General features: G+C 41.1%; 3 protein-coding genes and 1 pseudogene across 8 annotated transcripts; 2 read left to right on the forward strand and 2 right to left on the reverse strand.

Moving 5' to 3' along the window:
- Positions 1-31,401: 31,401 nt before the first annotated feature.
- Positions 31,402-39,529, forward strand: KRR1 (KRR1 small subunit processome component homolog). Its single transcript, XM_048502151.1, has 10 exons — positions 31,402-31,539; positions 33,319-33,494; positions 34,473-34,607; positions 34,845-34,970; positions 35,056-35,139; positions 35,993-36,049; positions 36,923-37,093; positions 38,390-38,467; positions 38,568-38,661; positions 38,917-39,529. Exons 1-10 carry the CDS (start codon positions 31,470-31,472, stop codon positions 39,048-39,050), a joined length of 1,125 nt encoding a protein of 374 aa, XP_048358108.1. The 5' UTR covers positions 31,402-31,469; the 3' UTR covers positions 39,051-39,529.
- A 5,002-nt stretch (positions 39,530-44,531) lies between these two features.
- GLIPR1 (GLI pathogenesis related 1) lies at positions 44,532-54,658 on the reverse strand. Its single transcript, XM_048502166.1, has 6 exons — positions 54,394-54,658; positions 52,464-52,709; positions 51,195-51,307; positions 47,526-47,608; positions 45,527-45,553; positions 44,532-45,437 (listed from the first exon to the last, which is right to left on the reverse strand). The coding sequence occupies exons 1-6, from the start codon at positions 54,571-54,573 to the stop codon at positions 45,145-45,147; spliced, it is 942 nt and encodes a 313-aa protein (XP_048358123.1). The 5' UTR covers positions 54,574-54,658; the 3' UTR covers positions 44,532-45,144.
- A 2,015-nt stretch (positions 54,659-56,673) lies between these two features.
- On the reverse strand, positions 56,674-66,506 carry LOC125435370 (annotated as a pseudogene).
- On the forward strand, positions 66,347-115,633 carry CAPS2 (calcyphosine 2). Of its 6 annotated transcripts, none has more exons than XM_048501942.1 (19): positions 66,347-66,422; positions 78,404-78,512; positions 81,857-81,903; positions 83,462-83,507; positions 84,726-84,851; positions 86,859-86,891; positions 87,604-87,789; positions 88,265-88,387; positions 89,146-89,213; positions 90,376-90,495; positions 94,795-94,869; positions 95,843-95,938; positions 96,849-96,942; positions 105,282-105,400; positions 106,600-106,676; positions 107,735-107,889; positions 109,381-109,497; positions 113,758-113,854; positions 114,267-115,633. In XM_048501942.1, the coding sequence occupies exons 2-19, from the start codon at positions 78,432-78,434 to the stop codon at positions 114,431-114,433; spliced, it is 1,827 nt and encodes a 608-aa protein (XP_048357899.1). In that variant the 5' UTR covers positions 66,347-66,422; positions 78,404-78,431; the 3' UTR covers positions 114,434-115,633. The 6 variants fall into 6 exon arrangements, with proteins under 6 accessions (XP_048357899.1, XP_048357897.1, XP_048357900.1 ...); XM_048501940.1 differs by lacking the exon at positions 66,347-66,422 and adding an exon at positions 68,900-68,971; XM_048501941.1 differs by lacking the exon at positions 66,347-66,422 and adding an exon at positions 70,998-71,142.
- Positions 115,634-122,858: the final 7,225 nt, after the last annotated feature.

Genomic DNA, 122,858 nt, shown 5'->3' on the forward strand with positions numbered 1-122,858 from the left:
AATCTACAGGAGAATCCCAACCTAAAACTGACAACCTTACCCCATCCCCTACTGCCAGTGGCCAAGGGCTAACCCTAATCTTAAACTATATCTATTTCAGTTTTACTTAATTTATACCCTGCCTTTCTCCCCAATGGGGATCCAGAGCAGCGGACATCGTTCTTCTCATGTCCATTTTATCTTCACAACAGTAATCCTGTGATATAGGTTAAGTGAAATGTGCTTGACTGGCCCAGAGTCACCAAGCAAGCTTCCATGACAGAGTGGGAAATTGTACAGTGCAACCTCCTGCCAGGTAAAATTGAACCATTCAGGCTCACTCTCCAACAAAATACCTACCTCAGGAGGAGTCAAACAGGGGTGTGTGCTGGCCCCGCACCTATTTAACCTATATATAAATGACCTGCAAGACCATCTCAACACGGTAGAAGGACATCCACCGAAAGCAGGAGGCCATCCTATTCCATTGCTACTGTATGCCGACGATACTGCTATTCTATCGCAAACCAGAGTTGGCCTTATGAGATATTTAAAAGCATTCTTCAACTACTGTGATATAACCGAACTGAAGGTTAACTACGTGAAAATCCAAAAAATCAAAGTAGCGTTTCTGCAACTTCGCTGGAAACAGATGACATGGAAAAATCAATAACATCCATCTTAATCAGGTCAAATCTTTTTTTAAATATTTAGGGCCTAAATTTCCAATATAATTTCCAGTGGTCACTTGGCTAAAGATCTTGCTCCATAACTTCCGGGAAAAGGCTGCTATCAGGTATCGCCTAATGGTCTATTACGTGCGGAAGGGCTTTTCAATCCATCATTGCTGCCCTGAAGATTTTCCAAGCAAAGGTGATCCCAAAGACTCTTAATACTGGGATCCCCATATGGATCAATGCTTTCAACCTTCAGGGAAATTGAAGTCTAATCCAAGCATCATTTCTGAGAAGAGTAATGGGAGTCCCCAATGAGTATCACCTTCACTACTCTTGTGTCTTGGAATGTGGACTATCCACAAATGTGAAACCCTAGCTTGGATTTTCACAATAAAAATTCTTGGCTCCAAGATCCACTTTAGATCCAAGGATGACGCAGCATTTACCCGTGCAGCCTACTTAAAGATAATTAACGTCTTCCAAATGGTCCAAGGCAATTACCAACAAAAATTAGGAGCATTGGAATAGATCTAACTGTCCTTCAAAAAAAACAGCAATGAGGAACTTTATCTTCTGCCAAATCAAAGAGACAGACTACAGAAAGACCATGAACAGCTTCAGGCTTTCTATTCATATCCAAAATTCCAGTCTGTTCTCCTCGAGCTTTGGGCATCCTTCCCAAGTAATGGAGCTTTAGCCAATTACCTAGCAGCTACTTTACCTGTTGCCCACCGTGGGGCATTTTATGCTATAGCCAGATTCAACAGTCTTCCCTTCAGCCTCTTTCACCAACGGAAGGGCGGTATCCTACCAAATTCCAAAACAACAAAGATTTACTGTCGTTGTGGCTCCATTGACTCTCTTACCCATGTCCCCTCCTAGAGTGTCAAATGAAATGCAGAATCTGCTGCGTCTCAGATTAATTCACCCTTTACTAGTGGCGAGGAAGGGGATTTCTAACCCATACTGTTTGCCATATCGTTTCTTCTTGGAGATTACAATGCTCATACAACCACGTGATGGTGCAGCTTTCCTATACCTGACAACCATTTTAAAGTGCTAATTTTATTCCCATTTTATTACTTTTAACTGTATTTTAAATATATATATATATTATACTCAGTACCACTAAACCAAATTGGTTTTTATTATTTGGCACAGTAATCAAATTTTTTTAAATATAAAATATGATACATAAAACAAACGTGGGAACTTCCTATATAAAAAGATAGGTATCGCTCTCCAATCTGTCATAATCCGCATGGTAGGATACCTATTGCTGTATCATTTTGCTTTTAACTTGCTAAACAGATCTATTTTTATTGCAATTTTATATTGGATTGTATTTTTGCATTGATGTGTAGGGGTATTTGTTGTTGTTTGCTCTGGCTGTTTCTTTTTTTAAAAAAAGGAATCTGAAGTGATTTGAGCCCCTTGGGGTCAACCGTCAGGTTATGTGATCTGTTTTCTTGCTGCTGAACTATACTTGAGACTGAAGAATGTGTCTGTGTAAATCTTGATCTATTTATGCCTATTAAAGGTTAATAAAGATAAAGATAAAGACAGAGTGGGAATTCAGACCTGGGTCTCCCAGAACTTAGTCCAGCACTAAATCTTGCTAGGAAACTCCCTTAGGCAAAGGGTTCCATGGAAAGAACCTGGTAACAACTGCTACCACTCAGAGTATCCTGAGAACATCTTCTAGATTGACCCACTAAGAAATGTTCCTTCTAGTAGTGCAGTACTAGATCTATAAAGAAATAACAAGGAGCAAGCCCTGGAGAATACTTTATGAAAAGCATCTATGCAGTCTAGCATCAGAGGTGTATGGGGGGAAATGGCACCTGGGGACAAAACCTCCTCCGGGCACACACACCCCGTAGGTCACAGAGCCCCGTCCCACACAGGTCTGCTCCCCACATAAGTCACATAGCCCCCATGGGTTGCATAGCCCTGCCCCCACATAGCCCTGCCCCCACATCCCTGCTGCCGGCTCTTGCTTTCCCCTGGGCCTGAGGAGGACAGAAGCCTGCCTGCAGGGAGCCAGGGAGGGTGGAGTGCTGCCACAGAGTCCTGCTCCTCTTCTGTGGAGTCCAGAGAGGCCTGCCTGCCAGCAGGGAGCCTCCTTCAGCCCCACCCACACCATCCTCTTCGATGACATGGGCGGGGCTGAGGGAGTCCTAAATCAGACAAGGCAGCAGGACATGCTGCCTCCTGGTGCCTCATCTGACTTCAGCCTCCCTTGGCCCCGCCCACATCATCAAAGAGAACGACGTGGGCAGATCGAGGGAGGATGAATTCAGACAAGGGGGAAGTCATCTGGTTACGTGGAGGGCTGATTTTGCATCCCCCACGTGACCAGGTTAGTTGCACCCAGGGACATATAGAGAAGAGATTTAAGAGAAATATTCCAGAAAAATATACTTTACTGAAAAAAGGTTTTAAATGCTTTGAAGAAGTACACTTTACAGGGGCCCTGAGATTATAACAGTTGGATTTTTTTGTGCTTTACATTCTTATGGATTATTTTATACTTATTATTAGCCACCATGAATATTAATGAGTAGAAAGATAGCAGATTATGAATTAAACTGGCATTTTAGAATTACTGCATTTATTAAAAATCTATGGCCCTTTCTGCACGGGTCATTTATGGCGCCCTGGGGAATGCTAAACGCATTTGTCCCCAGGGAGCCGCTTCGCAGACAGGCGGTGCCTCTTGAAAATGCGCGTCGCGCAGCACCGACCCTGGCTCCCCTCCCCTTCCCAGGAGCGGCGTCGGGCCGGGCCTCCAAAAAAAAACTCCTCCCTCCTGGAGGGAGGTTTTGGAAAAACAGCGCACTTCTCGGCGGTGCAGTGCGCAATGGCAACCGCCCGGGGAATCGCGCTGTTTTCCCCGATCGGTTCTTTCATTCTCACCTAATGTCTCGCCCGTGCAGCCCTGCTGGCCTCCTAAGACCCTCCCTCGCTGTCCTCCGACCCCTGGAGATCGGAGGGCAGCGTGGGCGGGTCTTAGGAGGCCAGCAGGGCGACGAAGGCGACGAGGTGAGTGGGAGAGGGACGGGGAAGAGGCGGCTCCGTGCAGAGCCACCTCTCCCACACTGGCCTCTGCAGGGGCCGCTTGGACGCTCCGGTGCGAACGGCCCCCATCCCTCCACCAGCAGAATTCCTGCCGGTGGGGGAGCGCCCTTTCCGCAGTGTGGAAAGGGCTTAAGTTTCATGTCCTTATGATTGTGGAGAAATCTTTTTTGAAAATGCAAGAATTTCGAATAGAAATGTAGAAATTGGAACTGTGCTAGTCAAGGCATTTGATGATTCAATAATAACACTAGAAAGATTTGCATTGCTTTTTAATTTGATAGTACCATCCTATTCCTCCTTTGACTATTTAATTGGAACATCCATCTCTTTCACTCTGTCTGTTCCCCTTTTCTTCCCATTATTTGCCAGAATAAACTGAGATCTTGGAGCAGAATTTAATGCAATGTGCAATGTGCATAGTTTATTTTTATTTCAGATTTTAAGGTTTACTGCATTTTTGTTATTTTGTTTAGCATACATGCTATTCTGTACATACATCTATGTTATGCTGCATTCTTCTTTAAGCCCTTTTAAATAAGTGGTTGTAACCCTACACTGTATTTTACAGCATTTGATTCAGAGAAAGAACTTGAATACTATTTGGCAAGTGTAGGCAAAGATTAAAATTGTACTAACCATGAAACAGCACATGCAGTAGGGTTTTCACAAGAATACCACATGAATCAGATTAGCATTTCCTTGCAGATGTTCTGACTCGTGTAGGATGTTCTTGCCCCTTCCAGGACAGATGCCAGACAACCATTGCATTACAACCATCTAATCTTCTATCCTGCTTGATTTCAACAGCACAAAGAAATTTTAGCAGGTGCAGAGAATGATTCTTAAGGAAAACTCCCAGCAGATTCCAATTCATTTTTGAGTTGTGTTAGATCCTAATCAGAAAAATACAGACATGCTTAAAATATCCTTTCAAACATATACCAAAAGGAATTGTAGGACATCCATCCCTTCATTGAACTGCCTCTGCTAGGAGCTTTACATACATACATCACTTTATTCAAAACTGCCTGAATGCTCCAGATCATTGTTTTCTGCTGTACTAAATGAAATAATGAAGAATGGAATAAGATGAGGACTCAGTCTCAACAACAAATCATGTGTAACAAATCATGTAGTTTGCCATTACATGAACAAGCCCAGAATAAAATCCTTGAGCACATATCTTTCCCTTTCTTCTCCCTATGTCTAATTACAAGAAGTTCTGAAAGATCTTCAGTATGTGTATTCAGCATGGGCCTTCAGAACTTTCATTTCAAAGTTATCTTGGAATGTCAAGTTCCTATCTAGATTACTGTATGGCAGAGGCCCCAAAATGGCATGCTTAAGCAACACAGCACCCATCAAGTGTTTTTAGTAAATGGACAGGGCCAGATGGGGCTTCTCCCCAGCTTCTTATTAGCCCTTGCAGATCTGATTGGCAGTGCAAATTTTTTAAAAGTTGCTTTCAAAACAGCTGCCACCACAGGTCAAGGATCTTCACTGATTGAAAATATGCTTGCTTCCGGTTGCCCCAGGTTCCTGCCTGAACCTGAACAAGCATGCAGGTGCAGACTGTGTCTTCAGGGAGCAATTTTAAGAGTTCTTAGACAGATAAGCATTGTATAGATTTCTTTGACTGTATAGAGTGTCCCTGCTTTAGCTATTTTGTTTGCCTCTGAAGTGAATGGCTGCACAGTATCTTCATTTAAATGCAAGGGCTTCCATTGAGTCCCCTTGCTCTCCCGCCACTATGTATCCCAATGGTAGAAAGCTATTTCCCAATGGCTATATAAACTGGACATCTTCCCTTCCCCAAGTTGCTCCTTTTGTCACATACTTCATGCATCCACAGATGTCAAGTATAAAGTGGAATCCACGCTTTAGAGCTGGTACGTTCTCACTTCCGGAAGAAGATATGGTCCTTATGTTGTCTTGAAGTCTGGCCATCTAAATTTATCACTGCTTAGTTATTGAATAGGAGGGAGGGATGCTGATGAGCTGGCATAGCACCATTCAAGCAGATCAGCCAACAAGCCATTTTAGGAATATCAAGTGTGTCTGTTAAAGGATAAGAATCCCAGCCACAAATATGTGGAGGCTGTGAGCTCTTGGCTGGAGTAAATTCCAAAGATAAAAATAGCTCCCATGGCTAGTTGTTTGTTTGGGCTTGGCAGGACAGGAGAGAGTACTGAGTTCCACAGAGTTTTCATCTTCCCCTTCTGTTGGCTGCTCCTAGTTAAGCTTCACTACAGTGCTCCTATTCCCCTCCCTCCAGTGTCACTTAAGCACTATGGCATCTGCAGCCATCAAGTCAGTAGCAGGAAGAGTCTGGCTAAATCAAAACATCTCATTTAGATGACTGCACTGTTCCCAGAAACTTCCAGGAAGCCTTCAAGTGAGCAAGAAAACCCTCCGTGTTCATGCACTGTAGGTCTCTCACAGCTGATATTCATAGAGATACTACCTCTGGACTACTAACCACTGAGAAACAAATAATTCATTAATGTATATAACTTTTTAAAAAGCCATCCAAGTTAGTAAGTATGTGATAGAACTGTGAATTCCATAGATTAGTTAAGTATTGTGTGAAGACGTAATTCCTTTTATCCATTCCACAGCAACAGCCATCATGGTAAAAAAGGCAACCATATTTCTTTCTAGTTGTCTTCTCTAATTTACGCTGCTGATTTACAGCAAACCCAGTAAGGTGTTTTCAAGGCAAGTGAGAAGCTGAGGTAGCTTGCCATTGCCTTCCTCTGCACTTGGTGGTCTCCCGTCCCAGTACTAACCCTGCTTAGCTTCCAAGATCTGGGGAGATTGGGCTGTATTATGCCACCTTCCCTTCCCTCCCCCTTTTCTTAATTAAGTCATTTCAAATATTTAGTTCTTTCTTTTAAGGAAGGCACTCAAACCTTCTGACCACCACAATTGCTTCTCTCCCCCCCCCCCCACGTTTGCAGTTCTCTCTTACTGCTAAAGATGGGGCCCAATTGTTACTAATTTCTGTTATATCTTCAACAAACAAAATGCTATATAATGTTTAAAACATTTTCAGCCCAATCCTGATGACCAGGGCAGGTGGACTAGTGTGCTGGAGGTGGCTTTCCTGGTGGTGCAGGGAGGGGAGAAACTTGAAATCCTTTCCCACCAATGAGCCTCCCCCAGTGGAGTTCTCCAGAAAGGGTGCCACAAAATGGCTGATGCAACTTACCTTCCTTCAGTCACACACTTAAGACCCTTTTGCAGCTGCCGCCAAAGTGACAGTTTTAAAATTCTACACAACCAATCAAATTTCCAATGGCCAGTGAGACACCTTGCTTGGCAAATGCCCCACCTGGCCCTACCCACTTCCTAAAACCACTTGGTAGGAGCCAAAAAAGATGTTGGCAAGTACCATGGTGCCCACAGGCACCAGATTGCCTTAGGTCCGAACAGTTGAAAGTTCACTATCAGCCATTCTTTGCCTTACTCACCTAAAACACAGAGGACTAGTGTGTTAATATCTAGGTAACAGAGCTCCTAGAAAACAAAAATATTCACTTTTTTGAAGAAGGCTAAAGAGTTTTATTAGCAAACTATTGTACAGGAACCTCTCTATCTGCAAAGCGCATGGATGGAATACCAGGAGTCTTCACTTAAAGAACTGGAAAAAGAAGATTGGAAAGGAGAAGCAGTCAGTTTCACAGCAGGCTTCCCCAACAGAGAGGATTTTTAAAAATTCTGATGAACTGCCACACAGGAAGTGCTGGCTTTATTTATATCCTATCCCAAAATATATGAGGTGTTTCCTAAACTGATTAGCATTAGTTGCTCCTACAGAGCAGGCAGGAATGTGCAGCTGTGCTCAAAAGTCTGATCCTTCAGGAACCGTAATGTTGAGGGAAGGGAAGCCTAAAAGGGTATACTTCCTTGCAAACAGATAGATAAAAGGGCCAATTCTAGCATAATATCACCTGCTTAAGTAATGAGTATGGGAGAGATTTCCTGTGCACATTAGTCATAGGAAAATTATTGTAGAATTAATTGTGGGCATAACTTTTGAAATGTTACAGCTGCAGGAAAAATATTGCCACATCACATAGTGTAGTGGTTAGAGTGAAATATGAGAACTGGAGAGACCTGGATTATAATCTCCACTCTGCCTTAAAGGTGACCTTGCTCCAATCACACACACGCACGCACACACACTCAACAATAATATCAACAGCATGTCACATGTTTACAGAGTATGGAATACTTTTTCCCATATGAAATCCATGTAAAAAACTCCTGACTCCTCAGTTATTGAACTCCTTTGACTATTTGATTTTTAACCCACTCCTTCCCAACCAAGTCGGGATCAGAGTGGTTTACAGCATAATTAGAATACATAATTACAGTTAAAAGGAATTAGATTAGTGACAACAAAGTATACAACCTTTTCTGCATTGGCACCATCACTGTGGAATTCTGACCCCTGAGAAACTCATCAAGCTTGGTCTGTTTTTACTTTTGATATGCTGGTGAAAACTTTATTTCAGCAACTACAGTGGGGGGGAAGATGAATTCACACACAGATTGTGAACTAGATACATTGTGATCATTTTATATACTGCTGCTTGTTAATATGGTAATTTTAAACAGTTTAGATTCCAAGGATGTTGTGGGTTTTAAAGGTTTAGATGCCGTTATTTTTCTGTTCTTTTAAATTTCTTTTTTATCATAGTATGCTTCTAGCCTTACTGAAGACTCTGTGATACCATGTTTTGCTTGAAAATGAATACAAAATAATACACATTGCCAGTAAATCTTATTCTGAACTGCCTTGGACAAAGTCAGAACGATGGTCCACCTGGCTCAGTAATGGACACACTTATTGTGGCTCTCTAAGGTATTAGGAAATGATATTCCATAGCTACTGTAAGTATCATTCTTGACCACTGAGCTAAAAACCATTCTAAACAATGATCTCCTTTCACTATATGCAAAATATCCCATAGACTTAACAGAGAGTACTCACCAGTTTAGTTTTAAGCACACACTTTAAATATAAAATAATATATTTTAAAAATCATCAGCCGCTTAGACTAAAATTATTGTTGGATATGCTAGCACTGAAAGTTGGGAGGGTATTCATATTTTATAGTGCTTTAAATAATTTGAAATGATGGACAATAGATGTTAACTGCTAAGGGCAAAGTAGGTCCTGAATGTTTGTTTTTTCATCCCTTCTCTGATGTTCTTATTCAGTTTTTTTCTTTTCAATAACCTTATATTTTATCTCCTGGTTTGTGTGTGTGTGTGTGGAAAAGCTGTATTCTTTCTGATAAAACAAGACCAGGAACTGATTATGGTACAGACAATGAATTGTTAATATCAACAATTAAAATAAAACTGAAGAAAAATACCAAAAAATTCAGTGCCAAAATACAATCCTGAAGAGTTTAAAGACTATGTGAAAAAAAGATTTGCATTACTAAGTTCAAGTACATGGGAGCTGGAAGAGCTATGGATTGAAACCAGAGATATTATTAAGGAAAAATATGCAAATGCTATTCCTGTAGTCAAAAGAAATGAAAAATCTCAATGGATGACTGATGAAACTCTTAAAACTGCTAAAAAATAAATGAGAAGCAAAAGAAAACGTAACAGAAATAGAATCAGAAATCTAAATGCAACATTCCTGACTTGCACATACAAAGAGAAATAGAAAAAAACAAAAAGGTAGAAAAAGAAATCTATTTCACAATCCAAGAAATCAAGGGGAGTTTTAAAGCACGGTTAGGTCTAGTGAAAGATCAATATAGAAATGTATTATTGAATAGGGCAAAATTAAAAAATATGGAATCAACACACAGAAGAATTACACAGAAAAAGTGAAAGGAAGACAGATTCTTTCCAAGAAGAATCCTTTGAAAAAGAACCTGCAACTTTAGAAAGTGAAGCTATACTGAGAGCAATTAGGAGAAACAAATCATGAGAAGATGGGATATCAACAAAGCTATTCCAATCCACAGAAACAGAATTCATCAAAATCTTAACAAGAGTATGCCAACAAATATGGAAAACAAAATAGTGGCCCACAGATGGAAATGCTCAATTTTTCAATTCTGAAAAAAGATGTCAAAGACTGCAGCAACTATTGGACTATTGCATTAATTTCTCATGCAAGGAAAATGATGTTCAAAATCTTAAAACAAAGACTGTTACCACATATGGAACAAGAAATGCCAGATGCTACAGAACACCAAAACAACTAGCATATATGAAAAAAGGACTTAGTTCCAAATGCTGGCACTGTGGAGACCAAGAGGCATATTATAGCCATATGTGGATAGAATGTGCAGAAGATTAAAGATTAATATTGATTTAAATATTGAAGGTAAAGATTAATATTGATTTAAATAATGACTTAATGTTCATGGGGGTAATGGAGGACAGAAGGGTAGATAAAAAATATAGTTATATGTATAAAATAATGATTAAAGCAGCCCATGCAACAATAGCCTTGGGCTGGAAAGAAAAGAAAAAATTGACATTTCAGAAATGGCTAGAATATATCTGGGAACAAGTGACACTTGATATTTCGATATATTAACCAAAAATAAGACGTGGCAAGATAAACAGAATGAAATTTTGAAGATATGGATAATATACGTGGACTGGATGAAAGAAACTCGAGTCAATGAAAAAATATGGGAGAAGAGGCTACAGAGAATGAACTTACTGCTGTTTGTGTGACAAAACTATGAAGAAGATGAAACGGGGGGAGGGAGAAAAGGGGGAAAATGTATTGTTTGAAAATGTATAAAGAAGGAATTATTATAAACTGTAAAACTCAAATGATACAATAAAAAATTTTTTTAAAGAAATGCCAGATGTTGAAGCTGAATTCAGAAAAGCAAGAGGCATAGAAAACATATTGTAAATGTATGGTGCTTACAGAGCATACAAGAGAATTTCAGAAGAAAATCAGCTTGGGTTTCATACATTATAGCAACGCTTTTGACTGTGAGGATCATGAAAAACTATTGTTAGTTTCAAAAGAAATATGTGTGCCATATCAACTAATTGTTTTAATGTTCAACCTATGCTCTAGACAAGAGGCAACTGTTAGTACAGAATACAAAGAAACATACTAGTTCCTAAGGATGTATCAATCTATGTAGAGTGCACATCATAAGAAAAGCTGGATTGGATTTGATGAAGGTAGAGTGAAAATTGATGGAACATGAATAATCTGAGATATGAAGATGACACCATATTACTGGCAGAAAATAGCGAAGGCATGAAAGAACTACTGGTGAAAGTTAAAGCAGAAAGTGCCAAAACAGGATTGCAGCTGAACATCAAGAAGACCAAATGAATGACTGCTGAGGAATCACACAACTAGTTAATGAAGAAATTTAAATTGTTAAAGATTTTTTCATTCTTGGCTCAATTATCAACTAAAATTGCAGCCAAGAAATCAGAAGGAGATTGAGACTAGACAAGACAAGACAATGAAGGAGCTAGAAAAGAACCTTAAGGACGAATTGCTTGGGTCATTTGTGGCCAGGATCATAATTAGTATTTGCAATTATTATATATGGTGTTAGGTTGCCAGCTTTGGAGCTTTGGTTGAGAAATACATGAGATTTTAGGAATGGAGTCTAAGAAAAGGATGGAAGAGGAGGGATTTATTTATTTATTTATTCGATTTTATAGGCCGCCTCATCCCCAAAGGGCTCTATAGGACAGGGTATAATTTCAATAGGGTATAATTCCATAGGGTCCATCTTCCAGTGCAGCTATTTTCTTCAGATGAACTGATCTCTGTCTTCTGGAGATAAATTGTAATCTCATGAAATCCCCAGTTACCACTTAAAGTTTGGCATTCCTATATGGGTGTGAAGGTTAGACAGTGAAGAAAGCTGCCAGAAAGGAAGTCGATTCATTTGAAATGTGGTGTTGGAAGACAGTTTTATGGATGCTATGCACCACCAAAAGACAAATAAGTAGGTTCTACATCAAATCAAGCCTGAACTCTCTCCCTAGAAGCTAAAATGACCAAACTGAAGCTGTTGTACTTTGAGAAGGCAAACTTAATGGAAAAGGTAATAATGCTACAAAAAGTAGAAGGCAGCAGGAAAAGAGAGATGGATTGACTCAGTCAAGGAAGCCACAACCCTCTGTTTGCAAGACTGAGCAAGCTGTTGACAATAGGGTGTTTTGGAAGTCATTAATTCATAGGATTGCTATAAGTCAGAAGCCATTTGGTGGCACTTAACACACATACATATATATGGACATGCCCAGGACTGAATCTAGGAAGTTATCCATGTAAAGGACATGCCTTGCCACTAAGACATTCTACACACAATTATCTCCTTTTACTAAGTATGTGAAATATTTCATTGACTTAACAGGGAGTACTCACCAGCTTAACCATAAGTACTCAATTTAAATACTTTGCAGGATTTGGATTTGAAATTGCAGTGGAGCTTCATGGACTGAAAGGCAACAGAAGTTCAAGTGATTATCCAACAAGCTATAAATGCCACCTGTTGATTATTCTCCATCCTTTGCTATCTCAGGTTACAGTGCTGTTCACTGGCAACAGCTGTGTTGTGGAGAATGTGGCTTTATTGAGACCGGATCTCCTATTCATAAGCTTGTGAAAATTCTAAGCTGCATTCTATACTGCATTTTGTAAGATGCCTTCTCTGTCTGGTAACTTAGCAGGAAGACCACTTATTTTAATGTCCGCTTCTGTGATTACCAGTGTTCTGATCTGACTCTTTAGAAACCACTGAATGTGCTGCATTGTACTGCTGATTGATCTGTGTTTTTCTCTTGCCAGATACCCAAGATATGAACTGGAGTAATTCAGAGCTAGTAAATCAAAGGCTAGACCTAATAAAAAGATATATTTTTCATTCAAGTTACAGCACAAAGGCCATTGAAGTAGAATCATAGAATCATAGAGTTGGAAGAGACCCCAAAGGCCATTCAAGTCCAACCCCCTACAATGCAGGAACACATAATCAAAGCACTCCTGACAGATGGCCATCCAGCCTCTCTTGAAAAATCTCCAAAGAAGGAGACTCCACCATACTCCGAGGTAGTGCATTCCACTGTCGAACAGCCCTTATTGTCAGGAAGTTTTTCCTGATGTTTAGGTGGAAATTCTTTTCCTTCACTTTGAACCCATTACTCCTGGTACTAGTCTTTGGAGCAGCAGAAAACAAGCTTGCTCCCTTGCCAACATGACATCCCCTCAAATATCTTAACATGGCTATCATGTGACCTTTTAATGTTCTCTTCACCAAACTAAACATACCCAGTTCCCTAGTAAGTCTCTCCTTGTAGGGCATGGATTCCAGACCTTTTACCATTTTGGTTGCCCTCCAAAATGGTAAAAGGGTCCATGCAAGAAAAAGAGGGTCCATGCAAGAGGGCCCATGCAAGAAAAAAGCTGTACACATCATTGCTGCAGAATGTATTTGTCAGCATAATAAGAAATAGGCATCTTATGCATTTGTAATCTACTGGTGCAGTCCTTCTTTCAGCATTTATCTAGTTGTATCAGAGATACTTCCATAATGAAATTAAACCTCCACTCAACAGAATATAAGGCTTTTCAGAGATATCCTGAGTGCATGGCTATGTTGGGGGAAAACAAACAAGAGTTTAAAAATATTAAAGAACAATTTTAAAAACAATACAACAAAATTTAAAAACAACAATTAAAAACATAAACAGGAAGGATGGTCACTAAGGAAGCACCAAACAAAACCTTCATTATTTCTACACAATGTTAACTGACCCTGGTTGAGTATTACCAGTGATGGGATTCAGCAGGTTTGTACCACTTCGGCAGAACCGGTTGTTAAAATGGTGCTTGTAAACAGCCAGTTGTTAAATCATTTGAATCCAGTGGTGAAGCCACAAGGGGGCGGGGGGTGCGTCGTTCACCGGACACATGCCTGGGGGGGGAATCACCCCCATGCCCCCACGCACCCTCCGCCCGCCTGCGGTGCCCTCCCATGGAGCCCCTCACTCCTCTTCCAACACTTACCTTAGCTCCTTTTTCAGGGCTTTTTCAGGCTTCAAAAGGCCTTGTTCTCAGTAAAAAAGGCCTGAGGAACTACAGTTTCCAGGAGACCTTGGGGCTCACAAGGTCTCCTAGGAAGTATAGTTCCCAGCAGGCCTTTTTTTACTGAGAACAAGGCCTTTTGAAGCCTGAAAAAGTCCTGAAAAAGGAACTAAGGTAAGTGCGGGAAGGGGGGGCGCCGCCGGGGGGGGGGATGCCGCGGTGGGGCATGGTGGGCGGAAAATGTGGAATGTGCGCCGGGCACAGTTTGGCCCAGCTATGCTTCTGAATCCCACCACTGCGTATTACCAACATCCATGTGGTGCCTGGAGATCTCCAGAATTACCACTGATCTCCAGATGATAGAGGTCAGCTGTTTCAGATAAAATGGTTTTAATTCAGCAGGGGTTGTCTTTCTATATGCTAGAAAATTTTGTCTTCAACAATGCTTTTTATCAATTTACTGGAGCAGACAGTAAGCTAACTGGCCTGTAATTTCCAAAGTCCCCCCTGGATCCTTTAAAAAAAATAGAGTTGCATTGGCCACTCTCCAGTCTTTCAGTACAGAGGTTGATCTGAGGAACATGCTGCATATCTTAGTTAGAAGACCAGCACTTTCACATTTGTGTTCTTTAGGACAGATGCCATCTAGTTCTGGTGATTTGTTAGTTTATAAGTTATAGGACATCCTCCCCTGTCACTGCTATTTGCCTGAGCTCTACATCCTCCTCTCCTAAAAACAGCCATTCAGGAGCAGGTATTTGTGTTATACTCTCAGCAGTGAAGATAGATGAGAAGAATTCATTTAGCTTCTCAGCAGTCACCTTATCCTCCTTTAGTACTCCTCTTAATTCCACTGTCATCCAATGGTCCAACTGCTTCCCCAGCCAGTTTCCGCATGATGTATTTAAAGAATTATTTATTGTTGGTCTTTATGCTCTTCGTGACACATTCCTCTAATTACTTTTTTGTACCCCTAATTGTCTGCTTGCATTTCCTTTGTTTGCCTCATTTGGGTACACCTTCCAGCTTCTGAAGGAAGGTTTGTTTGTTTTTTACTATAATAACTTCCTTCACCCTGTTTGTTAGCTAATTGGTGACCTCTTACATTTTGTACTACCTTTCCTGACCTATGGAATGCATTCTAACTGAGCTTGTAGTATTGAGGTTTTAAGTAACACACACCCCAGCATTTCCAAGAAGTTTGACCCTTCTTTTCAACTCACCAATAATTTCTATTCCAGATGGCATTTAAATGAGCAGATCCTAGTTTTGCTGCATGGCAGAGAGAAACATGCATTTCAGCAGTGTCCAATAAAGATCTGAACTCACTGCTGTAGAGATACATTTTTAATAAGTCAGGGTTCTGGAACTCATGTTCTTCTTGTTTAGAACAGAAATCAGATTTGCATAGCACTGATTGGCCAGATCCTATCCTGACCATGAAGGAATGTACCTCTTTTCTCAAACTCTGCTTTGGTCTCTGTGGTCTTGCCTGTTACCTTTGTAACAGTCAAGAAGATACCTAGATCTCATATCAGAATTAATTTCAAAGTTTGTAATAAACAGTGAAAATCCTGTACTGATTTCCCTTTGAAGGTACAACGCCTTCAGCTGTCAGCATGTCTGTCTTCCACAAGACCACCTTATTGATAACCATAGCAGAGGGGGATGTCTCCTGCCAGCAGAATTAGAGTTGGCTGAGCTTCTGAATGTAGCCTGAGCATGGCTCAAGCATGAGCTTATGGCAAGAGCCAATGGACTCTTGGCCTATAGCCAATGGCCCTGTCTGAATCTCATCAACAAAACCAGTCCTCAGTGCTGTATTATTATTATTATTATTATTATTATTATTATTATTATTATTATTATTATTATTATTATTATTATTATTATTATTATTAATTAAATTTAGTATACCGCCTTATCCCCAAAGGGCTCATATATGGTACATTTTTGTCTGTTTACACTATATTTATTTTGTAAGCTGTTTTGAATCTCCAGCAGTGAAAGAAAAGTATAAATCTTTAAATAAACAACAATAAAAACAGAGCAACAATATTTTTTAATCAACCATGGCTACTAGATTTTCATCTCATGGTTAACCAGTGAGGATGAGCTGTGGATGCAGAGGATGACAGGGCTCCTGAAACATTAACAGTAGTACAGAGGAGAACATTTCTTCAGTTCCCTTGAACATTATACAGATTAATGAACTTCTTAAGAGTGTTTTAAACTTCTTAAGAGTGTTTTAAAGCTACTTCTGTGATGTTGTATTTTGAATTTTAAATAATTTTATTTTATGGTATGTATTTTAAGAATTTGTACCACTATGGCCTTGTGGCCCAAACAAGTTTGGTTTTAATGATTTTTTTTTACTATTTGTATTGTATTAAAGTTCTGCTAGTTTTTCTTATTCATTTATTTATCATATTTTTTATCCCGCACTACAAAAGGCTCAGGGCAGGTTACAATAGTTAAAACACAATAAAACATTAAAATACAATATTAAGCATTAAAACCATAAATACACCTGCCACATTCTACAACCGTAGATTAATAAATAGCTTATAAAAATAGATGGCAACTTAAAGAATTCGACTGGTATTCATACTATTACTAGGTCATTAGTCAACCTTCAATGGGTACCTGGTTTGTCTGAACTGAGGTTTTTTCTCCCCTTGCTGTTTTGGTTTTGCCCCTTCAACATAAGAACAGAATGTATAGCTGCTCTGTTTCATGGCATACGGCTGGCCATTACATAAAATCTACTTGCCAAAGCTGGTGCTATACAGTCTATGAATGAAATACATTCCCCATGATTTTGTTGATCAAAATGTCCCTCCAATGTGCTTTCACCTCAGGCAGAGGATAAACACAACACTGGAGCTAAAATAGTGGGTCAGGTCAATGCAGTGAGATTATTACAGCTCTTATCCATATAAGTATTCCTACGGCTACTTTTGGATGGGAATTTGATCATGGCTTCCCAATGTCATATTGTTACCTGAAATGGTGTGGTGTGCCCCTTTTGAAATGAAGAATTAGTGAAGGGCAGACCTGGTGCAATGAGAGAATGGGTAAGTTTGAGATCTTTGTTACCAATTTTTACACAGATGGGTCTCCACAAGAAATCAGCACAAGAACAAAGTAAAAATTTAACAATTTTATTAAGAAAAGTGAAATAATAAAAATACAAGCACACAACTGGTTAAGGTACACAGAGAGATTCACACAGACATAGGATGTATAGTGTTGAGGGGATAAGTCTGGAAAAGCAAGGGGTTTTGGGGAGTAAAGGTGATGATTACCTGACCCACATGAACTCTGCTAGAGGGAAAAGGGCAACATGGTGGGGACAGTATTAACCAAAGAGATGTCCAGGAAAATACTGAACACTGAGTGCTTGTCAAGGGAGCTAGTTATGCACTTAGGTTATGACGCTGATCTCTCAGGACAAAGGACACTCTTGCTTTTTGCAGGGAAGACAAGAGAGGGACACTTAACTTAAGTGTTGGAAACTTAAGTTAAATGATGGCTAGTTGAGGTTAAGGGCTTGACACTTGCCTGAATGTTCTAAGTCAGGGAGTACACAGAGATAGAGTGAAGCTGACTCAATCACAGCTTCTATACAATGCTGAATGTAAATGAAGGTGGTCTTGGGAGCGGTTAATCAGAAATTAGAAAAATTGTATTAGTATTTCTAGAAGAATGGCTGGCAGGAACTCCTTGATGAAGTCATGTTAGCAAATTTTTTGTTTCATGGAGACATGTAGACCAGGGTTGGAGAGGGGAGCTAGCTTTCCCAAATTGGAGTATTATCTCTTCCTTAATCCCTTTAAAGCTGGCTGTTTTGTAAGGCTGATGTTGGCAAGGGCTAGTCAAGACAGGGGTTTTGATCCCTATGAGTGACACTGAGTCAATGCAGAGAATGGCACCCAATATTGGCACTGCACTGCTAGGCCACCACAGGGTTGACAGGATGGCTAGAGACACTGTTGTCTTAAAAACAGAGGCCCCTTCCGCACACACAAAATAATGCATTTCAAACCACTGTCACAACTGTTTGCAAGTGGATTTTGCCATTCCGCACAGCTTCAAAGAGCACCAAAAGCAGTTTGAAAGTGCATTATTCTGCATGTGCGGAACGAGCCAGAGCTCCACCATGGTTTGGTCTGGTAACAATGACTCATTATAAATGGAACACTTGCCTCAGGACTTTCCATTGTACAGTGGCCTTGTATTTTTATTATTATTATTTATGGGATTTCTATACCGCCCAATCCCCAAAGGGCTCTGGGCGGTGTACAACATGGATTGCATATACAGTATACAAACAAAACCCCATTAAATTAAAATGTAAGTTTAAAAGTTTAAATATTTAAAACGCAGCAGTAATTCAGTAAAATGGTGTCAGCAATACCCCAGATTAAACCCTCCCAAAAAGGGGGAACAAGACAGTAACAAAAGTGGGTCCCCTAGATGACAGGGGGACTCTGAAAACCGGAGGAATAGAATAGAAGGGGCACCTAATCAGCGGCTGGGCACTCCAAAAGCCCGGTGGAACAACTCAGTCTTACAGGCCCTGTGGAATTCACCAAGATCCCGCAGGGCCCGGACAGCTGGAGGGAGAGTGTTCCACCAGGCAGGGGCCAAGGCAGAAAAGGCCCTGGCCCGAGTGGAGGCCAGCTGCATCATTGAGGGGCCAGGAACCACCAGTAAATTGGCCTCTGCTGAACGCAGGGGCCGAGTAGGGACATATGGGGTAATGCGGTCCCGAAGATACGAGGGTCCCAGGCCACGTAAGGCCTTAAAGGTTAACACCCACACCTTGAAGATGATTCGGAATTCAACTGGGAGCCAGTGCAGGCTGCGCAGCACAGGTTGGATGTGATCACGATAGGCGCCCCCTGTGAGCAGGCGAGCCGCCGCATGCTGGACCAGCTTCAGTTTCCAGATCAAACGCAAGGGAAGGCCCGCGTAGAGCGAGTTACAATAGTCTAACCTGGAGGTGACCGTTGCATGGATCACAGTGGCCAGATCTGTGTGGGAGAGGAAGGGAGCTAGCCGCCGGGCCTGACGAAGATGGAAGAATGCAACCCGGGTTACATGGGCCACCTGGGTCTCCATTGAAAGAGACGAATCCAGGTGGACCCCCAGGCTGCGAATGGAGGGGGTCGGCGCCAATGAGATCCCCTCCCACACCGGCGGCTGAAAGTTCCCAACCTCCCCCCCACGGCCAAGCCAAAGGATCTCCGTCTTCGATGGATTCAGTTTTAACCTGCTCTGCTGCAACCAACCAGCAACCGCCTCCAAACAATGCTGTACAGCCGCAGGGGCGGCGACCGCTCCCCCCTCCATCAACAGAATGAGCTGAGTGTCATCAGCATACTGATGGCAGATCAGCCCAAAGCTCCGTACCAGCTGAGCAACGGGTTGCATGTAGATGTTAAACAACAGCGGGGATAACAACGCCCCCTGGGGCACTCCGCAATAGAGCGGGCACTTCCGGGAGGCTTGGTCCCCGCACCACACTTGCTGACTCCGGTCCCGGAGAAACGAGACCATCCATTGAAGGACAGTGCCTCGCACTCCGGAACCGGACAGGCGGTGGGCCAAAAGGTCATGGTTGACCATATCAAACGCTGCGGTCAGATCTAACAAAACCAGCAGCGCCGATCCACCTTGGTCAAGATGTATACGGAGCGTATCTGTGACAGAGACGAGAACTGTCTCCGTCTCATGCCCAGCACGGAAGCCGGACTGGAAGGGATCGAAAGCCGATGTGACATCCAGAAAACCCTGTAGTGGGGTCTCCTTGTGTTTATGTGAGGAGGCACTCACTTTTGCCATGTAGTTTTTCTGCAAAGAACTCTTCCAGGTTTGCTTTTCCTGGTTCTCTTAACTCTGTCCATCAAGTAATTCTAAAGGCACAGATTTCATCATGCCCACTAGTCTCAAGTTTGCTGGCTTTGTTAAAGCCTTTTAATAACTGTTATATCAATATATCGATATTGTAACCCTTTCCAAAAATAATATCCCCCCAAATGAAAGAGGTAAAGTAATTCCCAGGACTACACACTGCAGAAGAAGGGGACTCTCCCCCTCCCTCCACATACATACCACACACACACTTCCTGCCACCGCTGCTGCTGCTGCAGAAGAGAGAGGCTTCTTTTAAAATAAAGGTGTGTTTAAAGTAAAGTTTTTAAAACCCCTCTCAGGAGCACAGAAGTAAGAGCAGAAGTTGTGAAGTTGTGGAGCCAAAAAGAGACCTTCCTTGCACTGTTACTCAGAATAAACCACTCTGTTATTATATCAAGATACCAATATGAGTGTTTAGAGAAACAGGAAGGAATGGGCAACATGGAAAGGGGGCTGAAGGCATGGACGGCAATTCAGGGAGTGGGAAGGTGAAACTAGATAGGCTGGCCATGGGCAGAGGGAACATGTATGGGGCAAAGCTGTGCTCATTGGCAAATCTGCCAGCTCTGGCAGCAAAGCAAATTACAAGTTGTGCTAGAAGTGGTCTCACTTGCCATGGAGAAAATGGAAAGTGAAAGTGAGACTCTAGGAAATACATCTGTACAAAAAATCTTGCTGCAACTGACATTCACTGCCATCACTTACCAGACACCTTGTGCATAATTGGCCGATATGTTCACTGGCCTGATATCAAACTAACTCCCTTTGTAAGAGTATATATGCAACATAATTTACCTAGTGTATGTAAAGTTACAAAAGGTGTAAAAGATATTTCTTCATCACCAGTCTTTTTCTAAGAGAAGTTATTTTGAAATGTTAACAACTAATGAGGCTATGTATATCTACAGTGACGCTGGTAATGTTTATGTAGCAGCAGACATAGGAAGTGACAGAAAAATTACTTCTAAAAGGTCTAATAAAGAATCTGGCAGGTGTAATTTGGCACCCCAATCCTGTGAAGAGGTGACCCACTGGTTACTTAGAAGAACAGAACACAGATACTTCAAATCTGTCCTCTGCTTAATGAACAGCTGTTATTTACTTGGCTCATTGAAGTCAGGGAATGAGCTCCAGCTGCCAAATATATTCAACCAGTAGTGAAGCTGACAGTTTGAACATTGCAAAATATATTTTAAATTACAAATTATTTCCTGCCTTTTGAATTGGATTAATCACAAAGTTGCATACTGAGCAAAGGCTTTTGAGATTCTCCTTCACCAAGCTTCTAATTTTTCTCAAAAAGCCATTAAGATTTTAGGTAGATATGTCTGGGCCTCTGATGGCACGGCATCTGTGCTTTTAACAGCTGCATTGTACAAAAAGGTACACAGTGCAACATACAACAACTGGAGCAAATGCAGCATGCATTGTGTGTGCTGCCATGTACAAACAATAAATTGCAATGTATCTATTCATAGAGTTAATGTCCTTTCATTACAATTACAAAATAACAACAATAGCAAAATTGCAAACATTTATTGTGCATATACAAACAACAACCATTCATTATTCATATAGAAACAACAACTTACAAAATTACACAAATTGGAAAACAGGTAAGGTAAAAGAAAGGTCTTGTTTTCTGAAGAAAATCAATTGTAACAATGATACATCACTAAGGCCCCTTCCGCACACGCAAAATAATGCATTTTCAAACCATTTTCACAACTGTTTGCAAGTGGATTTTGCCATTCCACACAGCTTCAAAGAGCACTGAAAGCAGTTTGAAAGTGCATTATTCTGCATGTGCGGAATGAGCCTAAGTGATTATTGTCCTTTGAGTCTCATGCTCAAAAACAACAAAAACGCAATTCTCTCTCCAATACCAGAAATAGCCGAAGGTACATTTCCTGGTCATAGAAAGCTCAAATGGTCAGAACAGCTCCAAAACAAAGTAGTTCAAGTCCTGACATCTGAAGTCGAGATCATGTTGTAACACTATTGAAATCTGATAATGACATCTTAGAGCATTAAGATGACAAAAATAAACTTTTGTTTATTAATAACAAACCCCTAACATCTTTACCTCTAAAAATGTTGGGTTTGACCAAGAATGTAAATCCTTCAGAAAAATTAAACAAATGAGGTTGACCCAGTATAAGAACTTACTCAAAAGAAAAAAAATTGATCATGCTAAACAGCTTTGAAAAAAAATTAGATCAAGCAGTAACAGAGAAGAAAGAGTCCCATTTTGGGGATCTTGTTTCTGCTGGGTCAGAGAGATCTTTTCAACAGTTTGAAGCCCAAATTTCTGGAAACATTAGGCATGTATATTTCTCCAAAATGTTTGGGACTCTCCCATCCACACCTTCCTCTACAGTAGAAAGTAATCAGCCATGTTCCATCAAGCTGACAAGTTTACCAGTCTGCGCCCCCCGCCCCCCATTACAGAGTTTGAAGTTAAAAGCCTTATCAAAAGAATAATGACAATATTCCAAACAATTACACATGGAGATGGGAAACGCCCAGTTGCGTGAGTGCACAATGAGTTTAAGAAGAAGAAAAGTCTGCCATCAGGAGAAGTCAACGGAAAGTGCTGCAGATCCATTTAGCTCTTTCTGTGCTTCTTCAAAACTTTCCCCAAGTTCATATCACAGTCATGTCTTGAGTTGCTATATATGTCCAAATTTCACACAACGCAGTTATTATTAGTAATTACCCCATCTTCTTTACTTAAGATGAGACATGGTATTCAAGTTCATCCCAATATTCTGAAATAATAATACTCATTATGTTACATATATCACTCTTCTATAACTAACAATATGTTTAAAATTTTACACACTATGACACAAGAATAAATATATAATCTTATAATAACAAAACTTCTCTCTTTCAGACAAGTTCACATGGAAATTTTGCTGAGCTATGACAGTTTCCTAGGAAGCCACAGCTTAGCTTGTTGAAAAAGTACTTTATTTTAAAGATTAGAAGAGATAGCCCTTATTGCTGTTAAAAACACATACCAGAGTACAACTGCAGCATTTTTACGCCCTGTTCCTACCTGTTCCTCTTCCATCTTCCCCAGCTAGATACAGGGTTCTCTTAGAGTCCTACACTCTTCTAGGGTTAAGAAGCTCAAACATGGGCCTGGAGTTCTTCCAGAATTACAACTGATCACCAGACTACAGAGGTCAATCTCTCTGCAGAAAATGGAAGATATGGAGGGCAGAATGTATAGTATCACATCCTGCTGAGCTCCCTCCTCTCCCCAGAGTCTGTCTTCCTAAGTTTCACTCCCAAATCACCAGGAATTTCCCAAACCAGGGTTATCTAAAACAAGCATGGGTGAAAGGCCAGAAAAACACCAGTGCCAAACGTGCAGTGATTGCACCCTCACTTGATGCATTTAGTGGCATAAAGTCGGTTTCAGGTTTAGGATCTGGCTATCTAAGAGATTTGGTCTCCCCGGTAATCTGTTGCAACAGAAGTTTTTCCTGTGGTCAGGTGACTCACATCCTCAAAAAAGGGAGAAGTTCAGTTACTGGAGAAGAAATAATAAATCCATTTTTAAAGTTACATCCTTTGGACAGTGATCGAATGTAGTCATTGTCTATTATCTTGTTCACCTAGCAGTTTGATGTTTAGCCTGTGATTGAATGTTTCATTTAAATAAACCATTTTTATTGATTGGGTAGATTCTTTAGTAATTGGAAAATTCAATTACTACCAAAAGAGAGAAGGGCAGCTGTGAAAGATTTAAAACCTGTTAAAAGAGCACAGCATTGTACTGTAGTTGATTACCTTATTTAACTCGTTGTTTCATGAGTAAGAGAGTTGAGTTGCTATGAGGCTGTCCTCCTGTAAATCTAGCCTAATAATTTCTTTCTACAAAATACTCCCAATTATTTAAAGATGGAATTAGAATATCAACAAATGTTAACCTAACATCAATAAATGGAATTGAGCGACTGCCACCTAGTGGTAGAAAAAAGTCCTCCAAACAGAGGAAGTTGAGAGGGGATTTCAGTTTTTACCTCTTTATGTCCCATACCAGGCACTACCTAGCAGAGGACAGTTGGATGATTTCCCATTTGTACAACTTTATGATGTACTTTGGATTTTCCAGAAAGAATTATTCCAAGTTTAACCTTCTCTTAACACGTTGCAAATTCGTCTTTAATATTTAGTCCTAAACACATTTAGTTGTTTCTGAGTAGACAGGCATGGGACTAGGCTGTATGACTTGCTTTGCACATTTTTAATGGATTTCTATCAGGACTTACATCCAATGCTGGTTTCAGGGGTTGGTAACTTTGGGCAGCTGTTGAACACCCTCATGTTACTCACTGCCTCTGGGAAGAGCCACCCCTAATATGACTCAACTGTTGCCAATTGTTCCCAGAAAATGGCAACAATTTGAACTGGGCCTCTTTCCCCTTTCCTACAAACATTAATGAAAACAGGAGTGGGTGGGTTTACTTGCCTGTAGCTTCTTGCTACTACTGGCCACTCACTTTCCTAAGCCACATGACTTCTCCTTCCTGTCTGCTATCTGGAGAGGCTGGCAGCTGGGAAGTGCAGCAGCAAGTGCCACTACTTGCCATCCTGAGGGCAATGCTGCTCTTCTCATCACTTTGCTGTCTGAGGCAGCCTCCACCCATGGACAGTATCACTATCATTGCTACTGCCAGCTGCTTGTGAACCCCACTGTTCACCCAGTCGCTCATCCTCAGCTATTGCTAGCCAGTCACTCACTTTCATCCTCTCTCATGGTTAAAATCTGAGCAGGGGGCATCAAGGAGAGATTGGAGTAAAAACTGTAGCTGATTATTTTTGACAAGTAAGAGAAACTCAGAAGTTCAGCAGGGTCAGGGTCTGTACTTGGATGGGAGACCACCAAAGAAGACACTGCAGAGGAAGGCAATGGCAAACCACTTCTGCTCCTCACTTGCCTCAAAAGCCTCTTACCGGGGTCACCCTAGGTCCGTGGTGGCAAACCTTCAAAGGTTCGCCACCACTGCCCTAGGTTGCCAGCAACTTGATGTATTTTATTTTACAAACAAACAAGAGGAACAGTTTCTTGATGAAAAAAAAATCCCATAGATTTCCATGTGTCTAAAACAATGGCCTTTTGTGCCCTTACTAGCTGTGATGTGGCGGTTTGCTTTGCTGTGTGGTTTTCCTGTGGTTTTGTGTTTACAGGGGAAGTTTCCTGCTGAAGGAAGTGTTCTGAGACGCACCGATCTGATCTGCCATTTTGCTCGCCTACCACTTTTTGTTTCCGTGCAACCTCTCTCTGGGGATATTGTCTGCTCTCTTTTTTTCGTGGTGCCAGCTTGCATCTATCAATAGTGCAACAGATCATGTCGATTTCATGGTCTAGGGCTACATCAATAGACCTATGGTGCGAAAATTTAAAAAGCAGCCCTTTTAATCCTGGCTAGAAGAGCTGTTGTGTAGGCAGGGGAAGGTGGGGAGGAGCTGGAAAATAACACATCCTAATTCCTTTCACATTCCCTGTGAAAGGAAGGGAAAGTTGTACTTTGCCCAGTTTCAGAAACCATCAAGCTTCTCTGATCTGAGAGCGCTGTGACTTCCAAGGAGGACAAAATGAGTGAACAATCAAGAATGCAGCCTGAAGGGAATGTGCATATAATGCAAGGCAAATAACGTGCATAAAAGGCCCACATTTTTAGAAATCTGCCCAGTTAATTGGAAGCAGCTTTTTTTGATCAACCAAAGGGTACTCAATTGATTAACTAAACTGATTAATCAACTTTACATTCCTAATTTTAATAAGAGAATGTCATACTTTCTCCTCAAGTTGAGTTCTGAACATTTGTTTGCAGTGTGCATTGTTACAAAAAAAAGACCAACCATTTTAAAGTAGTAAATGTTGCTGATAGCCATTTCAACATAGTTTGGGAAGTCTTCCTATTCTTCCTGCAAATAAAAGAAGACTGAAAACCTGCTTGGTATGCATACAAGAACTAACTACCAAACCATATGCATGATCAGCAGATTTTGTACTTCAGAGAGCAAACTGAATATTCATGTGTGTTCTTTCAAAACCCTCTAGGTTAGAATTGAATCTAATATACTGAAGTTGTAACCTTTTCACAATTACAAGGATATGAAAGCTTCTATATGATTCATTGGGCATTTGGAAATTATAATGGAGGAGATCATCTGTATAGCTCACATAACCGAATCATGCAGGAAAAGAGTCTCGTGGTGCCCCAAGTAATTGAATTTTAAAGGACAGTATAGCCCACAAAAGGAGTGTAATCATCTGGTACATTAAACAGCCCATTTCCAACAAACTGGCAATGTGTGAAATAATCATAATGTTCATAGCAGGAAAAGAAATGTACATTTCTCAGGGATATATAATAATCTGAACCGCAAAGTACCCCACAGAAGGGAAACACACATATAACAACACTCTGCCTTCATTGTAGAGTCTTTGATTAATCTCTCTACTACTAAGTTTCATGGAAGGAAAAGGTTACAACAGTTGACACTGTGAAATGCTTGGGCTGTAAAATGCACAGTGTGGGACTGCCTTTTATAACTGTTAGCTTCAAATATAGTTTCCAACCTTAGGGTGAGTGAGAACTGAATTCTCCCCAAGTTCCAAGTCCAGACCACAGAGATCAGTTCTCTTGCAGGAAATGGCAGCTTCAGAGGCTAGACTGTATGCATGTAAAGATACTGAAGCCAAAGACTGGTTGGGAATTGAGAGAGAATAGCACTGGAGTTGGCTGGCATCCATTTATCTGTCTTGAAAGTGGATTTTTCTCCTTAACACTGAAAAAAAAACCCTGAAGAAAATTTTGAGTTTTTTTCGGTTGACTGGAACATGTGGAGGGCAACCAGTTATACCAGAACAAATATGTAGGATCCAAAGGTTAGTACAGCATACATAACGTATGCATACAAAAGCCTACAAATGATTTAAGGAAGGAGAAAAAGATGAGGGGAAAGTAATAAGAAAAACGTTTTTAATTTTAAATTTGTAAGAGGAAGTTATATGATTGCTGACTATGGGTTGGGAAATTCCTGGAGATGAGGTTGGAAGCTGGGGAGGGCAGTGCTTGGGGAACGGAGGAACCTCTGGAGGATGTAATGCCACAGAATCTAAACTCCAAAGCAGGTCCTTTCTCCAGGAGAACTGATCTCTGTCATCTGGAAATCAGCTGTAATTTCAGGAGATCTCCAAGTCCTACCTGGAAGTCAACAACTCTAGGAAATGACCTCACAGGAAAGAGAGAGTTGGAGAGCTGACTCTCTGGAGGTATCATATCCCTTCTGAGATTCCTCATCCACCCGCCCCAAGCACCACCCCTAAATCTATATATCTAATTCTCATCTGAACCCGCTGCTTATGAATACTTAAATCCGCTGATAGGGGGCACCTTCTGCCAAAAAGTTTTTCTGCAGACTTGCGGAAATCCCTGGCTCTACAGAAAAATTTAAAAACTTTTTTAAAAAAACCCTGAAGGGTTTAAATCCCTTCGATTTTTAAAACACTCTTTAGCAGTTGTTGCCCACCCTAAGCAGTGCCAGACAAGTTGGCAAAAAACCCGGGCTGAGACGGGGAAGAAGAAGAGGAAGCAAGCTGGCAGCAGAACAGGGCTGGAGTGGAGGAGGAGGCTTTGCTGCACTTGTCTAGAGCAGCGCCAGTCAAGCCAGAAGCAGATCAGGACTACAGCAGGAAGGAGGCCTGAAGCTGCAATGGTGGGGGTGGGAAACTAGCACCTCCACCACCCCAGTAGTTTCACAGACTCTCACTTGTCTTTACTTATTTCTAAAATGCAGTAGTTAGGTTGCTAACTGAATTTCTTACAGTAAACACAGCATCTGGCTTTGAGAGAGCAATACTGGCTTCCATTTCACTTCCAGGCTCAATTCATGGCCTTAATTATCACTTTAAAACCCATGTACACTCCGGGACATTGTTTGAAGAATTGCTGACTTTTTCCTGAACCTGCCAATCAACTATAATCTGCAGGGGAGGTCCTTTTCAATATGCCAACACAACAAAACTGCCCTTAGAATGCCCAAAGGAACAGAAGCTGCCATGGCCCAGGTTTTCTGTTGCTGCCCCACCCCCGACCCATTCACCTCTCTTGCCACCCATCTCCTTGTTGTTAGTGTTCCCACCACACCATCCATGCTCCCAGCTGCATGCACAGCACAGTTGGGAAAGGTGGGTAGGCATGGGTATAGGCTTCTCAATTTGCTTGAGGGGAGAGAGGGCTGAACCTATTGCGGTTCTTAAAAAATGTACTGCATAATTGGTAAAGGTCCAAACAGTACAATGCTATGGGTTTAAATAGAAATAATTCAAGAAAGATACATGCTCAATATGATTTTAAAGATATGATAGCATACTCCCAAACTCCCAGAATAGTGGTCACGCAGATGTAAGCTGCAGTGGGGTTTACTATTTTGAAATATGTGCCTAAAATGCAGTCTCAGTGGTGAATTGTCAATAAACATGCATTGAATTTTGCAAGGTGTTTATTTTATTGCCATTTATATATGTATATGTATATGTATATGTATATGTATATGTATATGTATGTGTGTGTATGTATATATCTATATCTATCTATCTATCTATCTATCTATCTATATCTATATCTATATCTATCTATCTATATGTATGTATGTATGTATGTATGTATATGTATATGTATGTATGTGTGTGTGTGTGTGTGTGTGTGTATATATATATATATATATATATATAAAGATAAAATAGCAAATTTACTGCACTGAATTTGCTGTAGACAGTATACATAATGTAGCATTAGGCAAAAGTCTTGCGTGTGCACATGTGTGTGAGTGTTAAATGCCATAAAGTTTCTTCTGTCCTATTACGATACTAAAAATCAATGACCAGCAAAACATTCTATCGTTAACTATCTTGCTCAGGTCTTGCAAACAGTGCTGTGGCTTACTTTATAGAGTCAATCCATTTCATTTTGGTTCTTCCTCTTTTCTTGTTTCTTTCAACTTTTCATAGCATTATTGTCTTTTCCAGTAAGTGAGTCTTGTCTTTGTATAATGTGACCAAAGTACTATAGACTCAATTTAGTAATTTTAATTTCTAGGGAAAGTTCAGACTTGATTTGATCTAGCACAGGGGTCGGGAACCTTTTCCCCTCAAAGAGCCATTTGGCTCACCCTCCCCCGCTCACCCCACCCACTCGCTCGCAGGCCCCCCTCCGCCCACTTGCTCGCTCGCTCGCGGCCACCCGCTCACCCCCCCCGCCCGCTCACCCCCCCCGCGCCTGCAGGGCAGGCGAAGATGGGTCCGGCGGCTCAGCCTGGCCGGCCGCCGGAAGAACGCCAGGAGCCAAATCACGCGGCGCGGCCTAGCAGGCCGCGGGAGAGGGATGCGCCCGCCCTGCTGCTTGCAGGGCGGGCAAAGATGGAGCCGGCGGCTCGGCCTAGCTGGCCGCAGGCAGAGCGCCCGAGGCGGGCAGGAGCCAAATCCCGTGGCGCGGCCTGGCCTGGCCGGCCGCGGGATAAGGATGCGCCTGCCCTGCTGCTTGCAGGGCGGGCGAAGATGGAGCCAGCGGCTTGGCCTGGCTGGCCGCCGGCAAAGCGCCCAAGGCGGGCAGGAGCCAAATCCCGCGGCCTGTTCTGGCCTGCTGCGGCGGAGGAATGCGCCCGCCCTGCTGCTTGCAGGGCGGGCGAAGATGGAGCCGGTGGCTCGGCCTGGCCGGCCGCCGGCAAAGCACCTGAGGCGGGCAGGAGCCAAATCCCGTGTGGCGGCCTGGCCGGCTGCGGGATAAGGATGCGCCCACCCTGCTGTTTGCAGGGCGGGCGAAGATGGAGCCGGCGGCTCGGCCTGGCCGGCTGCCAGCAGAGCGCCCGAGGCGGGCAGGAGCCAAATCCTGCGGTGCGGCCTGGCCTGGCCGGCCGCGAGAGAGGAATGCGCCCGCCCTGCTGCTTGCAGCGCAGGCGAAGATGGGGCCGGTGGCTCGGCTTGTGGAGCCGCAGAACAGCAGCGGAAGAGCCGCATGCGGCTCGCGAGCCGCGGGTTCCCGACCCCTGATCTAGCACATACTGATTTGTCTTTTTGGTGATCCATGTAATCTGTAAAATTTCCCTTCCTTCTGTCAGCTTTCCACATTTCCACATTTATACATATAGTAATGGGAAATACTATGGCATGAATTAACTTGATCTTTAAATAAACCAGAAATTTTAAGGTGGAGTGAATCCCACTTGGTGGTGGAAATCGGCCACTATCCTCTGCTTTAAATAACCATCTCGTTTTGAAGGGTATTTGATTAAAAGAGATACTTATTAGCAGAGATGTGGAAGCAGCATCCAGTGGGAAAGAAGAGAGCCAGAGATACCTTGAGTTACTTTATATAAAAGTTTGCTAATTTAAAAGGGTTACATGGAATAAAACAAATAAACGCTGTGATGCTCTGTTACATATTTACAGTGCTAACTATACACTTAAGACTACATCTTGCTCTTACTTCTCTCTGGCCGTTTCCGCACGGCCCATAAACGACGGCCTGGGGGCGGTAAAAACACCGCCCCCAGGCCGCCGTTCGCACAGGCGCCGCTGCTGCCTTGCGTTGCAGCAGCGGCGACCTGAATGCGCTTCCCTCCCCCCAGGGCGGCGTCAGGCCGCCCTAAACAACAACCCTTTAAAGGGTTGTTGTTGGGGAGGAAGCATCTTCCCGGCGGCGCGGTGCGAACCGCGCCACCGGGAAGATGCCGTCGCCCTCCTCTGTTCTACTCACAATGTCCTCGTCGTCGCCTGCTGGCCGTCGGAGCCCCGCCCACACTGTCCTCCGACCTCCAGGGGTCGGAGGGCAGCGATGAGTGAGAATCCGACGGCCAGCGAAGCGACGGCGAGGACATCGTGAGTAGAACGGAGGAGGGCGAAGAGGCGACTCCGTGTGGAGCCGCCTCTCCTCCGGCGGTACCTCAGCAGCCTGCTTTCGCAGCGCTTGCGCGGCCATGCGCCGCCAGCACTCTTGGCGGCGTGGGGGCGCAAGGAGGCCGTGCGGAAACGGCCTCTGTCCTTGTAGTCTTCTCCACTGAAACAAAGAAAATGAGTTAACTTTATATCTTCTGATGTATGAGCTTACTAACATGTAAGAAATGACAATAGGTAATCAATAGGTCAGCTCATTACAATATCACCTCAGCATCCTGTTTACATACAAACAGTTAACCTTTTTAAGACTGAGTGTGGCAGACACCTCCAAATACCAACAAACCTTAAATCCCCTCTTAAGTAAAGACTGTTTAGAGCCCCCAACTGAGCTAGACCTGGTTGCGACCACCGCATCTACCCAAAAACAACCACATGTCAAGCAATTGTTTTCTATTAAGGGAACTACACGATCCACAATGCACTTTTGCAGAACCTGATCTCCCCAATCTTTTGTCACAGAAAAAAAATGCAGTGCTTAGTAAAGCTTCCTGGCCGTCTATATTTGACCATGTTTCTTGCTATAAAGAGATACTAAAAAAACCAAGCGTCGTCGCGCCTGGCCAACAGAGACTCAGGTCGACGGCGCCTTTCAGTTTCAATCGGAAGTCTGCCTGAGGGTTTCACTTCTTCCCATCTCCAGCCCGACCGCAAACACTAAATGCACGTGAAATACTGCTTTTCCCAGAGTGCTTTGCGCGCCGGAATGTAGCAGATGCGTTTCCGGCGCATGGCTTAGGGAAGAGATAGTACGCAGGGGTGAAGGTAGAGCGACATGTCGGATCTCCAGGAGTCTGAGCTCGGCAAGGGTCTCAAGACCCCCCGGAATAAGAAATCTAGGAAAGGCAAGGCGTTTTTTCCCCCGCGTGCCGTTTTTTCCCCTGGGTGCAGCCTCATAATGGTTTATTGCAGTTTGACTGTTGTGTTGTTTTGTTCCATTTCTCCATGGAGCTCAAGGTTGCATGTGCGGTTCACCCTCCCCTTTTTTATCCTTGTAACAGCCATGTGAATAAGATTGCCAAGTATGGGTTGGGAAACTTCTGGATATTTGGGGACAAAGCCTGGGGAAAAAAGAGGGACTTCAGAGGGGATGTGATGTCATACAGCCCTCTGCACATGCACACCTTGACGCTGTCATTTTCTCCAAGGGAACTGATATTTGTAATTTGCAGATCAGTTCTAATTCTGATTAAATTCTGGAAGCCATGTGGAGATTGGCAGCCCTGCTTGTGAGGTGGTTAGGCTGAGACAGAGCAATTGGATCACCGTCGCCCGTCACTTGTCATGGCTGGGTAGGGATCTACATCTGACCTCCCTTGATACTCTGTCTACGGTGTCACACTTCTTTGGGAGAGTTGGTACTCTGGGATGGGCTGTTACATGTAGATCATTAGACTGGTTGTAATTCCTTGATTCCCTCCTGATCCTTCGGATGCCTGTTATAAAACTTCTTTGATTGTTTCAAAATCAAGCAGAGTGTCTTCACTTTGCCAGTTTGCTATTTTTAGATTCTATTTATTCTCAGAAGTAAAACTCACTTATTTCAATAGCCCACATTGTTTTTCTTGGTGGGGGGAGGATTTTGTTGGGTTGTAGTTTTAGACTTATTTAATTTTTAATTTAATATTTAGGCTTCCTTCTCATATTTTGTATTCTGTTTTATTTCTTGAATATCTTCTGGGAGTGCACTTTTTAGAAGTGGAGAATTGCTGAGTGAATGTGGTGTTGGGAGGGGTCAGAAAAAATCATTCATCATTTTTACACAGCTGACAGTTGGCATTCCCAAATGCTTCTACTTTTCTTCCATTCCCATGTGATGACTGTGTTTAGCAAAAGATTGCCTTAAATGTAAATTCAACTATTTGAACAAAAAAATTAATAGCACTAATGTGGCACCATATTTTACATAGAAGCTGTTTGAACATGCGTTTGTCTTGTTTGGTGAGTGGCAGATGGAAATCTTTAAATGTGAACACTACCAGGTAGTTTCCCACTTGCTTGTTCGGCAGGGGAAAATATATCTATCATGGACCAGTTGGGTTGAGTATGTATCTGCTTGTCCATTTATTCTATCAACTGCCCAGTTGTGTTTTTCCCAGCCAGAGATTGGAAGTTATTATGGGGTAGTGTTGTTGTACTTTCTGGAGAGTCAAACTTTGTCATTACTGTTCCTATGTAGCTTCTTCCTGTTTTCTTTCTTTGAAGGAAAGAAAAACAGCAGCAGTAAGTATTCTAAAGGAGGTTTTGCCGTTGCTTTTTGTTGCTTCAGGGGACAAACAAAGAGGGTACATATGACTACATTCAGTTTACTGATACACGCCAGGTATGACAGAGGCAGGTAGAAGATGAATAAGGAAGAGGGTTGGCAGTAAAACCTTTGGGAGATCTCTTCACATGAAAGGACAATTTATTGACTAAATTGATTGGGAATTATCTCTGATAATGTTCCAGCATGTTATCTTGCACTGAATTTGTGTTGATTTTTGTTCTTGAACCACAGCCCCTTTTCTACATTGAATCTCACTATTCAAATTATGGCAGGTTTCTGTCTCTTTACACCTTTCTTGTTTGTTTAAGAAGGGAATATTGTTCACGTATTTTTTTAAACTATGTGTTCTTAACAGTAGATGAATCAGAACTTCTCACTGTTCCTGATGGATGGAAAGAGGCTCCCTTCACAAGAGAAGATAATCCTAGAGGACTTCTGGAAGAAAGCAGCTTTGCCACACTCTTCCCAAAATACAGAGAAGCGTACTTGAAAGAATGTTGGCCATTGATCCAGAAAACATTGAATGAACATGTAAGAATATCTCTGGAGGTGCACTAAGTATAGGGTTAAAATTTCTAGATTGCTGAGAAAAACGTGAAATACGCTGTTGTTGGTATGTAGCTAGAAAGAGAATTCTGAAACTATATATTTGTCATCACTTCTTTAATGAAAATAGATGTACTTGTAACAATGCATTTTTGAGCATCACTATTTTTATATCAGTGTTTCCTTCAGCACCCGGGTAACTTTTTACACTTAATCATCCTGCACTGTGTGATGGAAACATGATCCTGCACATTTGAACTGCTGTGATGTCTCTGTGGCCCCTTCCGCGCACGCAAAATAATGCGTTTTCAAACCACTTTCACAACTGTTTGCAAGTGGATTTTGCTATTCCGCACAGCTTCAAAGAGCACTGAAAGCAGTTTGAAAGTGCATTATTCTGCATGTGCGGAATGAGCCTGTGTGTGGATGTTTTTGCAGACAGAATGGGTATTTGGCAATGATCCTGTTAAGTTTAAAGTATTTCAATTTGTTTGTGAGTGTAAAGTGTCATCAAAAGTGTCATGAGTGAAGCAGCCCTCTTGTGGTAACCCATAGCGTTTTCAAAGCAATAGATGTTCAGAGATGGTTTTCCATTGCCTGACTGAATCACAATTCTGGTATTCCTTGGATATTTCCTATCCAAATACTTACCAGGGTTGAGGCTGAGAGTGTGTGACTAGCCTAAGGTCACTCAGCAAGTTTCCATGGCAGACAGGGATTCAAACATGGGCTTCGTGATCCTACCTAGTCTGACACTCTTAACCATTACATCATGCTGGCTCTCTATATCAACTTGCAACTCCGGAGGCCATTGCCACAAACGTCATTGCAATTTAATTGCTTCAGTATTTAAGATCTTTTCTTGGGTTCAAAAATATGGCACACAATGGTTTCGGTCTGTTCAGAAGCTATCCTGATTTCTGTGTAAACCATTAATTGTGTTCTCTCTCTCTCGTATTGCAGCATATAAATGCAGGTTTAGACTTAATTGAAGGAAGCATGACTGTCAGAACAACAAAGAAGACCTTTGACCCATATATAATAATCAGAGCCAGAGATTTAATAAAGCTTTTAGCAAGAAGTGTCCCATTTGAGCAGGTACTATACACCACTCTCTTAAATTTTATTTTCTTGTTTTTCAGTTTTGGGTAAAGTCTTGTCAGTAGATTAAGAAAATAAGTACATGCCTGCGTTTATTAAAAACAATAATGGAACTGTACTGGCAGACTTATTTTAGAATATACTTTTCATAATTTCTTATTGCTAAGAAAACGATTTCAATAGTATTCCTATTCCATCTGGTCTAAATTGATTTTGTCTGATTTTTCTGTTCAGGCTATACGTGTTCTTGAAGATGACACTGCATGTGACATCATTAAAATTGGTACCCTGGTGAGAAACAGAGATAGATTTATAAAAAGAAGACAAAGGCTTATTGGTCCCAATGGTTCCACTCTCAAGGTGGGCATCTTATACATTTAGTAATCAAGCCTTCAGCTTCATGAATTATGACATTAATTGTCTACTGTATTTTCTTCTGATGTAGGCTCTGGAACTCTTAACAGACTGTTACATCATGGTTCAGGGAAACACTGTATCAACTCTTGGTCCTTATAGTGGTTTAAAAGAGGTAAGCTCTCTTTTCCAGAAGACAGCCTTTTTTTGGAAATTCAGCCAAGTTGTAATATTAATATGACCTATTCGTAATTTTTTTTGTTAAACTTTCAACCTTCATCTGTCTTCAAAATTCCAAAAATGCCTACAGGCTCAACCGAATTTGGGACTTCTAAAATGAGCAAATATATAGTATGCCACTTAGGAAAAGCATTTGCTTTGGCATAGATACTTACAGTCCAATCCTGGAGGGGGGGGTAGATTCATGGCAGTCGGGCATGGCAGAACCCTGCCACCTCCAAAGAGGTTCCTAGCAGCACATGCTGCAAAAAAGAGGAGAAAACTGGGAAAAACCTCTGATCATGCTGTAAGCCCCCTATGCAATGGACTATGCCTGCCTTTTGGGTGGCATAAGTGCACACCAGCAAAAGGGAGCATTCCTGGACTTAAAGGCCTCAGGAAACCAAGTAAAGTTGACTCTATCCTGAGGAATTCCCCTATCAGCACCACCATGGGCTCCTGCAGCATTTATGCCTGGGTGCCACATAGCCACGTTTCTCCCCAGCACTAACGTAAGTGGTCCCATTGCCAACATAGATGACACACATACCATGAAGAGTGGCATTGACATTGGTGATGCGGTCAGGCTGGTTCCTCACCCACGAATCCTTTGGGATTGCACGATTACATATACATAGCTGTTTGTGTCAACCTATGAGATCAGTACTTGCTTATTTCAAAATAGTGGTTGATTCTAGTTGATTATTTTGGACTACCATCTTGTTCAGGAGGCTTCAAAATGAGGTTTAGAAATCATCATTCGGCTATTTTTCCTGTTACCAGGAATAATAATTTTGTGTTACATTTAGGTTAGGAAAGTTGTTGTGGATACAATGAAGAATATTCATCCTATATATAACATCAAGGTGAGTCCAGTTTCTTTTTAAACTACAAGATATTTCTCACAAGATTTAATTTGGCATCTCTTTACTTTTAGTCTTATGATTTCATCAGATGGGCCACTGCTTCTGCTTTTAAACAATTTTCTTGTATTTTGATAGAAGATCAGCTTGGAAACAAAATTCAAATAACAGGAAAAATTGTTTTTTTTCCCCTCTGATTTTTGGCACATAAGTTGTATTGAAAAGAATACAAAGCATTACTACGTTTAATGATTTGGTGCTTAACAACTCCATCCAGAGGGGAGGTGGCCCCAGCCTGCTGGAGGAAGCAGTGCACAGCCATGCTGGAAAATTTGCCCTGCACGGAGTTCTTGCCCTGGTGGAGGGGCAAATTTACCACCATGCAGCTGCTGCCACCCTCCCTGGTGGGGGGATGTGTGTGGGACACTGCGCCAGTGCCCTGCGCCCCTGCAGCAGGGGTGGTCTGGGGGCACGGCTGAGGGAGGAACCAACTTTAGCCGGCTCCGACCAGGCCATTTGCTCTGTTGTGCTGATGACGACGACATCTGATTTACTTCATCAAAAAGGTGCCGAAAATCTATACAATCCCATAAGGGCTTCGTAGCAGCGGGGAGGGTTTTCGGCATCTTAAGCCTCCCCATGCTGCCAGCACACCACTTTGGGGGGGGCAGCTGTGACTGCTGGCCCTTGGCTGGGGCTGCCAGTCACCTTAAGATGTGATAGCATGTGCCATCATATCCTATAGTGAAGTGAAGTCATCTTACAGCTATCCCTTGAAATCTTCTGGTTTTTCTGTGTCAAGTTCATGGAACAATGATTTGAGTGAAGGGGATTGTATGATCTGACTGAATATTTGATGTTCTCATGTGGCTGAAGACGCTGATGATTAAGAAGGAGTTGCTAAAAGATCCTGAATTAAGAAAGCAGAACTGGGACCGGTTTTTACCTAAATTCAAACACAAGAATTTGAACAAACGGAAGGAACCAAAGAAGAAAACTGTTAAGAAGGAATATACTCCCTTCCCACCTCCCCAACCAGAGAGTCAGGTATGTAAAAATCCCTTAGCATTGCACAGAATAAAAGGTTTGAAATAAATTTATTGTCCATCAGCTACTGGAAGGTGTATAAAATGAATATGTTCAAGCGGAAGGCAAATTTTTAAAAGCCTGAAATTTTATTTTAAAGTAAAGATTCTTATGACCAAAAAGATAATTCTCTTCCTAAACTTGGGTGAGAATTAAAACAATTGTGCCACCAAATGTGTCCATGGAGATATAGTCCCTGTCACAGTGATGGTGAACCTATGGCACGGGTGCCAGAGGCGGTACTCGGAGCCCTCTCTGTGGGCATGCGTACAGAGTTCGTCATGTGGGGGGCGGAAAATCACCCACACATACACACACACACATCTAGGCTGGCCTGGGCCACTGAGCACGATGTGCGCTCACCGTGGTGAGCAGGGAGGACTCTGCTGGCCTGTGCTCCGGGTGGCTGCTGCCCGAGGGGTGGGGCGCAGAGGTGGCAGAGATGCTAGAGAGGCACAGAGCAATGGGCGCAGGACTTGCTGGAGGCTAGAGCAGGCTGGCCCCTGCTCGAACAGATGTGGTGGAGGAAGAGGGAGCCAACCTTTTTTTTTCTAAACTAAAACCTCAGCATTCAAGTTAAATTGCAGGGTTGGCACTTTGCGATAAATAAGTAAAGTTTGGGTTGCAATTTGGGCACTCGGTCTCAAAAAGGTTCGCCATCACTGCCTTATAATTTGTTTTAATTAGAATATCACTTGAGAAAGTACTGGAAAGCTGGGAGTCTTATTTCTTGGTGCATCTCAAGTGTTGTGATGCTGCAACATCCCACTGTTTCTAAGCTTTTTTTAGATGCTGAGTCAGAAATCTCAACTTTTTGTTCATTATAATAAAATGGGTGCAATTTGAGATATGTCTTAGCCATTTACTCTGAATAACATTACTTCTACAATTCTTTTTAATAGTTCTTGGATAGTTTGTGCTTCTGTGTGATAAAGCTCATATGATGTTTACAAACCTTTCTGTTCTCAAGGAAGCAAAAGTGAATTAGCTAGTTCCAGGCACACTCTTGGTTTTAAAAACAGGTGTCAGAACAGTGTATACATAGCTGTAGTGTTTTGCTGCTATTTGTTAACAGTTCAACTTCCCCAGTATCAATTGAACACAGATGGTTTATTTAATTCACATTGTTGATTGCCATGTATTGAATTGGTTCTTAAAGAGCTTTGAAATCATGTGTTTGCCTTCTAGTTGTTTTTTTCAGAGGAAGATTTGGCAATATTTTTAGCATGAAACATCTTTAATCATAATTTTTTTCAGATTGATAAAGAGCTGGCAAGTGGTGAATACTTCTTGAAAGAAAGTCAAAAGAAGCGTAAGAGAGTAGAGGAGACCAAGGTAAGAAGAACTCTCTGACTTCTGTCAAACTAATTTTAAAATTTATCTCTACCATTTTGTGTGTTTACTATATGAAATTTTGGGCCTTTAAAAATTTTAGGCAAAACAAGCAGAAGCGATTAGTAGAAGACAAGAAGAAAGAAACAAAGCTTTTATTCCACCTAAAGAAAAGCCAGTTGTAAAACCAAAGAAGGGTAAGATTAATTTATGTGAACTTTTTCAACATCTGGCAGTTGCTTTCAGTGATATGCAGTAGGTTTTTTTCCCTTTTGGATTTAGTATACTGTGCTGGTGAAGGGGAAAGTATTTTGGCTTGTTATCTGTGGCACAGGCATCAGCCACCTGTTGAAAAGTAGCACCAAGCTGATCTGTTTTCTTAAACTAGTTGATGATATTTGCATCTGTTACATCCTGGAAGTACAATCTGTAATTGTTTCCCTATTGTGTAGCTTCTGCAGAGACAAAAATTGATCTGGAGGCTATCAAGGAGAAGATTAAAAAGGCGAAGAAGAAAAAGTTGGGAGCACCTCCAGTTGAGGAAGTTAAATTAAAAATTGCAGCAGATGAAAAGAAAAAGAAATAATTTTTAATGGTGGGAAGAATCCACAGTCCAAACTTATGACTGTCCTTCCTTGCTTCATGATACTGCCATTGAACATTGGAAAACACAATTTGGTCACCTTCTCATACAGGAAAGGCAGGAAATAACTGAATCTTCTGTTACATACTGGAGATTTTGGGGAAGCAAAAGCTTTCTGATTCACAGTATCCATGAGAATATGTTCAAGGCATAAGTGTTCGGAAGAAGGCTTCTACTTGCACAATGCCGATGATGCAAAGATTCTGTTCAGTTTGTGAATATTGCCTAAACAAACTCAGCATTCTTTGTGATGTCATTTTTTTACTCTTGCAAATGGAGTTTCTGTGAAACAGTAGGAAGAAATAGTTTTATATAGAAAGTTGTTAAATCTTCTTTCCTCCAAATATAAAGTAAATTTATGTGTATATATGTATGTTTGTGTGTTTTAGGATACTAACTTAGTAAACTATTTTGATATCTGATTTTGATCTCTGATTTTTTTGGTATAAATTTGGATCAAGTCCCTTTAATGCCTTTTTGGCTGTTGAATGTTAAGCTAAAGAAGGAGGGCTTTAACTGTCATTTCAGCAGGGCTCCTTGGCAATTCTTACAAGCTGTTCTTTAAATTTTAATTAGTTAAAGCAAATTTCCTAGCTGGTTATACCTGCTCCTTTAACTCTATAAGGGTCTTTTTTACCTCTATAAGGATTTTTTCCTCCTTGCTCGTTTCTGAACAATGAAGACTGCCCCCAAAGTCAGTACAGCTAAAGATAGTCTTGGTACTAGAATGGTGATGCAGTATAGGTCATTAGCTGCCTGTTCTCCAAACTACACTATGAATGATGGTAGAACATAAGGCCATATTTCAGTGACATTGTAAGAGTGTGAGACAAGTTCAGGACCTCATCACATTTTGGATTATGTTACTAAATTAGAAATAATTCAAGAGCAAAAAAAGTCTAATTCAGAAACATTTTAGAATCATAGACCACAAGGGCCATCAAGTCCAACCCCCTGCAATGCAGGAACACACAATTAAAGCACTCCCGACATATGTTCATCCAGCCTCTGTTTAAAAACCTCCAAGGAAGGAGACTCCACAACTCTCCGAGGCAGTGAATTCCACTGTTGAACAGCGCTGACGATCAGGAAGTTCTTCCTAATGTTCAGGTGGAATCTCTTTTCCTTCACCTTGAAGCCATTACTCCGTGTTTTAGTCTCTGAGGCAGCAGAAAACAAGCTTGCTCCCCCTTCGACATGACATCCCTTCAAATATTTAAACATGGCTATCATGTCACCCTTTAACCTATGCTTCTCCAGACTTAACATCCCCAGCTCCCTAAGCCTCTCTTTGTAGGGCACGGACTCCAGACCCTTTACCATTTTGGTTTCCCTCCTCTGGACCCTCTCCAGCAGGTCAGTATCCCTCCCAAACTGCAGTGCCCAGAACTGTACACAATATTCCAGGTGAGGTCTAACCAATGCAGAATAGAGAGGTACAATTACATCCCTCAATCTTGATACTATATTCCTATTGATACAACCCAAAATCGCATTGGCTTTCTTGGCTGCTGCATCACACTTCTGACTCATGTTTAGTTTATGGTCTACTAAGGCTCCCAGATCCCTTTCCCATGTAGTGTTGTCAAGCCAGGTGTCTCCCATCCTATATCTGCATTTCATTTTTTCTGCCTTAATATCTTACATTTAGCTCTGTTAAAATTAATTTTGTTTGTTTTGGCCCAGCTTTCTAACCTGTCTAGGTCATTTTGAATTCTGACTCTGTCCTCTGGGGTGTTAGATACCCCTCCTAATTTGGTGTCACCTGCAGATTTGATTAGCATGCCCTCTAGTTCATTATCCAAGTCATTGATAAAAAATATTGAATACCAGGAGAGAACCCTGTGGCACCCCACTAGTTATTTCTTTCCAGGATGAAGAGGAACCATTAATTAGCACCCTTTGAGTTCAATCAGTCAACCAATTACAAATCCATTTAATAGTAGCATTATCTAGTCCACATTTCACTAGCTTACTGGCAAGAATATTATGGGGCACCTTGTCAAAAGCTTTACTAAAATCAAGGTATGCTATGTCCACAGCATTCCCTTCATCTACCAAGCTTGTTGCTGTATCAAAAAAAGAGATAAGATTGGTCTAGCATGACATGTTTTTCAGAAACCCATGCTGACTTTTTGTGATCACAGTATTCCCTTCTAAGTGCTGGCAGACTCTGTCTAATGATCTGCTCCAGAATCTTCCCTGGTATTGATGTCAGGCTGACGGGAAAGTAATTATTAGAGTCCTCCTTTTTCCCCTTTTTGTAGATGGCGATAACATTAGCTCTCCTCCAGTCCACTGAGACTTCTTCTGTTCTCTAGGAGTTCTCAAAGATTATAGCAAGTAGTTCTGCGATTACTTCTGCAAGTTCTTTTAATATCCTGGGATGCAGTTCATCAGGCCCTGAAGATTTGAATTTGTTTCAAGTAGCTTGGTATTCCTTCACTACTACTTTATTTTGTGCTGAATTTCTTCTACTGTATCTTCTGTTTCATTTTCTCCTGGATGAGCAGCATTTCCTTTTTGGGAAAAGATTGAGGCAAAGAGGGTGTTAAGTAGTTCTGTCTTTTCTCTATCCCCTGTTAGTATTTTGCCATCTCCTCCATGCAGTGACTACTATCATTTTTCTCCCTTTTGCTATGGACATAACCAAAAAAGCCTTTTTTGTTGTTGTTTTTCACCTCTCTGGCAAGCCTCAGCTCATTGCGAGCTTTAGCTTTCCTGACTTTCTCCCTACACATCCTGCTTATTTGTTTGTAGTCCTCTTTGGTGATTTCCCCCGTTTTTCATTTCTTGTACATATCCTTTTAAAATCTTAGCTCAATTGAAAGTTCTTTAGAAAGCCATCCTGGTTTTTTGAGACACCTCCCATTTTTCCTCCTCATTGGAACTGTTTGAAATTGTACCCTGAAGATTTCACTTTTAAGAAACTCCCATCCATCATACATTCCTTTCTCTTTTAGTATTTTTGACCACGGGATCACACCCAGTAGATTCCTAATCTTGCTGAAATCTGCTTTCTTAAAATCTAGAATGCGTGTATGATTATGCTTAGCAACCCCTTTCCACTATATAACAAACTCCAGGAGAACATGATCACTCCCACCTAAGAACCTTACCACTTTCACTCCACTAATCAGGTCATCATTATTGGTTAGGAGCAGATCTAAAATATCTGTTCCCCTTGTTGCTTCTTCCACCTTCTGGACCATGAAATTGTCTGCAAGGCAAGTGAGAAATTTGCTGGACCTGATTGTCATGGAAGAGTTTGACTCCCAGCAAATATCTGGATAATTGAAATCTCCCATTACTACTATTTCTTTTCTTTTCTTTGTGCAAGTTTGGTCATCTGTTCCAAGAATGCATCATCCATCTCTTCAGACTGGCGTGGAGGTCTATAATAGACCCCCACAATGAGATCAGTGTTGTTTCTCTCCCCCTTAATTTTTACCCAGATGCTCTCAACCTGGCTTGGAGGATTTAAGTCATGGACCTGCTCACAGCTGTAATAATCTTTTACGTATAATGCTGTTCCTCCTTTCCTATTTGATCTGTTTCTGTGAAATAGGTTATACCCTTCAATTCCTACATTTCAATCATGAGATTCATCCCACCAGATTTCAGTGATGCCTATAATGTCATATTTGTTTTGCTGTATTAAGAATTCGAGTTCATCTTGTTTATTTCTCATACTCTGTGCATTAGTGTAGAGACATTGAAGGCCATGGTGCATTTCCTCTGGCTACTCCTTTAAGTTTTTTTCCCTCCAGCTGTTGTCTTCTTGACCTATTTGCTCAGTTCTCTCTATAACCTTTGGACTACCATCACTATCGTTTGTTGAACTCCTATCTGTTTGAATACTGTCTTCCTCCCCCAAATAATTCCGTTTAAAGCCTCCTGGCAAAGATGTTTCTTCTTACAGGCATGAGATGCAACCCATCCCATTGCAGCAGTCCCTCTTCATGAACCCAGAGACCATGGTTCAAGAACCCAGATAGTTTCTGGCAGCACTACTTGCGAAGCCAGTTGTTCACCTCCACTATTCTTTCTCTCCATGGGCCATGTCTTTCAACCGGGAGTAGAGATGAGAAGACAACTTGTAGTATTAACCCTTTGTCATGTAAGCAGAATACTACACAGATAGACTACATATACCTAAATGACTTCCTGCCAATATCCTGCTGTCAGTGTTATCCATCAGATTTCGTCACTGTTTGTTAAACTTCTAGCCCAACCTAAGTTCCTCCTTTTTCTTAAACCTTTTCTAACATGTCAACATACAAGTTGAGGCAATTTTTAACAAATCAACAAAAGCAACTGACTTGTCTGTACCGTTCATGCACCATGAATCGACTTGTGCTGCTAGCAGGTAATCCTTAGACCATCTTTCAATAATCTATCAAGCTGTATATGATGGTGAATTTAGAATTTAACTTAACATGCCTCTTGAGGACGATTCTTTTATTAAAGCAGAGGGAGGCTATAAAGTGGGTGATCACTATCAAACAGCACAAAAGGCAGTTCAGACAAGATTTCTTCTGTAAACAGTGTGTTAAGTTCACCATCTGCTGTGCTCATGGAAAGTGCCATCAAGTCACACTTGACTTATGGCCACCCCACATGGGTTTTAAGGCAACAGATGTTCAAAGGTGATTTGCCATTGTCTGCCTCCATGTTGGTAGACAGTTCTGAGAGAACTGTCACTAGTCCAAGGTCTCCCAGCAATGGCGTAGCACCTACGGTGTGGGGGGAGCACGATGCTCCAGGTGTGCGTCAGTAAGGGGGCATGGTGGGGGTGGAGTTGTTCCTGGGCATTCTGGGGTGGGGTGGGGTGGGGGTGGGCGGCACCGTGGCAAGGGGCGCAGGGTAGCCACAGAAAACAAGCTTGCTCCCTCTTCAACTTGACATCCCTTCAATATTTAAACATGGCTATCATGTCACACCTTACTTTCTTCACTTGTCCATACTAAATTTACGCAGTTCACTAATTGTTCCTCATAAAGCATGGATTCCAGACCTTTTAACATTTTTGTCATCCTTCTTTGGACATACTCTAGCTTGTCAATATCCTTCTTGAATTGTGGTACCCAGAACTGGACACAGTATTCCAGGTGAGTCTGACCAATACAGAATAGAATGGTAGTATTATTTCCCTTGATCTGGACACTGTACTCCTATTGATACAGCCCAGAATCTCATTGGCTTTCTTAGCTGCCACATCACACTATAGACTTATGTTCAGTTTCTGGTCTACTAAGATTTTCAGATTCCTTTCACATGAATGACAATTGATTCAAATTAAGCAGTCTTAAGATAAAACAATGAGTCAGTCCAATAAATTTGTTTGTTTCCTACAGTAGCTTTGTCTCTTTCCTACACAGTAGCTATTAGTACTTAAGGATGATTAGACAGCAAACAGAAAAGAAGAATGCAGTGTTTGTTTTATTGTAAGTTACACTTGACGATGATATAACAATTAAGTGGGACTGTTTTTCTGGTTTTCCCAAAAATAACCTGCAACATCAAACTGTCAAAATTAAAGCATCTGGCTCAATCATATGAACTCAAAGGCATAATCACAAAGAGTTCTTTATATGGTTGCCAACTTCCAGGTAGTAGCTGGTGATGTCTTGCTGTTGCAACTGATCTCCAGACAGCAGTGATCAGTTCACACTGAGAAAATGTTTGATTTGGACGATGGCCTCTATGGAATTCTGCACTGAAGTCCCTCCCCTTCCCTCCCAACCCTTGCCCTCCTTAGGCTCCATCCCCCAAATCTCTAGCTATTCCCCAACCTGGATCTGGTAACCCTTTAGGAAGGGTTTTCTGATTAGCTTGCACTGGGCTAAGCACTCCTGCAACTAGCAGGCCAATTGAGTCAGACAGGAGTCAATTGTATTGAAAGTTTCTGATATCTGTTTTCTGTGAAACATATGGCTATTGTGTTGGTGATATTATGTATGCAGCAACAAAGACTAGGAGCTTTTAAAATTTAAAGTCTGAAAAGTTTTGAAAAAGGCAATGTACATGTTCGAGATTATTCATAAACAAACATTTGGGGATATTTCTTGAATAATATGGCCACAGCACCAAAAGTAAACAATATAGACAATAATCTTAGTACTATCACAGTAATACAGTATGAATCACAAGCAGAGTGGGATGGAGTAGGAGCACTGGGGGACAAAGGAATAGAATGTGGTGACTTCGGCTTTGGTGTGAATCTGGTAGGATGTGGAGGATTGGGTTGCGGTAGAATGGGAGGAGCTTTGGATGGGGACTTTGTGCCATGTTCAGATACATCCCAATCTGGTGACCAATTGGAGTAACCTAAAAAAAAAATTGTCAGCTTTGGAAAAAGACTACAGGCAACCTAAGCAACAAAGAAGTTAATCCAAGTAACAATGGATGATACATACTCAGCAATTGGTCACGCTCTGGATTCTCTAGAGAGTAAAAAGAAGGCAATGTAAATAGTGAAGCAAATGTAATGATTTCTGCATCAATAATTTCTGCTGCATAATCTAGTCTAGATAGTGGCCTTATTCATTAAGCAACCAAAAGTAATTTCTATTATTAATAGCAATTTTGTTTTTAAAAAATCTCAAAACTTCTTGTTAAGTGATCTAGTGTAGACCCTTGCCATAGTTGAGTGTTTGGTTAAGGTATTATTTTTATCACTTTCTTTGGACCCTTAAAATTACACTAATTCAATAAATATCTTGCAAAACTGAAACAATAATTAGCTGAGCATCACTTGCTGTGCTGTAAAGAGGATGACAACTATATGACTGATGTTTGCTTGTGTTTTTTTCTAGTAATCAGTTAAATTTTGTAGCACAGCAAAAGCACAAATGGTCACTTGCACTAGAGAATCCACATGCTGCTTTAGATGCAGTGCATTTTTGGCATTCCAATAACAATGTATTTTTCTTCTGAGAAATTGTTTCCCTTCCCCGCCCTCCCAACTATCAATACAGTTGCATGAGTATGTCAAGTATCTTAGAGTCTGTGTTATTACTGAACTCAAGCAACATAACTGTCCATTTGTTCCCCTCATGCCTATGCCATTTTTGGCTGTATTGTCAGCACCCAACTACAAAGATTTGATCTGTAATTATTTGTGTGTGTGTGACTTTAAACTTACTTCTGAGTAGGAGAGAGAAAGGGGAGTGGAAAGGAGATGATGGAGCAATATGATTGGTTGATTCTTGATTGTGCACGTGGGAGGGCTGTGCTGGACTGGCAAAAGGTGACAGTGAGTTCGAGAGGGCAGAAGGTGACAGGATTTCAGAGTGAAAGGACTAGGAGTGTCAAAACTCTACTCAGAGATAGTTAAAACTCTGTGTGAGTGTGGCAGAATGTGTTAGGGCTTCTGGGTGAAAAGACCCAGTGTTGAGAAAATTTGTTAGTGTGTCAGAGGATATACAGAAAAAGTCAGAAAGTGTCAGAGTGAATTTATGTTGAGTGAAATCCCCAAATGTTGCCTCAGTTTGATTTTATTTTGTAAATATTTTGCTTGAAACCTTGAAGTTACCTATCAGTTATAAATAAAGTCTTATTTTGAAGAAACATTGGAATCCCACCCTATTTTCCTTAGGACAACATAAGCCATCCACTTTGCCTTATAAGGTGGGGGGTTGGAGGGGGTTATATTCCTGGTGGCAGCTATCATTTGGGGAAGAATTAAGGGAACAAATATTAGTTGGCACGTATATTTATACAGAAAACAAGAGTGGACATCGCAGTTGGTGGCCATGGGTGAGTCATCGCATGGTCATAGGGAGCCAAAACAAGTTTATCTAAGAAACTGGAGCAGCCAGACTTCCCCATAATGTTTTAGCTGAATTTGCTGCTGCAGCTTGCAAAATTATAAGGTAAGATTGATTCAGATAGTTGCTGGTAAAGCAATCTTCAACTATTATTTGAAAGTAAATCTATTCATTAAAAAGGATATGTACAATTGTACGGAAATCTGATCATACACAAATTAATAGACATTTTTGTTTAACTGTAAAGTTTTAACTTGGTGAGATGTAGGAACCCCATGTCTAGCTCTCCTGACATCTTCTGTTCCCCCCAAAGACCTACTGAAGTTAAGTTGGTAGAGCACTGATACTTCCCACACACAAGAATTACTTCCTGAGCTGTTTTAAGACCAGTAAGGAAAAGAGACAAGCAAAGCTGTCTCTGCTGAGGCTTCAAATGGGGGCAAATGCTGATTTCTCTCAGGCAATTGGTGTAGGGTAAAAGGTTAACCTTGTACCCCAGTGCCACAGTCCAGGTCCAAAATGGATCACCAGCAGCTGCTTTTTGAGAAAATTGAAGGTATTGGGAGGCCCAATCAGAGATCACAATACCTCATCTAGTTAATTCTTATCACATAACTTTTATTCCCACTTCTGATAGCATACGTACCACAGAGATTATCTATACACTTTTCTCCATTACATTCACTGCATGGGCTTCCGGTTTTGTAAGGTTTCACTGGATAATTGCCACTGCAAAAGTGAAAAGCAGTTATGGTCTTGGAGAAGAAACACGGTTATATCCATTGTGAAGTAGTTATAGCCAGTATAATACATGGGGATATTTTGAAGGTATTCCCAAACCCTATTTACATATGGTGCATTTTAAAAAGTAGAAAAGGACACCTTAGTTTTACTGGCAGCTTCAAGGATTTACTCTTTGCCGTTTCATACTGAGTCCCCAAATTATTCTAGCTTTAATATATGTAAGGAGAAATTATTTTACAGAAGAAATCATTTTTAAAGTCTCATTAAGGCCGATTATGCACAAGGTGTCTGGTGCACGATGGGAGCAAATGTCCATTGCAGAAAGTTTTCTTGTATGGACTTATTTCCTCAAGCACCGCTTTCACTTTCCATTCTGTCTACAGCAAGTGAGACCACTTCTAGTGCAACTTTTAATTTGCTTCGCTGCCACAATGGGCAGATTTGCCAGTGACAGTGGCGTAGAGATAATGGGACGGGGAGTGCCCCACTCCAGGCACACACCACTGGGGTTATGTGGGGGCAGAAATTGCCCCCACACCCTTCCCCCTCCCCCTGCCACCAGCCAGACCCCGGCAGCTGGAGCAGGCTGTTTTTTCAGCCGGCGGCTGGCTGAAATAAAGTGGGTGGGTGTGGGGCTCCATGGGGGGTGGGGTGGAGGCCCAGGTGCCATTTTGCCCTGGACCCCATTTTGCCCCCCTATGTCACAGGCCAGTGAGGAAGTTTTGCCCCGGACATGTTCCCTCTGCCTACTCCCTCGCATTGCTGTCCATGCCTTCCCCCTTCCATGTTGCCAGTTCCTTCCTGCTTCTCTAAATGCTCATATTGAGATAGCAATATCTCAATATAACAATAACTGAGAGGAATTTTCCAAGGAACAATACAAGCAGAGTCTCTTTTTGGCTCCACCCTACATCTCCCACTTTACCTCTTCCCTCCCCAATGACCAGAAAGGCTTTTAAAAACTTTATTCCAATCACACCTTTATTTTTTAAAAAGTCTATTTCTTCTACTGCAGCAACAGCAGTGGCAGGGTGTGTGTGTGTGTGTGTGTGTGTGTGTGTGTGTGTGTGTGTGTGTGTGTGTGTGTGTGATCCATGAAATTGCTTTGCCTCTTTTATTTGAGGGGGGATTATTTTTGGAAGGGGGCGACTATATTGATAAAACTGCAACTACTGGGTGGGATGAGATATGTGCCTTTAAGAAGAGGTTGATAGGTGGAGTTAAAAGAACCAGGAGAAGCAGGGCCTGGGAGAATTCTCTGCAAAAAAAATGCAGCAGGAATGAGTGCCTCCTTGTATGTAAACAGAGAAATCCGAAAAGACCCCACTACAAGCTCACTGCACAGTGAAAAGTCTTGAGGTAAGCGTTCCATTTATAATGGGCCTAAGACTACTAAATAGTGATATCTTTGGTATGATAATGGGCCTGGGCAGGGAGGCAGGGGGCAGCTCAGGGGGCGGCTTGGATGGGCGCCGTGGCATCTGGCCAGCCCAGCAGCCTGCCTGCTGCTGCGGTGCCCGAGCTGCCCCCACCCCAAGCCCCACCCCTGAGCCACCCCCAAGCATGGGGGGAGTGCCTGGAGGAGGTGTAGTCCCCGGGCATCATTTCCTTCCCATATGCCTCTGATGCTGCCCTTAGAGCTGGCCAAGTTCAGGACACCGAGTGAGCAGTTTCCCAGACGCAACCCTGGTTGCCTCCTTTTGCTCTTTCCTACCATGTGAACTGCAGAGCTAGGTGCCTCGTCCTTTCTTTTTTTTCTTTTTCTTTCTCACACTGCCACCAGAGAAGTTTCTCTGCCAAGGCCCCCCCCACATTGTTTTTGTGGCTCACCTGCACCCCCAGGGGGCCCACCCTTCCACCTCACTGTGAGTGCTTTGGGCACCTTGCAGTGCCTCCTGTGGACTGGGGGACCGGAGGGGAAAAGCAGCTTCTTTTGCTCCCAGGGGGCCTCTGCGCTTTGGTGAGCAGACAATACCCCCCCCCCCCAAACGGCGTGGAGGGCAGCTTCCAGAAGACACCCACCCAAAGCTTCCCCCCTTCGCCCCAGGCAGCCAAGCACTAGCCGCAGAGGTGTATCTAGAGAAAATGGACCGGGGGGGAGGAGCAGAAAACTCAGATTTTTTTCCCCAGGCTACATTTTCCCTAGATATGCCTCTGCCTAGTGGCAGAGGGAGGAAACAGTGGCAAAACCTGCCATCAGGGAAGCCCCATTGCTACTGTGCTACTGTAGCAGCAATAGCGAAACCACACAAGGCTATCCCAGTGTGGAAGCCACCTATTTCTGGAGAGGTGGGTATAGTAGATTTGGCACCTAAGCTTTTTCAAGGAATTGTGTATTGCATTTGGTATTTGAAAGACATTTAATTAATCATTTTTTCATATTCACAGTTGAGGTTGTGCTGTTTTCTCATGATCTTCTGCCCACATGGCCAAGATGTCCTAATACCAACTCTTTCCTTGCAGCTTAACCCCCTCCTCTTTTAAAGCCTGATGAAGAGTTCTGGAGAATTCAAATGTCTTCCCACTGTTTAGCTGGACTTAATAAAGAATATTACATAGAATTTTATATTTGCCTCTCTCTTTGTGCAGAGATCTCCATAGTGCTCTCTTATTCCAACTGGAAACACATTTCAGAGAGGTAGGTCTGTTAATCTTTTACCATCAGGAGGTTTGTTACACCTTACATACAGTGGCTACAAGAATAACAAACCATACCCAGGGGTAAACATGCATAGATTTTTTTCCCATCAAGTTACAGCCAACAGATGGTGACCCCATAGGGTTTTCAAGGCAAGCAACATTAAGAAGTGGTTTGCCATTGCCTGCCTCTGCGTCACGGCCCTGGGATTCCTTGAAGGTCTCCTTCCAAATACTAGCCAGGACTGACCCTGCTTAGTTTCTAGATCTGACAAGATCAGACTAATCTGGGCTATCCAGGTCAGGGCTGCATAGGATTGCACTGTAACAAAACTCAGGAAATGAGTTATACTGTCTTATACTGAATCAGACCACTATTCCATCAAGATCAGAACTGTCTGCTCAGACTTGCAGTGGCTCTTCAGGGTCTCAAGCAGAGATCTTTCATATGATCTATTGCCTTGTCCTTTTAACTGGAGATGCCAGGGATTGAACCAGGGGACTCTCTGCATGCAAAGCAGAGGCTTTTCTCCTGAGCCACAGCCTTCCCCTCACTGCTATGGAAAGTGTAGAGTGGGCAACAATTCTAATAAGGGTTATAAATTGCACTATTCTGAATCATTTGGGACTCATATATTATGTAGATCAGGGGTAGGGAACCTGCGGCTCTCCAGATGTTCAGGAACTACAATTCCCATCAGCCCCTACCAGCATGGCCAATTGGCCATGCTGACAGAGGCTGATGGGAATTGTAGTTCCTGAACATCTGGAGAGCCGCAGGTTCCCTACCCCTGATGTAGATTATAACAGTTTTAGGTCAATGCGATATGGGCATGACTCCCTTTACTTATACCAGTGATATCTTGGGGTGGGGGAGGATTTCATCAGTACTAATAATATGATCAACTTAACAAATATTAGGAAAATTATATACGCTGGTCCGTAGTTGCACACAAAATGTGCTGCGTTGGAGAGTTCGTCAAAACCCGAAACACTCTGGCAGTACTGGACAGCACACCCAACTTTATAACTTGTTGCCCAAACAACCTGAGAAAGAAAGAAAAAAATCACATCATATGTTAGCAGGATTTCATTGGCTGTATCTGTACACTGCTTTCAACTGCTCTGTTGTTTCAAATGCTTTCATGCCTTGCCTTTTATTGGTAGCTTTTATTGCTGTGTTTTTATTGTCATTGGTTTGGATTATGTTATTGATTTTTATTGCTATAATTGTATGCTTCATTTTGTTTTTATTGTTGTGCGCATCCTCAAGCAGAGAAATAAGTATAATCAATCCACTTTTACACCCAAAAAGGCTAATTCACTTGTCCAAGACAATGATAATTTTCAAATTTTTATAATGTGATGTACATACAGAAATGCTTCTCTAATTATTCACCAAAATAAATCATTCAAACTTACAAGTGACTACAATGTTTGCAATCTAAAGAAATCTTTTTTTGATTGTTTAAACAAAAATTCATAACAACTTACACATTTGTAAGTCATTGATAATCAATCTTTTTTGATTATTTAAACAATAAAGCTTAACAACATGTACATTTGTCAGTGAACAAATAATTAATTATATTTTGACTTGGGCTAATCAAACTCCGGTAGCTTTGGTCTCATAAATTCTTCAGTTAGGCCCAATACCTAAGAATTGGAGAAGCATGATAATACAATTTTTTTAAAAAAAATTATTTCAAAAAATTGTCTATGGGCCAAATGCTGTTTCACACATGAGACATTACTAAAATAAACCATTCCACTCATACCTTCCAAATCAACAAATTGTGTTTATGTATGCACACACATGAATATATAATGGAGGTATGTGTGGAAGACAACACATATCCTCTACATGCTCATTTGTACAGAGCAGGTACACTTGATGGTCAATTTAAATATGGCTATTTCGGCACTAGATAAAATATTCCCTAACTTACAACTTGATTCTACAATTAAAGAAGCTTTTTTAAAAAAAGTTTTAATTTATTATGAATATACTTTGATCTCACATGATTGCACAGTGGGTTCCCCCCTGTATTTCTGATAAAGTTAATTCTTGCTTAGCTTCAGAAATGCTGCAGCATTGGGTGTTCTTGATCCCTGATTTTGTGATGAAACTAACATATCTGCATTTCATATTATCTGAATTTAGTTCATAGTTTCAGATGAAAAAGAGAAATGAAGAAATCACCTGTGTATAATGACCACAAACTTTAGTGCATGCTCTGCTCTCAAAGTTGTAGTATTTGACTTCATCATACCACTTTTTCACTGCTTCTTTTACAGAGAACAGAAACAGTGAGCCAGTCCAGATATTTTCTCCAACTGAAGTAAATTTAGGGTGAACCTTTCCTGGGGTTCCGAGATTGATATTATGATTAAAGTGGCACCGCTTTGCCCATGCTTTGGCAGTCTTTGCCAATGCAGGGTCCCAGGTCTGCAAAATGAAAAGAACAAGTTGATATTGTTTGTTATTTATAATATAGATAGATTGGTAGATACACATACACACACATACACTTATATAATTACTAGATTGCCAGACAAAATGCAATGCAGACATGAAGAGGTCATATACAATTACTAACACAAGATATAACCGTATAAAATGTTTTTTTCTGGGGTCTTCTTTTGCTGAATTAAAATTTAACAATTTGGAAACAGTTGCAACTGCTTTCATTTTAAGCCACAAAATCCACTGATCTGCAGAGCGGTGAGTTCTAAAAGGAGGAAAACAATTGAGAATCTGACCCAAAGGTAATGTATGTATGTATGTATGTATTTGTTTGTTTGTTTGTTTGTTTGTTTGTTTGTTCCACTTTTATACCGCCCTCCCCCGAAGGGCTCAGGGCGGTTTACAACATAAACCCTTGAACCAAAAAGATTAAACCTGTGCAAACGCCCATTAATTTTCCCCTTGGGAAAAATCAGCTAATTGTGGCCATGTGCTATTGTGTTCTTGGGAGTGGACAATGGGACAGGCTTGCTCTTGAGAGATGCAAAATGCCCACTCTAGGTTTCTCGTATTGTTGATGATGGGAGATTAATATTTGATGGAGGCTACTCCAGATTACCGAAATGTGAAAGTGAGGCCTGTGTTCCAGGGAAACCAGTATACTGTGTATAAGTGTAAGATAAGGCTGTTTCCACATGGGCGGATAACAGTGCTCCAGGGACACTTAAAAACACTGTCCCTGGGGTGGTGTTCGCACAGCAGGTGCTGCTGCAATGCAGCAGTGCTGTGCTCACAACGCCTAAGCGGTGCGAAGACACTACTGTTGAACGTCGCTCCAGGAGTGAGGTTTTTCAACAGTGGCATCTTCCACCCGCTGCCGAACGAACTGCAGCAGGTGGAAGGCGCCATTCCCCCCGCCTTCCCCGAACGCCTTACATTTGCCTCCTGGTTCCGGCGTGTTGGAGAGGCCAGGGAACGCACATCCCTGGCCTGCGACTCCAGAGCCATCACTCAGGCCAGGGGCGTGTGTCCCCTGGCCTCTGCGACACGCCGGAAGCCAGGAGATGAAGGTAAGGCGTTTGAGGATGGTGCAGCCTGTGCAAAGGCTGCGCCGTCACCTGCGCCCCTACCAGGATCGTCCTTGCAAACGGTCCCGGGGAGGTGCATCAGCATCGTTTATGCCGATGCACCCTCGCTCAGCGCCCGTGTGGAAAAGGCCTAAGAGAAGGATAAATAGTATGAGGTTGTGGGGGAGAGTGGAGTGGAGAAAGTCTGCAGCTAGTTGGCTTTAAGGACTAGTATTGTTTATTTTGTTTTTCTGTAGTTTCCCCTTCTTTATCTTGTTTGTGTGTGTATAAAGTTCCCTGAAGTTGCAGCTGACTTACGGCAACCTTATAGACTAATTTCCAAGGCAAGAAACTAACAGCTGGTGTGCTATTGGCTTCTTCTGCTTAGTAGCCTGGAATTCCTCAGTGATCTCCCATCCAAATACTAACCAGGGCCATCCAGATCAGGCCCGTATCTTGTTTACTTGTAAATAAATATACACTACACCAGCCTCCAGTACTTTCATGTCAAAAGGACAAGGTTGTCCCTGAGATTTTCTGTCTTTCAAGGAAAGAAGGCAAAAACCAGTCTTTGTACAGAAATACAAAATCTTTCTTACCATACGTAGCATGTTGCTGGCTGAAGGATTCACCCTGGATCGAAAATAATTGTGAGTTTTCACACAGTCCTGTGTAAACTGCTGATCTTCTGTATCAGGCAATGAAGTTTGATCATAGGTGTAACAGCAAATAGAGAACTCCAATACCAACCAAAGTTGAGAAAACAATTTGCATTTCATTTTCACCCAAAATATTCAATTTCTGTAGTTCTGAAGAAAACTTTTCCTTTTTATAAGATGATGTTTTTTGCTTTGTACATGGTGCTCAGATGGTATAATACAGAAGTTGAGGCTTATAATGAAACTCACATCACAGTAACAAGAGCAAATTGCTTCACTGTATTCAAAATTGAACAGAACAAAGGAAGGAAGTGGTGTCTTTACTTTCTGTGTTGCTAAACTGATCTTTTTTCAGAGAAATCCAAATATAGTCTTGTTATGAGTTTGCTATATCATTACTGGAGAATGAACAACACCTAAAATTACGAACCTGATGGGAGCAAAGGATGTTAATGTTCCACAGTGGGCGCTAATGGTTAAAAGAAAGTCTGTAGAGATAGCTCTGTTAAACACGCATCAGAATCTGGAGGATGTTGACTCCTTGCCCCTCCCCACCCCAGCTGACAGTAGGAGACAAGCGTATGTTTGGAACAGGCAGGGAGAATAGCAGGCTGAGGCAGCTGTGAGCTGGCTGAGGGCCAAACTACATGTTACAGTGTTCACAAGTCTGTCATGGGGACACACAACCATATTGGAGTCATAAATTCTCAGTGGGTATTCCATTTAAATATGCCATGGGGCCTGATTTGGATCATAGACCATGGTGTAGGGGGTGGGGAAGGAAGAACCTAAATGGTGTCAGGTGCATTATTTGCCACATGGGGAGTCCATGTGCACTGAATTTTTGCACAGTCAAACACAAATGCAGAGTGCTGTGTGGTTTCCAGGCTGTATGGCCGTGTTCTAGCAGCATTCTCTCCTGATGTTTCGCCTGCATCTGTGGCTGGCATCTTCAGAGGATCTGATAATAGGAAAGGAAAGCAAGTGGAGTATATATACTTGTGATGCCTCACTATCCATGCAGGCGAAACATCAGGAGAGAATGCTGCTAGCATACTTAGCTTCATGGTGTGTGTGGTTCAAGGAGTTTTTGGTACCAAACTTAGGTGGGATTGGTGATGTAACCACATCTCAGTGGGGGCAGCCATGACAGAAATCTGCTGCCATGTTGTCTACTATATGGTTGGCAGCCAGGGAGATGTTGCATTGTATAGCCCATTGCCAAATTCGGCTTGCTTTCCTGCACAGGTAAGGGAGCTTGTGCCCCTGTCCCTATTTGTTGATGCATAATCCTGCCCTCATACTATCTGTGGCAATCAGTAGATTTTTTAAAATAAAGCCATCTTGAAAGGAAAGAAAAATCTCAGATTCAATGTCTGAATAGAGAAAAGGAAGATCTGACAACTGGAGAGTTTGTCAGCTTAGGAAAGTGAAGCACACAGAATGATCCTTTCTCCATGGCCCTGAGGGAAAGAATAGGCAACCCTTTCCCCTTTACATGCTGGTTTTTATGGGATGCTGGCTTGTGCCACAAGGCAGTGAAACTTTCTTTTCCACAGCTGGCATGAACAGAAACCACTAAGAGGAACCTGAACTTCTTAAGTACATATGACTGTGGATATACATATATGAATAGAATAGTATTCTGAGCCCTGCGGAGATAGGGCGGGATATAAATTAGATAGATGGATGGATGGATAGATAGATGGATAGATGGACAGACAGACAGACAGACAGACAGACGGATAAATTCATTATTTGATCTACAGTGTTCAAATGATGGCTATTACTTGAACTGTTGAATATTTGATGAAATATAATATAAAATCAGAAATAAATATAAGTGAAAGTTTGAATTTCATAGTCAACTTTGTGAAATCTGATTGTCATAAAAATGTTCAGTTGTAACATGTGAACCCTATCAAATCATCAATGTTACTTTTAATATCCTATTTTCATACATATCTTTGAGGAGAAAATATTCAAATACACACAGCAATACAGCAGTATTTATTTTTCAGTTTTAAAAATATTTACATCAGTGAAATGGAACTTTTGACAATTTTATAAAATTCAAAATAGAAAACAAGGAAATAAACCAAATCGTTTAACAAAACAAATTTAGAAAAATAGTTATATTTATAGTATCTATGTAAATGTAATTTTCAGTTAGCATGGATATTAAAGAAAATATTTTGTGTTATATACATGTTAAATATATTATTGTTTCATACTTAAATTTGGATAACGTTGTTGTAAATAGTACACAATTCCAAATGCTACAAACATTAATAATGGTCTTAAAATGACTAAAGCAATACAGGATTCATCACATATAATCCAGTGTTCAAAAGGTGGATACCATTGTGTATAGCCTATTGAAAAACATAACATAATTTTTTACTTAAATATTCATTTTGTAAATATGCATTTTGGAAACATTTAAGCTAAAAAAAGAGAGAACTGTAATACACACGTATGATTTTGTCACGTTCAGGATTTCCTAGAAAAGTAAAATGACATGTGAAGAAAGATTTTTATATAAGCTGGGATGGCTAACCCTAACTCATACTTAGAGGGAGACCAGCAAGGAACACCAAGGTTGTCATGCAAAGGAAGACAATAGCAAACCTATGTTAGTCTTTTGCTTTGAAAGCCCTACTGGGTTGTCATAAGACAGCTGTGACTTGACGGCAATTTACACACACCATTTATTCAAGCTTTGTTTTTCTTCTAAAAAAACCCCAAGTCCAGGAACTAGAGAGAATTTCATGTGAATTTCATTATCCAAAACAAACAATTATCCAATGCAATTTTTTTGTGCAAGTAAACTAACATCCCTTCAATGCCATTATGCAAAAAATCCCATTATGCAAAAAATGTAGGAAATGGTCCCTTCTCAATTGTTTGTGGTCAAAAGAATGGGAAGTGCCTTGTTAATAGGTGAGTTATACATGTAGTTGGCAGAAAATTTAAGGTAAGATGGGAAGGCTAATGTAACATTCATCAACCAGAATCTTAAGAATATTTTCTTTGGATCAAGATCTATTTGAATAAAATGAGACTGACTTCTGAGTATGTCTGCTTATGTTTGTTCCTTTTGAATATAATTATTTGAAGTACGGATATCATTTAATTACAAAGATATCAATTGAAAGACTTGGATGTTGTCTGCACGTTCAGAGAGAAGATCCTGTTTGTCTGAGATGATCTTTGAGATGATCTTAGGAAACAGTCTCCACAAACTACATGGCAACACAAATGATCTTGCCCTTTCTTCTATCTATGACATAATTTTTAATTTTCAGAAAAATCCTAAATAATTATACAAAAACAAATGGGGCTGAAAAGGAAACATGCCATGAACATCTTGGAGGAAGTGTGGGATTAAATATAATTAATAATATGTACAATAAATACATATCTTTGTAATGAAGAATTTCTTCCATTTTATACTTACTGCAAAGTTTATTTTCACATGTATCTCCTTGGACAAGCACTACATGACTTTCCTCGTAAGTAAGGTCTCCTTGGATAATTGCCACTAAAACCAAAATGTTCAAAATGTATTAGGATTTAAATTCAAAATCATTTCAAACATAAAAAATATTTTGTTGCAACAAACTGTTTTTCTTTTATCAACCCCTCCATAGATAACAATGGAATATCTTGCGCTGGAGTAGTTGAACAGTCTTATGTTGAAGACTTGATATCAAATGAAACATAAATAGAATTATTCTATTTACATAGAAATATATAGGGTTTTAAAATACGACCTTCAGATGCTATGCCCAGTAATACAGCTAGTCTGTTAAGCCTGGCAAATAACTGCTTGCAAAAGTGAACAGCTAAGTAAACATTTGCCAGTTCCCTCAGCACATTTTATATGATTCATTTGAGAAAATCACTTCTAGAAGCAATGATTATTAGGACTAGCCTTGAAGCTGCTTAATTTTAATTCTTGTTTCTAAATGTCAGCAGTAGATCACAAACTGAACATGAATCGGCAGTGTGATGCAGCGACCAAGAAAGCCAATACGATTCTGGTCTGTATCAGTAGGTGTATAGTGTCTAGATTGAGGGATGTAATTTTACCTCTCTATTCTGCATTGGTTAGACCATACCTGGAATATTGTGTACAGTTCTGGGCACCACCATTCAAGAAGGATATTGACTGGCTGGAGCGGGTCCAGAGGAGGGCAACCAAAATGGTAAAATGTCTGGAATTCATGCCCTACGAGGAGAGACTTAGGGAGCTGGGTATGTTTAGTTTGATGAAGAGAAAATTAAGAAGAGACATGATAACCATGTTTAGATATTTGGAGGGATGTCATGTTGGTGAAGAAGCAAGCTTGTTTTCTACTGCTCCAGAGATTAGGACCAGGAGTAATGGGTTCAAGGTGAAGGAAAAGAGATTCCTCCTAAACATCAGGAAAAACTTCCTGACAGTAAGGGCTGTTCAACAGTGGAATGCGCTTCCTCAGAGTGTGGTGGGGACTAATGTCTGCTCCATCCCCTGAATGGCCTAATACCCCCCCCCCCCCACGCTGGCTTCTGCTTGGCAATGTAACTCAGTGGCAGTGGCCCACTTCCAGGTTTCACAGCTGCAGAGCTGTGGCCAGGCTGGACGCTGACATATTTGCTCTTTCCACAGGCAGGGGTACCCCTAAGGCCAGCAGAGGGGGAAAACACATCTGGTGAAAGAGAAGTAAAGTGAAGCACACATTTCTGTATTCTAATAGTATACAAACATCAATCTGGATATGTATATGATACATTTTTAAAAACAAACATTACATTACCCTGGACCATAATTGCACACGAAGATTTCAATATTCTTTGATCAATCTGTTTTTCGGCAGAAAACAATAGCACAGCCAACTTTGTAAGATGTATCCCAAACAACCTAATGAAAAAGGAAGATTAATTTTACAGAATAGAATGTAAGCTATGCTAGCAAGCAGCTTTCCTACAATTTCAAACCAGATTTCTCATTCATATTTTAACTGCATAAAAATGTAACCAGAAGGGGAAAAGGCATGTGTGTGTGTGGGTGTGTGTGAGTGTGTGTGTGTGGAAATTTGGGGGAAATTTTCAATATATCCAGTATTTATTTCCATATCACTCTGAAACATATGTATTACTTATAGTGAGCATATAAAATGTACTACTTGGCAAATTTATGGAATTTAGATGCATAAAGGCTTGTTTCATTTAAGCAAAACAGCAAATATACCCAATAGCTGGCAGAGCTAAACTCCATTTCACATAGAGAACTCAGTTGAATTGAAAATTCATTTGCTTTTTCTGCCTAGATCTTTTTTCTAAAGAAATTATCCACAAGGACCTGTCTAGTCGCCTCCCTCACCATTCCAATGTCAAAAGCAAAACTAAAGACAAAATGCCCTTACCACTTTGTAGGGTTAGGCAAGGGAGAGACACACAAAGCAGCATTTTAGTTTTCCCGCTTCCACCACCCCCAGATTATGAAATCTTTTTTTTTTGGTAGTGCCCACTATTTTGTGTGAACTTCAGGCTCCATGCTGCTGCTGTCACGTCAAGAATGTTCCCAGGAGTTCCCTCTGCTTTCTGCTCATCCCATGGCTATTTCATTGTAAAAATTTAAAAAAACAAAGCTTGCTATCCTATGCATGAGTCTTTTTTGTGCTTTTTTTTCATGGAGTGATCTGTGAAGATGCAACAACGTGAATTAGAGAACTGCAGCAGCTGTGATTCTCACATTTGTGTTGACAAAGCTCTAAAGATTCCTCCTTTGAAATAACCAGGCTTTGCTATATTTGGGGAAGAGCCAAAAATATGTGGTGAACCATATGCCTTGCATTCAGGAATTCCTGCTAGCATTGAGGAGGAATTGAGAAGTTATCTTCCCTTCTGCAGGCTTTCCATTTGGCAGACAGTGAAAGACAGCAGAAATTGAGGGTGCCATCATCTGGCTATATTATTGCCACGGAATCTGTGGGTTGAGATTTTGAAGGGAGGGTGGTGGAGGGTGGTGTAAATGTACTGCCTTCAAGTAAAAAATATAATAGGTGGGTGGTTACACAACAGACGTCTCACCAGACTCTGAGTAACAGACAAGTCGGAATAGCAATTTGGATTTGATAGACTAACCTTGAAAACCATGAACACACTGGGAACACACACATCCTTCCCCACCAAAACATACAAAATTAGAACAGCCCACTCCGTCAGTCATTTTCTCACAAGGAATTACTATTTCTGTATAAAAAAGGCAAATTTCATCAATAATCATACAGGTAATGGAACGCTCTTTATTCAAACTGCTGTGTTTTGTAGTGCACAGAATGGTTTCGACGAAAGCAGTGCTTAAAAATGAATTTTTAGTGCTAACATTCTTTCAGGACTTTCTTCTAAAGTAGAAGCATGCTATTTCTTCTTTCTGCGAATTAGGAACGAAGTTCTTTATGTGGAATGTACTATACCAGGTGTCTGCAACCTGCGGCTCTCCAGATGTTCATGGACTACAATTCTCATCAGCCTTGCCAGCACGGCCAATTGGAGAGCCGCAAGTTGCAGACCCCTGTACTATACAAACTGCTTTATACTATACTACTTTAGTATTTGTATCTTAAGTTTTTAAAACAATACAGGTTTTGTTATGTGTATCTAAAGTCCCTTTAAAATACATGGTGCAAGTGGAATCTGTCAGTCCAGTTCTGTTATATGGCCAATTCAGTCATCACATTTTCAGACATATTAAAACAAAGGAAAGATGTACATCAAAAAACAATTGCCGTATATAAATAGTCTGCCCCATGCTTATTACAGTAATTTATCATTCTGAACAATAAATGTACAAAATCTTCACAGCAAACTGAGAAAACTGAATCTATAATGATCAAACAGTCTAAGAAAAAAAAATCAGAATTTGGGACCCTATACAAATGGCACTGCCTTGCCATTGTGTGATGTTTGTTCTTTATGCCACAAGGACAAGACTTCTATACCACAGATGCGACCAAGAACTGGAACAAATGCTTGTTTTAAAGACAGGGAGTCTACTTCCAACTGACAAAATTTGCTTTTGGGAGGTAACTGCTTCAGTGGGAGAAAAATGATAAGTGTCATGGAGAGGGGAGTCAGTTTGACATGGCAAGATTTTCAGTAAGGCACTGATGTAAAAAGTAACAGAAATGGGATCTGTGCATTTAAAGAAACAATTCACAGCTGCAAATCCCTCTTACTAAGGGGAATTTGTAGGTCTTTTTTTCTAGCAAGATTCCCTCAAAGATAATGATTGCAATTCACAGGGCAAAATTTCTGGTCACAGTAACTTGCAGTACAATCTACAAACGTCCCACTTGTATTTACAGTTAGTGCACTGGCCCCTGGCCAAAATTACCTATGGTATAAAGTGGATTTATAATAGTGCCAGTGCCACCCTAACCATGCATGGATGATCAAGATTACTCAGTAGAACACTAATAGTATTTAAGATGACCCAGTTGCTTAGGAAAAGTTCCTATAAATGAATAAATGCTGATGATCTGAGGCACTCACATTAGGAATCTCTGGATTTGAGGATCTTGAAGATGGGCCTTACATGATTAAAAATACTGAAATCAACAGTTGGGTCTTTTAAAAATCCTTCAGTAACAAGATATATAGCTTGGATGGATGAGTTACACCGTATGCAACCCAGCTAAGATGACAAGAATCAATTGATACATTCAAATTGCAGTATACTGTAGTATCTGGGAAGATTTCCCAAATCTGTATTCAGTACTGGCTCCTACAAACTTTCAGTGTTATTGAGGTCTCTCACAGGATCCCTACAGTACAATCCACAGCTGCCATATAATCCTGTCTAGTGTAGAGAAATAAGGACAACCATTGCTCTTTGAAGACAAACTGTATCATGAAGCAGACAAGATCACCATAATGAATGAGGCCCTTCTGAAAATTTCTGGCAGGAAATGTATCTATTGTGTTCTGTCATGGTGAGAATACGAACATATTAGCTTTTTATGTCAGATATAGTGAGATAGTGATCCCAGAAACAAACAGGCAACATTGAGTCTACGCTGAGGATTAGTTCCATGAAATGGGCATATATCTGGGATGTTCGTCTGAATGATGGACTTTTGTAACATTCGTGTCAGAATGTATTTTGTGTTATTTGCTCTTTGTATTCATACTGCATGTTGAGACACCTTTGTATAGATATTAAACATGCACAGCCCTTTTTGCTTCAGTTGATGTATACTTTATCAGATGTAGCCTTGGTATGGTTAGCCTTTTTCTGTATATTATGATTATCCAGCCGGTACTATACTTTTTTTCCCTTTATTTTTAGGGTGAGAATATCACCAGATTGTTTACTAGACACACAAGGAAGTCTGCTAGGGAGTGCTGAAATTATGCAGGTAATCTTGTAATCATGTCTAATATATGAGGCAACTTGCCTGATTTAGAACTGGTCTGCTGAAAAATAGATGTAAAATAATTGGAAATTTTAAAGCCATGAGGAAAAAACCCTCAGAATTCAGGAAAAACGTGCTTTCTAAAGTTGAAACTTACTTTCTATAAGCCTACATTTATCCTAGTGCAACATTACATTAATCATATTTAACTTATAAAAATTGTACAATTATGACATTTCACAGTTTAAAGATCTGTACAATTTAAAAATTTCACAGTTTAAAGATCTGTACAGTTTAAAAATTGTACAATTATGACATTTCACAGTTTAAAGATCTGTACAATACTAAAGACACACGTGCTACAAATCACTTCATCTTACGCTCCTACTACATATCTCTTAATTTGTGACAGTGTTTTTGTGAGTGTGATTGTGTGTAATGGGGGGGGGGTAGAAAATGAAAATAAACTCAAGAAAGAACACAAAAGGGATACACAAAAAGATCACTAGCACTGAAGCTGTGTACCATTGCTGGAGAGGAACAAACGATGACAATGGCTTCTCTACTAAGGTTACCAACTTCCAAGTGGGTCCTGGGGTTTCCTGGAATCACAACTGATCTCCAGACCATGGGGATGTTTCCCTGGAGGAAGTGACACCTTCAGAGGGCAGCCTCTATGGCATCGCACATCTGCTGATCTCACTTCCCTCCTCTCCCCAAACTGCATCCTTAAAACACCAGGAGCTGGAGATGACAGCCCTACCTCCATTGCAAAAGATATGGATCAACAATGCGATGAATGCTCAATACAGCATGCCTTCTTACCTCCTATCCAGTAACTTTCTGCTACAGAACTGAATTGACCATTGAGCTCATTCACATCTGCTCTTAAAGACAGTAGGGATTTCCCCACCGCAAGCAAAATTGGCCTCCTCCCCTTGCCTTAGATCTCCCAGTTCCATCCCAGCCTCCGGAGCGCACCATGTAGAGCATGTTGGACGCTGAAGGTTTGACTGCGGCACAGTGCTTGTTGTGGGCATCCACACATTGCTTGATGAAGGTCTTGTTGGTAATGCTGGGATATGCCCCTGGCAGGGGCTGAAAATTACGTTGGTTGCTCAGGGCTCCAAGGACGAGCAGTGGCGAAGCCACCAGGGGACGGGAGGTGCGCAATGCACCGGGCACACCGATTCTGGTCACGTGGGGGGCGGAAAAATCCCCCCACCCCCCGCAGCCCCCCCGCGGCGCCCCCCACTTCCCTTCTGCGGCCGGTGCCGCCCCCCACTTACATTTAGGAATGGAACATCCCAGAGAAGAAGCCTGCCTGCGTTGCCTGGGCCTAATGGGAACAACATTCCCCCGGGTCCCAGTGCTGCAGTCACCCCCGGGCACCATCACACCTGCAGGATAAGGTAAGTGGTGGCACAGAGGGTGCAGGGTGCACTGCGGGGACCCATGGGGGGGTCAGAAAATATGGAGGCCACCCCAGATGCAGCTTTGCCCAACTAGCCTCTGCCAGTAACTAGTCCTAGTTTATCTGCTCCATGCCTCAACTTAAGCATAGTGGATGTCTTCCTTCATGGCTTTTTTATATAAGTGAACTCAAGGAGTGGTGATAGTCACAAACTGATTAGTACAAATTGTGGTTTACAAAAGCAAGTACAATAACCAGTTTGAAATCCTAGTTTAGGACAAACCAACAAATGTGAGCTTCTGGTATTCTCTGCATTCATATGTCAGTTGGCATTTGATGTAACCAGTTTATAAAACACAATTTACCATGATATCTGAATGAAATCAGAGAGAAAGTTGCTCTTAGGCAACAATTGAAGGTAGTCTGAAAACCAGTCTGAAAGTTCTGGGAAATGCACAAATTAATCTAAATGTCTTCTGTGATGCTGGCTGTGGGCATAGCTGATATTTAGGAAAAAGTATGTGCTGGTTGGTTTTTTTTAACCATTTCAAATATTAGCAATGGCAATGTGATTCATTTTTTAACTGGCAAGGATATTTATGTGTTTGGAGCAGGCTACTTGGTATATTGGAGCATATAATATCACTGACACAATTTTGTCCAAAAATCTCCGTCATCACTTTAAACTGAGTTTGCATCAATGGTACTGTGGAGTCTAAAAGGATGACAATCTAAATTATGAAAACCCAGCATCAAGGTTTGGGCTTTTTAAAAACTTAGTTGGGAAAGAGGTTAAAGTTGTTTTAATTAAATTAATTAATTTAGATTGGCATTACTTGTTCTTAGACTTAACAGGAAGGGGCTGAACTAGGGGTTTATTTATTTCCAAACCTGTATTTTCCCCTAATAAAGGAACCCAAGGTGGATAACAACAAACCACTAAAAACAGATAAGACCATAAATTAAAGGCAGAAACCAATGCCTGTAATATATACTATATAAAAATACATTCAGAAGATCTTGCACATCCTTCTTGAAACTGCAGTTTTGCAGCCTTGCCAAAGTGCAACCATGGAAGCTTTCCCTGTTGCCTCAGGAAGACTATAAGAGTAGGGCTACATTGCTGTTGCTGCATGAGTACATATAGAGTTTTAAGCAAGAAATATAAATTCTGAATGTGCACACTAGCAGGTATTCCAGTGGCTGTCTCAAGACAGCACATTTAGTATATTTCATGTTTCTTCTTCACTTTCAATATGGGTAAAGGGATCAAGCAGATCTTTAAGCTGCACTTCAAGAGATGATTCTATTATGAATGTGTATGTTGTGCGTTATTCTGCCATTTCATTATGTTGCTTCATTATGTTGGATATGAAAAATGTACCTTTTAAAAATGAACAGAGGCATTTAAGTGAGGTTTGTATTTGCAACTCAGAAAGTTTGGTGACTAGGCATAGTGACTTCTGTTCTAACGTGTTAATCATAAAAAGGAACAATTACATTTTTATTGGTCTCCTTGAAAACTGGATTGAGAGGTGCATTAGATTAGTCAAATGCAAAACGTCTTGAATATGTATATTAGATTTAATTCTAAATGTCTCCTTGGTCAAGATGAAGCAGCATGCTGAACACATAATGTGTGTTTTGCATTGTATTGGTGGCATTCATTCACCCAATCTGAGTGAACTTGTTACTCTTTTATTGGGTCCTGCTCTTAAAGCAGCCTCTTTTGTAACATCCCACTTCATGCTGTTCTGTACTTGATCAACGGACGTGCACTTCAGTTATATATACGTGTATGTCAGTATTCACAGAAAGTATCATATTATAACCAACCCTGACCCTCTCCTCAACGCACGCACACTAAAGAAAGGAAATGCACAGTGTTTTAAGTCCATAACTGAATCCTTCCGTTCCGTGGCATTACTCCTGTGCACGGCTAACTCGGGCATCAGCGCCGCTAATCGCAGTTCAGTCAATGTTCCTCCTCCTCTGCCTAGCGTGGCACCCTTTCCTGCCTCGGCACGGGGCGAGAGCAGAAAGAGAGCCCAAAGCTCCAGGGGGCGCGCCGCAAGTTGTGGCGGGGACGCAAGTGGATCAGTGGGAAGGACTCGGAAGTGCAGAGGTGACGGTGGAGGAAGGAGGCTGAGGTGAGCAAGGGATGGGTCATCGAACGGGGGTGCAGGTTGCTTCCAAAACAGGCAGGCAGGGGAGGGGAAGAGTGTCACAGTCATGTTTTCAGGTAGCCATAGCAACCGTGGAAGCGCGGCCCGAGGGAAACAAGGCGTCGGCCGGAGCACTGAACCCCTCACTGCCTTTGAAAATGAAGGATGTGGGGATGAGCTCCCCCACTTTCCCCCCTCTGCCTGTTATAGTCACACGTCTGGGTCTCTTCCAATCGTTCTTATGATTATGTGTTGAGCCAACCAAGGGATACTTTCATCCACAGTTCGATGATGGCACATGAAATATTTTTAAATGGTCCATCAGTACCTCTGAACGCATACAGAATGCAGCAATATGTCTAAGAAAATAGTGCTGCTACCTAGACATCTGACACCTACCTTTTAGATAACTTTACCATAATATCAACTCAAAAATACAAGTCAGTCTCGTTTATCTTTTAATGAACAAAGTATGCACTGCATGACAATTATAACTGCACCTTCCTTAAAATATAGCAATGTAGCTGTCCTGGTATTGCTAAGAAGTGCAGTGGTTTTAAATAGGTACGAGTCCTTAAGTAGACCTGACCACAAAAGCTTATTTTCTCACTTGCCACTTAAGCTGATAATTTCCCCAGTCAATTTCCCAATCTGCCACTATAGTAACTTCCATACTGAACAGTTTTTCTCTCAACTATGTGCTTTTAAGTTCCATAAGCTTTTGTTCCTCACTGTGTTACTTATGCACACATGCATTAATTGTATTAGTCGTATCAAGAGAGCCAGCATGGTGTAGTGGTTAAGGTGTTAGACTAGGATCTGGGAAACCCAGGGTTGAACCCCCCCCCCCCCCCCCCAGCTCTGCCTTGGAAACTTGCTGGGTTACCTTAGGCCAGTCATACACTCTCTGCTGTGATCCTGGCAAGTATTTGGATGGGAAACCTCAAAGGTATACTAGGGTCATGACTCAGAGGCAGGCAATAACAACCCACCTCTGAGTCTCTTGCCTTGAAAACTACAGGGTCACCATAAGTCAGTTGTGAATTGACAGTAAAACACACACACACACAGAGCTGTATGACAATCATGTGGAACAGATCACACAATAAAATTTCTGTATAAGGGAGCAATATGAAAAGTCTTCTTGCAGCCCCCCTTTTTAAAAAAGGGCCCAAAAATGACACACCACCAAATATTGTCTACACATTTTTCTTTATATATACTTATATAATCAACAACTCTTTTCAACAATAGAATAAATTGTGTTGACCTCCAATAATTGTTAATGAATATTACACTTTTACATGATCTATTAATAATGAATAATTACACTTTTGAAACAGTTAAATAAGAAAACCAAACATATTTTCAGACATTGCCTCTGAGCATAAACCTTTGAAGAAATATAAATCAATAAACACAACTATTTGGATTAGAGTCTGAGTGATATTTGCTCGGTCTTAAAATAAATTTCTTCCACATTTCATCTGTTCCTTAACAGTGATATCCAATTCTTATCCAAAACATTAAGGGAAATGTGAGGGTTTTTTTTTTAAAAAAGTATACATGTGGTGGGGACCCCAGACCTAATCCATCTGTGTAAACCATCTACATCAGTTCACACTTCTAAAAAAGTGTTATTCTCTGCCTCAGTCACAAGTTAAAATTTTAAGAGGACACCTTAACGTGTCTCATGTGAAACATACTGTACTTGGGAGGCAAAATTAATCTAGGCACACATGTCTTGTTCAATCAGTTTGCACCTGATTCATACCCAGGACTTGAGGAGGGGGGAGAGCTGGAGAAAGGAAGCCAGCTGGATTATTATTGAGCCTAACTCAAACCAGTATGCCTAAAATGAGTAAGAGGGAAGCAACGGGGGGGGGGGGGGGGTGTTTTGTCTGGCTTTTAAGAAATGGGAAAGGAAAATGAAGCCTTTTTATGACAGTTTAGGTGCTGGAACAGAGACCTTTTCTAAAGCGTTTCTCTCAGGTCGGAAGCGTGATCAAATGGGAACGAGAATAAGCCACGTTATTCCAGAGCAGCTGAGCTATTTCCTGCACTTTCCTCTTTTGTCGGGTGAGGCTGGAGAGGACTGGGGACCAGGAGGTCAGAGGCAAACCCCTCCTCCACTTTGAACCTTATTCCTACGAGGTAAAGCCTCGAAACTGGCTGCCTGTGGGAGGGAAGAGCCAAAAAGGACAAGCAATTGCGATTTTTGCCCCGCCCCGCTCCCTGTTGTGTTATTCTGGATGCTTGATCTAATATGAGCTATTGAAGGCCTTTATTTCTGAGTTAACTCTTGATCTTTTGGTGGCGCCTAATAAAGTTAACAACACTTCAAACATATAACCCCCTATTCTCACCCTCCCCTTGCAAAATCCAGGAAAAGCAAACTCCCTAATACAAACATTCCTTCCCCTCCAACTGTTCAACTGCCCCTCCCACTTTACTTAGACGCAACCAACTTGAGGGGGTGGGCGGAAATTAACAATGTGAAACACCGGAGAGAAACTACAAAAGGCAAGCAAGAGGTAGGATAAACTTTTGAGAGTTGTAAAGGCACTTGATTTGAAAGAACATGTTTTAAAGGACGCGGCAGTTACCCCTACCCCCCTTTGCTTGGAGTGGTTTAACTACCTAGCAACAAGCTTCAACTTCTAAGGCTTGGAGACAGAACAGTTGCACAGCGCAAGAAAGTGGAGTCGGTGTGTACATAAGATACTATCTGCCAGACTAGGTGAGGGAGGGGGTGGGGAGGTTATCCCTCATGAGGAATAGCGCTGTGGTGGCCTTCCCAGGGAACAGAGTGAATTTCTTTCACAGGGGATGTTTTGTCTAAACAGGTCTACACTGGTCTCAGGAAAAATTGTGTATGTGTAGGGTTGCCTACTGTAAGCTAGAAATTTCTAGAGGCTGGGGGTGGGGGGAGCTTATTGAGGTATAATGCCATACAGTCCACTCTCCAGGATAGCTATTTTCCCCAGGGGAACTGATCACTGTAGCCTTCAAATCAATTGTAATTCCAGGAGAGCTCCAGGCCCCACTGTTAATTGGCTGGAAGTACACCTGAGGAATGACAATTGGGTAGTAAATTCTCGAGATAACAGCAAAATCTTGTGATCTTCCTGACTAGCAGGGGTGGAGTACACTCTTGTATGGAAAATGTCATATGAACAGCCACTATATCATTTCGAGGGTAGTAGGAGTGGTTGGAGGTACAATCTAGGTCTGTCTTCTCTGCACATGTAACAGAATTAGGGATGCCAACCTTTGGTGTGACCTGGGGATCCTCAAGAATTACAGCCCATCTCCATATTACAGAGGTCAGTTCCCATGGAGAAAATGGTTGCATTGGAAGATTGACCCTATGGCATTGTACCCCACTGAGGTCCCTGTCCTCCCCAAGCTGTACCCCCAAATCTCCAGGAATTTTCCAACCTGGAGCTGGCAACCCTGCCCCTGACAGTGGCTGGAGGTTCTGACAACCTGAATTACAGAGTGAGATTGTGGCAGAATGGATTGTGAAAGGGGTGTGTATGTATCCTAATACTCTGCTGCCCAAATAAATCTTCCTCCAAATAAACTGTAAAATATCATAAGGGGGAGATTCTAGTCTGTACCTTTGTTTTCTGTCTTAGGGAGTCACTATTTCAAGAATACTTAAATGCTGCCCTCCTCCACCAAATGTGGGTTTATATGTTTGCTGACGTAACATGTCCCATAGTTCAAGCATACATTCTTCATCAATGCAGTTAGTATGTATTCAACTGTACCAAAGGCAATGGCAACACAACACAGACCTGATTGTGCTTAGATCAGGGGTAGGGAACCTGCGGCTCTCCAGATGTTCAGGAACTACAATTCCCATCAGCCCCTACCAGCATGGCCAATTGGCCATGCTGACAGAGGCTGATGGGAATTGCAGTTCCTGAACATCTGGAGAGCCGCAGGTTCCCTACCCCTGGCTTAGATATATTTCCCCTCCATGTGTCTCTGATATTCCTAATCCTAAAAAAAAACCCATTGATTTTTAGAATTCAGATATTCTACTATTCACTACTGAGAAATAGTGTTGGAACCTTCATGCATTGTCAGGACTAGCAGAAAAGCACATGTAATCCTTTTAATTCAAACATTTAAAACAGATCAGAGTTTATTGCAGCCACAAACCTCCTGCTCAATTGTTTTGTTCATGTGCTCACTTCCATCCATTCCTTCTCTCCTGTGGGAGGCACCAAGAGTAAAAAATGAAACTCTTCAACTAACTCTGCTTGTACAGGATGTTAAAACATAGGGTGACTTAAATGTTTGATCTTAGTATCTTTCCCAAGGATGGGATTCATAACCCCAGTGTAGCCTGGTTAAGAATCCGAGTTACTAGGAAAGAAAATAACAGAGCACCTGCATTTGGATATTACAACTAAAGTATTAATTGAATACTTCCATCATCTATTTCTGTGCACTGTATGAGGGGAGAGAAGAGTGTGAGAGGCCAACAATTAACCAGATTTGTGTCCATCACATAGGAACTCTAGATTATTGAGACATCTGACCTGAGCCAGACTCCACTATTCTTTAAACTGCTAAAGCAGATATGGCAACAAATTTGCAGATGTGGCTGCTGCATGAATTTGTACAATCAGCTATTTTTTCCCAATGGATTTGTTTTGACTATGGTGTGATATGCTTGTTTATTCCTTAGGTGAGTGTGTGCAAGCCTTGAGACAAATTGATTAATAAATATTCATTATAAAATCAAGCTATGTTTCATAAAGGCAATGTAATAAAATTTATTCCATGCAAAAAATACTTAAATGAATATAAATCTTCATATGTAGTTTGAAATAGTACAGTTCATTTTGCCACCTCATTATCATCAGATTTTGCTATAGGTTTAGACCAGTCCTAAGACAACCAAGAGAGCCAGCATGGTGTAATGGTTAAAGTGTCAGACTCAAATATCCGCTTGCATCATGGAATCTTGCTGGGTGACCTTGGGCCGGTCACACACTTTCAGCCCTGACCATGGCAAATATTTGGATTGCAGACCTCCAAGGGATACCCGGGTCATGACAGGCAGGCAATGGCAAGCCACCCTTGAATGTTTGTTGCCTTGAAAACCCTGCAGGGTCACAGTAAATGAGCAGCAGTGGCGTAGGAAGTTAAGAGCTTGTGTATCTAATCTGGAGGAACCGGGTTTGATTCCCCGCTCTGCCGCCTGAGCTGTGGAAGCTTATCTGGGGAATTCAGATTAGCCTGTACACTGCCACACATGCCAGCTGGGTGACCTTGGGCTAGTCACAGCTTCTCGGAGCTCTCTCAGCCCCACCTACCTCCCAGGGTGTTTGTTGTGAGGGGGGAAGGGCAAGGAGATTGTAAGCCCCTTTGAGTCTCCTACAGGAGAGAAAGGGGGGATATAAATCCAAACTCTTCTTCTTCTTCTTCTTCTTCTTCTTCTTCTTCTTCTTCTTCTTCTTCTTCTTCTTCTTCTTCTTCTTCTTCTTCTTCTTCTTCTTCTTCTTCTTCTTCTTCTTCTTCTTCTTCTTCTTCTTCTTCTTCTTCTTCTAAATCAGCTGTGACTTGATGGCAAAAAAAAAGACAATCCATCTAACTGCACTAACATGATAAGCAGCTCTATTGTCTTTATATCATGGTTATTATATATCTGTACATCTCACTCTATTCCATTGGCTCTACTCAGGTTACAGCAATTACATCAGAAATAGTACATTAAAATCACCTTCTCAAGGATAGCTTTAAAGCTGTAATCTTTTGGGACCACTGTATCTACAGGATCGCCTCTCCCAGTATGTCCCCCAAAGAGTGCTGCATTCACTGAACAACTATCTACCGATGATCCCTCGCCAAAAGATGTCTGGCTAGGGCCAGGGTATTTTTGGCCCTGTTTTATTTATTTTATTATATTTATATCCCACCCAGTTCCTGGCTGTAGCCTGACTCAGGGCAGCTTACAAAAGTAGAGTAAAACCAATGCACTGTAAAATCATAAGTAAACTGTACAATGTAGTGCAAAACTAAAACAATTATATATGGTTGCATTAATTGTCCCCAAGCCTAATAATTCTGTCTCCCTGCTATCCAATATTTATTAAGGGGAGAAGACAGAGACAGTGGGAAAGGCAGAATGGCCCAACAAAAATTCAGATGATGCTAATGGTAACAATATATAACACCCGTTATCAATATGGGTGTGGGAGGCTGGCTACTACAGATAAAATACTTACTCACAGAAGGGCCTCAATCAGAAGCCTGGTGGAACACCTCTGTCTTACAGGTCCTGCGGGATTAAGATCCCACAGGCCCCTGGTGTCAGCTGACAGAGAGTTCCACCAGGCTGGAGCCAGGGGTAAAAAAGCCCTGGCACTGATTGAGGCCAACTGGATGTCCTTTGGTCCAAGGACCACCAGCAAATTTCCATCAGACACCTGAAGTGTCCTCTGCAGGCAATACAGGAAGATGCAGCCTGGAAGGAATGAGCGTCCCACACTTCTCAAGGCCTTAAAAGTTAAAAACAACACTTGGAAGACAATCTGGTACAGACAACCAGTGCAGCTGGTGTAAAACTGGTGTAATATGCACCCTCCACTGGAGTTCCAGTTAAGAGTCTCAATGCTGCATTCTGGACTAGTCCTAATTTCTGGATTAACTTTAGATGCATGCCTGCATAGAGCAAGTTTCAGTAATCCAGCCTGGAGGTGACCGTTACATGGATCACTGAGGCCAGATGCGATCAGGACAAGTAAGGAGGTGAACTGTCTGACCTGGTGAAGGTAATAAAAGGTGGCTTTTGCTGTCTGCACAACCTGGGTCTCCATGCAGACAGAGGACTCCAAGGTCACACCCAGGCTGTTGATGAAAGTGACGAATGTTAAAGTCACTCTGTCTAATCAAGGCAGCTGGAAACCCTCCACTGGCCTCCTTGTCCCAGCCACAGGATCTCTGTCTTTGATGGATTAAGTTTGATGGATTAAGTCTGCTCTGTTTCAATTACCTGGCACAGCCTTCATACACTGAGCCAGAGCCACAAGGACGATGGCTAGCCAGCCTTCCATCAACAGAAAAAGCTGAGTGTAATCTACATATTGGTGAAAGCCCAACCCAAAGCTCCAAATTAGCTGTGCCAGGGGCCACATATAGATGTTAAATAATGTTGGGGAGAGAATAACCCCTTGTGGCTGTCACTGGAACCCCCCCCCCCCCACAACAGTCACCTGCTGTCCCTGGTCCTGGAGAAACAAGGTCAGCCACTTCAATGCCATTCCTCGAATCCCAGCATCAGTGCGGCAGTGAACCAAAAGATTATGGTCAGCCATATCAAAATCTGCAGTGAGATCTAATAACACAAGCACCGCTGACCACCTTGGTCCAGCTGTAATTGGAGCTTGTCTGCTGTGGAGACCAGGACAGTTTCTGTCCCATGGCCAGGACAGAAGCCGGACTGGAAAGGATCAAAGACTGATGAGTCATTCAGGCATGCCTGCAGCGGTTCCAGCACCATTCTCTCAACTACCTTACCCAGGAACAAAATACTTTAAACTAGGCAGTAGTTGGCCAGATCCACATGATCTAAAGATGGCTTTTTAAAGAGGGAGCATACCACTGCCTCTTTCAGCCTCTCTGGGAACTCTTAAGGGAGTGATGATATCCACGAGGGGGCTCTGTACCACCTCATGGCAGGCCTTCCCTAGCCCTGAGGGGCACAGATCGAGATGACAGTGAATTGGTCTCAAAGCTGCTTGCACTCTGTCACATCTGCTTCAGAGAGCAGACTGAAGTGATGCAAAACTGGACCAGAAGATGGCCAAGGGGCCTCCAGTTTTTTAAATTGTATAATGGTTGGTGGAAGGTCATGGTGGAGATTTTATCTGCAAATGAGCTCACAAATGCCTCGCAGCTAATGATTGAATCAATAGTTTAACATCCCACAGGTAGGGATATTAAAGACCAAATTACTTTGGACAATTGTGCCGAGTGTGAGCTAGCGGATACCATCGAGGAAGTAAAGTGATTCTTCTTTTCTTCCTTGACTGCCATCTCATAGGTTTTCAAAAATGTCCTATAAGATACTCTGGAAGCCTCATAATGAATTCTTCACCAAATTTGCTCTTGCTGTCTCAGTTCCCACTTCATCACTCGCAGCTTCTTGGTATGCCAAGGGGCCATGTTGATGTAGGATCGGAGAGGATGTTGGAGAGTGATCACGTTGATGGTTTGGAGAGTCGGGTATTCTAGTCCTCCACCAGCTCATTGAGTCAACCGCCAGTAGTTGTTGGATCCTGTAGAGCATTCTGGAAACTCAATGGATCCATGAGTCTCCATGGGCGAACATAAATAAATCTGTCGCCTACACAGGTGTGAACACTGACATCCACCTGAGCTCTCAGGTCAAAGTGATCCAATCATGGCACTCTATAGAAATTGGTACCACATTTACCCCCATCTCAATGTTCATATTCAGTGTGTGGCTTGCTTGATGTGTGGGCCCTGTAGTAACCAAGGAGAGTCCCAGTGTTACCATGGATGACACCAGGTCCACTGCTTGTGATGATGAGGCGAAGTCCACTTGTTGAAGTTCCCCAAAACTATAAGTTTAGGGTATTGCAAGGCCCAATCAAATATGACCTCTAGCAGTATTGACAGGCTGTCCACCAGCACGCTAGGTGGCTGATACATCAGCAGGACAACCAAACTGTCCATGGTATCCCACACCAGACCAACACATTAAATGCTAGGGATTGTTGACACAGGGATTGTCCTGAAAGAGACAGTCAGTGACTGGTGAAGGACCGAGAAGCCTGGTGGGGCAAATTCTTTTAAGGCGACAGTTTTGCCCTCTCTAACCCAGGTCTTGGTCACACAGGCCAGGTCCACATTGCATGCTACCAAGTAATCCCGCAAGGTAGCAGTCAAATTATTTATGGATCTGGCATTAAGCAACACCAGTGACGGAGAAGGGTACATAATCCTAGGCCTACCACAGTCATTTCTCAGAATGGAACAAAGGTCAGAAGGAGGACAAGCTTGTCTGAATCTCTTCCTCCTTCTCTCATATGGCCTTGTCCCACCACTATATCTCTCCCCTGCCCAATCACCACTGGGATCCCCAACCCCATGCCAGCCTCCCCAACAGAAATCCCGGGGTCTAATATCACATCCCACTCTAATAATCTAATTCCCAGTTATCTACCTACTAATCTAACTCCCAGTTATCTACCTAAGAATCTAATTCCCAGTTCCCAGTTAATTCCCAGTTATCAGCCCCACCTACAGGATGTTTGTTGTGAGGGGGGAAGGGCAAGGGGATTGTAAGCCCCTTTGAGTCTCCTGCAGGAGAGAAAGGGGGGATATAAATCCAAACACTTCCTCTTCTTCTTCTAATATATCCACTAATATATCCAAATAATCCCAATAACTAATTAACATAAACACCATATTTAATACTTCTGCCCTATCAGTTGGGTAGTTTAAAGAGCAGAACTGAAAAACAACTATAAAGACATGTTGACTCAAAAAGGAGGACTTCAATATTATGGAGTAACCTCAATGTAAAAACTTTGGGGTATTCGCCACTGTTGGTATATATCTCCAGAGCAACCTAAGAGGAGTCAAGCTGACATCACACAGGATCCGCAGGTCTCAATTACGTCCTGCTCCTCCAAATACAGCCAGGCCTCCTGCTGGAGAGGTCCTGCTGCTATTTAAAAAAGAGGACGACTTGGCAGATGGAAAGAAGTTGGAGGGTCTAGTGAAAGTTGGGGATCACCTTGATTTTCAGGGGAAGTCTGGTTGGTCTAACTCAGGGGTAGGGAACCTGCGGCTCTCCAGATGTTCAGGAACTACAATTTCCATCAGCCCCTACCCAATTGGCCATGCTGACAGAGGCTGATAGGAATTGTAGTTCCTGAACATCTGGAGAGCCGCAGGTTCCCTACCCCTGGTCTAACTGGTTCACCCTCCATGATTGTTTGCTGCAACCCAAATCACTTCTCATCTGTATTCCAGAGCACTGCCACTAGGGGTCTGCTATACCACCAGCAGTCACACCCTTTCCCTCGTGCCCTTTCCCTTCCCTGAACCCAGCCTGGTGGAACACTCTCTCTGACGAGACCCAGGCTCTGTGGGATTTGATGTAATAGCACATGGCCTGAAAAAAAGAGCTGTTACACCAGGCCTATGGATGAGGCAGCAATGGTTTACCATCAAATGAGCTCCCTCTCTTCCACCCACTTTTCTCCCCTCCACTTTAAAAAAATAAATAACAGGAGCTTATTTAATTTTTAAATTTTACTGTGTTTTTATTTGTCGGAAGCCACCCTGAGCCTGCCAGGAGAAAGGCAGGATACAAATACAATAAGTAATACTAATAATAAAGTGCTTAGGATAATAATATAGGAGATCTGAGAAACAATGGTAAATAAACAAAAATAACAATATAATCAAAGGACATTAAAGTAGTATAATATAAAATCAGTCATTTGAATGGATGACATTAAGATTTATACATTAAATTTCTGCTGGTCTCTTTCAGTATGTGGAGCAATTGCAATAGCCTTTAATATCATTAACATTTCTATATTCAATAGTGAAATAAACCAACCACTGGAATGCAAATTATCACTGTTGAGGAGACTGTGGTATTTTCCAGCAGGAGCTTTCGAATTAACAGATGTTTATATTCTTGCTGCTGAAGCAGCTGATTCTGATATATCACCTTTGAAGAAATTAGCAAGTTCCTCTTTTCCTGAACCAGGTGTGAAATTGTGGATGCAGTTGAAAATGTTCTTCATTTCTTCTGCTTAATGAAGAGCTTTGTGTGACTTTGAAATAGTAGCACTAATAGAAGTTGACTCCATAAAATATTTTGCTTACCCAAGTTGTGTCTCTTCTTTGTCTAGCTGCAGCACCAAAGTTATAGCTTCTGCTTACAGCAGAGACATAATTTGGTTCTTGGCTTTAGAAACAGGTGATGTTTCAAGACAGAAGTTTCCAGGAAAACCTGCTGTCTGTATTTTACCCTCTTACCAGAACCAGATCTCTACTTGTGCAATAGTCCAGTGGATGGTATTGTGACTAACTCTAGTCAACCATCCTCACTGAGATAGCTATAAAGAGGAGGCTCATTATTGCAGATGGAGATAGAGAAGAAGGCATCCATGTATTTCCTTTCTTCATCTGTTCTTTATGTCCCTATCATCTTCCTTTTTCCAGCTTGGAAACATTGGATTCTTGCAGACTAACATTGTTCCACAGTATTCTCCAAATACATGACAGTTACCACATGTACAAAAGCCAGCCAATACATATAGAAACCTAGGATTAGGCGTGCATGTGTTTGTGAGAGAGAGATTGAAACACATCAGAACCCTAAAATGTGTACAGGGAATTTCACGGAGGATCATCCTACCACCTCCTGGAAGGACTGGATGTATAGTTCCTCCTCATACATTCGTTTCCCCATTTCTTCAAACTGATCACCTGTTCTTTTTGATCACCTTTTCTTCTCAACTTTTTTATTTCTGACATTGCTCATAAAGGTTTTATTATTTACCTGGGTTGATCTCTGTATTGCCTCTATGTATTTGAATTCATTGATTTGTTGAATGAGTAAGGAAAGATTGCAAAAAAAGCACTTCACAGAATAATTAAATTCACTGTGTATGTAAAAAAAGAAATCTGATCTTCAAAAGATTCAGTCTGCAAGACTGAACTTTGAAATTAGCTTTTTGATATCTTTTGGTGAAGAATGGAAAACAAAATTGAGTAAATATGATAGATGCTATCATTTTAAACAGTAAAGACCTGTGGTGCTTAACTAAATGCTTTTGGAGAGAATAGCATTTAAAGGATTTTTTAAAAATTTAAATCTATTTTAAATCTTCACCTTCCTTTTCCTTACATGCTTTAATTAACACAGCTATATCTTTTTTGATTTTGTTTTATAGTTTTTTGTTGAATAATATCAGAATTCAGATGAATTTAGAAATTAAAGGAGTTGCTGCATCTCCAAAAGGAGAACCACCACTGTCTGCCAGAAAAAAGAAACTTGGTCAAGTATGTTTACTGTATGTTTACTGCTAACTGTATGTTTAATTTTTTAAAAAATCAGAGTAATTTAATATACTTTCATTATTTGAATATATATGAAAACTTACATATGTATGGACAAATTGCTAAAAGTGATACCATCTCCATATTGTTTTGGAAATCTGAGATCATGTGACTAGAAAATGACTCACAATGTATTATGTGATATCTCATTGTCCATGTTGCCAGGGGAGTGAACCTTTATACCTGGATTTACTTATCAGTTTCTACCAGCATGGCCAATTGGCCATGCTGGCAGGGGCTGATGGGAATTGTAGTCCATAACATAGGGAGTGCCAAAGGTTCGCCATCATTGGTCTGCAGATTCAATTTGTATATGCCTGATGGCCAAGGCATATCTACAGAAAATGGCGCCCAGGACAAGCACTGAAATTGCACCCCCCCCCCCCAAAATCCAACAGGACTTCCCTATCTTGTTAGGTGAGCTCTCTGGTGGCCAGGTTTACCTATTGCTTTTAACAGTGGGTAGAGACCAAAGAGATGATCTACCCACCATTAAAAACTAGTAGACCTGGCCTTCAGTGACGAGGTCTGCCCATTGCTTTCAGCCATGGGTAGACCAGCTGTCCAAGTGGTGACAGAAAGTGGAGGCTGGTAGGGTGCAGTCTGGAGGAGAATACACAGTGGCTTCCTTTGCAAAGGGCGCCTAGAGTGCCCCAGGCAAGTAGTACTCAGGGGACATGCCCTGGCTTGCCCAACCCCAGATATGCCAGTGCTCGTGGCTTGTGAACTTTTGATTTGCATGCAAGTAAAATGAAATGTGTAATGTAATGATCCCTTGATATAGCTGCAAAAAGCAGCTAGCAGCAATGGGGGGATTATGGATCAGAGTTATGGAACTGGTGTTCTAAAAATGTGTCAGTTCCATTTTCCTGACTGAAATTGACATCCCCCTGCTCTATACCTTTAGCTCCAATGGGGAAAATACACATTTCGGAAAAAGTAGTTCCTGTCTTTTTCCCTTCTGGGGCCAAACTCAGCCTTGAGAGCATTTTCAATTAAAGAAATATCTTCCAACCTTCTACCTTTTCCTAATACTACAGCCTTAATCCTTATTGTCTTCTTTGGCTGCTTATAACTTCTAAATTACTCTGTAGGAGAGTCAATCATACGTTCCAAATGCTGTATATAATTCTGCTTTCAGCTGCACAGCTCATTTAGTCTTACTTCAAAGCAGTATAGTATGCAATTGGTCTTCTGACTACATTATAACTACAGAACAGAAAAAAAGAAGAGCATAGGTTTCATATATTGTTCATTAGTAAGGAATGTTTACTAATGAACAAGGCATGACACGTATGCTTTAATGCTTCTAATCTGAACTTCCAGTTTGAGGAGCCTGTCATTTCTCCATAAACTCCTGATTTGCCCCAGGATATAGTGGCTTCTAATATTTTAGAGTATGTCTTGTGCCAGCAATATTTTCCTAAACTAGCAGAAGCAGCTGTTATCAGTACCTTAGTCCAAGGAATATCTCAAATTCCCTTTTTGCCCCTTGAGAAAATTAGTTCTTCGTTACAGATGTATGAAGTTTCCTGAAATGTTTCTGTGCTTGGATGAAAATGTTCCAGTTGTCACTTGAAACTGCAAATTTATTTGTGAGTTGTGCCAGTGTGCTGTTTTAAACATCAGTTGTGCCTACTTGCAGCAAATTTACCTTTAAGCCTACCTGCTTAAAAAGTTTACTCGAATGCCAGTTGCTTGATTTGTCCCTTGATTTGTTTTTTTTTAACTTTTCTACCATTCTCTAAATTGTTGCCTTTTCTTCTTTTCTGGACACACACATGGGGAAGTCTGGAGCCACTGTCATGGTTGCTCTGGGTCTCAAATGGTCTGAGACAGTAGGGTTTTTAGCATACCCAGTTCTTTCTCCTCTCTCCAGTTCCCCTTTTGCAGTGTAGCATAGGTACCTGGGGAACTTCACACTGACATCCTCTCAAGTCTTTTTCAAGGCAGTTCTTAATATCTGCAGGCTGATCCATGCCTCTTGAAAAAGGGAAGTCTTTGCACAAGGCAGAGAATAACTTTGTTGATCCTTGGGCCCCTCCTAGAGATGTAGCTGATCAACTGTAGATCAGGTGGTGGCCCCATGAAGGGGCAGTCCCCTCTAGCACTGACTTTTCTTTCAGTTTGTGGTGGCTCCATGTCAGGCCCAAGGATCAATTTGTCCTGATAACACAGATAGTAGTTATGGGAACAAATGAGTTTGTTTGTGGAAAACTATTAGTCAGAAACAAAGTATAGCACAGAATTTCTATAATATTCTGTTGTTACAGCACCTTCAAATGCAATATAGATTCACAGGGAAAAGGAGTAGCAGTTATTGATATGATAGATATGTGAAGTTCTTCTCACTTCCTTATGGTTAACCCAGAAAGACATGCTGACTTCAAATTCTATGGCTGTCACTCATGAAAATTCCCTGTTTCACCAAATTCCAAATGTATGTCAGACTTTCAGCCTATTTTCTTTGAAAAATACCCTACCAAATTACTAGTAGCACATAAACACAGACAGGGGGGAGGGGTCGAGCCCCAGGCACTCCTGCAGGGGATGCAGGAAGAACCCCCACTCCGACTGATCTAGCCCAGCCTTGCCTCCAGGAAATAAATTAATCTTAATTTTAAAGCAATCAGAGGCTTTTGTGGCAGTGGCGGGGGGTGGGGGGAAGTGGGGAGGAGAAAGAAGTGGCCCACAATCTTCCCCCATGCTGTTGCCACTGAAAAAAAGCCTCTAGTTGCTTTAAAATTAAGATTACGGTAACTTACTTTCAGGTGAGTGGGGTTGCGGTCAGGAGGAGACTGGGGAGGGGACAAGGTCAGGGAGCGGGGTCTTTTCATGGCCGGTCCCCAACCCCAGTCTCCTCCCAGCTGCAGCACGACTCACCTGAAAGTAAGTCTGTGTGTGTGTGTGTGGGGGGGGGGGGTTGATCTGAACCCACTGTTGCCCCTACCACCAAAACTTCCTTCCTCCTTCCTCTCTCTTCCTCCTGTTTCTCTCTTCTCCCCCCCTTTCTCCCTCTTCCCCCTTTCTCTTTCCCCCGCTTTTTTTCTCTGGATGGAGGATACTTTATTGAGTAATAGTGTGAGAGAGCAAGATATTGGAGTATATGAGCAGTCAGTGTGATGCAGCTTTCCTTGTTTCTAATTTGCATAGTGCACCCTTCGTCATGTCCCTGATTTTAAGATATTTTGTCTTTAATTGTTTTTTATTTAGAAAGTTTCTGAACAATTAGACTATGAGAGTTATGGAAGAGATAAAACATGATCAGCTCTTTTATTTTTTTCTAGCAATGGAAGCCACGCTCAAAATCAACCCATGGTCCCCGACCGGCAGAGTAAGTTTATGTTCCTTTTTTTATAATACACTTTTCACTGTTAGGTCTGTTTAGCAATGAACTGAAGGAACGAATTCATGAATTGAGGAGAATTATAACACTTTATAGTTTTAAATTGTCATTTATTTTTGTACAGTTAATTCAGGGGTTCATGTTCCAATAAAATGAAAAATTCCTCGTTTTTGAGACAGAACATGACTTTTACTGTTACATTATCCAAAGGTGGAAGATCCCTAGAAGCATGGGACTAAGCTTTAGAACATGTAGAGGAGGAATCCCCACATAGCATTTGGCAACACCTTTCCTGATGTCTGCCAATTGTTTTTAGACAGTGGATGGGGACCGGTAGGGCTTTTGCCTAGAAGGGTTTTAGTTTGACCACTGGAGATCTGATTGACTGAGCAGTTGCCACAACTGCACAGCGATGTTTATTGTATGACTGATTGTATGACTGAAGCTGGGTGTAAATAAGAATTTGTTAAAAAACAATGTGTTCATCTTATGCCAGCCATTTTGTGGTTGTGTTTACCACCATGTGTCAGAATTCCAAAGTTGCCCATAGGCACCAAAAGGTTGGGTATTCCAAAGCAGAGGTGGGTCAGGAACAGTCAGTCCATTCTGCCATCATGCTTGGATCTAATTCCAGTTGAAAATACTCTCCCCATAAAATATTTTATCTTGACCTTTTTCATTTTATTAGATTTTGATTCCTGTGAACTTCAGTAGAAACAAATTTGTTCATTAAAAGCAATGTAAATAAATCCATGGGGAACTTGAGATTGGGACTGAGTGAAAGGCTAGGGAACATGGTAGCCTTTGGAATGGTGAGTGAGAAGATTTAGGAGGGCTAGGAAAAAGGAGGATTGCAGAGTAAGGAGCTGCATGCACTTTTGAAAGAGCTGTGAGTTGTATGATTAGAAATACTATGGAGCAATGGAGCATTGCTGAGCAGTTTTTTCACATCTTTCCCACTTTCAGGCACTTAAATTTATCAGTGTCTCTACTTCAATGAGTTAAATTATGCTCAGGTGCCTTTTGCCAAATCCTTAGTGCATATAAATAGTTTAGCTGTTACTGGCAAGACTAAATATGTACCATTTTCAGTCAGATTAGTGTCCCGCTTCTAAGTGATTATTGGATTAGATATATTACTGTAAGAGGCCAATTGGTTTCAGTTTATGCTTTTTTTATAGAGGATAAGCAATAGAAACATATGACATTTGGCTTCTGCTTCTGTTGTGGAGAGTGACAAAGAATTAACCAGGACTGGCTGAAGTGTTCTGACATTGGAATAAAAACAGATCTTTCAGATTCTTTTCTTCTTTCTCCCTTTCCCTCCTGAACTTCCAGTATCTCTTGCTTCTGTGGGTGAAAACAATCTCATGGCTTATCTTGTCTCTGCTTCCTGAAACAAAATAGAGTTGAGAGCACATGGGGTGTAGCAGGGTTGGCTTAGTAGGCACATTCTGAAAACAGTTTAGGAAAACATCTGGAAGCATCTAAAATAAGGGGAAATGTTGAAAGCTTGCTACATTTTATGATTTGTGATATTCTACAGAGTTCCGTGCCTTGACTTGGGGAAACTGGGAGATTCTGAAGATGAGGTAACCATTATAAATTGTTAATTCAAATAATCTTAACAAGTTTGTAGATGTGTCCATGTGTAGAATCCAAACACAGAGATTAATATTGGAACAACATTTAGAGGCCATGCTGCAGTTTATTCTCTAGTTATTTTCATTCATTCATTTTTCTAAATTCATTAAAAAATTATCCTACTGAGTTCACCAATGTGATAAATTAACTACTGTGTGGTTACACCCTTTACATAATGGTTTGAGCTGAATTTCGATACTGATTATTTTCATTCTTTTATTTTGCTGTCATGGTTGGTGTAAATAAAACACATAAGTTAAACTTTTAAAGGCACTTTCCTTGTCCTGTGAGATTTTGTTTTTATTCTTCTGCTGTTAAGACTCTGGTTGGTGTAAGGTTAACCACACTGGGCTCCCAAAGTGAACTAGAAAAGTCCTTGAACAGTCATGGAAATTTGAAGGAAACTCATTTCCCATTGAGAAGATATTTCTAGTATTATAGCTGGAGTTCTCAATAATGAATGTTCAGCCTTGGCTACCTAAGCAAATTATTATTGAGTCTAACTGACTTTCTACACTGTTCAATGCAGGAAGAGAAAGACAACCCAAGGGCAGAACAGTGGTAGGAACTGCCAAGCATCTTTTGCCTTAGTGCAGTTTTGCTAGTAAGGATGCTTATTTTTTATACTGGTAAGAGCAGTTTATGTTTTTTCCCGAAAATGACTGAAGGCCTAAAGAAGTGGTAACATGTTTTAGTGTTAAATTTGGTATGAATTACTGACTTCTATAATAGGCAGAAACTGTTGGTAGTAATGTTGGTCCAAAGGTAAGTACAACCAAAATTTTTCTCCAGTTTTTCTATGATGCAGATTCCTAGGTTTTTAATTTGTGGGATAGTCCAAGGTAAAAGCTGAAAAATCTTTTTTTAATGAAAAATTGAACTACGTAATGTTAGGGTGAATGATCATTTCATGAAAGATATAAACGTGTTGAGTGATAAAAATCTTACCGCTGCCAATTGACAAAATGCTGTAGATGATCAGCTTCCCTGGAATAAAAGACTTGCCTTGTTTGGTTATCTGTGCATGTTCTCCCAGGCTGTATTATCTCCAATAAAATGCATGTTTTGGAACCTATATATTTCTTAGATAACTAATCTTTTCCAGTAATTTATAAAAGCAAAACATTTCAACATTAAACGTTTATAAATGTTCTCTTTTGCTTTAGGATGGAGATTTTTGTTCCCCGTACAGTAATAGGCACTCTCATATTGGTCCTCCATATTCATCTTCAACTGCTGGCTGGGGTAATCCATTGCAAAGTCCCTCTGCCCAGCATTATGATATTCAACAGGTCAGGTGGTTTGTAATTAGAAATAATTTCAAGTATGCTCTCTGGAGAACAAATAATGCCTTGAGTTGCTGATTTTAGGACATTACTGTCAGATGTCAAACAGTACAAGTATTTTCACCTTTGATGTATAATGCTAATTAATGTCATAATTTTTGTAATTTGAAGTAATTCTGGTAGGACCTTAGTTTATGTATTTCTAAATAACTGAAGTATTTTTTATTATACAAACTATGCCCAAGCAATGCAAAGTCTAACTATTTGGCTTCAAGTTTAAATTAGAACGTTAATGACCGCATCTATCGGTCCTAAAAATAATGAATTGGCATTTAGCTGTGAGGCATTTGTGAGCTTTTTTTGCAGACTTTCTATCAGGCTCTTCTGGCCATGTCTTTCTACCAGGCTCTTCCGGCCATGATTTATACAATAAGAGAACTGGAGGCCCCTTTACCGTCTTTTGGTCCTAATGTTGACCATTTCAGCCTGCTTACTCCCTCCCAGGTGGACAGGCTTCTTTCCGCTGTTAGAGCTACCAATTGTCCTGTTGACCCGTACCTCTCCTGGCTAGTGAAAGCTTGTGGGGAGGAGCTACGGAGACACCTGTTGAATATTATCAATAGCTCTCTTGAGCAAGGAGCCTTCCCAGGTTGGCTGAAAGAGGCAGTGGTCTGCCCCCTTCTTAAAAGACCAAATTTAGATCCTTAGGACTTGGCCAATTACCGCCCAGTATCGAACCTTCTGTTCCTGGGTAAGGTAATTGAGAGGGCAGTGGCAAGTCAGCTGCAGAAGTTCCTGGAAGATACCAAAGTGTTGGATCCCTTCCAGTCCAGCTTCCGCTCTGGTCATGGGACTGAGACAGTTTTGGTTGCTGTTGTGGATGAGCTCCCATGCCAGTTAGACAGAGGCAGTTCGGCACTGCTGGTGTTATTAGATCTCACTGCAGCGTTCGACACGGTAGATCATGACCTTTTGGTCCACCGCCTCGCCGATGTCGGGGTATGGGGGACAGCCTTGAGTGGGATGACCTCATTTCTCTGAGACCAGGGACAGCGGATGATGTCAGGGGAAGAGAGTTCCAGGTTAATTGCCCATTGAATATGGGGTGCTGCACGGGGCGATCCTTTCTCCAATGCTTTTTAACATCTATATGCACCCCCTGGCCAAGCTGGTCTGGAGCTTTGGGCTGCGGTATCATCAATATTCAGAAAACGAAGCTATTCTGCTAGACTTTCCCTGATGGCCAACCAGGTTAACATCTTTTCCTGGCCTCCTGGGGGAGGGAGGTGGGTGGGATCTATTAAAATGTAAGTCGCCCTATTGTTTTAAACTGTTTTAACTATTTATTATGATTTTATTATGGTGTTGTTGCTGCCCTGAGTCCCTAGGGGAAGGGTGGGGTATAAACAAACAAACAAACAAATAAATAAATAAATAAATCTCAATAAGATTTTAGATACTTGTGATGTTGCTCATCATTATACACTTTCACTACCACTGTAAAAACACTGATCAAGGTTTTGTATCCTGCCCTTCATACTGTAGGGTTGCTCCCTTTTATATACTGAGAACAGAGGGAGAAAGAGTCCAATGCATTCATTATACTTCATCGGTCATAACCAGTCCCGAAACCTCCATGCTTAAAGCTGTTAAGCATTATGTGTCAGTGCCATTTATTTCAGTGACCATGACTGAAATAATTCAGAATCCATGTTAGTTTTGATTGTGCATACTAAAATTTGGAGAACTAAAGATTCCTTTCTCCCTGTTTTGCCTGAATCATGGAGAGTGAGTTAGACTTGCTATGTTAATATCGTAATATGCCTCTTCAAAGTCACAGTTTAAATTTGATTTCAAAGTATTCTTTGCTAAAATAATTTTCCTCACCCAGTCATTTCTTATATTAACTTCAGTTATGTCAATTAATGTCAGTGTGCAGAATGTTGTTCAAAGTAAGCAACACTCTTTCAATGAGATTTTAAAAATTATGTTTTTCTCCTTTCTGTTACCTAGACAGCAAGAATAACTGGTCAGAAGAAAAATGAGGTACAGTGCAGGAAAAGTAAATGAAATAAAATGTTTCATACCATTTTTTACTATAAATATGAAGTTTTTTTAATTTTGGTAACTTGAAATAACAATTTTTGCTTTGGCATAATGGAAAATAAAGCAGTGTTTAATAAAGTATGAAAAGTACTCATCTCTTTTAGAAGAAGTTCTTCAGTTCACAGTTGCATATGTATTGTTCCTAACTTGCATTGTAGACATGTGGGATTTGATAGAACTCCTTATCAACTTTGTCAGGTTCACCTGTCTGCCTCCCTTAATTGGTATAAGGTTATGTTAAGCTATTGACAGATCTTTCAATATCCCTTTTCCAATTGTACCAGCCTGTACCTTCTATCTATAAAACTAAACAATGGTTTTAGAACTCCCACTAGACTAGGTTTGCCAGCGGGCTCGGAGAACAATTTTCTGACCTGTTAATAGAGACTTAATGTGTGGAAATGGAGAGTTTAAGTTTTTCAGGACATAAATGTAAATAACATCTCATTAGCCTCTGTTAAAAGATAGGACATGTTTTTCTCCAGGATTCCAACCCTACACCAGGCAAGCATCTGATGTCCTCAAGTCTTAACCATTTCCCAACTAATTTTACAATAGCAAATGGTTGTTAAACCATATCCCATAAAACAGCAATGTATTTTTAAAATAAGGTTTGCTATAATGAATGTTTCAGATTGTTCTTCATTTTCAGCTTTCACTGTGGGAGCAAAATATAGTTCCAGAAAATTTGCCTCTCCCTGCTGATTCTTACAGATTGAAGTATCAGCAATATGAAGCAGAAATGAAAGAAGGATATAAACAATATTCTCAGAGAGCAACAGAAAAGAAAGCAAACAGCCATTCTCATGTATTACCAGTAAAAATTACTGAGCAAAAGGTAATAATACTCTGATGTAATCTGAAAAAGAGAAACCATATGGAAAACATTGGGCTTAGGTTATTCTCATTGGAATAAGTTGTGAAGCACAATTTTAAAAATCTGGAAGATCATCGGCATTTTCCAGTACATGTCTTCATGTGAATGCCTCTATGCAGGGTTGTCTGTGTGTGGACTATGAGGAAAAAATCACAATAAAGTATCATGATTTCTTCTCCTATACATTACATGTTTCAGAGTATGTACAGATATGACATGCAATTATAAAAATTCATGATTAAGAAAAATAAATAAACCTAAGCCTGTAATTGCAAAGGAAAGACGTAAGATGTTTGGGGAAGATGTAGAGATTAATTTTATCATATGCTTCCTGCACTTACAGACAAAATTGAAATGAAATCAACAAAGGTACTGATTCAAATGCATCATGGTAGTTAATAATCATATTTCAATAATATGTTGTATTTCTATATAGGATTTACAGCCTGAAAATCACATGGTTGGTGAATTGACAGCCCTTGATGAAAAAGCCCAATTGCAACAGGGCTATATGAACAAACCATACGTAATGAAGCAGAGCCTAAGGAAACTGGAAGCAGTAAGTTTTCTGGGGATTATTGCATTAATATTTAGAACATATCTGTTGTGTTCCAGTTTATGATATAGATAGGTTCATTCATTCATTCATTTGACCTTTTTTGGCATAAGGATGTAGATAGGTAAAAAAGAATTTCTCACTGAATAGCATTAACATCATAATCTCTCCATGCAGTGTTGTTCTAATTTAGGTGCACACAATACTGATTTTAATGGAAAGCATATGTAATTTGCTAGTATTGTTGACATTTTGTGTACTATTAGTTTTCAATAAGTATCTAAAATCAGTTATTCACAGTGTAATACTACATTGCACCTGTCAATGGACACAGTGGTATAGGACTCAGTTTCATATTATGAATTAGCATGCATGCTAGTTGATTTATGGATTATAAATTTATCATTGTAATAAATTAGGTTAGGTCATCATTTTTTGATACAGCAAATGGAAGGGAAAGGAATGGAAATTATTTTCCTGCCTGTTAGAATAAAGCTTACATATATGACAGACACTTAAATTGTTCTTTTCTTCTCTAGCTGAGTGAAAATGAGTATCTGTAGACTGAGCTATGGTTACAAATTTCTGAAACATTGTAAATAAGTTTTACCTGTGTTAGTTTTATAACAAAAATGTACCTTTAATAAAGTGCTTCAAATGATCCCATTTTTGAAGTTTTATTATGTGGAATAGTTTATCGGTAACAATGTTTTCTGAATAACTTGATTTATATGTTTTTTTCCAATTATTGTGCTTTGCAGGAGGATGTTGTAGCAGAGAGAAAAACACAAACTGTAGTAGAACAAATAATGCTAGATCAGTTATGTAGGTAAGATACTTTATAATCAGATTAACTACATAGTAGGGTTCTGCTCTGTGTATTTTTTTTTCTGGGCAAGAAATAAAGAGTTTGATCCTATGAATCTGCTGTTATAACTTGAAGGAAGATGGCTTGTGCTGAAAAAAACCAACACTTTGCTGTTAATAAAATGGATTTACAGGACTGAATTAATCTGAACATTATTTAAGGCACAATGCAGCCAAAGTAAAGCACTTCACATTTATATTGTTTGGATTTTTTCTGTTTGGCTGGATTGTACTCTTATTTATCATTGATTTATAAATGTATATCCCACTTGTCCAATAGACCTCAAGGTAGCATAGATCATAAAGCATAAAATCAATGCTAAATGAATGCATAAAAGACCCATCCGAAGGGATAGCCCTATCCAAAGTGTGAATCCTTGAAAGTTACTACTGATGAATTTGGTGAGACTTATTTCTGAACAGACATTTATAGGATCAGACTGTTGAGCATCCCTATTTTGTCATAAGTTTTATTGAAATAAATGGAATTGTTTACAAGGATAGCTGTTATCTCGTCCCTCTATCCATATACATCAAGGTAAAATAGCTGTACCTGTAAAGAATTTGTAGAAATCTGGCAAGCAACAGTTAGTAAGGTCTGAAGGGGAGAAGAAGGAAAAATAGTTTTTGTATCCTCTTGACAACCTGTTCCTGATTTTGTCAGAACAACACAGGTGATTCCTCTGTCTGGTATGAAGAAAGTTGGATATAGAGGAGGATCATGCTGACAATTGTGGAGCAAGACAGATAAGAAAAATGATAAAATGGGAACAATCAAGGTTCCTCTCTATTCTTTCTCATTGCTTCAGTAGCCTCCCCTTGCATATCAGCTTCCAGTCCTCAAGACACAGATCGAATAAACTGTATTTAGGGGTTGAATTGTGACTACATCTTTTTTTAGGACGCGCCATTAAAAGAGACACTGCCCTAAATGAAACATTGCCCAGATTGCTACTGACTATGTAGTGAAGCGACTTGTTCTTCCATCATCATGTCTATGCATAGGAGGAACTATAATACCAGTCTTCCAGATTGCCTTTAGGTGTCTTTGAACTTAACCGCTAGAACATGAATTATGTTTTACTTCCATAAAACATGTGTTTTTGTTTTTATTTTTGAGCTAGAGCTGTAATAAGTGACCCAGAACAAAATGGAAATACTGGTAGCTATGAGAAGGATCCTTCCCTTCCTGGGTTAAGGACAGCACCTCTGCGCTTTAGGAGACGAACATTACATGAAACTAAGTGAGTTGATGTTGCTGTGTTAGCGTATGTGACTGTTAATATCTTAAAAGCTATTGTATGAAGAAGTATTGGTTGATTTCTTTTCCTATGTAAAAAAAAATACCAATAATCCTGTCTGTCTAAATGAGATCTATTCTGATTCCACATATTTTTTAATTATTTATTTAGATTTTTATGCTTACAGCATTGTTCTCCCCTCCATTTATCTCCATAACATCCCTGTGAGGTAGGTTTGGCTAAAGGCCTGTGACTGTTGAGAGCTTCCATGGTTGGGCAGAACCAGGTCTCCCAGACTACAGTCTGACACTCTAACCACTACATGACACATGCCAACGCTAATGATGATTTCCAGTTCTAACAAGAAGTTTGCTTGATTTTGCTGCATTTAAAATTGTTGTTCGTATGCCATCTCAAGTGCTTGCTGAAAAAGCAGAGGATTTTAAAATAAATAAGTATTATTTCTTGGGGTCATCAGGATCCGAGATCACTAATTTGTTTATTACTAATGCCTGTTAAGTACTGATAAATAATCTATGTCTGAACAGACAGAAGATAGCCCTGTATGCATATTTTCTCCTAGTATGGTCTGAAGGCATGTGATACAGCTTTCTTGCTTGAAGATATGCTTGTCTCAATCTGGTTCATGCTTAGATGGCAGACTTCCTAGGAATCCAGTATATACCCCTTTGGGTTCTAAGAAAGAAAGGCAATATATAAATGTAACTAGTAAAAACTAAGGATAGGTAAAACAGGGGAAAGGATGGAAAGTGAAAATGGATTTTTTAACTTGGAAAGGCAACTTTGGAATTTATTACAATATTAGAGAGTGACCCATGAGGAATTGCAGTGTCAGGAAGATCCTTCTCATTCCCCTTTCATCCCTCTGTCCCCTCTTCTTCCTCCATACCTTTTCCCCTTCTTGGCATCATCTTTGGCAATTGGCTATGTTGCTTTGACAATACAAAATGTCTTCTCAGGTGCCATTTTGGGTTACCATGGCAAGCTGACAAATCACAGACCAATAATATTGCAAAGGCACGTGAAATAGTTCATGAAATCCCATGAAACTTCAGCTGCTTTTTCAGCCTTACTGGTTGGTGATGTAGATACATGTTCAAACCACAGGAACCATGTATTAGTTTATTTGAAATTTTTGCCCTAATTTAGTGTTTATAAGGAGAAGTTGCATTTTTTGCATACATTTGGAGGGCATGTTGGGACCAGCTCTTCAAAATTAGTCACAATGATTATAGTAAGATTTTTTTTGTCAACACGTTGCCTGTCATATGTTTAGGGCTGTGCCTTGAAGCGTTTACTGTTGTGCCATATGCCTTTACTTAGAATGGCAACCACATTTTGTGCCTGTTCCATAATAGTAGCACAGAAGCAGATAAACATGCTCATTATCTTTGAGAGAACAGCACTTCCTGCATTATGTTTGTGCAAAGGTTAGTGCTTATGAAGCTTTCCACTTGCAGTAGAGGGGATTTTTGAAAATGTTTATTAATATTATAAATTAATACTCTATAGTTCTGCCAAATTTTTAACAGTGTGTAGTATATTATATTGGTCCCAGCTGTACAGTGGCTGTTCATGTTTTGAATACTGTTCTGTGCATTTCTGGCAGTGAAATTGAAACTGATAATAACAGAGTACAGAAAAGATGACAATATGGTTAATAGCAGGGTTTATTCTTTGATTACCCCATCAGCTGAGGCTAGGTGGGTGGCAACCCAAAAAGGAGCCCTTTTCATTTGTGGTATCAAACTTACAGAAATCCCTTCTCAGGGAGATTCATCTGTCCTTATCTATCATTGTCTTCTGCCAGCAGGTTGAAGTCTTTTATGTTTTGTCTAACATCCCCTCACTGGCCCTTCTTTCTTGTTTATGTGTTGGGTGTATGTTGCTATTTTTTTTTACTTGTTGAGGTACCAAAATTTCAGGGTATCATCTGGAACCTGTCCTTATGGAACCCTCAAATTTTGGTGCAGTTTGGTTTAGGGGGTCCACAGTTATGGACCCTCAAAGGGGGTGCCCCATCCCCCATTCTTTGCTAAGGAGATGGGGGCTACCCTTTGAGGGTCCATAACTTTGGACCCCCTGAACCAAACTGCACCAAACTTGGGGGGTGCTATCATCTCCAGATGATACCCTGAAATTTTGGTGCCGATACATCCAAAAATGCACCCCCTGCAGGAACATCCTAGAAATTTGCCCAAGAATCTTTGTTCTTCATTGAGTTTTCTGCATTGCTGTCAATGGGGGTTGCAGGCTGTGGGGGGCACATTTCTGAAGGCACAGTCTCAAAACTTTCAGGGTCTCATCAGGAGACTGCCCTAATGATACCCCCCAAGTGTGGTGCAGTTTGGTTCAGGGGGGCCAAAGTTATGGACCCTCAAAACTGTAGCCCCCATCTCCTATTAGCTCCCATTGGAAACAATGGGGGATAGGGGCACCCCCTTTGGGAGTCCATAACTTTGGACTCCCTGAACCAAACCTCACCAAACTTGGGGGGTAGCATAAGGACAGTCTCCTGATGATACGCTGAAATTTTGGTGCCGCTAGCCTCAAAACTGCGCCTCCTGCAGGCCAAAAATGGAAAACCACTAAAATAGCCAAAAACGAACCCAGCATTTTGATGCCCCCCACAAGGTGATGCCCTGGGCAGCTGCCCACCTTGCCCAATGGGCATTACGCCAGTGACTGTCAGTGTTTGGCCACCCCTTTGAGTTCAGCTTTCACAGAGGGACTACCTGTTAGGATTCTGAAAAGGAAGTGGTCAGCCACAGAGTATATTTGTTCTCTTCCTTGGGTGTTAGGACTCAGTGCTCACACTATAGTACTAAGTGCCCTTTCTGCACTTTTTCCACCACCAAAGTGACTTACTGCTTGCTCTCAGTTGTCATTGAAGGGAGCTCTGAGATGGAGTCCTGTGCCATCTGTCCTACTGATGGAGTTCTAAGATGTCCTGGCTGTGCTTTTTATATGGTAAGGGAGCTTGCCCACCCCTGGGGAGAGGGGATGATGAGTCATGCCTGTAGTTGACATCCCAAGCTTCTCTTGGCCAAGTGGGTGTGGCTATGGCAGTGGGGACACTTGATTTTTCAGTTCAGTTGGTGACTATCAGCTACACTGTGATTTTTGTTGGCATAATGTTCCTCCTCTGACAGAGCATTCCCAGTCTGAAAGAGCACCAAATAACTCTAGCCAGCCCCAGAACTGTCTACAACTGTGCCAGTACAGGGCCTACAATTTGGTTGTGCCAGTGTCTGAGAACTGTGATGCTGTACTGGGGCCTGCATTAGTATAACTGGGCCTTATTCTGACACATGTTGGGCCCATTCCGCACACGCAAAATAATGCGTTTTCAAACTACTTTCACAACTGTTTGCAAGTGGATTTTGCCATTACGCACAGCTTCAAAGAGCACTGAAAGCAGTTTGAAAGTGCATTATTCTGCATGTGCAGAATGAGCCTCAGAAATATGCCATTGTAAAGGTCAGTCAGCTCCCTGAACTCTTTTGTGCCCCCCATAGGACTGTGCTGTAAATCCCCAAATCACACTTCATAGCAATTGTCTGGTCATGCAGCTAAGACCATAGACACAAGAAGAGAACACCATTGGCTATTTGTAATATCCTAGGAGCCCAGTTACCTGCTTCTTATATGTCTCATACTGCCTGTCATTTTGCCTGCCTTCTCATACAGCCACATCTTAACTGCCTATACTTGCTGCTTATTAACTTATCAGATCATATCATCCACCTTTCCTTTGATCTAGAATGGCATGGTTTATTAAAACCAGCAGTAACCAAGTGGGTTGTGAGCTGTTAGGAGTCTTCCTGTCTATTGGTTTTGGACACCATGTAGCCATGGAGTGGGTAGGATGTAGCAGCGGTGGCAAAGTCACATTACAGTCCTAACCTGGAGACAGTTGCGGTGAGTGTCAAGATGAACATGGAGTCGGGATGAAGGAGGATTTCTAGTCGCAAAACTATATGTTGTTCTCTATATAACGAAAAAAGTGATAGCTTTGTTTTCCAAAATAGCATCAGTGATAGAATGAGTTCTGAAAGCAAATGAGATTAATAGCTTTTCAGCTTTCTTGTTCTTACCACAGTTCTTTTGCATTTCAAAACTGCATTTTGGATAACAGGGTAGCCTGGTATTCTCATTTTGTCTTTGCCCAACTGGTTCCTAATTGGTTTAGTATATAACTGGATTGTTTTGAGTTCCAGAAATTGTACACTTGCAAATTCATTAGTTTACTGCTACATAATTAATATATATATTTTTCAGAATAGTGACTAGGTCAGCATTGACTGAACATATGCTTTCTAACAAGCTACGTTTTGATGGTAGATTAATATCAAGGTAAGTCTTAATTTCATTTTTTTACCTTCTGTGAATGGACTTCTCATTGACCATATTTTATGTATAAATTTAATTGCAAATCTCTTCTAACATAATCTTTTCTGACAGAATTAGAAAATATATCATCTCTTTACTACGGCCTCCATCAAACATGCGTCAGTGGATTGCTGCAGAACATTTTTGTTTGTTGGGGAGAACCATATTTTTATGAGTGCAGACCTAGATTGTAGACAAAATTGCCTATCATGTATTTTAGGGAAGAATACAGCAGTGTACTAGTTCTGACCATCATCTTCTGCCCCTGTGAATGCAGTCTGTATTATCACAAGCCTAGCCGAGAATCCTGTCCTGCTTCAGCTGTGTCAACCATGTGAGGAATTAGTTGTGGGCCTTTCTCTTATAGTTGTGTGGGTGGGGGCAGAAATGCACCCACATTCACTGGGTATTTACAAACCACAGTTTCATTTTCTGACTCCTAACGCTCAATATGCAGAAGTGGTACTGCTAAGGATTTTTGTTGTTTTTAATTGATTCATGTGGACAAGGTGGTGAAATCATGATTGTACAATAGTATCTTTTGAAGCTCAGATTTTATTTTGGAGGATGTTTCTCCAGTAGAAAGTCTACTTCACAGTTAAATAAGTCTTTATGTAAGCCTATATAAAACTGAGTTTGTTTTAACATATATTCTGCCTGCAACCTGGGAACTAATGGCAGTATTCTAAGTCCACTGACATCAATAAGTATAGAAGATACAATTCTGCTTAAAATGTCACTGTAAGTGACTTACCTGCACTGAATCTTGCAAATTTGTCTGCTGATACAGTTCTATGAAGAGATGCTCTAATGTAAACTTAGAATTTTGAATAGGATTGCAGTAGTAATGGTAGTATTGGATCTAATATGCATAATGTTATGGAACGGATTCTACTATAATAACAGCACCTAATAGAGATTTCTGTTACCATTATAGAAATGGACGTGATGCTTGTCGAGAACTGATTGGATTTTTCTTTGCATGTGATAAGTCTCTAACTGTATATGAGTATCGCCTATTTGGTAAAAATAGGTATGTATGAAAAGGAAAGTTTTCATTAGAATATTGTCCCTTTCCACACAAATCCCCTGGAGCATTTCTAAAACATTTTCAACCCCCCCCCCCCCCCGCTTTACAATGATTTATGTCTGCATTCACCCCCTCAAAACGATTCCTGGCTGCCATTATGTGATTTCCTCCCTGTTTTTTTAGTCCTGTGTTGAATTGATGATTCAGTGCTTCAAAACCTGTGATTCTCTGTTCCTCATATACTTGATGCTTTGAGGATTTCTCCCCACCCAAATAAAAGACAGAGAAATGTTGCAAATAAGCAGGTGAGGGGGAACTGAGTGAGCTCAAAAAATGGTGCTGAAGAGGAAGTTCAGGGAAGCAGAGAAGTGTGGGAAACATAGTCAGTAGATCACACAGCAACTGAAAACGTTTTCAAAACAATGCATTGTCGAAGGCTTTCACGGCCGGATTCAACTGGTTCTGGTGGGTTTTCTGGGCTGTGTAGCCGTGGTCTGCTGGATCTTGTTCCTAACGTTTCACCTGCATCTTTGGCTGGCATCTTCAGAGGTGTATCACAGAGGGTAACAGTGTGTAACAGACTTCCCTCTGTGATACACCTCTGAAGATGCCAGCCACAGATGCAGGCGAAACGTTAGGAACAAGATCCACCAGACCATGGCCACACAGGCCGGAAAACCCACCAGAACCATTTTTCAAAACATTTCAGTCATAGAATTGTTTTAAAAGGGAATTCATTTAAAATGTTTTGAGGCTGGAAATAAAATATTTGGAGGTAGAAACAATACCAAACTCCATGGAGGAAACATTTTATTTCCTGCCTCAAAGCGTTTAAAAAGGTTTGTGTGGAAAGGGCCATTATTGAACTATTTGTTTTCAATAGAGAAACCTTAAAGTGTTTTTTCTTCCATAGGACAAATGCTCTGCCCTTTATTCAGAAGGGAATTTATGAGCATCAGCGTGGACAAAGAAAAGGAAAACAATACAGTCTTAATGACTTCTGTGTTGTAAGTTCTGAGAGCCTCAAAATAATGTTTAAACAATGACTAATTCTTCTTTCTATTTATTAGGACTCAGATCTGGTGTTCGTGTCATTATGTTTTTCTTGCATGTTATCAGTGGCCTCTGTGTTGAGAGATGGACTTGCTGTGCTTGTTAGATCAATGGAATCTATTATAAGTCTTATGCTTTGATATTTTTAGATATTTTGGGTATTCTAGATCAAATTTCAAAGTGTTTGGGAAGAATTTTACTTTTGTTCTTTAACGCTAAAACTGGGGAAATGAGCTTTTTGTGTTTTTCACTTTTATTAGCATTTTGTATCAGACTCTTGGCTTGCGAGTTATTCTGTTGAATAAATAACTGTAAATAATAGAACCAGTACAACACTGTGTATCTTGCTTTTCCCACAAGAGGGCAATCAATAGCAGTCAAGACAGGATTATTGAGCAGTTTGTGTTTTACATGCTTTTATAACTAAGTGACTTCATAGTTTCTTAATGGCTATTTCCATTTTTAACACTTCATAAAAAATCTGATGGTATGTCTTACTGCCAGTATGACAGTTGGGCCAAGCTGTCTCTGGTTCCTAGATATGCTTGGGGTTTGCCAGGTTTGAAATGATCATATGGTCATCAGTAGTAGCTACAGCTTTGCCTTTTGAGGGTGGGAACCACCAGGGTGAATCCTCTCCAATAACCACACTGGACACTTAGCTGGGATAAACATTTGGCCATAGCCATTTTATTAGCCAACCACAAACAGAAGCGTGAGGCGTAGCATGGGTCTTGATCTGGCCTGTCTGTTTCATAGCGAAGCTCCAATGGGCGGATGCCCTGTATTGGACTTCGCTCCACTGAGGGGCTCTGCCGGGCGGACGCTCCTGGCAAGAGGTGATCCCCATTTTGCCGGTTCGGCAGGGCGGTTGCCTCTTGCCGCCATCGGCACTTCCAGATCATTACCCATGCGCCACCGCCAAACGGCTATGACAGAAAAAATTGCAACAACCGGACAAATCCAGGGAGAGGTGGGTGGGCAAATCGCTGGCTGGCCGAAGCACATGGCCAGAACAAAGGAGGGCTTCCCCTTTAAAGGGTCGATCTGCCCTCCCCCTTGGTGACGTCAGCCCTTGCCCAACATGGCCCGGGCTTCGCTTCCGCCCTCAGTTAGGCGGAAGCGGTCACCTTGGCTCCACCCGTCCCACCCCCAGAGGCAACCGCAGCCGGTGGGTGATTCACAGCTGTCTTTATATGTGTATAGAGGAGATGTAAATTAAGACCTTTACAGAAAGAATGTTAAAAGTTAACTTTTATATAAATCATCTGTATACTAATAGCTGAATCAACCACATCTAAGGATACTTAAATCTGGTGACTAGATCTAAGAATGGGTAAGACAGATTTTTCTACAAACCTGAAAAGGGCCCCAGATTTGCATTAACAATGTAAAATTTGGGGGGAAATACATTGGAGAGTTTAAAAAAACCCCAAAATGCTACACTTCCAAGATGGTGCCAAGCTCAGATGCTTTGGCATGAGTGCTGTTATTTTCGGGGGTGGGGGGGAGTGTTGATTTTTTTTTTATCTCACTAGTGTAGTTTGTGAGCTTAGAGAAGTATGAGATTTTTGAGCATGATCGATTTTGGCTGCACCTTCAAAGAACTGGGACTTGTTAGTTCAGCTGACCAGAGAATCGATCATACTTACCCCCTGTAGAAAGTATGGAGAATATGGAGACCAAGACCGAGAAACATCAGAAGCTGGAACCACAGAGTCTATGAGATCTTTCAGGAATTAAAAAAGGGAAATAGTGGGAGAGAGGGAGAAAATATACTTGCAAGTCCTTGCAGTTTCCTGCTTGTGAAACGTAATATCCACATTTAAGTTGTTAAGATTCCCCCCTTAAAGAAAGATGTTGCCCACACAATATGCATTCTACTAAAGTTCTAAGTTACTAGCTTCAGAATTTTTTTTTCTTTTTAAACTTTTATTTGCCAACTGAATTTCTATTCTGGGTTTCACAAAGAATACTAACAGTAAGAATTAAAAAAAACCTAAAAACCTGTTGATCATCTTAGGGCCTTTCCACACTGGCAAAAATGTACAGCAGATGTGGATTAATGCTATGTGGAGCAGCAACCGAAACTTTTAGTTGCAGATTTTTTCTTACACACTTGACCCACATTCTATGGCAGGTATCCGGTCCTGCATCTGATTCCAGAAAGCCGAGATTTCCACACTACCGCACAATGGAATTGTCCTCGATGTCCTGATTGGCCATCGTGCACTGCTGGGGCGGGCACTTTTCGAACGTGTTGCTATGTGACTTGGCAATGAGAAGATGACACTCCTGTCTCACTATTGGCTGCCGTTATCTTGTGCTTTCTCGCGAGGGTATAACGGGATCTCAGAAACCTTCCTTCCAGTTGGTTATCGTGTGCTTGTGCTCCGCATTCCCACACATTAAGCCTTGACTTTTTAAAAAAAGTACATTTTCCAGCAGATCTGTTTGCAACCCAGAAGCATGTACAGAGTTCTTTTAAAATTTCAATGGAGTGGCTCTCCACAACTGAGCACAAGACATCCTTGGCTGGAATGTGTTTTTGGAAAAAGCAACAAGGACCTGGCTTTTTTTTTTCTGAGAAGAAATTCTTTCTGCTGCAAGACTAATGAAAATAACAGAATACAGAGTTGCACAACAGAATACAGAGCTGGTGCCTGCACTTTAAAAACAAACTGTAGTATTCTCACTTCACTGGGGTTATTAACTACCGTGTTTCCCCGAAAATAAGACAGTGTCTTATATTAATTTTTGCTCCCAAAGATGTGCTATGTCTTATTTTCAGGGGATGTTTTATTTTTCCGCTCCTCAGCTGCATGCTCTGGTCGACGGGCATGCTTCCAAACAAAAACTTTGCTGTGTCTTACTTTCGGGGGATGCTTTATATTTAGCACTTCAGCAAAACCTCTACTACGTCTTATTTTCAGGGGATGTCTTTTTGGGGGGGAAACAGGGTATCTTGGTTATTCTAATCTACCCTCCTTTCTATTCCAGCCCCTAGCTTGTCATGCCTGGATCCTCCTCCCCACCCTCTAGAAGAGCATCTCTGAAGTACACGCTGGTTGCATCCAAAGGGGGGGGGTCTCTCTGTCTCTTATGGACAGCCTCCCCCTGGGATCACTGGGGTTATTAGCTGTCTTGGTAATTATGATCTACCCCAAATGAAGAAATAAATATAACCCTCCCAATTCTTACCCCAGTGGTTTATCTAATATAGGGAACATGTTTCACTGCCAGTTCATACCCTAAAGCTGGAGCTGAGTCAGGAAGACTTCAGTCTCTATCGATTACAAGGATGTGCTCTTCTCCATGGGTTTGACCGAGCAGGCAGATTTTTTTAAAAAAGGAAAGTGCCAATAGTATGTAGATAACCCCCCCCCCCCCCCCAAGAATCCCCTTCCTTCTACAAGAGCATCTCCAAAGTACACGCTGGTTGCATCCAAAGAGGGGGGGCTCTCTGCCTCTTATGGACAGCCTCCCCTGATTAAACGATATAATAATGAGCCGTGTTCTCTTCCTGCCGATCCAATGAGTGCTCGAGATCTCTTGTGACCGAATGCGAGGAGCAGTAAAAGCCGAGTGAGAGGAAATCGAAACTAAAAATCTGCACGTGCATCACCATTTTAGTAGCAACTTCTGATTGGCTGGAATAAATTGCATCACCGGTGAGGCGGGCATCTTAAAAGTGGAGCAGTCACCATTTTTTTCCACACTAGCCAGGCACATCCGGAGTAAAACCATGTTTTTTGAAAAAGTTGTATATACATCCAGGAGCAGGGAAAAAGTGAGGTAACCGGGCAGATATGGGACAAATTAGAAAGTGAACCAAACTGATCCGTGACACGGAGCTAGAGAGTGTGGAAAACTTGCAGAAAACGGAACTGTCCCAAATAATTGTTCTAGAACAAACCTGTAGTGTGGAAATGCCCTATTAGAGGTACAGATATTTTTTTATGTAACAGTTTGGAAGACCAGTGCTTAAGAAAGAGAATACCAAAGGGTTTTTTTAATGGTGTTGTAAAAAAAGTCCATATGTCTTTTAACATCTGATGTTTTAGATGTGTCTATATTTAATTGGAACTATTGCTATTTTGAATAAGGAACAGAATCCAATTAGATCTTCAAGCATATGTATTTGGCCTAGTTGAATGAATATTTCTTTTATTATAGCAGATGTGTGTTCATTACAGTCTTAAAAATACATTTGAAAGGACCGGTTGCCTTTTCACCATTCTCTCGGTTCCTTGTTCTCAAATTTCTCTCACTTTCCCCAACCCCATTTCTTCTACATGATCATGTTAACAGTTGGTATAGTCTTGTGAGCCATTCATCTGTCTTTCAATGTGTGTGTTTGAGAAGGTTACTATAGTAACATAGTATAGAAAGAATAGTTTAAGCTGTTATTTTATGACAAAGATTGGAGTGAAGTGGGGATGACTGGCAGAATGAGTAAGGACTGTCGAGGTGTGAAAGAAATGGGCAGGTGGTAGGTGTTATCTCTGGAAAGTATTGGATGGGAAGATTACTAAAGCAACAGGATCATGTATGTTGTGCTGTACCCTAATCAAACATCTTCATGCTTTTTTACTTCTTCTAGTAAGTCAAAAGTATGTACAATTATTTGTCTCCATGAAGACTGTAGTAATGATTGAGTTGTGTTTTATAGTGTATAAAACAAAGACAGAAAAACTTTGGAATCACTCTAATGTTATTGGAGATTAAATTAAGAGGTATGTTGTATTCCTTTGAACTGATGGAGTTGAGAGTATGGCCCTTGATGCTAAGTCATCTGAGGATATTCTCTATATATTTGAGAACATTTCCAAAATAACTTGGAATCTCACATTAAGGAGCTCTCTGAGATCCCCAAACCTCTGGGACAATTATTAAGATTCTGTTTTTGTGCAAGATGTAAATTTATAAAACACACTATCCGTGAAATATAACAATTACAGAGATTCCAAATGGGGTAGTTTACCTCCGGAATATTTTTCTTTGAAAGAACTGTTGTCCCTACAGCTGCAAACTAACTGTTTGAATATTGTCAGTCGTCTCTGGAATTTGTTGATTCAGGCAGTCTATGGGAAGGACCGGAAAAGTTCTGGAAAATAATTTCTGGAGACCTAGGGCTAGATAGGGTTAATCCAAGTTGTATCTCGAGTGATAACTGGCATAATTATTTCTTCGAGGTTTTTAATGGAGGGTTTTATAATACTATTATCCATGACCATTGGAATCAACAACTGAGTAATCCTAGGACCCCAGTGACTATTCAAGAGATTGAACCACTTATTAGCCAACTTAAAAGACATAAAGCTGCTGGACCTGATGCACTTTTACAACCTTTCGAAACTGGTGGCTTCCCATTCTTGCCTCCTTATTCTCTGTAATCAATCACATTGGTTAAATCCCTCCCTCTTGGAGTAATTCTATTATTGCTCCAGTTTTCAAAAAAAGGGATAATACATCCCCCTCTAATTATAGGCCAATAAGTCTTTTATCTGTGGCAGGGAAACTCTATGCCAAGTAACTTTTAGGAAAGCTTGCAGATTGGATCATGGTAAATAATATTATAGGCAGCGAACAGGTAGGTTTCCAATAGGGAAAGTCTACTCTAGATCATTGTCCTATTTTAAAGTTTAATATCTAAATATAAAAATAAAAAGACCCCTTTATATGCAGCTTTTATTGATTTACATGGGGCCTTGACTCAGGGAAAAGTTAGTTAGAATGGGGATTGAGGACAGACTCCTGTTTTTGATCCAAGCTCTCTAACACAATACATCTTGTCAAATTCGGTGTGATAATGAGGGGTTGTTAACCTCTAAAATACCCGTTTGGCAAGGAGTCAAGCAAGGATGTATTTTGGCATCCACCCTATTCAAACTCTTCCTAAATGATTTGGCACCTACCCTAAAGAAAGTGGACAGGCACTGTTCTACATTGGACTCATTTAAAATCCCTGTTTTATTGTATGTAGATTATCCTCTCTCAGTCAAGGGTAGGGCTAATGAAATTATTGAACTGCTGCCTTGCATATTGTACCCAAAATTATCTACAACTGAATTTTGATAAATCCCAGACTGTTTTTTACTCACAAATAGTGTAGGAGCAGCTGGGGATTGAGTGGGAACATTGTTGATCAAGTTAAACGGTTTAAATATCTTGGCCTTTGTTTCCACTATCAGGTCTCTTGGGGTACCTATAGATCATGGGTTTTGCAGCGGGTAAATTAAGTGCAAAGGCTATTTTATGGTTTTATTATGGCAAAGGACATGGTTTTGTTCCCGTGGCTATTATATTCAATGCCAAGGTTTGTCATCAAATATGGGATTCCTATTTGGATTTGTGCTTGGAACACGGGTCTGGAACATGTACAATCTATATTTTTATATAAAATACTTAGTGTTCCCCGTTCTGTCCCTGATGCGGCATTATGCCTTGAAATGGGTCAACACCTATTAGTTACCAAGGCATGGTGCCAAGTATTTAAGTTATGGTTTGAATTTGTTTCAACCAAGATGTGAAAAACTTCTTATATCAGGCACTACCAGAAATTGAAAATAAATTACACACCCTGGGGGCCTATGTGGATGAGTTGTCCCTGTTGGGAAATATTTCAGACTATCCAAAAAAACCTCCTAAAAGAGGAATTCTCAATCTTTTTGAAGATGGCCAATAAATTTTGTTTCCCTCACTATTTGAATTTGCCACAATTGATACAGCAAGGGAACTGGAGGCCCTTTGGCCATCTTCTGGTCTTTGTTTAGACCACTTCAGTCAACTTGACCTTGATGATGTGGACAGAATTCTGGCAGCTATAAGACCTACCACTTGTTCTTTTAATCCGTGTCCTTCCTGGTTGGCGAAAGCCAGCAGGGAGCAGCTTCGGGGTCACCTGTTGAATATTATCAATAACTCCCTTGAGCAAGGAGTTTTTCCAGGTCAGCTTAAAGAGGCCGTGGTTCATCCACTCCTGAAGAGGTCTCAATTAGATCCATTAGATCTAGCCAATTACCACCCAGTCTCGAACCTTTTGTTTCTGGGCAAGGTAATTGAGCGAGAAGTAGGGGACCAGCTGCAGAAATTCCTGGATGACACAGAGGTATAGGATCCATTCCAGTTCAGTTTCTGTGCTGGCCATGGGATATAGATGATTTTGGTGGCTGTTGTGGACAAACTCCAGCTCCAAGTAGATTGAGGCATTTTAGTGCTGCTGGTGTTGTTAGATCTCACTGCAGCGTTCGATACAGTAGATCACGACCTTATGGTCCACCGCCTCGCCGAGATCGGGGTCTGTGGGACTGTCCTGAATTGGCTGTCCTCAACATGACTGGGGATGGCAGGTAACATTGGGGACAGAGAACTGCAAACGGTACCCCATGATCTGAGGGGTGCCACAAGGGGTGATCCTCTTTCCGATGCTTTTTAATGTCTACATGCACTCCCTGACTGGGTTAGTTTGGAGTTTCGGGCTGCAGTGTCACCAATATGCGGATGACACCCAGCTCATGTTCACAATGGCTGGCCACTTGGCCTCTACCCCTGGGGCTCTCCAGCGTTGTTTAGAGGCTGTGGCTGGTTCTGCAGGCCTGTAAGGCAGAGCTTTTCCGTCAGGCATTTCCACCTAGCCAGCCAGCCTGAACCATTATCATCACTAGCCTCCCATGGGTGTAGTAGGGGGTGGGTTTTTAACACCATCTGTCAGTTGTTTTAATGTTTTAAATGTTTGATTGATGCTTTACTGCTGTTTTAATTCTGTAAATTTTATTGATCACCGGCCTGAGCCCTGTTGGGAAGGATGGGGTATAAATATAAATAAATAAATACATATTCCATTTACTAAATTAATCATCGCTAGGTATCTGTACAGATTGACCAAGAGTAAATGGTGGAGGGCCCTATCCTTGACTAGATGTAATGTTTTACCCTCCGCCCTTAAAAAGGGGAGACACTTAAAAATTCCACATAAGGAAAGTATATGTAGTTGTGTTATTGGCTGTGAAGAATCGGTTTGGCATGACCTGTTATATTACCCCCTACATAATTTGTCTAGAAATATATATCTATGCCCATTGCTGGAAGGGACTGAGAATTTATTGAATGAACAAAGAATGGTATTTCTCTTAAATAGTGAATCCAGCGACAATTTGGAACCCATGACCAAAATTTTATATGATGTTATTGCCTCGTGAGCCTAACTTGTTCTAGTACTGTAAGTGTATTAAGTTTACTTATGCTATTAAATGTTTCTTTGAACGTTGAATTCTAATATTATTGCTCACAGGGAGCAAATCTGACTTTTTTGAGCCTTCATCATCCTGGCCTTCCAGAAAGTATTAAACAAAAACCAGTATTTACAATCCGTGTTACAAATATTGATGAAACTGCTAAAGCTTTTCTAAAGTAAGTGCAAGTGGTTGAATTTAATTTCCTATCTTGAAAATATTATTACAAAAAATTATGTTCAATATTTTTGCAGATTTGGGGCTTTTGATGTTATTTCTCAAGTAACAGTTTTAATTTTTATGGCTGATCAGAGAAGCTGCTATGTAATCCTAGTTAGTAAGATTTGCTAGGAGGTGAAGCTCTCAATAAAGATCATCTCAGTTGTGGTTACTAGTTCCCTGCAACTGCCTGTTCCTCATCTAAGCTTCAGCACTATCATTAGTTTTGTCTGACTGAAGGTTCAATAGCGGACATGGTGTCACAGTTGCAACTAAAGCTCTCTGCAGTAGCTCAGCTGTTTTTTTCCCTGGAGATATCCCTCCTTTCTTATTTATCTAGAGAACTGTAACTAGTACCTCGCTGAATTTTGCAGCTTTGACTACCCACCCTTAGAGCTGATAGCCATCTGAGTTGGATCAAAACGCAGTTTGGTTGTGGTCTTTGCCAAATCAAAGATCTGGATTCCCTTTCTAAGTAAGAGAGTTAAGGTGGCACCAAATCTATGAAGACTGTTTACAAAACATTATTAACTGGAGGTTGCTGGCTCTTAATTGACTGATTCATTGTAAATCGAAAGCTATTTCTCAAGGTATAATTAAAGTTCACAATTAATGATCCATTCATTAGTTCAAATGATCAGTTTGGTTTGTTATAAATAGATGACTTTGTGGTTTAATTTCTCAAGTAGAATATTTTAGATTTTGCCCAAGGAAATGGGCAGTGTCTTGGAAAGGTTGCTTAACTCAAAAATTCAGAGATGCTTTTTTGTTTTGTTTTTTAATTGTCTTAACTTAAAAAAAACCCTTGGGATTTAAAGGGATCTGGTTGTAGGTATATAGTGTCTTAAACACCGTATGTAGTGTTATCATGTAGTACAATATGGCCATTCCTTATCAAATAGTGCAATATGGCCATTCCTTGCTAGAAGAATCTCTAATTTACCTGCCTAATTTGAAATGTTGAAGCCCTGAGTATGTCCTGAGATTAAATATTATTTTGGTACTTTTAAATAAATCAATATTAAAATTCTTGGATTATGCTCATCATATAGCATTTTGCATATGAGCATTGGCTTTTTTTAATATTGTAGTAGAAAATAATACATTGGGTATCGTTAATGCTAATGTGTAATGTGGCTGCTTTATAAATACTTACAGGGTTATAGGCACGGAAACTGAAGAACATTGTTTCAAGCAGGGTGATGATGTCAAGAGAATTTTTCAAAATGTTCAAGGTTTGTGCATCCCATTTGCTTTACAGTTTGTGTGCCTTTTAAAAAAAGAATTATAATCCTTATGAACTTTATTCAATAATAGTGTTGTTAATGTTAAGAGAATTGCTACAGAGTGAATAGGCTTCCTCCTCGAGGTGGAGGCCATCTTGTGTGGGTGTTTCCATACCCTTCTCTTAGGGAGGCAGGAACTGAAGTTTTCCACTTCCTGTCCCAGGGTCCGACTCCATTTTGTCCCCAGTAATTTTCCTGCCTCTCAAGGGAGAGCAAGCTTTAGCATGGGCTCCACTTGTTTTTCATTCTTCTTTGTCTTGTGTGTGCTGTGTATGCTTAGAACTTTGGCTTCCAATTCCCTTCCTGCCCGTTCAGACCCTCCTGCGTCAGAGAACACTGGCAAAAGAAGTACAGACCCAACCTTTAAACATAAGCTTTCTTCCTCCTTCCATCAAATCTAGGATATCAGATGTCCAAAGCAGCCGTCAGTTCTACCCTGAAAACCTGCATTTTAGAGGCTCATAAAGCCGCCAACTTACCAGTGGGCATCATGGGACACTCCATCTGTAGTGCAGGTACCAACACAGCACTCTGAAAAAACGTATCAGTAGAAAAGATATGCAAGGCAGCAATCTGGTCTTCTACCTCATCTTTCATCAGGCACTATAAATTACACTTCTGGTCTGCTGCCAAAATGGCATTTGACAAAAAGGTCTTGGAGCATGTTCTGGGAGACTGATGATGACCCACCTGTCTTGGGACACTGCCTGCCAGGGTAGATTGTTGTATTCTTTTTTAGACAACGTGGTTTGCTTGCAGAAGGTCATGGAGTGATTTTCACCATCTTTAGCTAAAAATATGTAAAGCAGCAGAATTAGGAAAGACCTTCACCTAAAACCTGGAGAAGCCACTGCTAGCCAAAATGTTGAGTTAAATGGGCCAGTTGTCTGATTCCATGTAAGGATTCATATGCTGTTCATATGTTGTTCAGAAATGGCTCCATGAAAATATTTTACACTTTTAAAATGTAACATCTTTAATGTTTTACATTTTTATGTTCCCTCCAGATAAGCTCAAAGAAAAATTAAGTAAAAGAGGAATTCGTATTATGACAGGATTAGGAAAGTACTTCAGAGAACTGGAAAAAAACCAAAATGGAATCCTTACCAAAGCAAACTTCAAGCACTCGCTAAAAGTGTTTCATTTAGAAGTGCCTGAAGAGGTATGTTGTCACAACTTGAGAGACTCTCGCAATCCCCCATTCATACAAGGTCTTCCCATTTCTTGCTGAATACCTCTACTTTGGGCTGATTGACTTTAGCCTTGGGGACAGGATCATGTGGGCTCCCCATGGTTGCCTCGGTTATTGATATAGCACAGAAGCAATGGAGTTTCCACATGGTAGGGTTTCTTGCATTTTTACTGCTTCAGTTTCCTTACACACACACACACACACACACACACACACACACACACACACACACACACACACACACACACACACACGTAATAACTGCAGATTTTTTTAAAAAAAACATCTGGGAAGTCACTGTAAGGAAACTGAAGCAGTAAAAATGCAAGGAACCCTACCATGTGACGTCTCTGAGGGTGTGTGTTATTTAAGTAACAGAGTCAGGAGTAGGTTCCAGATGGGATACCCCAGAAACTGCTCTGTGAAGCCCAGTGTGCCTTTCTTTAATGGAAAGAATAAGAGATTTAAGTATTTGTCTAGATCTGTGAAAGGAAGATTTTCCCTAAGAAAGAAGTTTAATAGAAGGAAGATTTATTAATACTGAGTCAAAGAACTGTCTGTAACAACTAAAAGGTTTATCAAAGTATTCCTGCCAAAGAAAAGGAAAAGCTTAAATATCTTCGTAACTTATATTCTTGTACATCTGTAAATAAACATTCCATCTTTATTTCCTTGTTTAAAAGTCTCAAGGAATCATTTGAGAGTGCCCAATCAAGCCTGATAAGAACAATCAGGTTTTGAAGAGAAAAGTAAAATCACCTCACAAAGCTATCAACATTCTATCAGAAGTGGCACTTGGAATAATTCAGTTAGGATCTCCTGAAGAACTTTAGGTGTGTGCTGCTTGCTCTTCACCTAGGCCAGGGGTAGGGAACCTGCAGCTCTCCAGATGTTCAGGAACTACAATTCCCATCAGCCCCCACCAGCATGGCCAATTGGCCATGCTGACAGAGGCTGATGGGAATTGTAGTTCCTGAACATCTGGAGAGCCGCAGGTTCCCTACCCCTGGCCTAGGCCGCCTTTATGAATGGTGGCTTAGGGCAGCAATCCCCTTATATCTGTCACTTGGGAAGTACGTGCATTGTCCTTTTCAGTAGATAGTAAGGATCTGATAACTGTCTGGGATTCTGCTGTGTCTGTTTCTTCCCATTATTATTTTAGCTTGCACTTACCTGGGATCAATCTTTAATTTAGAGATAACTGAGTTAACATAATTGTAACCAAGTGGCTTTGCATGTGTTGATTGAAAATATATAATTTTGACCTTTCAAAAATAGGCTGGATCTAGTAACCTGAAAAATTGATAGCAATCTTCAATGTACAGTGTTCAACAAAAATCCTTCAAACAATTTTGAAACAACAGTATGGTCTCTCCCTTTATTTCATTGTGTGACTTTATTTTTTATGTCTTTGTTTTGATTTGCACCACTATTGATTGAAACTTCTAAAAAAAATAATAGGACTTTGAATCTTTGTGGTTAATACTTAATGATCATAATGATGGAATTGATTACTTTGAATTTACCCGTGCCATCCTTGGAGAAATGAATGAATACAGAAAAGCATTTGTCCGAAAAGTAAGTTTTTGTTATCTGTTTTAATAGTCTAGATACAGCTGAGTGCTAATAAGAAACGTCATGTTTTGTTAAGTGCTATATTTCTGCATATAAAATTGTTCATACATATGTAGAGGAAAAGGTTCAATTTATTTTTAATTTTTAGCTGATGTTGTCTTTAAAACAATTGACTTGTTCTATTGATTTCTCTGCATTATTTAATTAAAAACACCTCAGGGCAGGAACCAACAATAAACAGCAAGAGTTTTTAATTTATTAATTGTACTAGGCATACCTGGCCATGCGTTGCTGTGGCCCAGTCTGGTGAAATGGGAAACATTGAGAAAATGGGAAAATCCCCTCCCCTCCCCTGCATGCCACGCCTCCCTCCCCCCTCCCTTTGTTAGGGTTGGTGGCCCATCTCCAGATGCCCGGCCCCCTCCCCCTCCCTCCTCAGCGTTTGGGACTCTTTAGTTTGGAGAGGAGACGTCTGAGGGGGGATATGATTGAAGTCTATAAAATTATGCATGGGATAGAAAATGTTGACAGAGATAAATTTTCTCTCTTTCTCACAATACTAGAACCAGGGGGCATACATTGAAAATGCTGGGGAGAAGAATTAGGACTAATAAAAGGAAACACTTCTTCACTCAATGTGTGATCGGTGTTTGGAATATGCTTCCACAGGAGGTGGTGATGGCCACTAACCTGGATAGCTTTAAAAGGGGCTTGGACAGATTTATGGAGGAGAAGTTGATTTCTGGCTACCAATCTTGATCCTCCTTGATCTGAGGTTGCAAATGCCTTAGCAGATCAGGTGCTCGGGAACAGCAGCAGCAGAAGGCCATTGCTTCCACCTCCTGCATGTGAGCTTTCAAAGGCACCTGGTGGGCCACTGCGAGTAGCAGAGAGCTGGACTAGATGGACTCTGGTCTGATCCAGCTGGCTTGTTCTTATGTTCTTATGTTCCATTGCATGCCACCCCTCCCTCCCCTCCTTGCCTCCCTTCCTCCCTCCGATAGGGTGGGTGGACCATGTGCAGATGCTGGGGTCCCTCCCCCTCCCTCCCCTTCCTTGCATGCCACCCCTCCCTTCCCTCCTGCCCAGACTGGTGAAATTGGAAATATTGAGATGGAATCGTAAAGTAGTGAGTATAACGTGTGTTGCTGTAACATCCACCAGATGGTGCTGTTTGTAAAAACATGGTTTTACCTGTCACAGGTGTGACACCTGTATCATGGTATAATAGTAGGTATATAAAAACACGCGCGTATTCGAATACAATGTTGTGTCAAAATTTCAAACCAAGCGGTGGAGAGCTTTCGGAAATTTAAGATTTTGAACAAACGAACATTTACATTTTTATTTATATAGATTGTTAGAACCCTCCAAAAAAAGGACATGAGAGACAAGTGAGTGGTTAACTAGTTCATTTGATTATTTTTGGCTGATCTGCAGTAGAAAAGATGCCTAAAACAGTGTGCATTGCTGCTAATAAGCAGCCTACCATATCTAACAGCCTTCCTGCCCAGAGGCTAGCAATTATCATTCATTCATTCATTCATTCATTCATTCATTCATTCATTCATTCATTCATTCATTCATTCATTCATTCATTCAGTAGTAGTAGTAGTTGTTGTTATTGTTGTTGTTGTTGTTGTTGTTATTATATTTAATGAACCGCCCACCCCCGAAGGGCTCTGGGCAGTGTATAACAAAACAGCTAAAACAATAATGCACAATTAATTAATTAATTAATTAATTAATTAATTAATTAATTAATTAATTAATTAATTAATTAAAATTCTTAACTGAAAGGGAAACCCTGTAGAGCGTAGCAGCATGATACCCCACCTTCCTCTCCTGTAAGGAGACTCAAGGGGGCCCACAAGTTCCTTTGCCTTCCTCCCCCCACAACAGACACTTTGTGAGGGGGGGGGAGGAGACTGCAAGCTCCTTTTGAGTCTCCTTGAGTCTTCAAAAGCTGCTTCTGAAGTTCCTTGAGTCTCCCCTTTAGAGGAGAGAAAAGGGGGATATAATTCCAAACTCATCCGCCGCCGCCTCTGCATTACCCATTTACCATTCTGTCCTCAGCTTTAAAAATAGGATTCAATGCACAGAGGGTAGGACCATAAGTTCCAAAGCACACTCCACATAAGTTCCAAAGCACACTCCACATTCAGGGGCAGTAAACCTCTCAATACCAGTGTCCAGATGCAGCTGTGGCCCAGGAGAAGGACGGAGATCAGGAGGGAAGTGACAGCGTTAAACACAAGAAGGGAAGGAATTAAAATAGGGACGTATAAGTTTGGAGCTACCATTCAATCAGCACTCCAACTCTTGGGGAAAAGCCTACTTTCCTGTAAGCTATAGGTGGATTTACTTCTTTTTGTTGGTTTTAACAATCAGAGAGAGGCTGACAAGGATAGGCTAGTCTGGGCTACCCACGAGAGAGGATCAGAGAGAGGATCTAACCCTATCCCCTTTCCATAGCTAAGGCCTTAAAAGAGCAGATAAACAGTCTGTTGTCCAGAGTTTTGGAGTAACAGAAGGGATCCTGGACATCAAATCAGAAAAACACCCTGGCCCCAACCTTAGTCAGCACTACTGTTGGCTTTCTCACTTGCATCCAGGCAGTGCCAAGAATGTTAAGCCTCATCTCCTTAGCATGCCATCTGAGCATCTAAAGGCTCAGGCAATGATGCTTAACCATCAAGAGCTTTACCACCCCAGTTCAGCCAGCTAAGAGGTACTTTGAGAAGAGTCTTCCCCCATCCTTTGATGATTCAAATTGCTTGTCAACTAACCTTGTTCTATTCCTGCCTAAGCTAGTTGTGGCCTAAAGATCTGGCTGTTGTGTACAGTTGCTTGCCACTTGTCATCTGCCTGCAAATAAACATTGATCAAGTCTGTTTCAATTTCAGGACAAATGTTCTGGCTGTTGTTAAAAAAAGGGAGATGACACTTTGTATGATAGAGGAGAAAAAAAAACTCCTTTGAGAAGGTGGTGCTCAGTAGTGGGTGTGGGAAGGCAGAGGACAGGTTTTAAGAACCGCCTTGCTTGGTCATTTCAACAATGGATAGACAGATGCCCCTGAGTACTGGGAGATGAGGATGGTAGCCATCCTTTCTTTTTATTTTTCCTCAGCCTCTAGTAATCAGAGATATGCTATCTCTGAATGTGTAGTTTCTATTCTTGACAATTCTAACTTGTAAAGCCTGTATCACCACAATTTTGCATACTTGAAATAATTCATTATATATTTGACTGCGGGCTTCTTCTATGTAATCTGCAGGCCTTCCTTCTATTCTACAATAAAGACACATTTTAGAGTATTTATTCACTTACTTCATTTATACCCTCCTTTCTCCCCAGTCAGAATCCAGAGTGACTTACTTGTGAAAATAAAATGAAAAAGAGAATAACAGCCCTGTAAGGCAGGTGTGGCTAAGAGATGGTGACTGTCCCAAGGTCACCCAGTAAGCTTCCTTTGCAGAGAGGGGATTTGATCCTGGATCTTACAGATCCTAGTCTGATACTCTAACCATTAGTGCACACTGGCATTCACTTTGATCCTTATATCTTCTAGTTTCAGGAATTAGGTTTTGTGAAGTGTGTCTGTGTGTATTAAGTACTATCAAGTTGCTTCTGATTCATGGCAACCCTATGAATCAGTGTCCTCCAGAATGTCTTATTGTTAACAGCCTTATGAAATACAGCTTCTATTTTTAACAACTTCAAACCAATACAGCTTTAAGGGGTAGGGTGGGGGAGATGAGAGAATGAGAGGATTCCTGTTTCTGGGTCAACTGAACAGAATTGTCAGTGAGTGAGAAAATTCATGAGTCAGTGAGAATATATTTTACTGTTGATGCAACAAGCAGAAAAATGTGTTAATGAATTGGCAGGGCTAACCAAAAAATGTAACAAATTTCTGGGTATGAGATACTTGTATTTTGACATAAGAACCAACAATCCTGAATCTAGTTAAAAGCTCTTATTTCCATTTAATGCCGTATAATCATGTATTCAATTTATACATTCAGTTTCTGTTCCATCTTTTTCCAGAGTGAGGGATCTAAGATAGGTACAGAATTACAACCAGTATAAATTCTATGTCTCTCTCTCTCTGTGTATATGTGTGTTAAAATATGTTTATGTCTTTTAATGTTCTATCAACCTCAAACTTTTAATGTTGTATCAACTTCAAACCATTTGTATAAGTGTTCTTTTATATTCTTATGGAAATTCATGCCTTTCCAATTATTATTCTTTCTCAGGCATATATGAAACTGGATTACAACAGAACTGGAAGTGTACCTATGGTAGATATCCAGAAATGTTATTGTGCTAGAAGACATCCTCAAGTGCTATCAGGTACACAACATGCAAAAAATATATTATTTCCAGCAGGTCCCAATACCTGACATAAAGGGGCAGAACCTTCCCTTGCCGGAGTCCCCTGGAACAAGAGCTCTGACAAACAGTGGAGATTATGAGATCTCCCATGCAGTGAGTGTGAGAAGGGAGAGAAGGTGTCCATAACAGAAGCTCTGCCTCAAAAAGAATCTCCCTTCAGTGTGGGGTAGAGCATCGTTGTATAATTGGTCTCAGATAACTTTTTCTAAGATTATACTTCTGTCTTAACTTACCTCCTACATTTATCATTCATTAAGCCACTTTGGTTCAATTTGTAGTATACTTTATAAAAGGAAACATGGGTCTGTGCTGCATTTTCTGTTTAGCTATATTATTCTTCTGTGTTAAAATTTTACTTTTTATTGAACAGGTTCAGAGGAAGACATTAAACCTTTTTTAGAAACACTGGTGAATGTCTGCATCAATCCTAATGAAGTCTTATTCTGTGAGTTTGAGGATTATTATGAAGGATTAAGTATTGGAATGATAGATGATGAAGAGTTTGTTAATATTTTGAGGAATTCCTGGGGAATTTAGAAAATATAATATTTACATAGTAGTGGTTTTCACAAACGAGGGGAGCACAGACTCCTGAACCCTGTATTTACCTATTTTTCTATGTATATCTCCATCCGGTCAGCAAGAGTTCTCAACTGATCTCTGAAACCCTTTCCCCCTTCCCCCAGCATATTTCTGCAGATGTTCTTGGGTATGGCTGATATGTGGGATGAAAAGTTTGGTCTGTCATGGATATAGCATTGAAAAATTAAAAATGATAACATACAGTGATTACTGTGATTCGTTTCTGGCATATCAGTGTTAGAATTCTTTAAACAATTTGGAAATGCTTCTAACCGAGAATACACATGCACTGAGAAACAGATACCACAGTAATTCCCCATAAGTCTCTGTCAATCCATACTAGATATGATTACATCTTTCAGTGACTCTTCTGGTAAATGCCATGTGTTTTAACTTCAACAATAACCAATAGAACAAAAAAATATTTACAGTCCAGGAATTAGGACATTTTAGAAGTTGGCTTTGTTGTTAACCTCAGGTATTGAGTAGCTAGAACATCAGAAAGCCTAATCTTGGAAAATGGGTAAATTTTTATTTTATACACATCATTGTGATTTTTAAAAAATTATTCATTAAAAAACAGAAAAAAAGACAAGGGGGAAAAAAGCACAAAATCCAGAAACTAAATACATTTTTTAAAAAGTCATTATGACTTTTTTTAAAAAAAGGTAGCATCTGCTTATTTTAAAAAAATTCATCTGGATAATCCTGCTGAAGTTTTGCCTATTGTATTTCATTTGATTGCAAAAATATTTGCAGAGGATACAGTGATTTAATTATTATTTTTTAAACTTAGAAAACATGCAGGTGTCCTAATTTTACAAGTTATGCTATAACTTGTGATTAACAAAATATGTAGTCTTCAGATTTTTCATTTCAATAATGTTTCATTAATTTTGATATTTTTGATGCAAGAATTTTGATCAAAACTTATCAGAACTTGTTGATTTATTGTCAAAAAGCTTTTATTTCATTATAAATGATTGATGATTAAATTAATTTTAAATAAAATAAATATTCTATATTTATTGAGTGCAATTTTTTATAAGTAGCTTGATTGTTATTGTAAAAATATGTAAATTACACTTAAGTCTTTTCAAACCAGTCTGTAATTTTTGGTTTTGTGCTATTAAACGATGGGCTTTTGTGCAGTTACTGCTTGCCTCAATGCTGTTTACTTTGTAGTGGGGTTTTCTGGCAGTTTCATGTTGACACAAGAAACTGAGCCAGAGAAGTCACAGTTCCCAGGTCCAGACAAATTGGTCCAAAACAACAGCTTTTATATGCAAGAAAGGCACCTCTTATTACCATCAGAATTGGCTATCAAGAGCTAGAAACTGAAATGAAGAGTTGCACTCAGTATGATCAAACTAAATCACACAGATAATAGGGGAGTGTCCTTTTGCCTGTATTATTGTATTTTAAAAGGGTCCTTTTCTTCTTATCTTTTTTCCTCATGTCTGATAGTTCAGTAGACCAGTCCTTTGCTCCAACAGTAGACCTGCAGCATTTAACACACACCCAGAAAGCCCTTCTGATCATTCAGAAATGGTGGCCAGAAAAGCTCTTTTGGAGAGGCTGCCTCTCCCGTTTTTCCTGGCGTCTGATAGCTGGATAGACCAGTCCTTTGCTCCAACATTAGACGTGCAGCGTTTTATAAAAATGAAAAAGCACAAAAAAACCCCAAAGCCCTCTGATCCTTTGTGGCCAGAAAAGTTGGAAAAACTGATGTTTGGTGAGCTGGGGAAGACCGGAATGAGCAACAAAACCCAGATAACGAATTACACTTCCTGTTTAGCTGTTTGAGAAAAAGGTAAAAGGTGGATCTACACAGCTCCTCATGGATCCTCCACTTTTTATTGAACTCCCCCCAAACCTGTATCAAACCACATATGGAAGTCAGGACTATGGGCTGGACTATAAAAAACGTGGGCCCAACACTTTGTGGCACATCAGCAGCATAAAAACATGGATCTGAGGCATGGATCCTCATGAATTCATATGATTTTAAATTGAAATAAAATGAAACTACCATGATACTATAGAGCATGTCTTAGTCTATAGGCAGAACCAAAACCCTATGGGGATGGGCGGGGTAGAAATCGAAGAATAAAATAAAATAAATAAAATTAAAAAATCACACATCCAATGCTTTGTGGTGCTGCAGTGCTGCAAAAATGTGGTTACAAAGCTTGGATCCTAATGCACTAGGTCACCCTCAAATCACCATCAGATCACAGCTCATGTTCCTAGTCACAGATCCAAACACAACAATCACACATCCAATGCATCGTGGCATCACAGTGGGGCAAAAACATGATTAAAAAGCACAGATAGTCATAGATTCTCCTGATTTTTGCACTAGGTCCCCCCAAAATTATCGTCAGATCATAGCTCATGTCCCTAGTCACAGATCTGAAGACAACAATCACGCATCTGAAGCTTTGTGGAGCCACAGTAGCACAAAAAAGATAATGATGCTGGTAAATGTTGAAGGCAGTAGGAAAAGAGGAAAACTGACTATAAAGGAAGCCACTGCCCTCAATACGTAGAACCTGAGCAAGGCTGTTAATGATTCAACGTTTTGGAGGACAGAGATTCATAGGGCTTCTATGAGTCTGTAGCAACTTCAGCATTTCTCACTCACACACACACACACACACACACACACCATTTTCGATTCAAACTCAAAAGTATTTTACATAAACACAACTGTTTATTGTGGTAGTAATTTCCCTGTATAGTCAGTGAATTAATGTATGTAGTGGCTCAACAAAAGCACTCTCTATATACATGTGATGGAATAGTACTGTAAAATCACACATGACTGTGAAAAGGATCTTTGCCTTTTGATCTCCTGGAGGGAGGGACAGGAAGCCATACAAAGGTGCCAGGATGAAACTTCAAAGGCCTAAATTACCTTGTGGCCGGAACAGAGTTTTCCTGAGAAGGGGAAAACAAAGGTTTTTGGATTCCATCTTGAGACGTGGTCAGAGAAGCATCTCTGGGCCATGGGTTCCTGGAATGGGGACAAAGAACCAAAAGGAATGTAACCAGCTAAGCAATCAAGCATCTCTGGGCCATGGGTTCCTGGAATGGGGACAAAGAACCAAAAGGAATGTAACCAGCTAAGCAATCCCTTAACTGCATTTATGTTTTATTTCTTTGATTTCTGTTTTTCAACAAAAATTGTTGAGACCTCAGCTGGTTGGAGTTATTGGAGAAAAGGACCCAAAGGATTTTACTGAAACAAGCGTGGCTCTCCCAGGCTTACTTTCATGATAATATAAATGATAGATTATAATTTGGCAGGTGTATGTTGGAAGTTTCCTTGTTGAAGAATTGTGACTCCAGAGACTGGCCTATTTCTGCTATGTCATCATCAGAAGGGCATTGTTGCCACGATGGCATGTATCACGGCGAACAATTAGAGGGTGAGACTCATTGACATTACTACATCCTTTAATAGTGTTGCCTGGGTGGAAGATGGATTTGGCATCTGGGTTTATTCCAGGGTCTGATCTGTACTAAGTTGGCCATTGTAACTGGCATGTAATTGTAGTTAGGGGCTATGTAAGCAAGTAAAGAAGTATGATTACCCAAGGTGAGTTGCAGATTGCTGGTGATAAATTAGGATACAGAATTTTTTCTAGAAACAATTTGTAAGTGTATTTAAAGACATATTTCATATCTTTCAGTTCAGGTGTGTCTTGATACTTTCAAGCAATTATTTAAGAGTATCATTTAAGAGTATCCAAATACGAACATCTTAAAACACATTCACTAAAACTTAGCAAGGATTCCCTTCTTCAACGAACAATAAGTGCTGAATGAGCTGAAAACAGTGGCCATCTGTTCAGCAGGTGAACATATGGGGATCTTTAGCAGCATTTGCCGATATATGGAAATGTGGTCATTATGTAGAAACAAGTAGTTGATGCTAACAAAATGTCAGGGTAATCTGATTCGGCTGGTTTATTTTTATTAATGTGAGTGGACTAGCCAATGAAATGGTCAGTGAAAGCAATCCACGAGGAAATATATCAGAAGCTAATGCAGACATAGTCCAATGCTCTTAAAGTGAAGCTCTAATTAATCTGCAGGATATTATATTTTGCATAAACTTGCGTTTTGTGTACTGTCAGAGGACATCCTGTTTAAGGAAACAGTGAAGGTTGAGTAGGATGCTGTGGGTTGTCCAAGTTGTATGCCCGTTCTATACAACCTGGAAAACCCACAACATCCTAGTAATTCTGGCTGTGAAAGCCTTTGACAATACAATGAAGGCTGAGGCCTGGTTTACCATAATACTAAGTATAATATTAATATTTATGGTATATATTTAAGACAAACAAAATAGGATTTAATGAAAGCATTTAAGGGATATCAAGCCAGATGGTTTCTGTGCTAAATTAATTTGGTTAATCAGGGTTTACAAATGAATCTTAGATTTAAATGGTTTATAATTGTTGCAGGGACAAACTGTTGGTCTGTTTTTAATTAGCAGACTAACAGAGCAATCCTGAGGGTCTCCAACACTGGTGGGCAGCTTCAGCACCACTATGGAGCCACTGGTTAGCTCACTGTGGAATATAGTTACAAGGCACTGGCAGGAAACTGGAATGTTGTTAAGGCTGTTTTGGGGTGCAATCACATCAGTGTCCTTAGCAATCATACTGCAGCAGTTCATAGTGGTATGGAAGGCTGGTGGTGGGACTCAGGTGGTCAGGGCATCTGCAGCCAATCAGAGACCAAGAGGTATAGGGGCTGAACCTAGCACCCATCAGAGCCAAGGGGTGGAGAGGGGTGGAGCCATTGAACCCAGCTATTTGTCATCAGCACCCACACCCCCTTAAAAAGATCAAATTCAGTCCCAAACCCCTGCACACCTAACAGGGTTGGCATGAGCTCCAGCTTTCCCTCCACCCATAAACATATAAGCTTGCCCCAGCACATTGAGTCCTACAACCCTGCTTGGGGAGTGATGAACAGCCAGCCTCTGGCAGAGCGGTGACCCCTGGTCTGACAGTCAGTTATTGGGGATTTTTGAAAAATTATTATATTTATACCCTGACTGATTCCCAACCAGAGATGGGCTCAGGGAGACTTGCAAGTGTAGGTTAAAATCAAATCAACAGTAAAAAATCACTGAAAAAACATTACAATATAAATACAATTCTAGAACAGTTGTATATTACTTCTTAAAAACTGAATACAGATGGCTGCCAATTAATACGCAAACCTAATCTCTCTCTCTCTCTCTCTCTCTCTCTCTCTCTCTCTCTCTCTCTCTCTCTGCTTTGCATTATTTATTTACTAAGGAGAAAAAAGGAAATGGAGGGGGAGGCAGATGTACTAACAAATATGGATGGTGCTGATGGTAATAATATAACATCGGATGTAAATAAAATAACATTGGATGTAATATAAAATTGGATGTAGGAGACATTCTACTACCGATGGAATACTCAGCTCACAAGATGGCCTCAACCAAATACCCAGTGGGATCAGACGGAACCCCTTCACATGTCACTCCCTCTGCCCCAGCCCCATGCTGTACCCAGAATGCTCAGTAAGAGTCTCCATTTGCAAGGAGGGCTTACCTCGAGCACATGTCGCAATCAATGTCCCCTCTGTTAGGAATCCACATAGGATTCCCCTCTGTTAGGAATCCTTCAGACAAGCCACCTGACCACGGTCATGGGGTGGGGGGTGGGGTAGAAGCTGTGAGTCACGGCTCTAACTGCTGCAGTCACAAGCCCCTGCACAGGTTCTCTTGGCTCTGATGAGATAGAGGCAGCTGGAATTTGGCACACCACCTGCAGTAACGGTGTTTATTGTTTATGGTTGGGATTTTCCCAGCCACATCAGCCAGAAATCTGGCATGTGCAGTAGTCACTGCCCTGATCAATTTTTCAAATGACCGCCTACAAGTCTTTGGCTCTCTCTTGCTCTGTCCTTTGATTAGTATACCCAAACAGAGACAAGGTTACTGGGATCCACTCAGCCCTTCCAGGCCTCCATAGTGCAACACACACACACACACGAAATTGGCCAGCATTGGTCAGTACAAATACAATACAAACTTCCAATGCAAATAGTGGCTATGAGCCATTTCAAGAGATCTGCTCCACCTGCTGCACCCCCCGCATGGACAGAACAGGGACTCCAAGTTCCATACATCCATAGAGTCCCTTCCCTGTGCCCCCTCCCAAGTCTTTGGAAATGCTGGCCAACATTCAATCTGAGCTACCCTGCCCCTCTGTGCTGCTGCCACAGCCCCAACTGCTCCCTCAACTGCTTACATTCTGCTCCCTGCAGGACCACCAGACATTGTCTGTCCACATGTTAGGGATAGAATGTACAGCACTGCAAGGTCTTCCCATGCAGATGAGTAACCATCTTTATCAAGAAGGTCTCCATCTGCTCCATGGGAAGATTGCATTATCTGCCGTGTTAATCAGTTTCCCCACTCACCCTCAACAATGCCCAAATACGCACAAAGGCACAGTTGTGGTCAAAACTATTAGAGGGTTATGAGGACAATGGAGCTGAGAAAACCAATGGAAATGGAAAATGGGTATGACTCTCCTGAGGCGATTTCCAAATGAGCTGAGAATGAAGAGGGGCATTCAGTTGTATATGACTGATGGTTTTCCAGAGCAAACTTGTTCTGCATCCTGGGCTCAGTGTGGCATAGGAGCAGTGGCGAAGCTGCAACGGGGCAGGGGATGCCATGCTCAGGGCACACACCATTGGGGTCACATGTGGGTGGAAAATCACCCCCATACCCCCTCCCAGGGGTGGGGCATGGGTGGATCGGTGTGTGGGCAGATCCGGGCAGGGTGAGGGATTGTGCCCTGGCCGCAGTTTCCTCTCCATCCTTTCTTGCATAGGGGTCAGCGTTTGGAACCAGACTGCTCCCCATTGCCGCTATGCCTACAGAACAGAAAAAAACCTCACAGAATCATGCAACCTTAACAAGAACCTTAGAGTTCCTTGGTGGGTACTGATAGGTCCCTCAGCGGTTGCCAAGGAGTCCACTCGGCAGCTTTTGGAACAGCACCTCTGACAAAAACCTCTCTCCATCTAAAACACCCTGTTTGGTAGTCATGTCCACCCTGACACTACATATGAGGTCATATTTGGCTCCACGTGACTGATCCTGCAAGATGAGTCCCGGGATGGTGTGATAACCTACTCCACTAAGCATGGTGTTCTCCCTCCTCTTGCACCCTGTCCAAGGGGGAGCCTGGCAACTCCCTGAGCTTTCTGTTTAATAGAGAGCCAACAGCTTGGGTCCTCTCCCCTGGCAGCTGTTCCAGCTCAGTCCCCATGCACTTCAGCCCTTTGGGTGGGGACCGATGATGGGGAGATCTGGGGCTTCTGCCAGCCACACTGGCCTCCAGGTTTCGATTCAGAAGGAAGCTTTGCCAGGATGGTTGCCAGCAATGAGGGACTGGAGGGGGGGAAGGAGGTTTGAGGTAGGACAGTGCTCTAAATAAGAAATATCCATTCCTTGGTATCTTGCTTACCCATCAGTGGATGCCCACTCTCTGGATCCTGGTTGAGGAGATGAGGTATCTCTTAGGGTTAAGATCTGGGAGAGCTCAGCCTAGCCCTAGGGTATGGTCTTTGCTTTCTCTCTTGGCTGTTGGTGCAAAGTGCTCACCCAGTAGTGCTCAGTGTCCGCTCTGTGCTTTTCCTGCCACCAAGGTGCCTCACCACTTGCTCAAAGTCCTCATGGAAGGGAGCTGTCAGACAGTGTCCCATGCTGCATTCCCTACTTCTTGAGTTCCAAAACGAGGCAGCACCGTGCTTTCCCCCCGCAACCTGCAAGGAAACACTGTTTTCGAAACTTGCTCAATGAGCAAGTTTTTTCTAAAACAGCATTGTGCAACCAGTGCCATGCGAACAGCACCTGGTGGGAGGCGCCACTTTTCAATGCCTCCATTTTTTTCAACTTACCTTCCCTCCCCACGCAGCTCTGCTTTGCCATGGCCATGGGGGCGTGTCTCCTCATCCCTTCAGAACTGCGCAGGGAAGAGAAGGTAAGTTTCACAATGAAACAGAGGCATCCCTGTGCGAAGGCACCTCCGCGGGACAAGGTGGCTCCAGGGCCGCCTGCACGGAAGCATGCAAACGGTTCCAGGGCTCCACCTGTATCATTTATGCTGGTGGGCCGCCGCTTCACAGGCCCATGTGGAACAGGCCTAAGACAAAACACTTTCCCTTTTGTCAACAACTGGTAACAAACTTCCATGAAAGATGCAAATGAGACATCACTATTTTGTTTCCATATATTTGGTGGTAGCAATTAACACAATGACCCAGTTGCAGTGTTTCAGTTTTTTGGAGGACCTTCTAAAACAAAAGATAA

The sequence above is a fragment of the Sphaerodactylus townsendi genome, linkage group LG06, assembly GCF_021028975.2.
Source record: "Sphaerodactylus townsendi isolate TG3544 linkage group LG06, MPM_Stown_v2.3, whole genome shotgun sequence".
In the NCBI taxonomy this organism is placed as follows: domain Eukaryota; kingdom Metazoa; phylum Chordata; class Lepidosauria; order Squamata; family Sphaerodactylidae; genus Sphaerodactylus; species Sphaerodactylus townsendi.

Excerpts from the sequence above, each read along its gene's own strand:
- CAPS2 (XM_048501942.1), top strand. The coding sequence starts at position 78,432 with ATGAATTTAGAAATTAAAGGAGTTGCTGCATCTCCAAAAGGAGAACCA. Across the intron at positions 81,904-83,461 it reads CATGGTCCCCGACCGGCAGA|AGTTCCGTGCCTTGACTTGG; the intron begins GTAAGTTTATGT and ends GATATTCTACAG. Across the intron at positions 88,388-89,145 it reads GCCTAAGGAAACTGGAAGCA|GAGGATGTTGTAGCAGAGAG; the intron begins GTAAGTTTTCTG and ends TGTGCTTTGCAG.
- KRR1 (XM_048502151.1), top strand. The coding sequence starts at position 31,470 with ATGTCGGATCTCCAGGAGTCTGAGCTCGGCAAGGGTCTCAAGACCCCC. Across the intron at positions 33,495-34,472 it reads AGAAAACATTGAATGAACAT|CATATAAATGCAGGTTTAGA; the intron begins GTAAGAATATCT and ends CTCGTATTGCAG. Across the intron at positions 35,140-35,992 it reads CTTATAGTGGTTTAAAAGAG|GTTAGGAAAGTTGTTGTGGA; the intron begins GTAAGCTCTCTT and ends TGTTACATTTAG.
- GLIPR1 (XM_048502166.1), bottom strand. The coding sequence starts at position 54,573 with ATGAAATGCAAATTGTTTTCTCAACTTTGGTTGGTATTGGAGTTCTCT. Across the intron at positions 52,710-54,393 it reads CCAGCAACATGCTACGTATG|ACCTGGGACCCTGCATTGGC; the intron begins GTAAGAAAGATT and ends TTCATTTTGCAG. Across the intron at positions 51,308-52,463 it reads TTTGTGGTCATTATACACAG|GTTGTTTGGGCAACAAGTTA; the intron begins GTGATTTCTTCA and ends TTTCTTTCTCAG.